The sequence below is a fragment of the Salmo salar genome, chromosome 11 (assembly GCF_965601325.2).
Source record: "Salmo salar chromosome 11, fSalSal1, whole genome shotgun sequence".
Taxonomy (NCBI): domain Eukaryota; kingdom Metazoa; phylum Chordata; class Actinopteri; order Salmoniformes; family Salmonidae; genus Salmo; species Salmo salar.
Window position 1 is genome coordinate 69,482,912 of NC_138301.1, and position 144,179 is coordinate 69,627,090.

The 144,179-nt window shown below is 40.3% G+C and overlaps 2 protein-coding genes and 1 long non-coding RNA gene across 3 annotated transcripts in view; 1 reads left to right on the plus strand and 2 right to left on the minus strand.

Moving 5' to 3' along the window:
• LOC106591218 (isocitrate dehydrogenase [NADP], mitochondrial) overlaps nt 1–7,655 on the minus strand; it is a 23,608-nt gene extending 15,953 nt beyond the window's left edge. The window contains exon 1 of the mRNA XM_045689788.2: nt 7,532–7,655. Within this exon, the coding sequence (XP_045545744.1) occupies nt 7,532–7,649 (118 nt within the window). The 5' untranslated portion in view covers nt 7,650–7,655. The remainder of the gene's footprint in view (nt 1–7,531) is intronic.
• Nucleotides 7,656–63,428: 55,773 nt separating this feature from the next.
• tmed3 (transmembrane emp24 protein transport domain containing 3) lies at nt 63,429–77,231 on the minus strand. The gene is given in 3 exon segments (NM_001146394.1): nt 63,429–64,394; nt 76,420–76,665; nt 77,001–77,231. Coding segments are annotated over 3 exon segments (624 nt in total). The 5' UTR covers nt 77,145–77,231; the 3' UTR covers nt 63,429–64,160.
• A 17,063-nt stretch (nt 77,232–94,294) lies between these two features.
• LOC123728101 (uncharacterized) lies at nt 94,295–95,210 on the plus strand. Its single transcript, XR_006759945.2, has 2 exons — nt 94,295–94,629; nt 94,898–95,210. It is a non-coding gene; the product is annotated as an uncharacterized LOC123728101 (long non-coding RNA).
• The last annotated feature ends 48,969 nt before the right edge of the window (nt 95,211–144,179 follow it).

The window sequence follows — 144,179 nt, forward strand, 5'->3', positions numbered from 1 at the left end:
TAACATGTTATTACAGTAACATCTGAAACCATTAATCATGTAATACGTCATTACAGTAACATGTTATTACAGTAACATCTGAAACCATTAAACTCATTTTTACAGTAACATCTACAACCATTAAACACATTATTACAGTAACATGTTATTACAGTAACACATCTAAAACCATTAAACACATTATTACTATAACATGTTATTACAGTAACACATCTAAAACCATTAAACACATTATTACTATAACATGTTATTACAGTAACATCTGAAACCATTAAACATGTAACACATCATTACAGTAACATGTTACTACAGTAACACACCGTCTGGTCCACCTTGATGTGTTTAGCTGCATCTGGAAACACCAGGTCATATTAAACATTAAAAACATAAATTATTACTACAGTATAGTAACACATGACACCATGTCAGATTAAGAACAAACAGACAATCAGAAACATGTTAACACAAATGTCTGTTTTAAGATCCTTCCCTATAGGCTACAGAAGCCTAACCCTAACCCTAACGTCTGTTTTAAGATCCTTCCCTATAGGCTACAGAAGCCTAACCCTAACCCTAATGTCTGTTTTAAGATCCTTCCCTATAGGCTACAGAAGCCTAACCCTAACGTCTGTTTTAAGATCCTTCCCTATAGGCTACAGAAGCCTAACCCTAACCCTAATGTCTGTTTTAAGATCCTTCCCTATAGGCTACAGAAGCCTAACCCTAACCCTAATGTCTGTTTTAAGATCCTTCCCTATAGGCTACAGAAGCCTAACCCTAACCCTAATGTGTGTTTTAAGATCCTTCCCTATGGGCTACAGAAGCCTAACCCTAGTGTCTGTTTTAAGATCCTTCCCTATAGGCTACAGAAGCCTAACCCTAACCCTAATGTCTGTTTTAAGATCCTTCCCTATAGGCTACAGGTGCATTTCTGACACTGACAGTTGAGTCCCCACCACTCAGCCTTTAAATGTGTCATGATGTTGGCCTCTTTTGGTAAAAGGGAGGACAGTTTACCCCCTCCCTTTTGCACCACCACCCAACCTACCTTCCCCCCAACCCAGGCCCTGTGTGAAAGGGTTGTAAAAACTCTAAAATTCCAGGAGAGTCTCTGGCCACATGGCCCATAGAGAGACACAGGAAATTCTTCCAACTCACAGAATTGGGGAGCCAAGCGACATTTGTGTTCTGGAGAAGGTATGGAAGATTGGTGAAGAATCCAGCTACGAACTGATCTGCTTGGTACAATTTTGTGATACTCAGAAGAGACAATATAGCCATATTACCATAAAACTGTTTATATAATAGCCTCAGCTTGAGACTTGCATCATAATGGTTGTATAGAATGTATTAATAAGGATAAAGCTTTTGTAATACATTGAGATGCTATGTACTGATGTAATGTGATAGAATTGTATTTGTGTAACCAAGTCTAACTCAGTCATAGGCACGCCCCCAGGGACACATACAGGACCAGGCGTCATTTGACAAGCTGTTCAAGGGTCACTATAAAACCCACCCTGATTTACATTTCTTTAGACCAGGCCTCCACTCCATGGCCAATAGGTTTTACCATCCAATTCCTCTACTGAAAGTGAACTACACCACGTGGTTAACTTTTAGACTATCGAGCCCGACAGAATAAGAACAAGTATTTGATATTAATTATTAGTCTGCAGCTAAGTAAATTATATAATTGAACGCGAAGACCAACGAAACATCCATTCTATGACGACATTAATGAATGTCGCTTTGAAAGATCCATTCTAAGCGAGAGAGAGAGAGAGAGAGAGAGAGACAAAACTCTCCACAGAACGACACTCCAACAAAGAACGACGACACATGAGCGTAAATATATATTGCTTGCAATTGTTCCCGAATGACCGAGCCTTCAATTGTCAATTGTTAATATTAATGAACTCTGTGTACCTTCTCAGCTGACCGTTTATGACCCATTGTCTAACAGACCAGCCATGCCTGTTAGCCATTAGCGCACATTACTATACCAATCCTTTGTGACGATAATTACTGTTTGTATGTTTTCTGTTAATTACTTAGTGTAGTAAATAAATGATTTTAAGACAATTGATGTATGGATGATTTTAGTAAAGACTGGGTTCGTGCAGATACAACAATTTACGACGTTTGGAATGAGACTGGACTCGAGGTAAAATACACCATTTAAACCAGAAGATAATCGGCCTATACTATAATAGAATATAATATTATAGTACAGGAAAGTTATATTAGGAAAATTATAGCTTTGTAATCTGAATATTCTCCTTGGTGCCCCGATCTCCTAGTTAACCTCTCTAGGCTAGGCGGGACGAATTCGTCCCACCTACGTAACAGCCAATGCTATCCTGTGGCGCGATTTTCAAAACCTTAAAAATCCTATTACTTCAATTTCTCAAACATATGACTATTTTACAGCCATTTAAAGACAAGACTCTCGTTAATCTAACCACACTGTCCGATTTCAAAAAGGCTTTACAACGAAAGCAAAACATTAGATTATGTCAGCAGAGTACCAAGCCAGAAATAATCAGACACCCATTTTTCAAGCCAGCATATAATGTCACCAAAACCCAGAAGACAGCTAAATGCAGCACTCACCTTTGATGATCTTCATCAGATGACAACCCTAGGACATTATGTTATACAATACATGCATGTTTTGTTCAATCAAGTTCATATTTATATCAAAAACCAGCTTTTTACATTAGCATGTGACGTTCAGAACTAGCACTTCCGGGGAATTCGCTAACATTTTACTAAATTACTCACGATAAACGTTCACAAAAAGCATAACAATTATTTTAAGAATTATAGATACAGACCTCCTCTATGCACTCGATATGTCCGATTTTAAAATAGCTTTTTGGTGAAAGCACATTTTGCAATATTCTAAGTACATAGCCCAGGCATCACGGGCTCGCTATTTAGACACCCGGCAAGTTTAGCACTCACCATAATCATATTTACTATTATAAAAGTTTCATTACCTTTTGTTGTCTTCGTCAGAATACACACCCAGGACTGCTACTTCAATAACAAATGTTGGTTTGGTCCAAAATAATCCATCGTTATATCCGAATAGCGGCGTTTTGTTCGTGCGTTCCAGACACTATCCGAAATAGTAAAGAAGTGTCACGCGCATGGCGCAATTCGTGACAATAAAATTCTAAGTATTCCATTACCGTACTTCGAAGCATGTCAACCGCTGTTTAAAATCAATTTTTACGACATTTTTCTCGTAGAAAAGCGATAATATTCCGACAGGGAATCTCCTTTTCGGCAAACAGAGGAAAAAATCCCAAAGGCGGGGGCGGTCGGGGTCACGCGCATAAGCTAGTGTCTCTTGATCGGCCACTTGAGAAAGGCGATAATGTGTTTCAGCCTGGGGCTGGAATGACGACATTCTGTTTTTTCCCGGGCTCTGAGCGCCTATGGACGACGTGGGAAGTGTCACGTTAGAGCAGAGATCCTTAGTAAATGATAGAGATGGAAAAGAAGTTCAACAAATGGTCAGACAGGCCACTTCCTGTAAAGGAATCTCTCAGGTTTTGACCTGCCATTTGAGTTCTGTTATACTCACAGACACCATTCAAACAGTTTTAGAAAATGTAGGGTGTTTTCTATCCATATGTAATAAGTATATGCATATTCTAGTTACTGGGTAGGAGTGGTAACCAGATTAAATCGGGTATGTTTTTTATCCAGCCGTGTCAATGCTGCCCCCTAGCCCTAACAGGTTAACCAACGTTTAGTTGGCTTCAAAGCCCTTTTGAGATCATCAAACAATGTTTGAGAGATGAGTGATATTGTCGCACCCGAATCAATTAGCGCATGACAAGTTAAGCAGTCCTCCAGGACTGTTTCCAGGTATGGCCGTTTAGATTCGTGGTTAGTGGACATATTCCCCACAAAGTGGAGTGGTCGTTCGCAACGACCTGATGTGCCATGTCTGTTCAAGATGGAAGCAGAAGCGTTTGACCTTTTTCTTCGCAACTTTTGTATCAGAGTCTATAGACAGAGCCCGGGGGCTTGTTTCTTGATCAAGCGGGCCCTGGATAGGGTCTTGAATGAGAGCGGGAGAAATTTGAACTTTAACGTCCTTGCTATGGGTGTTAATTCCTGCGGACCTGGTGTCCGGTAATTCCCCGTCGAGTCCTGGTGACTTATCTTTTACCCTTTTCTCAAATTGTTCTCGCTTAAGTTCTTCCCGTAGTGGGACTTCTGGAGAACATTGGTCTACGTTTTGATCGTCCTTCAACCCTTTGTTACCCTTGTACTCTGACACTTTTTGTGGGTTGGGTGCAGGAACGTAGCGAACGGGTCGATTGTAGCGGTAGTCATGTTGATGGCTACTTACTTTACAGTTATTTCGACCGCGGAGGTTATTGGAATCATGGTTTCGTGGTAGAAACTGTTGTTGTGTGTCATCTCTCGACGCTCCAATACCTGATAATGCACCCTCTAACTGGAGTGAGTGCTCCTGGTTAAACTTCAAAACTGAGTGGTCAGGGCTCTTAGCGTTGTGAACTTTTGATGCCTCAAAAGCTGTGCTTGCAAGCTCTCTGAGTTGTAAGATAGGCAAGCCAACGTGGGCTGCAGGGCCCAAGTAGGTAATGAAGGTGGGATACATGTTCGACAGAAACATTTGTTTGAATGGTAACAGCTCTTCCATTCCTGTTTCAGTGAGTAGGCCAAAGTAAGCTGAACGAAGCCTATGATAGTAAGCTTGTGGGTGTTCGTTCCGAGCTTGTTTGACGGTGTTAGCCAGTGAGCTATCGTGTTTGCGAGTCGCCGAACCACTGAATTCTAATTTCAAAGCTGTGGCAAGTTTAGCATAGTCATTTAGCACGTGTTGCTGTTGTAAACGAATGAACCTTGTCACGTGTCTATTCGACGTTCGCTTCAACAGGTAAACCCTGTCAGAACCCGTAGCGTTCGGTTAGCCACCCAACGCGTCCTCTATGTCAGCTAGGAACGTCTCAGTATCGTTTGGCTGACCTGGAACGGGGTCAAAGGTGGGGAAATTCTTGACGAGTTTGTCAAGGTATTCCGCGCCAAGCGGGCGGAGAGGGTTGGCTTCATCCTGTGGAGAAATTGGGGCCGAAAGGCCAAGAGAGGAAGCCAAGCCTTGGCATTGTTGTTGGCCAAGAGGCGCCATATTACTCAGTCCCGAAGGGCCAAGAGGAGAAGACTGAGGGACACATGAGGGAGGCAAGGTCTGAAACCTATTGTCTTCACTCCTTTGAGTACCGGAGTCTGGTTGCTTGGATGGGTAGTCGCGCTGTAGAGCGTGACCATTCTGGATTTCCTCCAGATGGTACCTAAGGGTGGAATTCGTCCACTTGAACGCTTAGAGTACTGATTTTGGACACGTGAGTGTCACACCTGCTCCTTTCGGTCTCAAACTTATCTGTCATGGTTTGCAGATAGAGGTCTTGAGTACGGAGCGAGAGATTGAGTGATGAGATTTCCTCTGCTTGCTTAGAAATCAATATTTCCAACCTCATCACCTGAGTTCTCTCATCATTCATTTGGTCAGCGACTTCAATAAGTTCTGCAGATTTCTCATCCAACTTTGTCATTGTGTTCATTAACTGATCGTCTTTGGTCTGCAGCGCTTTGAGGAGCACCGTGTTATTTTGAGTAACATTCAACAAAACAGCATGCATGTTGTCAAGTTGAGCGCTCCTGTTTGTAGATAACTCTTCAGATTTATCTAGTTTGGCGTGGACATCATCGTATTTAGTTTTGGCTAAATCGAGTTGTTCCTGTAGCATATGATTTTGTTCCTGTAGAAAACGATTTTGTTGAAGAGCTTGTGCTTGTTCATCGTCATACGTTTTTGCAATTACATTTAATTGTTCAGTTTTCGAACGCAGTTCCATAGCTAGCAGAATTTTACCCTTGTCTGCCTTGGTCATTGGTTTCCCGGTTCTCTCCACCTGTCCCTTTATGTCTACCGTTACCTGCTCGTGCTTCAGCTGTGCACTGCGGTATTGGACAGATGGCAATCTCGGATGGCAAGACATCAGAGCTAGACTGGAGAGAACCTTTACGAGGCCTGCGCCCGATGGTTGATTTTGGAAAACATTGTTGTCTGCTTTTCCACTAATGGCATAATTAGGGTTGTTATCGCTGCTGAGGTCAGAGATCAATCCATTTACGGGTGGAGGTTCACTAATTAGCGGGCGAGTGGGGACCACCCCCTCTGATAGCCTGCACATTATTAGAACATTTGAAAGGGAATTTATTTTCTCCTAATTTTCAAAAATGTTGGAATGTGGGATGTGGGGAGCTGCAAAGATGATTTTAATCTAGTTATAGACGTTAATGAACCATCAGTACTGTACAGTACTGTGGAAGTTGGACGTGAATGAATTTGCAAAAGCAAATTTAATTAATCAATGCCAATGATTAGTCCTACCTGGGTAGGCTATCTGGGTATTAAACTTGAATTACCTGAGAGGTTGCTTCATCCAGGTTAATATGCAAAGTTTAAGTTGTCTCATTTAATTGGAAGATCCTAGAAAGGTATGTTCGACAATTTAACTTATTAAATTGAATGAGACGATAATCCATACAATCTCCATTGATTGGATATCATAAGTGTAAACCGTAGGTCAAATGTTGGGACCCTTCACCACTAGGGTACGCTCCTCCCTGGGGCTGAGCGTCAGTAAAGGGGTTTTACTGACTGTGCCTTGCTAAAGCAGATTTTACTGATTAATCTATTTATGATATATCCAACCTGTATAGGCTATCTGGGAATTAACTTTCAATTAACCTGAGAGCCTTGCTTCATCCAGGTTAATATGCAAAGTTTAAGTTGTCTCATTTAATTGGAAGAACCTAGAAAGGTATGTTTGACAATTTAACTTATTAAATTGAATGAGACGATAATCCATACAATCTCCATTGATTGGATATCATAAGTGTAAACCGTAGGTCAAATGTTGGGACCCTTCACCACTAGGGTACGCTCCTCCCTGGGGCTGAGCGTCAGTAAAGGGGTTTTACTGACTGTGCCTTGCTAAAGCAGATTTTACTGATTAATCTATTTATGATATATCAAACTGTACGGACCTTGGCACCTGGCAGACAGGCATAAAGTATGCCAGTACATTATACCGTTGTTGAATTGTAATTTGATGTATTGAGGTAGCCTACAATGTGTGATGTGACAATGTTACTTCTGTTTTTTTAACATTCTACATTCAACACAGTTTGTCAACTGTTACAATATTCCAAATGCCCATAATTTCCCAGTTCCCACCATACTGCTATGTTCTGATGCCACGACATCGCATTGCTGTGACACAAACAATACAATGTAACAAATCAAAGGTCACTCCTGCACATCCACTACTTTGTAACAAAGCCACATCTTTGAACACAAAAGACATTGGTAATGTATAATATGAACAGATGGATGTATTCCATGCGAGGATGACTGTGCAGTGAAACCAGGCTACGTTAGCAGCTAGTGGAGTTTTAGATGACTTTAAAGACTCACAGTTTGTGTGTCGCAGACTCTGGCCCATGGCGGCTGCAGGCGCAAGCATAGCAGGCTTTTCGGTAAGCGTCGCTGCATACCTCGAGATGGAGGACAGAACCCTCAGGTATCCCGTCATGGTTCACCGGAGAGACGTTATGACCACGAGGACAGGCCTTATAGGAATGAATACCCGACAGCCGGTAAATAAATCAGGCTACGTGTATTTGATGGGCGTCCGTCCGGTTATATTCAGCACACTGAAGCGTCACCAATCACGTTTCCATCCAAACATTTCATGCAGATGAATGACCTGACCTATGAAGAAAGTCATGACAGGGCTGACGTAAACATGAAATGCCGGTATTTATTTTTTTAATTGCTGACAATTTGTCCATTCGACATGGTGGGATCTTTTTGTGTCGGTAAAATGTATTATGCGAGAAATGGAGGTGGAAACGCAAATATTGATATAATAAACTTGGAGTCACACGATGATATGTTGTGTGGTCCTACCACTAGGACTCTGGAAAGCATGCAATTTATTAGGCTACAGATAAAATACATGATCAACTTCACAGGGTGGTGAATGTGGAAGGTGATGAGCTTGATGCACCTTTCCAATAAATATCGAGGATCTTATTCTGGTGACATGATGAGCGATGCTTGGCTGCCGATTGACAAATACAAATAATATCACTCTTATCATAATAATCTCATCATGTAGGTAGCCTACCCGCACTATATCTGCGAGCTGTTGACTAGAGCTCATGTGCCAAGACCAGAGTGGGAACATTTGCTTTATAACGCAACAGTTGGTGTTACAAAACCATCAGCACAGTTAAAAATTAGATGGAAACCCATTTAACTTGTATTTTTCATTCGGTACCTAAACTTTTTAATTTTTATCTAACCTCTTACCATCTATGATACCGAGGTTACTACTGCAGCCTACTTACTCTATCTCCATTTACAGTTAAATTATATTAGCTAAGTTTAAATGAAATGCATAGGTCTACTTGGCAACTAGAATACAATATAGAGTGTATTCCTCCTAAACTGAACACAGCTCTCATTTGGGGCAAAGGACACCACCAGAATACCAGAAGGGGGTACTGTAGTGTAAACTATACTGTAGCACTGTAGATTCTTGGAGTCCACCATGCAGGTACTGTCATCTGCTGCCCAGATAATGAAACACAGTTGAAGTCGGAACTTTACATACACACAGGTTGCAGTCATTAAAACTAGTTTTTCAACCACTCCACAAATTTCTTATCAACAAACTACAGTGTTTGCAAGTCAGTTAGGACATCTACTTTGCGCATGACAAGTAATTTTTCCAACAATTGTTTACAGATTATTTCACTTATAATTCACTATCACAAATCCAGTGGGTCATAAGTTTACATACACTAAGTTGACTGTGCCTTTAAACAGCTTGGAAAATTCCCCCAAATTATGTCATGGCTTTAGAAGCTTCTGATAGGCTAATTGACATAATTTTAGTCAATTGGAGGTGTACCTGTGGAAGTATTTCAAGTCCTACCTTCAAACTCAGTGCCTCTTTGCTTGACATCATGGGAAAATCAAAAGAAATCAGCCAAGACCTCAGAAAAATAATTGTAGACCTCCACAAGTCTAGTTCATCCTTAGGAGCAATTTCCAAACACCTGAAGGTACCACGTCCATCTGTACAAACGATAGTACACAAGTATAAACATCATGGGACCACACAGCCGTCATACCGCTCTCCTAGAGATGAACGTACTTCAGTGCGAAAAGTGCAAATCAATCCCAGAACAGCAGCAAAGGATCTTGTGAAGATGCTGGAGGAAACAGGTACAAAAGTATCGATATCCACAGTAAAACGAGTCCTATATCGACATAACCTGAAAGGCAAAAAGGGGGAGGCTTGCAAGCCGAAGAACACCATCCCAACCGTGAAGCACAGGGGTGACAGCATCATGTTGTTGGGGTGCTTTTCTGCAGGAGGGACTGGTGCACTTCACAAAATAGATGGCTCATGAGGGAGGAAAATTATTTGGAGATATTGAAGCAACATCAAGACATCAGTCAGGAAGTTAAAGCTTGGTCGCAAATGGGTCTTCCAAATGGACAATGACCCCAAGCATACTTCCAAAGTTGTGGCAAAATGGCTTTAGGACAACAAAGTCAAGGTATTGGAGTGGCCATCACAAAGCCCTGACCTGAATTCTATAGAAAATGTGTTGGCAGAACTGAAAAAGTGTGTGCGAGCAAGGAGGCCTACAAACCTGACTCAGTTACACCAGCTCTGTCAGGAGGAATGGGCCAAAATTCACCCAATTTATTGTGGGAAGCTTGTGGAAGGCTACCCAAAAAGTTTGACCCAAGTTAAACAATTTAAAGGAAATACTACCAAATACTAATTTAGTGTATGTACACTTCTGACCCACTGGGAATGTGATGAAAGAAAGAAAAGCTGAAATAAATCATTCTCTCTACTATTATTCTGACATTTCACATTCTTAAAATAAAGTGGCGATCCTAACTGACCTAAGACAGGGAATTTTTGCAAGGATTAAATGTCAGGAATTGTGAAAAACTGTGTTTAAATGTGTTTGGCTGAGGTGTATGTAAACTTCTGACTTCAACTGTACATGAGCTGTGTCTAAAACAATGGATCCAATGGAACAGTCACAAAAGTGCAAACTCCAAGCTAAATCAATGTATCAAAACATTTTCCCCAGGCGATGTTCAATACACTGATTATTTACACTGACAAAGGGATTCTGAGTTGTACAATCCATCCCCTCACAACCTCGTCATCTTTACTGTTATTTACACTGACAACGTGATTCTGTAGCTACATGTTGAAATGGTTACTACTCTATAGACCAGAGAGCTGTAGCTACATGTTGAAATGGTTACTACTCTATAGACCAGAGAGCTGTAGCTACATGTTGAAATGGTTACTACTCTATAGACCAGAGAGCTGTAGCTACATGTTGAAATGGTTACTACTCTATAGACCAGAGAGCTGTACTGTAAGCTACATGTTGAAATGGTTACTACTCTATAGACCAGAGAGCTGTAGCAACATGTTGAAATGGTTACTACTCTATAGACCAGAGAGCTGTACTGTAGCTACATGTTGAAATGGTTACTACTCTGTAGACCAGAGAGCTGTAGCTACATGTTGAAATGGTTACTACTCTATAGACCAGAGAGCTGTACTGTAGCTACATGTTGAAATGGTTACTACTCTATAGACCAGAGAGCTGTAGCTACATGTTGAAATGGTTACTACTCTATAGACCAGAGAGCTGTACTGTAGCTACATGTTGAAATGGTTACTACTCTATAGACCAGAGAGCTGTAGCTACATGTTGAAATGGTTACTACTCTATAGACCAGAGAGCTTTACTGTAGCTTCATGTTGAAATGTTTACTACTCGATAGACCAGAGAGCTGAAGCTACATGTTGAAATGGTTACTACTCTATAGACCAGAGAGCTGTACTGTAGCTACATGTTGAAATGGTTACTACTCTATAGACCAGAGAGCTGTAGCTACATGTTGAAATGGTTACTACTCTATAGACCAGAGAGCTTTACTGTAGCTTCATGTTGAAATGTTTACTACTCGATAGACCAGAGAGCTGAAGCTACATGTTGAAATCGTTACTACTCTATAGACCAGAGAGCTGTACTGTAGCTACATGTTGAAATGGTTACTACTCTATAGACCAGAGAGCTGTACTGTAGCTACATGTTGAAATGGTTACTACTCTATAGACAAGAGAGCTGTACTGTAGCTACATGTTGAAATGGTTACTACTCTATAGACCAGAGAGCTGTACTGTAGCTACATGTTGAAATGGTTACTACTCTATAGACCAGAGAGCTGTACTGTAGCTACATGTTGAAATGGTTACTACTCTATAGACCAGAGAGCTGTACTTTAGCTACATGTTGAAATGGTTACTACTCTATAGACCAGAGAGCTGTACTGTAGCTACATGTTGAAATGGTTACTACGCTATAGACCAGAGAGCTGTACTGTAGCTACATATTGAAATGGTTACTACTCTATAGCCCAGAGAGCTGTACTGTGGCTACATATTGAAATGGTTACTACTCTATAGACCAGAGAGCTGTAGCTACATGTTGAAATGGTTACTACTCTATAGACCAAAGAGCTGTACTGTAGCTACATGTTGAAATAGTTACTACTCTATAGACCAGAGAGCTGTACTGTAGCTACATGTTGAAATGGTTACCACTCTCTAGACCAGAGAGCTGCACTGTAGCTACATGTTGAAATGGTTACTACTCTATAGACCAGAGAGCTGTAGCTACATGTTGAAATGGTTACTACTCTGTAGACCAGAGAGCTGTAGCTACATGTTGAAATGGTTACTACTCTATAGACCAGAGAGCTGTACGGTAGCTACATGTTGAAATGGTTACTACTCTATAGACCAGAGAGCTGTAGCTACATGTTGAAATGGTTACTACTCTATAGACCAGAGAGCTGTACTGTAGCTACATGTTGAAATGGTTACTACTCTATAGACCAGAGAGCTGTAGCTACATGTTGAAATGGTTACTACTCTATAGACCAGAGTTGTTGCTACATGTTGAAATGGTTACTACTCTATAGACCAGAGAGCTGTACTGTAGCTTCATGTTGAAATGGTTACTACTCGATAGACCAGAGAGCTGTAGCTACATGTTGAAATGGTTACTACTCTATAGACCAGAGAGCTGTACTGTAGCTACATGTTGAAATGGTTACTACTCTATAGACCAGAGAGCTGTACTGTAGCTACATGTTGAAATGGTTACTACTCTATAGACCAGATAAATGTTCTGTAGCTACATGTTGAAATGGTTACTACTCTATAGACCAGAGAGCTGTACTGTAGCTACATGTTGAAATGGTTACTACGCTATAGACCAGAGAGCTGTACTGTAGCTACATATTGAAATGGTTACTACTCTATAGACCAGAGAGCTGTAGCTAAATGTTGCAATGGATACTACTCTATAGACCAGAGAGCTGTACTGTAGCTACATGTTGAAATGGTTACTACTCTATAGACCAGAGAGCTGTACTGTAGCTACATGTTGAAATGGTTACTACTCTATAGACCAGAGAGCTGTACTGTAGCTACATGTTGAAATGGTTACTTCTCTGTAGACCAGAGAGCTGTACTGTAGCTACATGTTGAAATGGTTACTACGCTATAGACCAGAGAGCTGTACTGTAGCTACATATTGAAATGGTTACTACTCTATAGACCAGAGAGCTGTACTGTAGCTACATATTGAAATGGTTACTACTCTATAGACCAGAGAGCTGTAGCTACATGTTGAAATGGATACTACTCTATAGACCAGAGAGCTGTACTGTAGCTACATGTTGAAATGGTTACTACTCTATAGACCAGAGAGCTGTACTGTAGCTACATGTTGAAATGGTTACTAGTCTATAGACCAGAGAGCTGTAGCTACATGTTGAAATGGTTACTACTCTATAGACCAGAGAGCTGTAGGTACATGTTGAAATGGTTACTACTCTATAGACCAGAGAGCTGTAGCTACATGTTGAAATGGTTACTACTCTATAGACCAGAGAGCTGTACTGTAGCTACATGTTGAAATGGTTACTACTCTATAGACCAGAGAGCTGTAGCTACATGTTGAAATGGTTACTACTCTGTAGACCAGAGAGCTTTAGCTACATGTTGAAATGGTTACTACTCTATAGACCAGAGAGCTGTACTGTAGCTACATGTTGAAATGGTTACTACTCTATAGACCAGAGAGCTGTAGCTACATGTTGAAATGGTTACTACTCTATAGACCAGAGAGCTGTACTGTAGCTACATGTTGAAATGGTTACTACGCTATAGACCAGAGAGCTGTACTGTTGCTACATATTGAAATGGTTACTACTCTATAGACCAGAGAGCTGTAGCTACATGTTGAAATGGTATACTACTCTATAGACCAGAGAGCTGTACTGTAGCTACATGTTGAAATGGTTACTACTCTATAGACCAGAGAGCTGTACTGTAGCTACATGTTGAAATGGTTACTACTCTATAGACCAGAGAGCTGTAGCTACATGTTGAAATGAGTTACTACTCTCATAGACCAGAGAGCTGTACTGTAGCTACATGTTGAAATGGTTACTACTCTCTAGACCAGAGAGCTGTACTGTAGCTACATGTTGAAATGGTTACTACTCTATAGACCAGAGAGCTGTACTGTAGCTACACGTTGAAATGGTTACTACTCTATAGACCAGAGAGCTGTACTGTAGCTACATGTTGAAATGGTGACTACTCTATAGACCAGAGAGCTGTACTGTAGCTACATGTTGAAATGGTTACTACGCTATAGACCAGAGAGCTGTACTGTAGCTACATATTGAAATGGTTACTACTCTATAGACCAGAGAGCTGTAGCTACATGTTGAAATGGTGACTACTCTATAGACCAGAGAGCTGTACTGTAGCTACATGTTGAAATGGTTACTACGCTATAGACCAGAGAGCTGTACTGTAGCTACATGTTGAAATAGTTACTACTCTATAGACCAGAGAGCTGTTCTGTAGCTACATGTTGAAATGGTTACTAGTCTATAGACCAGAGAGCTGTAGCTACATGTTAAAATAGTTACTACTCTACAGACCAGAGAGCTGTAGCTACATGTTGAAATGGTTACTACTCTATAGACCAGAGAGCTGTAGCTACATGTTGAAATGGTTACTACTCTATAGACCAGAGAGCTGTAGCTACATGTTGAAATGGTTACTACTCTATAGACCAGACAGCTGTACTGTAGCTACATGTTGAAATGGTTACTACTCTATATACCAGAGAGCTGTACTGTAGCTACATGTTGAAATGGTTACTACTCTATAGACCAGAGAGCTGTACTGTAGCTACATGTTGAAATGGTTACTACTCTATAGACCAGAGAGCTGTAGCTACATGTTGAAATGGTTACTAATCTATAGACCAGAGAGCTGTACTGTAGCTACATGTTGAAATAGTTACTACTCTATAGACCAGAGAGCTGTACTGTAGCTACATGTTGAAATGGTTACTAGTCTATAGCCCAGAGAGCTGTAGCTACATGTTGAAATGGTTACTACTCTATAGACCAGAGAGCTGTACTGTAGCTTCATGTTGAAAAGGTTACTACTCAATAGACCAGAGAGCTGTAGCTACATGTTGAAATGGTTACTACTCTATAGACCAGAGAGCTGTACTGTAGCTACATGTTGAAATGGTTACTACTCTATAGACCAGAGAGCTGTACTGTAGCTACATGTTGAAATGGTTACTACTCTATAGACCAGAGAAATGTACTGTAGCTACATGTTGAAATGGTTACTACTCTATAGACCAGAGAGCTGTACTGTAGCTACATGTTGAAATGGTTACTACTCTATAGACCAGAGAGCTGTACTGTAGCTACATGTTGAAATGGTTACTACTCTATAGACCAGAGAGCTGTACTGTAGCTACATGTTGAAATGGTTACTACGCTATAGACCAGAGAGCTGTACTGTAGCTACATATTGAAATGGTTACTACTCTATAGACCAGAGAGCTGTACTGTAGCTACATATTGAAATGGTTACTACACTATAGACCAGAGAGCTGTAGCTACATGTTGAAATAGTTACTACTCTATAGACCAGAGAGCTGTACTGTAGCTACATGTTGAAATGGTTACTAGTCTACAGACCAGAGAGCTGTAGCTACATGTTGAAATGGTTACTACTCTCTAGACCAGAGAGCTGTACTGTAGCTACATGTTGAAATGGTTACTACTCTATAGACCATAGAGCTGTAGCTACATGTTGAAATGGTTACTACTCTATAGACCAGAGAGCTGTAGGTACATGTTGAAATGGTTACTACTCTATAGACCAGAGAGTTGTACTGTAGCTACATGTTGAAATGGTTACTACTCTATAGACCAGAGAGCTGTACTGTAGCTACATGTTGAAATGGTTACTAGTCTACAGACCAGAGAGCTGTAGCTACATGTTGAAATGGTTACTACTCTCTAGACCAGAGAGCTGTACTGTAGCTACATGTTGAAATGGTTACTACTCTATAGACCATAGAGCTGTAGCTACATGTTGAAATGGTTACTACTCTATAGACCAGAGAGCTGTAGGTACATGTTGAAATGGTTACTACTCTATAGACCAGAGAGCTGTACTGTAGCTACATGTTGAAATTGTTACTACTCTATAGACCAGAGAGCTGTACTGTAGCTACATGTTGAAATGGTTACTACTCTATAGACCAGAGAGCTGTACTGTAGCTACATGTTGAAATGGTTACTTCTCTATAGACCAGAAAGCTGTACTGTAGCTACATGTTGAAATGGTTACTACTCTATAGACCAAAGAGCTGTACTGTAGCTACATGTTGAAATGGTTACTACTCTATAGACCAGAGAGCTGTACTGTAGCTACATGTTGAAATGGTTACTAGTCTACAGACCAGAGAGCTGTAGCTACATGTTGAAATGGTTACTACTCTCTAGACCAGAGAGCTGTACTGTAGCTACATGTTGAAATGGTTACTACTCTATAGACCATAGAGCTGTAGCTACATGTTGAAATGGTTACTACTCTATAGACCAGAGAGCTGTAGGTACATGTTGAAATGGTTACTACTCTATAGACCAGAGAGCTGTACTGTAGCTACATGTTGAAATGGTTACTACTCTATAGACCAGAGAGCTGTACTGTAGCTACATGTTGAAATGGTTACTAGTCTACAGACCAGAGAGCTGTAGCTACATGTTGAAATGGTTACTACTCTCTAGACCAGAGAGCTGTACTGTAGCTACATGTTGAAATGGTTACTACTCTATAGACCATAGAGCTGTAGCTACATGTTGAAATGGTTACTACTCTATAGACCAGAGAGCTGTAGGTACATGTTGAAATGGTTACTACTCTATAGACCAGAGAGCTGTACTGTAGCTACATGTTGAAATTGTTACTACTCTATAGACCAGAGAGCTGTACTGTAGCTACATGTTGAAATGGTTACTACTCTATAGACCAGAGAGCTGTACTGTAGCTACATGTTGAAATGGTTACTACTCTATAGACCAGAGAGCTGTACTGTAGCTACATGTTGAAATGGTTACTACTCTATAGACCAGAGAGCTGTACTGTAGCTACATGTTGAAATGGTTACTACTCTATAGACCAGAGAGCTGTACTGTAGCTACATGTTGAAATGGTTACTACTCTATAGACCAGAGAGCTGTACTGTAGCTAAACATTGAATTGGTTACTACTCTATAGACCAGAGTGCTGTACTGTAGCTACATGTTGAAATGGTGACTACTCTATAGACCAGAGAGCTGTACTGTAGCTACATGTTGAAATGGTTACTACGCTATAGACCAGAGAGCTGTACTGTAGCTACATATTGAAATGGTTACTACTCTATAGACCAGAGAGCTGTACTGTAGCTACATGTTGAAATGGTTACTACTCTATAGACCAGAGAGCTGTACTGTAGCTACATGTTGAAATGGTTACTACTCTATAGACCAGAGAGCTGTACTGTAGCTACATGTTGAAATGGTTACTACTCTATAGATCAGAGAGCTGTACTGTAGCTACACGTTGAAATGGTTACTACTCTATAGACCAGAGAGCTGTACTGTAGCTACACGTTGAATTGGTTACTACTCTATAGACCAGAGAGCTGTACTGTAGCTACATGTTGAAATGGTGACTACTCTATAGACCAGAGAGCTGTACTGTAGCTACATGTTGAAATGGTTACTACTCTATAGACCAGAGACCTGTACTGTAGCTACATGTTGAAATGGTTACTACTCTATAGACCAGAGAGCTGTACTGTAGCTACATGTTGAAATGGTTACTACTCTATAGACCAGAGAGCTGTACTGTAGCTACATGTTGAAATGGTTACTACGCTATAGACCAGAGAGCTGTACTGTAGCTACATATTGAAATGGTTACTACTCTATAGACCAGAGAGCTGTACTGTAGCTACATGTTGAAATGGTTACTACTCTATAGACCAGAGAGCTGTACTGTAGCTACATGTTGAAATGGTTACTACTCTATAGACCAGAGAGCTGTACTGTAGCTACATGTTGAAATGGTTACTACTCTATAGACCAGAGAGCTGTACTGTAGCTACAAGTTGAAATGGTTACTACTCTATAGACCAGAGAGCTGTACTGTAGCTACACGTTGAATTGGTTACTACTCTATAGACCAGAGAGCTGTACTGTAGCTACATGTTGAAATGGTGACTACTCTATAGACCAGAGAGCTGTACTGTAGCTACACGTTGAAATGCTTACTACGCTATAGACCAGAGAGCTGTACTGTAGCTACATATTTAAATGGTTACTACTCTATAGACCAGAGAGCTGTACTGTAGCTACATGTTGAAATGGTTACTACTCTATAGACCAGAGAGCTGTACTGTAGCTACATGTTGAAATGGTTACTACTCTATAGACCAGAGAGCTGTACTGTAGCTACATGTTGAAATGGTTACTACTCTATAGACCAGAGAGCTGTACTGTAGCTACATGTTGAAATGGTTACTACTCTATAGACCAGAGAAATGTACTGTAGCTACATGTTGAAATGGTTACTACTCTATAGACCAGAGAGCTGTACTGTAGCTACATGTTGAAATGGTTACTACTCTATAGACCAGAGAGCTGTACTGTAGCTACATGTTGAAATGGTTACTACTCTATAGACCAGAGAGCTGTACTGTAGCTACATGTTGAAATGGTTACTACTCTATAGACCAGAGAGCTGTACTGTAGCTACATATTGAAATGGTTACTACTCTATAGACCAGAGAGCTGTAGCTACATGTTGAAATAGTTACTACTCTATAGACCAGAGAGCTGTACTGTAGCTACATGTTGAAATGGTTACTAGTCTACAGACCAGAGAGCTGTAGCTACATGTTGAAATGGTTACTACTCTCTAGACCAGAGAGCTGTACTGTAGCTACATGTTGAAATGGTTACTACTCTATAGACCATAGAGCTGTAGCTACATGTTGAAATGGTTACTACTCTATAGACCAGAGAGCTGTAGGTACATGTTGAAATGGTTACTACTCTATAGACCAGAGAGCTGTACTGTAGCTACATGTTGAAATGGTTACTACTCTATAGACCAGAGAGCTGTACTGTAGCTACATGTTGAAATGGTTACTACTCTATAGACCAGAGAGCTGTACTGTAGCTACATGTTGAAATGGTTACTACTCTATAGACCAGAGAGCTGTACTGTAGCTACATGTTGAAATGGTTACTACTCTATAGACCAGAGAGCTGTACTGTAGCTACATGTTGAAATGGTTACTACTCTATAGACCAGAGAGCTGTACTGTAGCTACATGTTGAAATGGTTACTACGCTATAGACCAGAGAGCTGTACTGTAGCTACATATTGAAATGGTTACTACTCTATAGACCAGAGAGCTGTACTGTAGCTAAATATTGAAATGGTTACTACTCTATAGACCAGAGAGCTGTAGCTACATGTTGAAATAGTTACTACTCTATAGACCAGAGAGCTGTACTGTAGCTACATGTTGAAATGGTTACTAGTCTACAGACCAGAGAGCTGTAGCTACATGTTGAAATGGTTACTACTCTCTAGACCAGAGAGCTGTACTGTAGCTACATGTTGAAATGGTTACTACTCTATAGACCATAGAGCTGTAGCTACATGTTGAAATGGTTACTACTCTATAGACCAGAGAGCTGTAGGTACATGTTGAAATGGTTACTACTCTATAGACCAGAGAGCTGTACTGTAGCTACATGTTGAAATGGTTACTACTCTATAGACCAGAGAGCTGTACTGTAGCTACATGTTGAAATGGTTACTAGTCTACAGACCAGAGAGCTGTAGCTACATGTTGAAATGGTTACTACTCTATAGACCAGAGAGCTGTACTGTAGCTACATGTTGAAATGGTTACTACTCTATAGACCAGAGAGCTGTACTGTAGCTACATGTTGAAATGGTTACTAGTCTACAGACCAGAGAGCTGTAGCTACATGTTGAAATGGTTACTACTCTCTAGACCAGAGAGCTGTACTGTAGCTACATGTTGAAATGGTTACTACTCTATAGACCATAGAGCTGTAGCTACATGTTGAAATGGTTACTTCTCTATAGACCAGAGAGCTGTAGGTACATGTTGAAATGGTTACTACTCTATAGACCAGAGAGCTGTACTGTAGCTACATGTTGAAATTGTTACTACTCTATAGACCAGAGAGCTGTACTGTAGCTACATGTTGAAATGGTTACTACTCTATAGACCAGAGAGCTGTACTGTGGCTACAAGTTGAAATGGTTACTACTCTATAGACCAGAGAGCTGTACTGTAGCTACATGTTGAAATGGTGACTACTCTATAGACCAGAGAGCTGTACTGTAGCTACATGTTGAAAAGGTTACTACTCTATAGACCAGAGAGCTGTACTGTAGCTACATGTTGAAATGGTTACTACTCTATAGACCAGAGAGCTGTACTGTAGCTACATGTTGAAATGGTTACTACTCTATAGACCAGAGAGCTGTACTGTAGCTACATGTTGAAATGGTTACTACGCTATAGACCAGAGAGCTGTACTGTAGCTACATATTGAAATGGTTACTACTCTATAGACCAGAGAGCTGTACTGTAGCTACATGTTGAAATGGTTACTACTCTATAGACCAGAGAGCTGTACTGTAGCTACATGTTGAAATGGTTACTACTCTATAGACCAGAGAGCTGTACTGTAGCTACATGTTGAAATGGTTACTACTCTATAGACCAGAGAGCTGTACTGTAGCTACAAGTTGAAATGGTTACTACTCTATAGACCAGAGAGCTGTACTGTAGCTACACGTTGAATTGGTTACTACTCTATAGACCAGAGAGCTGTACTGTAGCTACATGTTGAAATGGTGACTACTCTATAGACCAGAGAGCTGTACTGTAGCTACACGTTGAAATGCTTACTACGCTATAGACCAGAGAGCTGTACTGTAGCTACATATTTAACAGTTACTACTCTATAGACCAGAGAGCTGTACTGTAGCTACATGTTGAAATGGTTACTACTCTATAGACCAGAGAGCTGTACTGTAGCTACATGTTGAAATGTTACTACTCTATAGACCAGAGAGCTGTACTGTAGCTACATGTTGAAATGGTTACTACTCTATAGACCAGAGAGCTGTACTGTAGCTACATGTTGAAATGGTTACTACTCTATAGACCAGAGAAATGTACTGTAGCTACATGTTGAAATGGTTACTACTCTATAGACCAGAGAGCTGTACTGTAGCTACATGTTGAAATGGTTACTACTCTATAGACCAGAGAGCTGTACTGTAGCTACATGTTGAAATGGTTACTACTCTATAGACCAGAGAGCTGTACTGTAGCTACATGTTGAAATGGTTACTACGCTATAGACCAGAGAGCTGTACTGTAGCTACATATTGAAATGGTTACTACTCTATAGACCAGAGAGCTGTACTGTAGCTAAATATTGAAATGGTTACTACTCTATAGACCAGAGAGCTGTAGCTACATGTTGAAATAGTTACTACTCTATAGACCAGAGAGCTGTACTGTAGCTACATGTTGAAATGGTTACTAGTCTACAGACCAGAGAGCTGTAGCTACATGTTGAAATGGTTACTACTCTCTAGACCAGAGAGCTGTACTGTAGCTACATGTTGAAATGGTTACTACTCTATAGACCATAGAGCTGTAGCTACATGTTGAAATGGTTACTACTCTATAGACCAGAGAGCTGTAGGTACATGTTGAAATGGTTACTACTCTATAGACCAGAGAGCTGTACTGTAGCTACATGTTGAAATGGTTACTACTCTATAGACCAGAGAGCTGTACTGTAGCTACATGTTGAAATGGTTACTAGTCTACAGACCAGAGAGCTGTAGCTACATGTTGAAATGGTTACTACTCTATAGACCAGAGAGCTGTACTGTAGCTACATGTTGAAATGGTTACTACTCTATAGACCAGAGAGCTGTACTGTAGCTACATGTTGAAATGGTTACTAGTGTACAGACCAGAGAGCTGTAGCTACATGTTGAAATGGTTACTACTCTCTAGACCAGAGAGCTGTACTGTAGCTACATGTTGAAATGGTTACTACTCTATAGACCATAGAGCTGTAGCTACATGTTGAAATGGTTACTTCTCTATAGACCAGAGAGCTGTAGGTACATGTTGAAATGGTTACTACTCTATAGACCAGAGAGCTGTACTGTAGCTACATGTTGAAATTGTTACTACTCTATAGACCAGAGAGCTGTACTGTAGCTACATGTTGAAATGGTTACTACTCTATAGACCAGAGAGCTGTACTGTAGCTACATGTTGAAATGGTTACTACTCTATAGACCAGAGAGCTGTACTGTGGCTACAAGTTGAAATGGTTACTACTCTATAGACCAGAGAGCTGTACTGTAGCTACATGTTGAAATGGTGACTACTCTATAGACCAGAGAGCTGTACTGTAGCTACATGTTGAAATGGTTACTACTATATAGACCAGAGAGCTGTACTGTAGCTACATGTTGAAATGGTTACTACTCTATAGACCAGAGAGCTGTATTGTAGCTACATGTTGAAATGGTTACTACTCTATAGACCAGAGAGCTGTACTGTAGCTACATGTTGAAATGGTTACTACGCTATAGACCAGAGAGCTGTACTGTAGCTACATATTGAAATGGTTACTACTCTATAGACCAGAGAGCTGTACTGTAGCTACATGTTGAAATGGTTACTACTCTATAGACCAGAGAGCTGTACTGTAGCTACATGTTGAAATGGTTACTACTCTATAGACCAGAGAGCTGTACTGTAGCTACATGTTGAAATGGTTACTACTCTATAGACCAGAGAGCTGTACTGTAGCTACAAGTTGAAATGGTTACTACTCTATAGACCAGAGAGCTGTACTGTAGCTACACGTTGAATTGGTTACTACTCTATAGACCAGAGAGCTGTACTGTAGCTACATGTTGAAATGGTGACTACTCTATAGACCAGAGAGCTGTACTGTAGCTACACTTTGAAATGCTTACTACGCTATAGACCAGAGAGCTGTACTGCAGCTACATATTTAAATGGTTACTACTCTATAGACCAGAGAGCTGTACTGTAGCTACATGTTGAAATGGTTACTACTCTATAGACCAGAGAGCTGTACTGTAGCTACATGTTGAAATGGTTACTACTCTATAGACCAGAGAGCTGTACTGTAGCTACATGTTGAAATGGTTACTACTCTATAGACCAGAGAGCTGTACTGTAGCTACATGTTGAAATGGTTACTACTCTATAGACCAGAGAAATGTACTGTAGCTACATGTTGAAATGGTTACTACTCTATAGACCAGAGAGCTGTACTGTAGCTACATGTTGAAATGGTTACTACTCTATAGACCAGAGAGCTGTACTGTAGCTACATGTTGAAATGGTTACTACTCTATAGACCAGAGAGCTGTACTGTAGCTACATGTTGAAATGGTTACTACGCTATAGACCAGAGAGCTGTACTGTAGCTACATATTGAAATGGTTACTACTCTATAGACCAGAGAGCTGTACTGTAGCTACATATTGAAATGGTTACTACTCTATAGACCAGAGAGCTGTAGCTACATGTTGAAATGGTTACTACTCTCTAGACCAGAGAGCTGTACTGTAGCTACATGTTGAAATGGTTACTACTCTATAGACCATAGAGCTGTAGCTACATGTTGAAATGGTTACTTCTCTATAGACCAGAGAGCTGTAGGTACATGTTGAAATGGTTACTACTCTATAGACCAGAGAGCTGTACTGTAGCTACATGTTGAAATTGTTACTACTCTATAGACCAGAGAGCTGTACTGTAGCTACATGTTGAAATGGTTACTACTCTATAGACCAGAGAGCTGTACTGTAGCTACATGTTGAAATGGTTACTACTCTATAGACCAGAGAGCTGTACTGTAGCTACAAGTTGAAATGGTTACTACTCTATAGACCAGAGAGCTGTACTGTAGCTACATGTTGAAATGGTGACTACTCTATAGACCAGAGAGCTGTACTGTAGCTACATGTTGAAATGGTTACTACTCTATAGACCAGAGAGCTGTACTGTAGCTACATGTTGAAATGGTTACTACTCTATAGACCAGAGAGCTGTACTGTAGCTACATGTTGAAATGGTTACTACTCTATAGACCAGAGAGCTGTACTGTAGCTACATGTTGAAATGGTTACTACGCTATAGACCAGAGAGCTGTACTGTAGCTACATATTGAAATGGTTACTACTCTATAGACCAGAGAGCTGTACTGTAGCTACATGTTGAAATGGTTACTACTCTATAGACCAGAGAGCTGTACTGTAGCTACATGTTGAAATGGTTACTACTCTATAGACCAGAGAGCTGTACTGTAGCTACATGTTGAAATGGTTACTACTCTATAGACCAGAGAGCTGTACTGTAGCTACAAGTTGAAATGGTTACTACTCTATAGACCAGAGAGCTGTACTGTAGCTACACGTTGAATTGGTTACTACTCTATAGACCAGAGAGCTGTACTGTAGCTACATGTTGAAATGGTGACTACTCTATAGACCAGAGAGCTGTACTGTAGCTACACGTTGAAATGCTTACTACGCTATAGACCAGAGAGCTGTACTGTAGCTACATATTTAAATGGTTACTACTCTATAGACCAGAGAGCTGTACTGTAGCTACATGTTGAAATTGTTACTACTCTATAGACCAGAGAGCTGTACTGTAGCTACATGTTGAAATGGTTACTACTCTATAGACCAGAGAGCTGTACTGTAGCTACATGTTGAAATGGTTACTACTCTATAGACCAGAGAGCTGTACTGTAGCTACATGTTGAAATGGTTACTACTCTATAGACCAGAGAAATGTACTGTAGCTACATGTTGAAATGGTTACTACTCTATAGACCAGAGAGCTGTACTGTAGCTACATGTTGAAATGGTTACTACTCTATAGACCAGAGAGCTGTACTGTAGCTACATGTTGAAATGGTTACTACTCTATAGACCAGAGAGCTGTACTGTAGCTACATGTTGAAATGGTTACTACGCTATAGACCAGAGAGCTGTACTGTAGCTACATATTGAAATGGTTACTACTCTATAGACCAGAGAGCTGTACTGTAGCTACATATTGAAATGGTTACTACTCTATAGACCAGAGAGCTGTAGCTACATGTTGAAATGGTTACTACTCTCTAGACCTGAGAGCTGTACTGTAGCTACATGTTGAAATGGTTACTACTCTATAGACCATAGAGCTGTAGCTACATGTTGAAATGGTTACTACTCTATAGACCAGAGAGCTGTAGGTACATGTTGAAATGGTTACTACTCTATAGACCAGAGAGCTGTACTGTAGCTACATGTTGAAATGGTTACTACTCTATAGACCAGAGAGCTGTACTGTAGCTACATGTTGAAATGGTTACTACTCTATAGACCAGAGAGCTGTACTGTAGCTACATGTTGAAATGGTTACTACTCTATAGACCAGAGAGCTGTACTGTAGCTACATGTTGAAATGGTTACTACTCTATAGACCAGAGAGCTGTACTGTAGCTACATGTTGAAATGGTTACTACTCTATAGACCAGAGAGCTGTACTGTAGCTACATGTTGAAATGGTTACTACGCTATAGACCAGAGAGCTGTACTGTAGCTACATATTGAAATGGTTACTACTCTATAGACCAGAGAGCTGTACTGTAGCTACATATTGAAATGGTTACTACTCTATAGACCAGAGAGCTGTAGCTACATGTTGAAATAGTTACTACTCTATAGACCAGAGAGCTGTACTGTAGCTACATGTTGAAATGGTTACTAGTCTACAGACCAGAGAGCTGTAGCTACATGTTGAAATGGTTACTACTCTCTAGACCAGAGAGCTGTACTGTAGCTACATGTTGAAATGGTTACTACTCTATAGACCATAGAGCTGTAGCTACATGTTGAAATGGTTACTACTCTATAGACCAGAGAGCTGTAGGTACATGTTGAAATGGTTACTACTCTATAGACCAGAGAGCTGTACTGTAGCTACATGTTGAAATGGTTACTACTCTATAGACCAGAGAGCTGTACTGTAGCTACATGTTGAAATGGTTACTAGTCTACAGACCAGAGAGCTGTAGCTACATGTTGAAATTGTTACTACTCTATAGACCAGAGAGCTGTACTGTAGCTACATGTTGAAATGGTTACTACTCTATAGACCAGAGAGCTGTACTGTAGCTACATGTTGAAATGGTTACTAGTCTACAGACCAGAGAGCTGTAGCTACATGTTGAAATGGTTACTACTCTCTAGACCAGAGAGCTGTACTGTAGCTACATGTTGAAATGGTTACTACTCTATAGACCATAGAGCTGTAGCTACATGTTGAAATGGTTACTACTCTATAGACCAGAGAGCTGTAGGTACATGTTGAAATGGTTACTACTCTATAGACCAGAGAGCTGTACTGTAGCTACATGTTGAAATTGTTACTACTCTATAGACCAGAGAGCTGTACTGTAGCTACATGTTGAAATGGTTACTACTCTATAGACCAGAGAGCTGTACTGTAGCTACATGTTGAAATGGTTACTACTCTATAGACCAGAGAGCTGTACTGTAGCTACATGTTGAAATGGTTACTACTCTATAGACCAGAGAGCTGTACTGTAGCTACATGTTGAAATGGTTACTACTCTATAGACCAGAGAGCTGTACTGTAGCTACATGTTGAAATGGTTACTACTCTATAGACCAGAGAGCTGTACTGTAGCTACATGTTGAAATGGTTACTAGTCTACAGACCAGAGAGCTGTAGCTACATGTTGAAATGGTTACTACTCTCTAGACCAGAGAGCTGTACTGTAGCTACATGTTGAAATGGTTACTACCTTATAGACCATAGAGCTGTAGCTACATGTTGAAATGGTTACTACTCTATAGACCAGAGAGCTGTAGGTACATGTTGAAATGGTTACTACTCTATAGACCAGAGAGCTGTACTGTAGCTACATGTTGAAATGGTTACTACTCTATAGACCAGAGAGCTGTACTGTAGCTACATGTTGAAATGGTTACTACTCTATAGACCAGAGAGCTGTACTGTAGCTACATGTTGAAATGGTTACTACTCTATAGACCAGAGAGCTGTACTGTAGCTACATGTTGAAATGGTTACTACTCTATAGACCAGAGAGCTGTACTGTAGCTACATGTTGAAATGGTTACTACTCTATAGACCAGAGAGCTGTACTGTAGCTACATGTTGAAATGGTTACTACTCTATAGACCAGAGAGCTGTACTGTAGCTACATGTTGAAATGGTTACTACTCTATAGACCAGAGAGCTGTACTGTAGCTACACGTTGAATTGGTTACTACTCTATAGACCAGAGTCTGTACTGTAGCTACATGTTGAAATGGTGACTACTCTATAGACCAGAGAGCTGTACTGTAGCTACATGTTGAAATGGTTACTACGCTATAGACCAGAGAGCTGTACTGTAGCTACATATTGAAATGGTTACTACTCTATAGACCAGAGAGCTGTACTGTAGCTACATGTTGAAATGGTTACTACTCTATAGACCAGAGAGCTGTACTGTAGCTACATGTTGAAATGGTTACTACTCTATAGACCAGAGAGCTGTACTGTAGCTACATGTTGAAATGGTTACTACTCTATAGATCAGAGAGCTGTACTGTAGCTACACGTTGAAATGGTTACTACTCTATAGACCAGAGAGCTGTACTGTAGCTACACGTTGAATTGGTTACTACTCTATAGACCAGAGAGCTGTACTGTAGCTACATGTTGAAATGGTGACTACTCTATAGACCAGAGAGCTGTACTGTAGCTACATGTTGAAATGGTTACTACTCTATAGACCAGAGAGCTGTACTGTAGCTACATGTTGAAATGGTTACTACTCTATAGACCAGAGAGCTGTACTGTAGCTACATGTTGAAATGGTTATTACTCTATAGACCAGAGAGCTGTACTGTAGCTACATGTTGAAATGGTTACTACGCTATAGACCAGAGAGCTGTACTGTAGCTACATGTTGAAATGGTTACTACTCTATAGACCAGAGAGCTCTACTGTAGCTACATGTTGAAATGGTTACTACTCTATAGACCAGAGAGCTGTACTGTAGCTACATGTTGAAATGGTTACTACTCTATAGACCAGAGAGCTGTACTGTAGCTACATGTTGAAATGGTTACTACTCTATAGACCAGAGAGCTGTACTGTAGCTACAAGTTGAAATGGTTACTACTCTATAGACCAGAGAGCTGTACTGTAGCTACACGTTGAATTGGTTACTACTCTATAGACCAGAGAGCTGTACTGTAGCTACATGTTGAAATGGTGACTACTCTATAGACCAGAGAGCTGTACTGTAGCTACACGTTGAAATGCTTACTACGCTATAGACCAGAGAGCTGTACTGTAGCTACATATTTAAATGGTTACTACTCTATAGACCAGAGAGCTGTACTGTAGCTACATGTTGAAATGGTTACTACTCTATAGACCAGAGAGCTGTAGCGTAGCTACATGTTGAAATGGTTACTACTCTATAGACCAGAGAGCTGTAGCTACATGTTGAAATGGTTACTACTCTGTAGACCAGAGAGCTGTAGCTACATATTGAAATGGTTACTACTCTATAGACCAGAGAGCTGTACTGTAGCTACATGTTGAAATGGTTACTACTCTATAGACCAGAGAGCTGGAGCTACATGTTGAAATGATTACTACTCTATAGACCAGAGAGCTGTACTGTAGCTACATGTTGAAATGGTTACTACTCTATAGACCAGAGAGCTGTACTGTAGCTACAAGTTGAAATGGTTACTACTCTATAGACCAGAGAGCTGTACTGTAGCTACACGTTGAATTGGTTACTACTCTATAGACCAGAGAGCTGTACTGTAGCTACATGTTGAAATGGTGACTACTCTATAGACCAGAGAGCTGTACTGTAGCTACACGTTGAAATGCTTACTACGCTATAGACCAGAGAGCTGTACTGTAGCTACATATTTAAATGGTTACTACTCTATAGACCAGAGAGCTGTACTGTAGCTACATGTTGAAATGGTTACTACTCTATAGACCAGAGAGCTGTAGCGTAGCTACATGTTGAAATGGTTACTACTCTATAGACCAGAGAGCTGTAGCTACATGTTGAAATGGTTACTACTCTGTAGACCAGAGAGCTGTAGCTACATGTTGAAATGGTTACTACTCTATAGACCAGAGAGCTGTACTGTAGCTACATGTTGAAATGGTTATTACTCTATAGACCAGAGAGCTGTACTGTAGCTACATGTTGAAATGGTTACTACGCTATAGACCAGAGAGCTGTACTGTAGCTACATATTGAAATGGTTACTACTCTATAGACCAGAGAGCTGTACTGTAGCTACATGTTGAAATGGTTACTACTCTATAGACCAGAGAGCTGTACTGTAGCTACATGTTGAAATGGTTACTACTCTATAGACCAGAGAGCTGTACTGTAGCTACATGTTGAAATGGTTACTACTCTATAGACCAGAGAGCTTTACTGTAGCTACAAGTTGAAATGGTTACTACTCTATAGACCAGAGAGCTGTACTGTAGCTACACGTTGAATTGGTTACTACTCTATAGACCAGAGAGCTGTACTGTAGCTACATGTTGAAATGGTGACTACTCTATAGACAAGAGAGCTGTACTGTAGCTACACGTTGAAATGCTTACTACGCTATAGACCAGAGAGCTGTACTGTAGCTACATATTTAAATGGTTACTACTCTATAGACCAGAGAGCTGTACTGTAGCTACATGTTGAAATGGTTACTACTCTATAGACCAGAGAGCTGTAGCGTAGCTACATGTTGAAATGGTTACTACTCTATAGACCAGAGAGCTGTAGCTACATGTTGAAATGGTTACTACTCTGTAGACCAGAGAGCTGTAGCTACATATTGAAATGGTTACTACTCTATAGACCAGAGAGCTGTACTGTAGCTACATGTTGAAATGGTTACTACTCTATAGACCAGAGAGCTGGAGCTACATGTTGAAATGGTTACTACTCTATAGACCAGAGAGCTGTTCTGTAGCTACATGTTGAAATGGTTACTACTCTATAGACCAGAGAGCTGTACTGTAGCTACATGTTGAAATGGTTACTACTCTATAGACCAGAGAGCTGTACTGTAGCTACACGTTGAAATGGTTACTACTCTATAGACCAGAGAGCTGTACTGTAGCTACATGTTGAAATGGTGACTACTCTATAGACCAGAGAGCTGTACTGTAGCTACATATTGAAATGGTTACTACTCTATAGACCAGAGAGCTGTACTGTAGCTACATATTGAAATGGTTACTACTCTATAGACCAGAGAGCTGTAGCTACATGTTGAAATAGTTACTACTCTATAGACCAGAGAGCTGTACTGTAGCTACATGTTGAAATGGTTACTACTCTATAGACCATTGAGCTGTAGCTACACGTTGAAATGCTTACTACGCTATAGACCAGAGAGCTGTACTGTAGCTACATATTTAAATGGTTACTACTCTATAGACATGAGAGCTGTACTGTAGCTACATGTTGAAATGGTTACTACTCTATAGACCAGAGAGCTGTACTGTAGCTACATGTTGAAATGGTTACTACTCTATAGACCAGAGAGCTGTACTGTAGCTACATGTTGAAATGGTTACTACTCTATAGACCAGAGAGCTGTACTGTAGCTACATGTTGAAATGGTTACTACTCTATAGACCAGAGAAATGTACTGTAGCTACATGTTGAAATGGTTACTACTCTATAGACCAGAGAGCTGTACTGTAGCTACATGTTGAAATGGTTACTACTCTATAGACCAGAGAGCTGTACTGTAGCTACATGTTGAAATGGTTACTACTCTATAGACCAGAGAGCTGTACTGTAGCTACATGTTGAAATGGTTACTACGCTATAGACCAGAGAGCTGTACTGTAGCTACATATTGAAATGGTTACTACTCTATAGACCAGAGAGCTGTACTGTAGCTACATATTGAAATGGTTACTACTCTATAGACCAGAGAGCTGTAGCTACATGTTGAAATGGTTACTACTCTCTAGACCTGAAAGCTGTACTGTAGCTACATGTTGAAATGGTTACTACTCTATAGACCATAGAGCTGTAGCTACATGTTGAAATGGTTACTACTCTATAGACCAGAGAGCTGTAGGTACATGTTGAAATGGTTACTACTCTATAGACCAGAGAGCTGTACTGTAGCTACATGTTGAAATGGTTACTACTCTATAGACCAGAGAGCTGTACTGTAGCTACATGTTGAAATGGTTACTACGCTATAGACCAGAGAGCTGTACTGTAGCTACATATTGAAATGGTTACTACTCTATAGACCAGAGAGCTGTACTGTAGCTACATATTGAAATGGTTACTACTCTATAGACCAGAGAGCTGTAGCTACATGTTGAAATAGTTACTACTCTATAGACCAGAGAGCTGTACTGTAGCTACATGTTGAAATGGTTACTAGTCTACAGACCAGAGAGCTGTAGCTACATGTTGAAATGGTTACTACTCTCTAGACCAGAGAGCTGTACTGTAGCTACATGTTGAAATGGTTACTACTCTATAGACCAGAGAGCTGTAGCTACATGTTGAAATAGTTACTACTCTATAGACCAGAGAGCTGTACTGTAGCTACATGTTGAAATGGTTACTACTCTATAGACCAGAGAGCTGTACTGTAGCTACATGTTGAAATGGTTACTACTCTATAGACCAGAGAGCTGTACTGTAGCTACATGTTGAAATGGTTACTACGCTATAGACCAGAGAGCTGTACTGTAGCTACATATTGAAATGGTTACTACTCTATAGACCAGAGAGCTGTACTGTAGCTACATATTGAAATGGTTACTACTCTATAGACCAGAGAGCTGTAGCTACATGTTGAAATAGTTACTACTCTATAGACCAGAGAGCTGTACTGTAGCTACATGTTGAAATGGTTACTAGTCTACAGACCAGAGAGCTGTAGCTACATGTTGAAATGGTTACTACTCTCTAGACCAGAGAGCTGTACTGTAGCTACATGTTGAAATGGTTACTACTCTATAGACCATAGAGCTGTAGCTACATGTTGAAATGGTTACTACTCTATAGACCAGAGAGCTGTAGGTACATGTTGAAATGGTTACTACTCTATAGACCAGAGAGCTGTACTGTAGCTACATGTTGAAATGGTTACTACTCTATAGACCAGAGAGCTGTACTGTAGCTACATGTTGAAATGGTTACTAGTCTACAGACCAGAGAGCTGTAGCTACATGTTGAAATTGTTACTACTCTATAGACCAGAGAGCTGTACTGTAGCTACATGTTGAAATGGTTACTACTCTATAGACCAGAGAGCTGTACTGTAGCTACATGTTGAAATGGTTACTAGTCTACAGACCAGAGAGCTGTAGCTACATGTTGAAATGGTTACTACTCTCTAGACCAGAGAGCTGTACTGTAGCTACATGTTGAAATGGTTACTACTCTATAGACCATAGAGCTGTAGCTACATGTTGAAATGGTTACTACTCTATAGACCAGAGAGCTGTAGGTACATGTTGAAATGGTTACTACTCTATAGACCAGAGAGCTGTACTGTAGCTACATGTTGAAATTGTTACTACTCTATAGACCAGAGAGCTGTACTGTAGCTACATGTTGAAATGGTTACTACTCTATAGACCAGAGAGCTGTACTGTAGCTACATGTTGAAATGGTTACTACTCTATAGACCAGAGAGCTGTACTGTAGCTACATGTTGAAATGGTTACTACTCTATAGACCAGAGAGCTGTACTGTAGCTACATGTTGAAATGGTTACTACTCTATAGACCAGAGAGCTGTACTGTAGCTACATGTTGAAATGGTTACTACTCTATAGACCAGAGAGCTGTACTGTAGCTACATGTTGAAATGGTTACTAGTCTACAGACCAGAGAGCTGTAGCTACATGTTGAAATGGTTACTACTCTCTAGACCAGAGAGCTGTACTGTAGCTACATGTTGAAATGGTTACTACCTTATAGACCATAGAGCTGTAGCTACATGTTGAAATGGTTACTACTCTATAGACCAGAGAGCTGTAGGTACATGTTGAAATGGTTACTACTCTATAGACCAGAGAGCTGTACTGTAGCTACATGTTGAAATGGTTACTACTCTATAGACCAGAGAGCTGTACTGTAGCTACATGTTGAAATGGTTACTACTCTATAGACCAGAGAGCTGTACTGTAGCTACATGTTGAAATGGTTACTACTCTATAGACCAGAGAGCTGTACTGTAGCTACATGTTGAAATGGTTACTACTCTATAGACCAGAGAGCTGTACTGTAGCTACATGTTGAAATGGTTACTACTCTATAGACCAGAGAGCTGTACTGTAGCTACATGTTGAAATGGTTACTACTCTATAGACCAGAGAGCTGTACTGTAGCTACATGTTGAAATGGTTACTACTCTATAGACCAGAGAGCTGTACTGTAGCTACACGTTGAATTGGTTACTACTCTATAGACCAGAGTCTGTACTGTAGCTACATGTTGAAATGGTGACTACTCTATAGACCAGAGAGCTGTACTGTAGCTACATGTTGAAATGGTTACTACGCTATAGACCAGAGAGCTGTACTGTAGCTACATATTGAAATGGTTACTACTCTATAGACCAGAGAGCTGTACTGTAGCTACATGTTGAAATGGTTACTACTCTATAGACCAGAGAGCTGTACTGTAGCTACATGTTGAAATGGTTACTACTCTATAGACCAGAGAGCTGTACTGTAGCTACATGTTGAAATGGTTACTACTCTATAGATCAGAGAGCTGTACTGTAGCTACACGTTGAAATGGTTACTACTCTATAGACCAGAGAGCTGTACTGTAGCTACACGTTGAATTGGTTACTACTCTATAGACCAGAGAGCTGTACTGTAGCTACATGTTGAAATGGTGACTACTCTATAGACCAGAGAGCTGTACTGTAGCTACATGTTGAAATGGTTACTACTCTATAGACCAGAGAGCTGTACTGTAGCTACATGTTGAAATGGTTACTACTCTATAGACCAGAGAGCTGTACTGTAGCTACATGTTGAAATGGTTATTACTCTATAGACCAGAGAGCTGTACTGTAGCTACATGTTGAAATGGTTACTACGCTATAGACCAGAGAGCTGTACTGTAGCTACATGTTGAAATGGTTACTACTCTATAGACCAGAGAGCTCTACTGTAGCTACATGTTGAAATGGTTACTACTCTATAGACCAGAGAGCTGTACTGTAGCTACATGTTGAAATGGTTACTACTCTATAGACCAGAGAGCTGTACTGTAGCTACATGTTGAAATGGTTACTACTCTATAGACCAGAGAGCTGTACTGTAGCTACAAGTTGAAATGGTTACTACTCTATAGACCAGAGAGCTGTACTGTAGCTACACGTTGAATTGGTTACTACTCTATAGACCAGAGAGCTGTACTGTAGCTACATGTTGAAATGGTGACTACTCTATAGACCAGAGAGCTGTACTGTAGCTACACGTTGAAATGCTTACTACGCTATAGACCAGAGAGCTGTACTGTAGCTACATATTTAAATGGTTACTACTCTATAGACCAGAGAGCTGTACTGTAGCTACATGTTGAAATGGTTACTACTCTATAGACCAGAGAGCTGTAGCGTAGCTACATGTTGAAATGGTTACTACTCTATAGACCAGAGAGCTGTAGCTACATGTTGAAATGGTTACTACTCTGTAGACCAGAGAGCTGTAGCTACATATTGAAATGGTTACTACTCTATAGACCAGAGAGCTGTACTGTAGCTACATGTTGAAATGGTTACTACTCTATAGACCAGAGAGCTGGAGCTACATGTTGAAATGATTACTACTCTATAGACCAGAGAGCTGTTCTGTAGCTACATGTTGAAATGGTTACTACTCTATAGACCAGAGAGCTGTACTGTAGCTACATGTTGAAATGGTTACTACTCTATAGATCAGAGAGCTGTACTGTAGCTACACGTTGAAATGGTTACTACTCTATAGACCAGAGAGCTGTACTGTAGCTACACGTTGAATTGGTTACTACTCTATAGACCAGAGAGCTGTACTGTAGCTACATGTTGAAATGGTGACTACTCTATAGACCAGAGAGCTGTACTGTAGCTACATGTTGAAATGGTTACTACTCTATAGACCAGAGAGCTGTACTGTAGCTACATGTTGAAATGGTTACTACTCTATAGACCAGAGAGCTGTACTGTAGCTACATGTTGAAATGGTTATTACTCTATAGACCAGAGAGCTGTACTGTAGCTACATGTTGAAATGGTTACTACGCTATAGACCAGAGAGCTGTACTGTAGCTACATATTGAAATGGTTACTACTCTATAGACCAGAGAGCTGTACTGTAGCTACATGTTGAAATGGTTACTACTCTATAGACCAGAGAGCTGTACTGTAGCTACATGTTGAAATGGTTACTACTCTATAGACCAGAGAGCTGTACTGTAGCTACATGTTGAAATGGTTACTACTCTATAGACCAGAGAGCTTTACTGTAGCTACAAGTTGAAATGGTTACTACTCTATAGACCAGAGAGCTGTACTGTAGCTACACGTTGAATTGGTTACTACTCTATAGACCAGAGAGCTGTACTGTAGCTACATGTTGAAATGGTGACTACTCTATAGACAAGAGAGCTGTACTGTAGCTACACGTTGAAATGCTTACTACGCTATAGACCAGAGAGCTGTACTGTAGCTACATATTTAAATGGTTACTACTCTATAGACCAGAGAGCTGTACTGTAGCTACATGTTGAAATGGTTACTACTCTATAGACCAGAGAGCTGTAGCGTAGCTACATGTTGAAATGGTTACTACTCTATAGACCAGAGAGCTGTAGCTACATGTTGAAATGGTTACTACTCTGTAGACCAGAGAGCTGTAGCTACATATTGAAATGGTTACTACTCTATAGACCAGAGAGCTGTACTGTAGCTACATGTTGAAATGGTTACTACTCTATAGACCAGAGAGCTGGAGCTACATGTTGAAATGGTTACTACTCTATAGACCAGAGAGCTGTTCTGTAGCTACATGTTGAAATGGTTACTACTCTATAGACCAGAGAGCTGTACTGTAGCTACATGTTGAAATGGTTACTACTCTATAGACCAGAGAGCTGTACTGTAGCTACACGTTGAAATGGTTACTACTCTATAGACCAGAGAGCTGTACTGTAGCTACATGTTGAAATGGTGACTACTCTATAGACCAGAGAGCTGTACTGTAGCTACATATTGAAATGGTTACTACTCTATAGACCAGAGAGCTGTACTGTAGCTACATATTGAAATGGTTACTACTCTATAGACCAGAGAGCTGTAGCTACATGTTGAAATAGTTACTACTCTATAGACCAGAGAGCTGTACTGTAGCTACATGTTGAAATGGTTACTACTCTATAGACCATTGAGCTGTAGCTACACGTTGAAATGCTTACTACGCTATAGACCAGAGAGCTGTACTGTAGCTACATATTTAAATGGTTACTACTCTATAGACATGAGAGCTGTACTGTAGCTACATGTTGAAATGGTTACTACTCTATAGACCAGAGAGCTGTACTGTAGCTACATGTTGAAATGGTTACTACTCTATAGACCAGAGAGCTGTACTGTAGCTACATGTTGAAATGGTTACTACTCTATAGACCAGAGAGCTGTACTGTAGCTACATGTTGAAATGGTTACTACTCTATAGACCAGAGAAATGTACTGTAGCTACATGTTGAAATGGTTACTACTCTATAGACCAGAGAGCTGTACTGTAGCTACATGTTGAAATGGTTACTACTCTATAGACCAGAGAGCTGTACTGTAGCTACATGTTGAAATGGTTACTACTCTATAGACCAGAGAGCTGTACTGTAGCTACATGTTGAAATGGTTACTACGCTATAGACCAGAGAGCTGTACTGTAGCTACATATTGAAATGGTTACTACTCTATAGACCAGAGAGCTGTACTGTAGCTACATATTGAAATGGTTACTACTCTATAGACCAGAGAGCTGTAGCTACATGTTGAAATGGTTACTACTCTCTAGACCTGAAAGCTGTACTGTAGCTACATGTTGAAATGGTTACTACTCTATAGACCATAGAGCTGTAGCTACATGTTGAAATGGTTACTACTCTATAGACCAGAGAGCTGTAGGTACATGTTGAAATGGTTACTACTCTATAGACCAGAGAGCTGTACTGTAGCTACATGTTGAAATGGTTACTACTCTATAGACCAGAGAGCTGTACTGTAGCTACATGTTGAAATGGTTACTACGCTATAGACCAGAGAGCTGTACTGTAGCTACATATTGAAATGGTTACTACTCTATAGACCAGAGAGCTGTACTGTAGCTACATATTGAAATGGTTACTACTCTATAGACCAGAGAGCTGTAGCTACATGTTGAAATAGTTACTACTCTATAGACCAGAGAGCTGTACTGTAGCTACATGTTGAAATGGTTACTAGTCTACAGACCAGAGAGCTGTAGCTACATGTTGAAATGGTTACTACTCTCTAGACCAGAGAGCTGTACTGTAGCTACATGTTGAAATGGTTACTACTCTATAGACCATAGAGCTGTAGCTACATGTTGAAATGGTTACTACTCTATAGACCAGAGAGCTGTAGGTACATGTTGAAATGGTTACTACTCTATAGACCAGAGAGCTGTACTGTAGCTACATGTTGAAATGGTTACTACTCTATAGACCAGAGAGCTGTACTGTAGCTACATGTTGAAATGGTTACTAGTCTACAGACCAGAGAGCTGTAGCTACATGTTGAAATTGTTACTACTCTATAGACCAGAGAGCTGTACTGTAGCTACATGTTGAAATGGTTACTACTCTATAGACCAGAGAGCTGTACTGTAGCTACATGTTGAAATGGTTACTAGTCTACAGACCAGAGAGCTGTAGCTACATGTTGAAATGGTTACTACTCTCTAGACCAGAGAGCTGTACTGTAGCTACATGTTGAAATGGTTACTACTCTATAGACCATAGAGCTGTAGCTACATGTTGAAATGGTTACTACTCTATAGACCAGAGAGCTGTAGGTACATGTTGAAATGGTTACTACTCTATAGACCAGAGAGCTGTACTGTAGCTACATGTTGAAATTGTTACTACTCTATAGACCAGAGAGCTGTACTGTAGCTACATGTTGAAATGGTTACTACTCTATAGACCAGAGAGCTGTACTGTAGCTACATGTTGAAATGGTTACTACTCTATAGACCAGAGAGCTGTACTGTAGCTACATGTTGAAATGGTTACTACTCTATAGACCAGAGAGCTGTACTGTAGCTACATGTTGAAATGGTTACTACTCTATAGACCAGAGAGCTGTACTGTAGCTACATGTTGAAATGGTTACTACTCTATAGACCAGAGAGCTGTACTGTAGCTACATGTTGAAATGGTTACTACTCTATAGACCAGAGAGCTGTACTGTAGCTACATGTTGAAATGGTTACTACGCTATAGACCAGAGAGCTGTACTGTAGCTACATATTGAAATGGTTACTACTCTATAGACCAGAGAGCTGTACTGTAGCTACATATTGAAATGGTTACTACTCTATAGACCAGAGAGCTGTAGCTACATGTTGAAATGGTTACTACTCTCTAGACCTGAGAGCTGTACTGTAGCTACATGTTGAAATGGTTACTACTCTATAGACCATAGAGCTGTAGCTACATGTTGAAATGGTTACTACTCTATAGACCAGAGAGCTGTAGGTACATGTTGAAATGGTTACTACTCTATAGACCAGAGAGCTGTACTGTAGCTACATGTTGAAATGGTTACTACTCTATAGACCAGAGAGCTGTACTGTAGCTACATGTTGAAATGGTTACTACTCTATAGACCAGAGAGCTGTACTGTAGCTACATGTTGAAATGGTTACTACTCTATAGACCAGAGAGCTGTACTGTAGCTACATGTTGAAATGGTTACTACTCTATAGACCAGAGAGCTGTACTGTAGCTACATGTTGAAATGGTTACTACTCTATAGACCAGAGAGCTGTACTGTAGCTACATGTTGAAATGGTTACTACGCTATAGACCAGAGAGCTGTACTGTAGCTACATATTGAAATGGTTACTACTCTATAGACCAGAGAGCTGTACTGTAGCTACATATTGAAATGGTTACTACTCTATAGACCAGAGAGCTGTAGCTACATGTTGAAATAGTTACTACTCTATAGACCAGAGAGCTGTACTGTAGCTACATGTTGAAATGGTGACTACTCTATAGACCAGAGAGCTGTACTGTAGCTACACGTTGAAATGCTTACTACGCTATAGACCAGAGAGCTGTACTGTAGCTACATATTTAAATGGTTACTACTCTATAGACCAGAGAGCTGTACTGTAGCTACATGTTGAAATGGTTACTACTCTATAGACCAGAGAGCTGTAGCGTAGCTACATGTTGAAATGGTTACTACTCTATAGACCAGAGAGCTGTAGCTACATGTTGAAATGGTTACTACTCTGTAGACCAGAGAGCTGTAGCTACATATTGAAATGGTTACTACTCTATAGACCAGAGAGCTGTACTGTAGCTACATGTTGAAATGGTTACTACTCTATAGACCAGAGAGCTGGAGCTACATGTTGAAATGGTTACTACTCTATAGACCAGAGAGCTGTTCTGTAGCTACATGTTGAAATGGTTACTACTCTATAGACCAGAGAGCTGTACTGTAGCTACATGTTGAAATGGTTACTACTCTATAGACCAGAGAGCTGTACTGTAGCTACACGTTGAAATGGTTACTACTCTATAGACCAGAGAGCTGTACTGTAGCTACATGTTGAAATGGTGACTACTCTATAGACCAGAGAGCTGTACTGTAGCTACATATTGAAATGGTTACTACTCTATAGACCAGAGAGCTGTACTGTAGCTACATATTGAAATGGTTACTACTCTATAGACCAGAGAGCTGTAGCTACATGTTGAAATAGTTACTACTCTATAGACCAGAGAGCTGTACTGTAGCTACATGTTGAAATGGTTACTACTCTATAGACCATTGAGCTGTAGCTACACGTTGAAATGCTTACTACGCTATAGACCAGAGAGCTGTACTGTAGCTACATATTTAAATGGTTACTACTCTATAGACCAGAGAGCTGTACTGTAGCTACATGTTGAAATGGTTACTACTCTATAGACCAGAGAATTGTACTGTAGCTACATGTTGAAATGGTTACTACTCTATAGACCAGAGAGCTGTACTGTAGCTACATGTTGAAATGGTTACTACTCTATAGACCAGAGAGCTGTACTGTAGCTACATGTTGAAATGGTTACTACTCTATAGACCAGAGAAATGTACTGTAGCTACATGTTGAAATGGTTACTACTCTATAGACCAGAGAGCTGTACTGTAGCTACATGTTGAAATGGTTACTACTCTATAGACCAGAGAGCTGTACTGTAGCTACATGTTGAAATGGTTACTACTCTATAGACCAGAGAGCTGTACTGTAGCTACATGTTGAAATGGTTACTACGCTATAGACCAGAGAGCTGTACTGTAGCTACATATTGAAATGGTTACTACTCTATAGACCAGAGAGCTGTACTGTAGCTACATATTGAAATGGTTACTACTCTATAGACCAGAGAGCTGTAGCTACATGTTGAAATGGTTACTACTCTCTAGACCTGAGAGCTGTACTGTAGCTACATGTTGAAATGGTTACTACTCTATAGACCATAGAGCTGTAGCTACATGTTGAAATGGTTACTACTCTATAGACCAGAGAGCTGTAGGTACATGTTGAAATGGTTACTACTCTATAGACCAGAGAGCTGTACTGTAGCTACATGTTGAAATGGTTACTACTCTATAGACCAGAGAGCTGTACTGTAGCTACATGTTGAAATGGTTACTACTCTATAGACCAGAGAGCTGTACTGTAGCTACATGTTGAAATGGTTACTACTCTATAGACCAGAGAGCTGTACTGTAGCTACATGTTGAAATGGTTACTACTCTATAGACCAGAGAGCTGTACTGTAGCTACATGTTGAAATGGTTACTACGCTATAGACCAGAGAGCTGTACTGTAGCTACATATTGAAATGGTTACTACTCTATAGACCAGAGAGCTGTACTGTAGCTACATATTGAAATGGTTACTACTCTATAGACCAGAGAGCTGTAGCTACATGTTGAAATAGTTACTACTCTATAGACCAGAGAGCTGTACTGTAGCTACATGTTGAAATGGTTACTACTCTATAGACCAGAGAGCTGTACTGTAGCTACATGTTGAAATGGTTACTACTCTATAGACCAGAGAGCTGTACTGTAGCTACACGTTGAATTGGTTACTACTCTATAGACCAGAGTGCTGTACTGTAGCTACATGTTGAAATGGTGACTACTCTATAGACCAGAGAGCTGTACTGTAGCTACATGTTGAAATGGTTACTACGCTATAGACCAGAGAGCTGTACTGTAGCTACATATTGAAATGGTTACTACTCTATAGACCAGAGAGCTGTACTGTAGCTACATGTTGAAATGGTTACTACTCTATAGACCAGAGAGCTGTACTGTAGCTACATGTTGAAATGGTTACTACTCTATAGACCAGAGAGCTGTACTGTAGCTACATGTTGAAATGGTTACTACTCTATAGATCAGAGAGCTGTACTGTAGCTACACGTTGAAATGGTTACTACTCTATAGACCAGAGAGCTGTACTGTAGCTACACGTTGAATTGGTTACTACTCTATAGACCAGAGAGCTGTACTGTAGCTACATGTTGAAATGGTGACTACTCTATAGACCAGAGAGCTGTACTGTAGCTACATGTTGAAATGGTTACTACTCTATAGACCAGAGAGCTGTACTGTAGCTACATGTTGAAATGGTTACTACTCTATAGACCAGAGAGCTGTACTGTAGCTACATGTTGAAATGGTTATTACTCTATAGACCAGAGAGCTGTACTGTAGCTACATGTTGAAATGGTTACTACGCTATAGACCAGAGAGCTGTACTGTAGCTACATGTTGAAATGGTTACTACTCTATAGACCAGAGAGCTCTACTGTAGCTACATGTTGAAATGGTTACTACTCTATAGACCAGAGAGCTGTACTGTAGCTACATGTTGAAATGGTTACTACTCTATAGACCAGAGAGCTGTACTGTAGCTACATGTTGAAATGGTTACTACTCTATAGACCAGAGAGCTGTACTGTAGCTACAAGTTGAAATGGTTACTACTCTATAGACCAGAGAGCTGTACTGTAGCTACACGTTGAATTGGTTACTACTCTATAGACCAGAGAGCTGTACTGTAGCTACATGTTGAAATGGTGACTACTCTATAGACCAGAGAGCTGTACTGTAGCTACACGTTGAAATGCTTACTACGCTATAGACCAGAGAGCTGTACTGTAGCTACATATTTAAATGGTTACTACTCTATAGACCAGAGAGCTGTACTGTAGCTACATGTTGAAATGGTTACTACTCTATAGACCAGAGAGCTGTAGCGTAGCTACATGTTGAAATGGTTACTACTCTATAGACCAGAGAGCTGTAGCTACATGTTGAAATGGTTACTACTCTGTAGACCAGAGAGCTGTAGCTACATATTGAAATGGTTACTACTCTATAGACCAGAGAGCTGTACTGTATCTACATGTTGAAATGGTTACTACTCTATAGACCAGAGAGCTGGAGCTACATGTTGAAATGTTTACTACTCTATAGACCAGAGAGCTGTTCTGTAGCTACATGTTGAAATGGTTACTACTCTATAGACCAGAGAGCTGTACTGTAGCTACATGTTGAAATGGTTACTACTCTATAGATCAGAGAGCTGTACTGTAGCTACACGTTGAAATGGTTACTACTCTATAGACCAGAGAGCTGTACTGTAGCTACACGTTGAATTGGTTACTACTCTATAGACCAGAGAGCTGTACTGTAGCTACATGTTGAAATGGTGACTACTCTATAGACCAGAGAGCTGTACTGTAGCTACATGTTGAAATGGTTACTACTCTATAGACCAGAGAGCTGTACTGTAGCTACATGTTGAAATGGTTACTACTCTATAGACCAGAGAGCTGTACTGTAGCTACATGTTGAAATGGTTATTACTCTATAGACCAGAGAGCTGTACTGTAGCTACATGTTGAAATGGTTACTACTCTATAGACCATTGAGCTGTAGCTACATTTTGAAATAGTTACTACTCTATAGACCAGAGAGCTGTACTGTAGCTACATGTTGAAATGGTTACTAGTCTACAGACCAGAGAGCTGTAGCTACATGTTGAAATGGTTACTACTCTCTAGACCAGAGAGCTGTACTGTAGCTACATGTTGAAATGGTTACTACTCTATAGACCAGAGAGCTGTACTGTAGCTACATGTTGAAATGGTTACTACTCTATAGACCAGAGAGCTGTACTGTAGCTACATGTTGAAATGGTTACTACTCTATAGACCAGAGAAATGTACTGTAGCTACATGTTGAAATGGTTACTACTCTATAGACCAGAGAGCTGTACTGTAGCTACATGTTGAAATGGTTACTACTCTATAGACCAGAGAGCTGTACTGTAGCTACATGTTGAAATGGTTACTACTCTATAGACCAGAGAGCTGTACTGTAGCTACATGTTGAAATGGTTACTACGCTATAGACCAGAGAGCTGTACTGTAGCTACATATTGAAATGGTTACTACTCTATAGACCAGAGAGCTGTACTGTAGCTACATATTGAAATGGTTACTACTCTATAGACCAGAGAGCTGTAGCTACATGTTGAAATGGTTACTACTCTCTAGACCTGAGAGCTGTACTGTAGCTACATGTTGAAATGGTTACTACTCTATAGACCATAGAGCTGTAGCTACATGTTGAAATGGTTACTACTCTATAGACCAGAGAGCTGTAGGTACATGTTGAAATGGTTACTACTCTATAGACCAGAGAGCTGTACTGTAGCTACATGTTGAAATGGTTACTACTCTATAGACCAGAGAGCTGTACTGTAGCTACATGTTGAAATGGTTACTACTCTATAGACCAGAGAGCTGTACTGTAGCTACATGTTGAAATGGTTACTACTCTATAGACCAGAGAGCTGTACTGTAGCTACATGTTGAAATGGTTACTACTCTATAGACCAGAGAGCTGTACTGTAGCTACATGTTGAAATGGTTACTACTCTATAGACCAGAGAGCTGTACTGTAGCTACATGTTGAAATGGTTACTACGCTATAGACCAGAGAGCTGTACTGTAGCTACATATTGAAATGGTTACTACTCTATAGACCAGAGAGCTGTACTGTAGCTACATATTGAAATGGTTACTACTCTATAGACCAGAGAGCTGTAGCTACATGTTGAAATAGTTACTACTCTATAGACCAGAGAGCTGTACTGTAGCTACATGTTGAAATGGTTACTAGTCTACAGACCAGAGAGCTGTAGCTACATGTTGAAATGGTTACTACTCTCTAGACCAGAGAGCTGTACTGTAGCTACATGTTGAAATGGTTACTACTCTATAGACCATAGAGCTGTAGCTACATGTTGAAATGGTTACTACTCTATAGACCAGAGAGCTGTAGGTACATGTTGAAATGGTTACTACTCTATAGACCAGAGAGCTGTACTGTAGCTACATGTTGAAATGGTTACTACTCTATAGACCAGAGAGCTGTACTGTAGCTACATGTTGAAATGGTTACTAGTCTACAGACCAGAGAGCTGTAGCTACATGTTGAAATTGTTACTACTCTATAGACCAGAGAGCTGTACTGTAGCTACATGTTGAAATGGTTACTACTCTATAGACCAGAGAGCTGTACTGTAGCTACATGTTGAAATGGTTACTAGTCTACAGACCAGAGAGCTGTAGCTACATGTTGAAATGGTTACTACTCTCTAGACCAGAGAGCTGTACTGTAGCTACATGTTGAAATGGTTACTACTCTATAGACCATAGAGCTGTAGCTACATGTTGAAATGGTTACTACTCTATAGACCAGAGAGCTGTAGGTACATGTTGAAATGGTTACTACTCTATAGACCAGAGAGCTGTACTGTAGCTACATGTTGAAATTGTTACTACTCTATAGACCAGAGAGCTGTACTGTAGCTACATGTTGAAATGGTTACTACTCTATAGACCAGAGAGCTGTACTGTAGCTACATGTTGAAATGGTTACTACTCTATAGACCAGAGAGCTGTACTGTAGCTACATGTTGAAATGGTTACTACTCTATAGACCAGAGAGCTGTACTGTAGCTACATGTTGAAATGGTTACTACTCTATAGACCAGAGAGCTGTACTGTAGCTACATGTTGAAATGGTTACTACTCTATAGACCAGAGAGCTGTACTGTAGCTACATGTTGAAATGGTTACTAGTCTACAGACCAGAGAGCTGTAGCTACATGTTGAAATGGTTACTACTCTCTAGACCAGAGAGCTGTACTGTAGCTACATGTTGAAATGGTTACTACTCTATAGACCATAGAGCTGTAGCTACATGTTGAAATGGTTACTACTCTATAGACCAGAGAGCTGTAGGTACATGTTGAAATGGTTACTACTCTATAGACCAGAGAGCTGTACTGTAGCTACATGTTGAAATGGTTACTACTCTATAGACCAGAGAGCTGTACTGTAGCTACATGTTGAAATGGTTACTACTCTATAGACCAGAGAGCTGTACTGTAGCTACATGTTGAAATGGTTACTACTCTATAGACCAGAGAGCTGTACTGTAGCTACATGTTGAAATGGTTACTACTCTATAGACCAGAGAGCTGTACTGTAGCTACATGTTGAAATGGTTACTACTCTATAGACCAGAGAGCTGTACTGTAGCTACATGTTGAAATGGTTACTACTCTATAGACCAGAGAGCTGTACTGTAGCTACATGTTGAAATGGTTACTACTCTATAGACCAGAGAGCTGTACTGTAGCTACACGTTGAATTGGTTACTACTCTATAGACCAGAGTGCTGTACTGTAGCTACATGTTGAAATGGTGACTACTCTATAGACCAGAGAGCTGTACTGTAGCTACATGTTGAAATGGTTACTACGCTATAGACCAGAGAGCTGTACTGTAGCTACATATTGAAATGGTTACTACTCTATAGACCAGAGAGCTGTACTGTAGCTACATGTTGAAATGGTTACTACTCTATAGACCAGAGAGCTGTACTGTAGCTACATGTTGAAATGGTTACTACTCTATAGACCAGAGAGCTGTACTGTAGCTACATGTTGAAATGGTTACTACTCTATAGATCAGAGAGCTGTACTGTAGCTACACGTTGAAATGGTTACTACTCTATAGACCAGAGAGCTGTACTGTAGCTACACGTTGAATTGGTTACTACTCTATAGACCAGAGAGCTGTACTGTAGCTACATGTTGAAATGGTGACTACTCTATAGACCAGAGAGCTGTACTGTAGCTACATGTTGAAATGGTTACTACTCTATAGACCAGAGAGCTGTACTGTAGCTACATGTTGAAATGGTTACTACTCTATAGACCAGAGAGCTGTACTGTAGCTACATGTTGAAATGGTTATTACTCTATAGACCAGAGAGCTGTACTGTAGCTACATGTTGAAATGGTTACTACGCTATAGACCAGAGAGCTGTACTGTAGCTACATGTTGAAATGGTTACTACTCTATAGACCAGAGAGCTCTACTGTAGCTACATGTTGAAATGGTTACTACTCTATAGACCAGAGAGCTGTACTGTAGCTACATGTTGAAATGGTTACTACTCTATAGACCAGAGAGCTGTACTGTAGCTACATGTTGAAATGGTTACTACTCTATAGACCAGAGAGCTGTACTGTAGCTACAAGTTGAAATGGTTACTACTCTATAGACCAGAGAGCTGTACTGTAGCTACACGTTGAATTGGTTACTACTCTATAGACCAGAGAGCTGTACTGTAGCTACATGTTGAAATGGTGACTACTCTATAGACCAGAGAGCTGTACTGTAGCTACACGTTGAAATGCTTACTACGCTATAGACCAGAGAGCTGTACTGTAGCTACATATTTAAATGGTTACTACTCTATAGACCAGAGAGCTGTACTGTAGCTACATGTTGAAATGGTTACTACTCTATAGACCAGAGAGCTGTAGCGTAGCTACATGTTGAAATGGTTACTACTCTATAGACCAGAGAGCTGTAGCTACATGTTGAAATGGTTACTACTCTGTAGACCAGAGAGCTGTAGCTACATATTGAAATGGTTACTACTCTATAGACCAGAGAGCTGTACTGTAGCTACATGTTGAAATGGTTACTACTCTATAGACCAGAGAGCTGGAGCTACATGTTGAAATGTTTACTACTCTATAGACCAGAGAGCTGTTCTGTAGCTACATGTTGAAATGGTTACTACTCTATAGACCAGAGAGCTGTACTGTAGCTACATGTTGAAATGGTTACTACTCTATAGATCAGAGAGCTGTACTGTAGCTACACGTTGAAATGGTTACTACTCTATAGACCAGAGAGCTGTACTGTAGCTACACGTTGAATTGGTTACTACTCTATAGACCAGAGAGCTGTACTGTAGCTACATGTTGAAATGGTGACTACTCTATAGACCAGAGAGCTGTACTGTAGCTACATGTTGAAATGGTTACTACTCTATAGACCAGAGAGCTGTACTGTAGCTACATGTTGAAATGGTTACTACTCTATAGACCAGAGAGCTGTACTGTAGCTACATGTTGAAATGGTTATTACTCTATAGACCAGAGAGCTGTACTGTAGCTACATGTTGAAATGGTTACTACGCTATAGACCAGAGAGCTGTACTGTAGCTACATATTGAAATGGTTACTACTCTATAGACCAGAGAGCTGTACTGTAGCTACATGTTGAAATGGTTACTACTCTATAGACCAGAGAGCTGTACTGTAGCTACATGTTGAAATGGTTACTACTCTATAGACCAGAGAGCTGTACTGTAGCTACATGTTGAAATGGTGACTACTCTATAGACCAGAGAGCTGTACTGTAGCTACACGTTGAAATGCTTACTACGCTATAGACCAGAGAGCTGTACTGTAGCTACATATTTAAATGGTTACTACTCTATAGACCAGAGAGCTGTACTGTAGCTACATGTTGAAATGGTTACTACTCTATAGACCAGAGAGCTGTAGCGTAGCTACATGTTGAAATGGTTACTACTCTATAGACCAGAGAGCTGTAGCTACATGTTGAAATGGTTACTACTCTGTAGACCAGAGAGCTGTAGCTACATATTGAAATGGTTACTACTCTATAGACCAGAGAGCTGTACTGTAGCTACATGTTGAAATGGTTACTACTCTATAGACCAGAGAGCTGGAGCTACATGTTGAAATGGTTACTACTCTATAGACCAGAGAGCTGTTCTGTAGCTACATGTTGAAATGGTTACTACTCTATAGACCAGAGAGCTGTACTGTAGCTACATGTTGAAATGGTTACTACTCTATAGACCAGAGAGCTGTACTGTAGCTACACGTTGAAATGGTTACTACTCTATAGACCAGAGAGCTGTACTGTAGCTACATGTTGAAATGGTGACTACTCTATAGACCAGAGAGCTGTACTGTAGCTACATATTGAAATGGTTACTACTCTATAGACCAGAGAGCTGTACTGTAGCTACATATTGAAATGGTTACTACTCTATAGACCAGAGAGCTGTAGCTACATGTTGAAATAGTTACTACTCTATAGACCAGAGAGCTGTACTGTAGCTACATGTTGAAATGGTTACTACTCTATAGACCATTGAGCTGTAGCTACATGTTGAAATAGTTACTACTCTATAGACCAGAGAGCTGTACTGTAGCTACATGTTGAAATGGTTACTAGTCTACAGACCAGAGAGCTGTAGCTACATGTTGAAATGGTTACTACTCTCTAGACCAGAGAGCTGTACTGTAGCTACATGTTGAAATGGTTACTACTCTATAGACCATAGAGCTGTAGCTACATGTTGAAATGGTTACTACTCTATAGACCAGAGAGCTGTAGGTACATGTTGAAATGGTTACTACTCTATAGACCAGAGAGCTGTACTGTAGCTACATGTTGAAATGGTTACTACTCTATAGACCAGAGAGCTGTACTGTAGCTACATGTTGAAATGGTTACTAGTCTACAGACCAGAGAGCTGTAGCTACATGTTGAAATTGTTACTACTCTATAGACCAGAGAGCTGTAGCTACATGTTGAAATGGTTACTACTCTATAGACCAGACAGCTGTACTGTAGCTACATGTTGAAATGGTTACTACTCTATAGACCAGAGAGCTGTACTGTAGCTACATGTTGAAATGGTTACTACTCTATAGACCAGAGAGCTGTACTGTAGCTACATGTTGAAATGGTTACTACTCTATAGACCAGAGAGCTGTAGCTACATGTTGAAATGGTTACTAATCTATAGACCAGAGAGCTGTACTGTAGCTACATGTTGAAATAGTTACTACTCTATAGACCAGAGAGCTGTACTGTAGCTACATGTTGAAATGGTTACTAGTCTATAGACCAGAGAGCTGTAGCTACATGTTGAAATGGTTACTACTCTATAGACCAGAGAGCTGTACTGTAGCTTCATGTTGAAAAGGTTACTACTCGATAGACCAGAGAGCTGTAGCTACATGTTGAAATGGTTACTACTCTATAGACCAGAGAGCTGTACTGTAGCTACATGTTGAAATGGTTACTACTCTATAGACCAGAGAGCTGTACTGTAGCTACATGTTGAAATGGTTACTACTCTATAGACCAGAGAAATGTACTGTAGCTACATGTTGAAATGGTTACTACTCTATAGACCAGAGAGCTGTACTGTAGCTACATGTTGAAATGGTTACTACTCTATAGACCAGAGAGCTGTACTGTAGCTACATGTTGAAATGGTTACTACTCTATAGACCAGAGAGCTGTACTGTAGCTACATGTTGAAATGGTTACTACGCTATAGACCAGAGAGCTGTACTGTAGCTACATATTGAAATGGTTACTACTCTATAGACCAGAGAGCTGTACTGTAGCTACATGTTGAAATGGTTCCTACTCTATAGACCAGAGAGCTGTACTGTAGCTACATGTTGAAATGGTTACTACTCTATAGACCAGAGAGCTGTACTGTAGCTACATGTTGAAATGGTTACTACTCTATAGATCAGAGAGCTGTACTATAGCTACACGTTGAAATGGTTACTACTCTATAGACCAGAGAGCTGTACTGTAGCTACACTTTGAATTGGTTACTACTCTATAGACCAGAGAGCTGTACTGTAGCTACATGTTGAAATGGTGACTACTCTATAGACCAGAGAGCTGTACTGTAGCTACATGTTGAAATGGTTACTACTCTATAGACCAGAGAGCTGTAGCTACATGTTGAAATAGTTACTACTCTGTAGACCAGAGAGCTGTAGCTACATGTTGAAATGGTTACTACTCTATAGACCAGAGAGCTGTACTGTAGCTACATGTTGAAATGGTTACTACGCTATAGACCAGAGAGCTGTACTGTAGCTACATGTTGAAATGGTTACTACTCTATAGACCAGAGAGCTGTACTGTAGCTACATGTTGAAATGGTTACTACTCTATAGACCAGAGAGCTGTACTGTAGCTACATGTTGAAATGGTTACTACTCTATAGACCAGAGAGCTGTACTGTAGCTACATGTTGAAATGGTTACTACTCTATAGACCAGAGAGCTGTACTGTAGCTACAAGTTGAAATGGTTACTACTCTATAGACCAGAGAGCTGTACTGTAGCTACACGTTGAATTGGTTACTACTCTATAGACCAGAGAGCTGTACTGTAGCTACATGTTGAAATGGTGACTACTCTATAGACCAGAGAGCTGTACTGTAGCTACACGTTGAAATGCTTACTACGCTATAGACCAGAGAGCTGTACTGTAGCTACATATTTAAATGGTTACTACTCTATAGACCAGAGAGCTGTACTGTAGCTACATGTTGAAATGGTTACTACTCTATAGACCAGAGAGCTGTAGCGTAGCTACATGTTGAAATGGTTACTACTCTATAGACCAGAGAGCTGTAGCTACATGTTGAAATGGTTACTACTCTGTAGACCAGAGAGCTGTAGCTACATATTGAAATGGTTACTACTCTATAGACCAGAGAGCTGTACTGTAGCTACATGTTGAAATGGTTACTACTCTATAGACCAGAGAGCTGGAGCTACATGTTGAAATGTTTACTACTCTATAGACCAGAGAGCTGTTCTGTAGCTACATGTTGAAATGGTTACTACTCTATAGACCAGAGAGCTGTACTGTAGCTACATGTTGAAATGGTTACTACTCTATAGATCAGAGAGCTGTACTGTAGCTACACGTTGAAATGGTTACTACTCTATAGACCAGAGAGCTGTACTGTAGCTACACGTTGAATTGGTTACTACTCTATAGACCAGAGAGCTGTACTGTAGCTACATGTTGAAATGGTGACTACTCTATAGACCAGAGAGCTGTACTGTAGCTACATGTTGAAATGGTTACTACTCTATAGACCAGAGAGCTGTACTGTAGCTACATGTTGAAATGGTTACTACTCTATAGACCAGAGAGCTGTACTGTAGCTACATGTTGAAATGGTTATTACTCTATAGACCAGAGAGCTGTACTGTAGCTACATGTTGAAATGGTTACTACGCTATAGACCAGAGAGCTGTACTGTAGCTACATATTGAAATGGTTACTACTCTATAGACCAGAGAGCTGTACTGTAGCTACATGTTGAAATGGTTACTACTCTATAGACCAGAGAGCTGTACTGTAGCTACATGTTGAAATGGTTACTACTCTATAGACCAGAGAGCTGTACTGTAGCTACATGTTGAAATGGTTACTACTCTATAGACCAGAGAGCTGTACTGTAGCTACAAGTTGAAATGGTTACTACTCTATAGACCAGAGAGCTGTACTGTAGCTACACGTTGAATTGGTTACTACTCTATAGACCAGAGAGCTGTACTGTAGCTACATGTTGAAATGGTGACTACTCTATAGACCAGAGAGCTGTACTGTAGCTACACGTTGAAATGCTTACTACGCTATAGACCAGAGAGCTGTACTGTAGCTACATATTTAAATGGTTACTACTCTATAGACCAGAGAGCTGTACTGTAGCTACATGTTGAAATGGTTACTACTCTATAGACCAGAGAGCTGTAGCGTAGCTACATGTTGAAATGGTTACTACTCTATAGACCAGAGAGCTGTAGCTACATGTTGAAATGGTTACTACTCTGTAGACCAGAGAGCTGTAGCTACATATTGAAATGGTTACTACTCTATAGACCAGAGAGCTGTACTGTAGCTACATGTTGAAATGGTTACTACTCTATAGACCAGAGAGCTGGAGCTACATGTTGAAATGGTTACTACTCTATAGACCAGAGAGCTGTTCTGTAGCTACATGTTGAAATGGTTACTACTCTATAGACCAGAGAGCTGTACTGTAGCTACATGTTGAAATGGTTACTACTCTATAGACCAGAGAGCTGTACTGTAGCTACACGTTGAAATGGTTACTACTCTATAGACCAGAGAGCTGTACTGTAGCTACATGTTGAAATGGTGACTACTCTATAGACCAGAGAGCTGTACTGTAGCTACATATTGAAATGGTTACTACTCTATAGACCAGAGAGCTGTACTGTAGCTACATATTGAAATGGTTACTACTCTATAGACCAGAGAGTTGTAGCTACATGTTGAAATAGTTACTACTCTATAGACCAGAGAGCTGTACTGTAGCTACATGTTGAAATGGTTACTACTCTATAGACCATTGAGCTGTAGCTACATGTTGAAATAGTTACTACTCTATAGACCAGAGAGCTGTACTGTAGCTACATGTTGAAATGGTTACTAGTCTACAGACCAGAGAGCTGTAGCTACATGTTGAAATGGTTACTACTCTCTAGACCAGAGAGCTGTACTGTAGCTACATGTTGAAATGGTTACTACTCTATAGACCATAGAGCTGTAGCTACATGTTGAAATGGTTACTACTCTATAGACCAGAGAGCTGTAGGTACATGTTGAAATGGTTACTACTCTATAGACCAGACAGCTGTACTGTAGCTACATGTTGAAATGGTTACTACTCTATAGACCAGAGAGCTGTACTGTAGCTACATGTTGAAATGGTTACTACTCTATAGACCAGAGAGCTGTACTGTAGCTACATGTTGAAATGGTTACTACTCTATAGACCAGAGAGCTGTAGCTACATGTTGAAATGGTTACTAATCTATAGACCAGAGAGCTGTACTGTAGCTACATGTTGAAATAGTTACTACTCTATAGACCAGAGAGCTGTACTGTAGCTACATGTTGAAATGGTTACTAGTCTATAGACCAGAGAGCTGTAGCTACATGTTGAAATGGTTACTACTCTATAGACCAGAGAGCTGTACTGTAGCTTCATGTTGAAAAGGTTACTACTCGATAGACCAGAGAGCTGTAGCTACATGTTGAAATGGTTACTACTCTATAGACCAGAGAGCTGTACTGTAGCTACATGTTGAAATGGTTACTACTCTATAGACCAGAGAGCTGTACTGTAGCTACATGTTGAAATGGTTACTACTCTATAGACCAGAGAAATGTACTGTAGCTACATGTTGAAATGGTTACTACTCTATAGACCAGAGAGCTGTACTGTAGCTACATGTTGAAATGGTTACTACTCTATAGACCAGAGAGCTGTACTGTAGCTACATGTTGAAATGGTTACTACTCTATAGACCAGAGAGCTGTACTGTAGCTACATGTTGAAATGGTTACTACGCTATAGACCAGAGAGCTGTACTGTAGCTACATATTGAAATGGTTACTACTCTATAGACCAGAGAGCTGTACTGTAGCTACATGTTGAAATGGTTCCTACTCTATAGACCAGAGAGCTGTACTGTAGCTACATGTTGAAATGGTTACTACTCTATAGACCAGAGAGCTGTACTGTAGCTACATGTTGAAATGGTTACTACTCTATAGATCAGAGAGCTGTACTATAGCTACACGTTGAAATGGTTACTACTCTATAGACCAGAGAGCTGTACTGTAGCTACACGTTGAATTGGTTACTACTCTATAGACCAGAGAGCTGTACTGTAGCTACATGTTGAAATGGTGACTACTCTATAGACCAGAGAGCTGTACTGTAGCTACATGTTGAAATGGTTACTACTCTATAGACCAGAGAGCTGTACTGTAGCTACATGTTGAAATGGTTACTACTCTATAGACCAGAGAGCTGTACTGTAGCTACATGTTGAAATGGTTACTACTCTATAGACCAGAGAGCTGTACTGTAGCTACATGTTGAAATGGTTACTACGCTATAGACCAGAGAGCTGTACTGTAGCTACATATTGAAATGGTTACTACTCTATAGACCAGAGAGCTGTACTGTAGCTACATGTTGAAATGGTTACTACTCTATAGACCAGAGAGCTGTACTGTAGCTACATGTTGAAATGGTTACTACGCTATAGACCAGAGAGCTGTACTGTAGCTACATATTGAAATGGTTACTACTCTATAGACCAGAGAGCTGTACTGTAGCTACATGTTGAAATGGTTACTACTCTATAGACCAGAGAGCTGTACTGTAGCTACATGTTGAAATGGTTACTACTCTATAGACCAGAGAGCTGTACTGTAGCTACATGTTGAAATGGTGACTACTCTATAGACCAGAGAGCTGTACTGTAGCTACACGTTGAAATGCTTACTACGCTATAGACCAGAGAGCTGTACTGTAGCTACATATTTAAATGGTTACTACTCTATAGACCAGAGAGCTGTACTGTAGCTACATGTTGAAATGGTTACTACTCTATAGACCAGAGAGCTGTAGCGTAGCTACATGTTGAAATGGTTACTACTCTATAGACCAGAGAGCTGTAGCTACATGTTGAAATGGTTACTACTCTGTAGACCAGAGAGCTGTAGCTACATATTGAAATGGTTACTACTCTATAGACCAGAGAGCTGTACTGTAGCTACATGTTGAAATGGTTACTACTCTATAGACCAGAGAGCTGGAGCTACATGTTGAAATGGTTACTACTCTATAGACCAGAGAGCTGTTCTGTAGCTACATGTTGAAATGGTTACTACTCTATAGACCAGAGAGCTGTACTGTAGCTACATGTTGAAATGGTTACTACTCTATAGACCAGAGAGCTGTACTGTAGCTACACGTCGAAATGGTTACTACTCTATAGACCAGAGAGCTGTACTGTAGCTACATGTTGAAATGGTGACTACTCTATAGACCAGAGAGCTGTACTGTAGCTACATATTGAAATGGTTACTACTCTATAGACCAGAGAGCTGTACTGTAGCTACATATTGAAATGGTTACTACTCTATAGACCAGAGAGCTGTAGCTACATGTTGAAATAGTTACTACTCTATAGACCAGAGAGCTGTACTGTAGCTACATGTTGAAATGGTTACTACTCTATAGACCATTGAGCTGTAGCTACATGTTGAAATAGTTACTACTCTATAGACCAGAGAGCTGTACTGTAGCTACATGTTGAAATGGTTACTAGTCTACAGACCAGAGAGCTGTAGCTACATGTTGAAATGGTTACTACTCTCTAGACCAGAGAGCTGTACTGTAGCTACATGTTGAAATGGTTACTACTCTATAGACCATAGAGCTGTAGCTACATGTTGAAATGGTTACTACTCTATAGACCAGAGAGCTGTAGGTACATGTTGAAATGGTTACTACTCTATAGACCAGAGAGCTGTACTGTAGCTACATGTTGAAATGGTTACTACTCTATAGACCAGAGAGCTGTACTGTAGCTACATGTTGAAATGGTTACTAGTCTACAGACCAGAGAGCTGTAGCTACATGTTGAAATTGTTACTACTCTATAGACCAGAGAGCTGTAGCTACATGTTGAAATGGTTACTACTCTATAGACCAGACAGCTGTACTGTAGCTACATGTTGAAATGGTTACTACTCTATAGACCAGAGAGCTGTACTGTAGCTACATGTTGAAATGGTTACTACTCTATAGACCAGAGAGCTGTACTGTAGCTACATGTTGAAATGGTTACTACTCTATAGACCAGAGAGCTGTAGCTACATGTTGAAATGGTTACTAATCTATAGACCAGAGAGCTGTACTGTAGCTACATGTTGAAATAGTTACTACTCTATAGACCAGAGAGCTGTACTGTAGCTACATGTTGAAATGGTTACTAGTCTATAGACCAGAGAGCTGTAGCTACATGTTGAAATGGTTACTACTCTATAGACCAGAGAGCTGTACTGTAGCTTCATGTTGAAAAGGTTACTACTCGATAGACCAGAGAGCTGTAGCTACATGTTGAAATGGTTACTACTCTATAGACCAGAGAGCTGTACTGTAGCTACATGTTGAAATGGTTACTACTCTATAGACCAGAGAGCTGTACTGTAGCTACATGTTGAAATGGTTACTACTCTATAGACCAGAGAAATGTACTGTAGCTACATGTTGAAATGGTTACTACTCTATAGACCAGAGAGCTGTACTGTAGCTACATGTTGAAATGGTTACTACTCTATAGACCAGAGAGCTGTACTGTAGCTACATGTTGAAATGGTTACTACTCTATAGACCAGAGAGCTGTACTGTAGCTACATGTTGAAATGGTTACTACGCTATAGACCAGAGAGCTGTACTGTAGCTACATATTGAAATGGTTACTACTCTATAGACCAGAGAGCTGTACTGTAGCTACATGTTGAAATGGTTCCTACTCTATAGACCAGAGAGCTGTACTGTAGCTACATGTTGAAATGGTTACTACTCTATAGACCAGAGAGCTGTACTGTAGCTACATGTTGAAATGGTTACTACTCTATAGATCAGAGAGCTGTACTATAGCTACACGTTGAAATGGTTACTACTCTATAGACCAGAGAGCTGTACTGTAGCTACACTTTGAATTGGTTACTACTCTATAGACCAGAGAGCTGTACTGTAGCTACATGTTGAAATGGTGACTACTCTATAGACCAGAGAGCTGTACTGTAGCTACATGTTGAAATGGTTACTACTCTATAGACCAGAGAGCTGTAGCTACATGTTGAAATAGTTACTACTCTGTAGACCAGAGAGCTGTAGCTACATGTTGAAATGGTTACTACTCTATAGACCAGAGAGCTGTACTGTAGCTACATGTTGAAATGGTTACTACGCTATAGACCAGAGAGCTGTACTGTAGCTACATGTTGAAATGGTTACTACTCTATAGACCAGAGAGCTGTACTGTAGCTACATGTTGAAATGGTTACTACTCTATAGACCAGAGAGCTGTACTGTAGCTACATGTTGAAATGGTTACTACTCTATAGACCAGAGAGCTGTACTGTAGCTACATGTTGAAATGGTTACTACTCTATAGACCAGAGAGCTGTACTGTAGCTACAAGTTGAAATGGTTACTACTCTATAGACCAGAGAGCTGTACTGTAGCTACACGTTGAATTGGTTACTACTCTATAGACCAGAGAGCTGTACTGTAGCTACATGTTGAAATGGTGACTACTCTATAGACCAGAGAGCTGTACTGTAGCTACACGTTGAAATGCTTACTACGCTATAGACCAGAGAGCTGTACTGTAGCTACATATTTAAATGGTTACTACTCTATAGACCAGAGAGCTGTACTGTAGCTACATGTTGAAATGGTTACTACTCTATAGACCAGAGAGCTGTAGCGTAGCTACATGTTGAAATGGTTACTACTCTATAGACCAGAGAGCTGTAGCTACATGTTGAAATGGTTACTACTCTGTAGACCAGAGAGCTGTAGCTACATATTGAAATGGTTACTACTCTATAGACCAGAGAGCTGTACTGTAGCTACATGTTGAAATGGTTACTACTCTATAGACCAGAGAGCTGGAGCTACATGTTGAAATGTTTACTACTCTATAGACCAGAGAGCTGTTCTGTAGCTACATGTTGAAATGGTTACTACTCTATAGACCAGAGAGCTGTACTGTAGCTACATGTTGAAATGGTTACTACTCTATAGATCAGAGAGCTGTACTGTAGCTACACGTTGAAATGGTTACTACTCTATAGACCAGAGAGCTGTACTGTAGCTACACGTTGAATTGGTTACTACTCTATAGACCAGAGAGCTGTACTGTAGCTACATGTTGAAATGGTGACTACTCTATAGACCAGAGAGCTGTACTGTATATACATGTTGAAATGGTTACTACTCTATAGACCAGAGAGCTGTACTGTAGCTACATGTTGAAATGGTTACTACTCTATAGACCAGAGAGCTGTACTGTAGCTACATGTTGAAATGGTTATTACTCTATAGACCAGAGAGCTGTACTGTAGCTACATGTTGAAATGGTTACTACGCTATAGACCAGAGAGCTGTACTGTAGCTACATATTGAAATGGTTACTACTCTATAGACCAGAGAGCTGTACTGTAGCTACATGTTGAAATGGTTACTACTCTATAGACCAGAGAGCTGTACTGTAGCTACATGTTGAAATGGTTACTACTCTATAGACCAGAGAGCTGTACTGTAGCTACATGTTGAAATGGTTACTACTCTATAGACCAGAGAGCTGTACTGTAGCTACAAGTTGAAATGGTTACTACTCTATAGACCAGAGAGCTGTACTGTAGCTAAACGTTGAATTGGTTACTACTCTATAGACCAGAGAGCTGTACTGTAGCTACATGTTGAAATGGTGACTACTCTATAGACCAGAGAGCTGTACTGTAGCTACACGTTGAAATGCTTACTACGCTATAGACCAGAGAGCTGTACTGTAGCTACATATTTAAATGGTTACTACTCTATAGACCAGAGAGCTGTACTGTAGCTACATGTTGAAATGGTTACTACTCTATAGACCAGAGAGCTGTAGCGTAGCTACATGTTGAAATGGTTACTACTCTATAGACCAGAGAGCTGTAGCTACATGTTGAAATGGTTACTACTCTGTAGACCAGAGAGCTGTAGCTACATATTGAAATGGTTACTACTCTATAGACCAGAGAGCTGTACTGTAGCTACATGTTGAAATGGTTACTACTCTATAGACCAGAGAGCTGGAGCTACATGTTGAAATGGTTACTACTCTATAGACCAGAGAGCTGTTCTGTAGCTACATGTTGAAATGGTTACTACTCTATAGACCAGAGAGCTGTACTGTAGCTACATGTTGAAATGGTTACTACTCTATAGACCAGAGAGCTGTACTGTAGCTACACGTTGAAATGGTTACTACTCTATAGACCAGAGAGCTGTACTGTAGCTACATGTTGAAATGGTGACTACTCTATAGACCAGAGAGCTGTACTGTAGCTACATATTGAAATGGTTACTACTCTATAGACCAGAGAGCTGTACTGTAGCTACATATTGAAATGGTTACTACTCTATAGACCAGAGAGTTGTAGCTACATGTTGAAATAGTTACTACTCTATAGACCAGAGAGCTGTACTGTAGCTACATGTTGAAATGGTTACTACTCTATAGACCATTGAGCTGTAGCTACATGTTGAAATAGTTACTACTCTATAGACCAGAGAGCTGTACTGTAGCTACATGTTGAAATGGTTACTAGTCTACAGACCAGAGAGCTGTAGCTACATGTTGAAATGGTTACTACTCTCTAGACCAGAGAGCTGTACTGTAGCTACATGTTGAAATGGTTACTACTCTATAGACCATAGAGCTGTAGCTACATGTTGAAATGGTTACTACTCTATAGACCAGAGAGCTGTAGGTACATGTTGAAATGGTTACTACTCTATAGACCAGACAGCTGTACTGTAGCTACATGTTGAAATGGTTACTACTCTATAGACCAGAGAGCTGTACTGTAGCTACATGTTGAAATGGTTACTACTCTATAGACCAGAGAGCTGTACTGTAGCTACATGTTGAAATGGTTACTACTCTATAGACCAGAGAGCTGTAGCTACATGTTGAAATGGTTACTAATCTATAGACCAGAGAGCTGTACTGTAGCTACATGTTGAAATAGTTACTACTCTATAGACCAGAGAGCTGTACTGTAGCTACATGTTGAAATGGTTACTAGTCTATAGACCAGAGAGCTGTAGCTACATGTTGAAATGGTTACTACTCTATAGACCAGAGAGCTGTACTGTAGCTTCATGTTGAAAAGGTTACTACTCGATAGACCAGAGAGCTGTAGCTACATGTTGAAATGGTTACTACTCTATAGACCAGAGAGCTGTACTGTAGCTACATGTTGAAATGGTTACTACTCTATAGACCAGAGAGCTGTACTGTAGCTACATGTTGAAATGGTTACTACTCTATAGACCAGAGAAATGTACTGTAGCTACATGTTGAAATGGTTACTACTCTATAGACCAGAGAGCTGTACTGTAGCTACATGTTGAAATGGTTACTACTCTATAGACCAGAGAGCTGTACTGTAGCTACATGTTGAAATGGTTACTACTCTATAGACCAGAGAGCTGTACTGTAGCTACATGTTGAAATGGTTACTACGCTATAGACCAGAGAGCTGTACTGTAGCTACATATTGAAATGGTTACTACTCTATAGACCAGAGAGCTGTACTGTAGCTACATGTTGAAATGGTTCCTACTCTATAGACCAGAGAGCTGTACTGTAGCTACATGTTGAAATGGTTACTACACTATAGACCAGAGAGCTGTACTGTAGCTACATGTTGAAATGGTTACTACTCTATAGATCAGAGAGCTGTACTATAGCTACACGTTGAAATGGTTACTACTCTATAGACCAGAGAGCTGTACTGTAGCTACACGTTGAATTGGTTACTACTCTATAGACCAGAGAGCTGTACTGTAGCTACATGTTGAAATGGTGACTACTCTATAGACCAGAGAGCTGTACTGTAGCTACATGTTGAAATGGTTACTACTCTATAGACCAGAGAGCTGTACTGTAGCTACATGTTGAAATGGTTACTACTCTATAGACCAGAGAGCTGTACTGTAGCTACATGTTGAAATGGTTACTACTCTATAGACCAGAGAGCTGTACTGTAGCTACATGTTGAAATGGTTACTACGCTATAGACCAGAGAGCTGTACTGTAGCTACATATTGAAATGGTTACTACTCTATAGACCAGAGAGCTGTACTGTAGCTACATGTTGAAATGGTTACTACTCTATAGACCAGAGAGCTGTACTGTAGCTACATGTTGAAATGGTTACTACTCTATAGACCAGAGAGCTGTACTGTAGCTACATGTTGAAATGGTTACTACTCTATAGACCAGAGAGCTGTACTGTAGCTACAAGTTGAAATGGTTACTACTCTATAGACCAGAGAGCTGTACTGTAGCTACACGTTGAATTGGTTACTACTCTATAGACCAGAGAGCTGTACTGTAGCTACATGTTCAAATGGTGACTACTCTATAGACCAGAGAGCTGTACTGTAGCTACACGTTGAAATGCTTACTACGCTATAGACCAGAGAGCTGTACTGTAGCTACATATTTAAATGGTTACTACTCTATAGACCAGAGAGCTGTACTGTAGCTACATGTTGAAATGGTTACTACTCTATAGACCAGAGAGCTGTAGCGTAGCTACATGTTGAAATGGTTACTACTCTATAGACCAGAGAGCTGTAGCTACATGTTGAAATAGTTACTACTCTGTAGACCAGAGAGCTGTAGCTACATGTTGAAATGGTTACTACTCTATAGACCAGAGAGCTGTACTGTAGCTACATGTTGAAATGGTTACTACTCTATAGACCAGAGAGCTGTACTGTAGCTACACGTTGAAATGGTTACTACTCTATAGACCAGAGAGCTGTACTGTAGCTACATGTTGAAATGGTGACTACTCTATAGACCAGAGAGCTGTACTGTAGCTACATGTTGAAATGGTTACTACGCTATAGACCAGAGAGCTGTACTGTAGCTACATATTGAAATGGTTACTACTCTATAGACCAGAGAGCTGTAGCTACATGTTGAAATGGTTACTACTCTATAGACCAGAGAGCTGTACTGTAGCTACATGTTGAAATGGTTACTACTCTATAGACCAGAGAGCTGTACTGTAGCTACATGTTGAAATGGTTACTACTCTATAGACCAGAGAGCTGTACTGTAGCTACATGTTGAAATGGTTACTACTCTATAGACCAGAGAGCTGTACTGTAGCTACACGTTGAAATGGTTACTACTCTATAGACCAGAGAGCTGTACTGTAGCTACATGTTGAAATGGTGACTACTCTATAGACCAGAGAGCTGTACTGTAGCTACATGTTGAAATGGTTACTACGCTATAGACCAGAGAGCTGTACTGTAGCTACATATTGAAATGGTTACTACTCTATAGACCAGAGAGCTGTAGCTACATGTTGAAATGGTTACTACTCTATAGACCAGAGAGCTGTACTGTAGCTACATGTTGAAATGGTTACTACTCTATAGACCAGAGAGCTGTACTGTAGCTACATGTTGAAATGGTTACTACTCTATAGACCAGAGAGCTGTACTGTAGCTACATGTTGAAATGGTTACTACTCTATAGACCAGAGAGCTGTACTGTAGCTACATGTTGAAATGGTTACTACTCTATAGACCATAGAGCTGTACTGTAGCTACATGTTGAAATGGTTAAGAAATCTACAAAACCGAATACTACACAGGAACATTCAATCTGCAGCTGTTTAAATACTTTATTCTGGTAAACGCGACCGAGAACCACTCTGAAAGATCCATTCTGGAGAACATTTCCCTATCGAATGACCATTGGTATACCTGACATACCCATTATAACAGACCTACAACTACGAAAGACTGATCTCTGGTGGACAAACCAGAGACTTTCTGTCGACTGACTTCAGCAGACGGATCGGCGATTTCAACAGACACATACAGGCGTAAATATATAAATTGCAATTCCTTCCGAATGAGCGTCTGTTCATGTGCAAAGTATTAGCATTTACATGAGCATAGTTATCAACTGTGTGTAGTGGGTCCATTCTCCATTCTGTCTTTCCCGCTCGTTATCTGTCCCCACCCCTTTCCATTGTCTACTAAGCCGCCATATCGGGCTTAGTCCACTAGGGACTTTTCATTGCATTGTGTTAGTAACCAATAACTATTGTTTGTGTTTATGTAATTCTGTGTGATTATTTAGTTACTAAATAATTATACAAATTGGCTTATAGCGGATTCATAATTTATGCTATGGTTCATGCAGCTATCCAAGGATTTTCAAACATTCAGAATGACTGATGAGGTAATAATACATTAATGTGACTGTAAATCGATAAGATATGAAAATATCTGAAGAGTTAAATCCGGGAAATAGTAACTCTTTAAACAACATTTTCCCGGGGTGCCCCAACTTCCTAGTTAAAGTTTACATGATTAGTTTAATCACGTAATAATTACACAGAGAATTGATCATATAACATTCTTCACTTTAATGATAGTCAAGACACACCCCTATCCTCAAGTGGTCCAGGAATTGCCAAAAGTCCTCACAAGGATAGTAAAACAAGGAAAATTCTCCCTCGTGGGGACAAAGGCTATTTTAAGCTTAGGGGTTAAGGAAAGGAAAAAAAGGATTTCAAATGGAAATCAAATTGTGGGGTTATGGTGTGTGTGACTGTGTACACGAGAGAGGGCGAGACAGACATACAAAACATTTTACACACACAATAAATTAATGTCATAGCACAAATTAATGTACACTTTGAGACAAAAACAGATAAAGGCTTGGTGTACCACAGGTGCGTTAGGTTGCTAACCTATTTAGACTGAAATCACTAAACGGCTGTTGCAACCACAGTATTTCATTTTCAGAGGCTAGAATCCACAAGCTAAAGTCTTAATACCAGACAGATGTAATAGTTCCTCAAGTCCTTTAATATAACTGTATAGGACTACAGTTTGTTGTGGGGTATTAAGGTAGGTTACAGTCTAGTGGCAGATGACCTGTAATACAATATCTTGTGTTGGCTGAAACAGTAACCCAGTATTATGGAATGTATCATTCATATACATACATACATACATACATACATACATACATACATACATACATACATACATACATACATACATACATACATACATACATACATACATACATACATACATACATACATACATACATATATATATATAGTAGGACCTATGTGTTGGCTGCAACACTGCCCTTCTTGTCACTGAAGAAGCTCCTGAGAATGAGAACCTGTCCAATGCTGACAGTGAAAAGGATTATAGTTTCTCCTATGGACCAATAGGACACGCGCTCATGGAGGTCCTCTGCTCTGATGCGGTCATGAGCCTCCCGTAACCGATACCAGGTCTGAGAGTCAGACACTACCTTCAGGATCTCATGGATGGACAGACAGGCCGACTCCATCTGGAGAAGAGACAAGATTAATATTAGATTATTATTAATACATCCTTAGAGGGGCAATCTGCAGTTGAAACAACATAGAGTTGGGGCCCTATCTAGAAACAACCTCTAAAGGCCCTGGTGGAGATTTCAAAGGATTGGGTATGTATCAGCCTACAGAGATCTACTACCATGTTGCTTATACCCATGGCATTTTCTCCCATCCTCGGGGGTGGGGTTAGTTAGTCATATATAGCTCTAGGAGTAAGGGATGGTTTCTGGATGGGCCTAGCTGCAAAGGTACCTAGAGGTTAGCTGCGCTTAGCAACACAGATCTAGTGACATACACTAGCGCTGCTTTCAATAGAATTGGGTTGCACAAAAACAATTAGCTGGGAAGCCAGAAGTTAAAAACAATTCTATTTCAACTTACTGTACCTGTGGGCAGGAAGGTTGGTCATAATGACGGCGGTATTTGAGACCAAATATCTAAAAGGATCATATTTAAAACAGACGTTCCAAACGTGGATCTTTTTTAGACCCACTTCCTCTCGGCTTACCTCATGTCAAAATAAAAGTCCTGCACAATATGTGGAAGAAAATAGAATAATTTGTGGGTGGCTTTTATCATACAGTCCCGTGGACCGTTGGTGCAACCCATTCCAATTGAATGCAGCGCTAGTGTATGTGGGTGGCTTTTATCATACAGTCCCGTGGACCGTTGGTGCAACCCATTCCAATAGAATGCAGCACTAGTGTATGTCAATAGACCCGCGTTGCTAAGAGCAGCTAACCTCTAAGTACCTTTCCAGCTAGGTCTTCTGTGATCTACTGTACCTGTGTCAGTGATCTTACCTTTATTAGTTATATAAAATGGCATAGATATCTAGATTATTAGATTCACATGCTGAACAAAAATATAAATCCAATCATTTCAAAAGTTGTACTGAGTTACAGTTCATAGACGTTAAATGAGTCAATTGAAATTCATTAGGCCTTAATCTATGGATTTCACATGATTGGGCATAGGCCCACCCACTTGGCAGCCATGCCCACCAACTGGGGAGCAAGGCCCAGTCAATCCAAATGAGTTCTTCCCCACAAAGGGGTTTTATTAGACAGAAATACTCCTCAGGACCCTCCACCCCCCTCAGATGATCCTGCAGGTGAAGAAGCCGGATGTGGAGGGTCTGGGTTGGCATGGTTACACGTGGTCTGTGGTTGAGGCCTCTTGGACGTGCTGACAAATTCTCTAAAACGATGTTGGAGGCAGCTTATGGTAGCGAAATGAACACTCAATTCTCTGGCAACAGCTCTGGTGGACATTCCTGCAGTCAGCATGCCAATTGCACCTCCCTCAAAACTTGAGACACCTGTGGCATGGTGTTGTGTGACTAAACTGCACATTTTAAAGTGGCCTTTCATTGTCCCTAGCAGAAGGTGCACCTGTGTAATAATCATGCTGTTTAGTCAGCTTCTTGATATGCCACACCTGTCAGGTGGTTGGATTATCTTGGCAAAGGAGAAATGCTCACTAACAGGGATGTAAACAAATGTACGCACAAAATAAGAGCAAAATAAGCTTTTTGTGCGTACGGAACATTTCTGGGATTTATATTTCAGCTCATGAAACACGGGACCAACACTTTACTTGTTGCGTTTATATTGTGTTTTTATATACAGTGCATTCGGAAAGTATTCAGACCCCTACCCCTTTTCCACATTTTGCGATGTTACAACCTTATTCTAAAATTGCTAAAATTACATTTTTTCCTCATTAATCTACACACAATACCCCAAAATGACAAAGCAAAAACAGGTTAGAATTTCTCAAATGTATTAAAAATAAAACAGAAATGCCTTATTTAAAAAAGTATTTGGACCCTTTCCTATGAGACTCAGAACTGAGCTCAGGTGCATCCTGTTTCCATTGATCATCCTTGAGATGTTTCTACAACTTGATATGTCCACCTGTGGTAAATACAATTGATTGGACATAATTTGGAAAGACAAACATCTGTCTGTATAAGGTCCCACAGTTGATGGTGCATGGAAGGGTACAAAAAAAATCTCTGCAGCATTGAAGGTCCCCAAGCAAACAGTGGCCTCCGTCATTCTTTAATGGAAGAAGTTTGGAACTCTTCCTAGAGCTGGCCACCCGGCCAAACTGAGCAAATCGGGGGAGAAGGGCCTTGGTCAGGGTGGTGACCAAGAACCCAATGGTCACAGACAGAGCGCCAGAGTTCCTCTGTGGAGATGGGAGAACCTTCCAGAAGGACAGCCATCTCTGCAGCACTCCACCAATCAGGCCTTTATGGTAAAGTAGCCAGACGGAAGCCACTCCTCAGTAAAAAGCACATGACAGCCCGCTTGGAGTTTGCCGAAAGGCACCTAAAGGACTAACCATGAGAAACAAAATTCTCTAGTATGATGAAATCAAGATTGAACTCTTTGGCCTGAATGCCAAGCGTCATGTCCTGGAACCATTCCTACGGTGACACATGGTGGTGGCAGCATCATGTCTGGAGGAAACCTGGCTCCATCCCTATGGCGAAGCATGGTGGTGGTAGCATCATGTCTGTAGGAAACCTGGCACCATCCCTATGGCGAAGCATGGTGGTGGTAGCGTCATGTCCTGGAACCATTCCTACGGTGACACATGGGGGTGGTAGCATCATGTCTGGAGGAAACCTGGCTCCATCCCTATGGCGAAGCATGGTGGTGGTAGCGTCATGTCCTGGAACCATTCCTACAGTGACACATGGTGGTGGTAGCATCATGTCTGGAGGAAACCTGGCTCCATCCCTACGGCGAAGCATGGTGGTGGTAGCGTCATGTCCTGGAACCATTCCTACGGTGACACATGGTGGTGGTAGCATCATGCTGTGGGGATGTTTTTCAGTGGCAGGGACTGGGAAGACTAGTCAGGATCGAGGGAAAGATGAATGGAGCAAAGTACAGAGAGATCCTTGATGAAAACCTGCGCCAGAGCACTCAGGAACTCAGGCTGGGGCGAAGGTTCACCTTCCAGCAGGACAACAACCCTAAGCAAACAGCCAAGACAACACATGAGTTGCTTTGGGACAAGTCCCTGAATGTCTTTGAGTGGCCCAGCCAGAACCCGGACTTAACCTGTTAGGGCTAGGGGGCAGTATTGACACGGCTGGATAAAAAAACATACCCGATTTAATCTGGTTACCACTCCTACCCAGTAACTAGAATATGCATATACTTATTACATATGGATAGAAAACACCCTAAATTTTCTAAAACTGTTTGAATGGTGTCTGTGAGTTCTAATTTTAATTATTTAATTTGTGACGCTGACTTGACTGCCGGTTATTGGAGGGAAACGATTTCCTCAACATCAATGCCATAGTAAAACGCTGTTTTTTGATATAAATATGAACTTGATAGAACTAAAAATGCATGCATTGTCTAACATAATGTCCTAGGAGTGTCATCTGATGGAGATTGTAAAAGGTTAGTGCATCATTTTAGCTGGTTTTATGGTTTTGGTGACCCTGTCTTTGAATTGACAAAACATTACACACAACTCTTGTAAATGTACTGTCCTAACATACTCTAAATTTATGCTTTCGCCGTAAAACCTTTTTGAAATCGTAAAACGTGGTTAGATTAAGGAGATGTTTATCTTTCAAAGGGTGTAAAATAGTTGTATGTTTGAAAAATTTGAATTTTGACATTTATTTGGATTCAAATTTGCCGCTCTTGAAATGGACCTGCTGTTGATGGAGTGCACCACGGGTGGCACGCTAGCGTCCCACCTAGCCCATAGAGGTTAAACCCAATCGGACATCTCTGGCGAGACCTGAAAATAGCTGTGCAGCGACGCTCCCCATCCAACCTGACAAGAGCTTGAGAGGATCTTCAGAGAAGAATGGGAGTGACTTCCCAAAATACAGGTGTGCCAAGCTTGTAGCATCATACCCAAGAAGACTCGAGGCTGTAATCGCTGCCAAAGGTGCTTCGACAAAGTACTGAGTAAAGGGTCTGTATACTTATGTAAATGTGACTCACCACCTGGATTCCATCTTGTAGCAACATTTGAATTTCTGGTTTTTACATTGGATAAAAGTAGAGACTCAGAGCTACAAAATGGTATATCATACACTGCATTTGAGGAAACAATGGGAAAGTAATTCTGCTTAGAAAGTCGATCAAGTTGTAAAATCCCTTTTGAGAAAACCATCTTTCAATGTTTTGGTATCTGGTGAAGAGCTCTTACTATTAGCGATCGACCAATTATGATTTTTCAACGCCGATGCCGATTATTGGAGGCCCAAAAAAGCTGCTACCGATTAAATCGGCCGATTTTTTTTTGTTTATTTGTAATAATGACAATTACAACAATACTGAATGAACACTTAATTTAACTTAATATAATACATCAATTTAACTTAATATAATACATCAATAAAATCAACTTAGCCTCAAATAAATAATGAAACATGTTCAATTTGGTTTAAATAATGCAAAAAAGTGTTAGAGAAGAAAGTAAAAGTGCAATTTGTGCCATGTAAAAAAGCTAACGTTTAAGTTCCTTGCTCAGAACATGGGAACATATGAAAGCTGGTGGTTCCTTTTAACATGAGTATTCAATATTCCCAGGTAAGAAGTTTTAGGTTGTAGTTATTAAAGGAATTATAGGACTATTTCTCTATACGATTTGTATTTCATAAACTTTGACTATTGGATGTTCTTATAGGCACTTTAGTATTGCCAGTGTAACAGTATAGCTTCCGTCCCTCTCCTCGCTCCTACCTGGGCTCGAACCAGGAACACATCGACAACAGCCACCCTCGAAGTAGCGATACCCATGCAGAGCAAGGGGAACAACTACTCCAAGTCTCAGAGCGAGTGATGTTTGAAACGCTATTAGCGCACCCGCTAACTAGCTAGCCATTTCACATCGGTTACACTAGCCTAATCTTGGGAGTTGACAGGCTTGAAGTCATAAACAGCGCAATGCATTGCGAAGAGCTGCTGGCAAAACGCACGAAAGTGCTGTTTGAATGAATGCTTACGAGCCTGCTGGTGCCTACCACCGCTCAGTCAGACTGATCTATCAAATCATAGACTTAATTATAATATAATAAACACACAGAAATACGAGCCATAGGTCTTTAATATGGTCGAATCCGGAAACTATAATCTCGAAAACAAAACATTTTTTTCTTTCAGTGAAATACGGAACCGGTCCGTATTTTATCTAACGGGTGGCATCCCTAAGTCTAAATATTCCTGTTACATTGCACAACCTTCAATGGTATGTCATAATTACGTACAATTCTGGCAAATTAGTTCACAACGAGCCAGGCAATGAACGCAAGAGCAGTGACACAATTTCATGTTAGCAGGCAATATTAACTAAATATGCAGGTTTAAAAATATGTACTTGTGTATTGATTTTAAAGAAAGGCATTGATGTTTATGGTTAGGTACATTGGTGCAACGACAGTACTTTTTTCGCAAATGTGCTTGTTAAATCATCACCCGTTTGTCGAAGTAGGCTGTGATTCGATGAGAAATTAACAGGCACCACATTGATTATATGCAACGCAGGACACGTTAGATAAACTAGTAATATCATGTCGTGTCTTTGGGGTACCATTAAACTGAAGACATGTTTATCAATTAACTCCCTGTAATTATTATCACGCGATCAAACTGATTCATCGTTTCATTGTAATTAACTAGGAGATCGGGGCACCAAGGAAAATATTCAGATTACAAAGTTATAATTTTCCTAATATAACTTTCCTATATTATAACATTATATTCTATTATAGTATAGGCCGATTATCTTCTGGTTTAAATGGTGTATTTTACCTCGCGTCCAGTCTCATTCCAAACGTCGTAAATTGTTGTATCTGCACGAACCCAGTCTTTACTAAAATCATCCATACATCAATTGTCTTAAAATCATTTATTTACTAAACTAAGTAATTCACAGAAAGTATACAAACAGTAATTATCATCACAAAGAATTGGTAGAGTAATGTGCCCTAGTGGTCTAAACAGGCGTGGCTGGTGTCTTGTAGAACAATGGGTCATAAAATGTTCAGCTGAGGATGCACACAGTTCATTAATATTAACAATCTGCTCATCCGTCTCTCTCTCTCTCTCTCTCTCTCTCTCTCTCTCTCTCTCTCTCTCTCTCTCTCTCTCTCTCTCTCTCTCTCTCTCTCTCTCTCTCTCTCTCTCTCTCTCTCTCTCTCTCTCTCTCTCTCTCTCTCTCTCTCTCTCTCTCTCTCTCTCTCTCTCTCTCTCTCTCTCTCTCTCTCTCTCTCTCTCTCTCTCTCTCTCTCTCTCTCTCTCTCTCTCTCTCTCTCTCTCTCTCTCTCTCTCTCTCTCTCTCTCTCTCTCTCTCTCTCTCTCTCTCTCTCTCTCTCTCTCTCTCTCTCTCTCTCTCTCTCTCTCTGGGCAGTATTGACACGGCTGGATAAAAAAAACATACCCGATTTAATCTGGTTACCACTCCTACCCAGTAACAAGAATATGCATATACTTATTACATATGGATAGAAAACACCCTAAATTTTTCTAAAACTGTTTGAATGGTGTCTGTGAGTATAACAGAACTCAAATGGCAGGTCAAAACCTGAGAGATTCCTTTACAGGAAGTGGCCTGTCTGACCATTTCTTGAACTTCTTTTCCATCTCTATCATTTACTAAGGATCTCTGCTCTAACGTGACACTTCCTACGGTCGTCCATTAGGCGCTCAGAGCCCGGGAAAAAACAGAATGTCGTCATTCCAGCCCCAGGCGTGAAACACATTATCGCCTTTCTCAAGTGGCCGATCAAGGGACACTGGGCTTAGGCGCGTGACCCCGACCGCCCCCGCCTTTGGGATTTTTTTCCTCTGTTTGCCAAAAAGGAGATTCCCTGTCGGAATATTATCGCTTTTCTACGAGAAAAATGGCGTAAAAATTGATTTTAAACAGCGGTTGACATGCTTCGAAGTACGGTAATGGAATATTTAGAATTTTATTGTCACGAATTGCGCCATGCGCGCGACACTTCTTTACTATTTCGGATAGTGTCTGGAACGCACGAACAAAACGCCGCTATTCGGATATAACGATGGATTATTTTGGACCAAACCAACATTTGTTATTGAAGTAGCAGTCCTGGGTGTGCATTCTGACAAAGACAACAAAAGGTAATCAAACTTTTATAATAGTAAATATGATTATGGTGAGTGCTAAACTTGCCGGGTGTCTAAATAGCGAGCCCGTGATGCCTGGGCTATGTACTTAGAATATTGCAAAATGTGCTTTCACCAAAAAGCTATTTTAAAATCGGACATATCGAGTGCATAGAGGAGGTCTGTATCTATAATTCTTAAAATAATTGTTATGCTTTTTGTGAACGTTTATCGTGAGTAATTTAGTAAAATGTTAGCGAATTCCCCGGAAGTTTGCGGGGGGTATGCTAGTTCTGAACGTCACATGCTAATGTAAAAAGCTGGTTTTTTATATAAATATGAACTTGATTGAACAAAACATGCATGTATTGTATAACATAATGTCCTAGGGTTGTCATCTGATGAAGATCATCAAAGGTGAGTGCTGCATTTAGCTGTCTTCTGGGTTTTGGTGACATTATATGCTGGCTTGAAAAATGGGTGTCTGATTATTTCTGGCTTGGTACTCTGCTGACATAATCTAATGTTTTGCTTTCGTTGTAAAGCCTTTTTGAAATCGGACAGTGTGGTTAGATTAACGAGAGTCTTGTCTTTAAATAGCTGTAAAATAGTCATATGTTTGAGAAATTGAAGTAATAGGATTTTTAAGATTTTGAAAATCGCGCCACAGGCTGCCAGTGGCTGTTACGTAGGTGGGACGAATTCGTCCCGCCTAGCCCAGAGAGGTTAATGTCGTCATAGAATGGATGTTTCGTTGGTCTTCGCGTTCAATGATATTAATTATTAGTCTGCAGCTAAGTAAATTATATCAAAGACTTGTTCTTATTCTGTCGGTATCGATAGTCTAAAAGTTAACCACGTGGTATAGTTCACTTTCAGTAGAGTACTTGGATGGTCCAAACCTATTGGCCAACTCGCAATGGAGTGGAGGCTGGGTCTCCTAGACAAGTAAATCAGGGTGGGTTTTATAGTGACCATAGAACAGGCTTGTCAAATGACGCCTGGTCCTGTCTGTTGTCCCTGTGGCGATGACTGAGTTAAGCTTGGTACAGAAATACAATTCTATCACATTAACATCAGTACATAGCATCTCAATGTATTACAAATAGCTTTATCCTTATTAATACATTTTATACAACCATGTGGATGCAAGTCTCATCCGCTGAGGCTATTATATAAACCGTTTTTATGGTAATATGGCTATATTGTCTCTTCTGAGTATCACAAAATTGTACCAAGCGGACCAGTTCGTAGCTGGATTCTTCACCTATCTTTCATACCTTCTCCAGAACACAAATGTCACTCGGTTCCCCAATTCTGTGAGTTGGAAGAATTTCCTGTGTCTCTCTATGGGCCATGTGGCCAGAGACTCTTCTCTGGAATTTTACCACTCCTTCACACAGGGACTGGGTGGGGGGAAGGTAGGTTGGGGGATGGTGCAAGGGGGTCAACTGTCCTCCCTGTACTCAAAGAGGCCAACGTCATGACAATCATCAACCATGTGTAGTTAACTAGTGATTATGTTAAGATTGATAGTTTTTTATAAGATACGTTTAATGCTAGCTAGCAACTTACCTTAGCTTCTTGCTGCCCTCGCGTAACAGGTAGTCAGCCTGCCATGCAGGCTCCTCGTGGAGTGCAATGTAAGGCAGGTGGTTAGAGCGTTGGACTAGTAACCAGAAGGTTGCAAAAACGAATCCCCCCTGAACAAGGCAGTTAACCCCCGTTCCTAGGCCGTCATTGAAAATAAGAATGTGTTCTTAATCCGACTTGCCGAGTTAAAAAGGTGTAAAATATATATATATATATATATATATATATATATATATTTTTTTTTTTTTTTTTTTTTTTTATATATAAATAAATAAAAATTGGCGGCCAAAAATACCGATTGTTATGAAAACTTCAAATCGGACCTAATTAAATCGGCCATTCCGATTAATCGGTCGACCTCTACTTACTATTGGAGAGCCCTTCATTGTCTACACCCATTCAACATTGTTCACACCCTCTTAAGCCTTAGCCCAACCCATCTCTTTAAGGGTTGAGCCGAGCGTTCTGTCCTAACTTGCCAACTTCCAGACATCTAAGAGAGAGAGAGAACATCTCACTGAACATTACTCGCCCTAGCAGAGCTGGTTAGGCTGTTACAGTATGTTATCTAGAGCGTTGGTGACTGCAACTGTGCTGTCAGATTGTCCGTTTGTAAATTCAGTGCGTTTTGCGTTCAGAGTGCACAATGGAGGCTCTGGCCAATTGGCTAGCTCCTTCGATACATAATGAGAGAACACCCCACTCTGACCATTTTACTCCCCCTAGCAGAGCTGGTTAGGCAGTTTATGTTATCCAGAGCGTTGGTGACTAACTGCGCAGCTGGCAACAATTGAATTACGCTTTGTTGCCGATGTTTACTGACAACGGACATATTCAACGGGTGCGCTCAATAATGCATCAGTTATTCTGCGCTGTGGCACACTAAGACGAGAGTCTGTTGTTAAGAAATGTAGCTAGATAGCTAGCTAGGTAAACAATGAATCCCAACGCATGACGTAATGTTAGTTAGCATGCCAGCCAGCTAATGTTAGCTAGCTAACAGTACAATAGCTTGAAATTTAAATATTTTGTCAATTCGTGTGGAGTCTTTTGTTAACTTCTTTGGGATAGGGGGCAGTATTTTCACGGCCGGATAAAAAAACGTACCCGATTTAATCTGGTTACTACTCCTGCCCAGAAACTAGAATATGCATATAATTAGTAGATTTGGATAGAAAACACTCTGAAGTTTCTAAAACTGTTTGAATGGTGTCTGAGTATAACAGAACTCAGATGGCAGGCTGTATGGAACCTGAGAAGATTCCATACAGGAAGTGCCCTGTCTGACAATTTGTTGTCCTTCTGTTGCATCTCTATCGACATTACAGCATCTGTGCTGTAACGTGACACTTTCTAAGGTTTCCATTGGCTCTCTAAAGCCGCCAGAAAGTGGAATGGGGTGTCTGCTGTCTCTGGGCAAAGAACAGCAGCAGAGTTTGTAAATGGTCAGCCTGGGGACAGTGAGACTGAGATGCGCATTCACAAGACTTCTCAATTTTTTTCTTTCAGCCTTTGGATGAATACAACGTTGCCCGGTTGGAATATTATCGCTATTTTACGAGAAAAATCGCATAAAAATTGATTTTAAACAGCGTTTGACATGCTTCTAAGTACGGTAATGGAATATATTTATTTTTTTTGTCACGAAATGCGCTCGCGCGTTACCCCTTCGGATAGTGACCTGAACGCACGAACAAAACGGAGGTATTTGGATATAATTATGGATTATTTGGAACCAAAACAACATTTGTTGTTGAAGTAGAAGTCCTGGGAGTGCATTCTGACGAAGAACAGCAAAGGTAATCCAATTTTTCTAATAGTAATTCTGAGTTTAGTGAGCCCCAAACTTGGTGGGTGTCAAATTAGCTAGCCTGTGATGGCCGAGCTATGTACTCAGAATATTGCAAAATGTGCTTTCGCCGAAAAGCTATTTTAAAATCTGACATAGCGTTTGCATAAAAGAGTTCTGTATCTATAATTCTTAAAATAATTGTTATGTATTTTGTCAACGTTTATCATGAGTAATTTAGTAAATTCACCAGAAGTTTTCAGTGGGTATGCTAGTTCTGAACATCACATGCTAATGTAAAAAGCTGGTTTTTGATATAAATATGAACTTGATTGAACAAAACATGCATGTATTGTATAACATAATGTCCTAGGAGTGTCATCTGATGAAGATCAAAGGTTAGTGCTGCATTTAGCTGTGGTTTGGGTTTATGTGACATATATGCTTGCTTGGAAAATGGCTGTGTGATTATTTGTGTCTATGTACTCTCCTAACATAATCTAATCTAATGTTTTGCTTTCGCTGTAAAGCCTTTTTGAAATCGGACAATGTGGTTAGATTAACGAGAGTCTTATCTTTAAAATGGTGTAAAATAGTTGATTGTTTGAGAAAATGTAATTGTGGTATTTTAGTTGGTTTTGTATTTCGCGCCGTGCGATGCCATTGGCTGTTGGCTAGGGGTTCCGCTAGCGGAACGTCTGTCCTCAACAGGTTAAGACATGTAGCTAGCTAGACAATGGACCATAAACAACTCATGACGTTACTACCCTGCATGAATCTGCAGGTAGTTAACAAAAGAGCTGCATTTGACACGATTACCTAGACTTACTGACCAGCTCCAATAGACAGACGCGTGCTATATGGCAGACCAATCCAAACTCATCTCTCAGCATGTCCAGCCCACTCATTATCTCAGCCTATCAAGGCTAGCGGGAAGGTTGATTACTTTTTCTGTGGCTAAACCAACTAGGCTTGTAATTTAACAATTTTATCTGTATTTACAGATGGCATACAAGTTTGATATTAAGGCACATGAAAGTTCACATGTTCGAGAAGGCAATTCTGCCAAAACAAACACATTTTGATAAATTATTTTTTACGTTCCAACAGCCTCCTGTGAAGTCGGGACTTGCGACATACACCTAGTTTCCTGAATCGGGTCAGAAGTGATAGTTTTTTTTTATTTAGAATAAATTAGCAAAAAATTCTAAAAACAGCTTTTGCTTTGTCATGATGGGGTATTGTGTGTAGATTGAGGGGGGGAAAACTAGTCAGTTTTAGAATAAGGCTGTAACAAAATGTGGAACAAGTCAAGGGGTCTGAATACTTTCAGAATACACTGTATATAGTATTATATTTTGATCTTACATGTGTTAGGGTTGATCTTACCTGTGTCAGTCAAATGTATATGTAATATAATTAAAGTTTAATATATTGTTTTACCTGTGTCAGTCAAATGTAATATAATTAAAATGTAATATAACATTGTTTTACCTGTGTCAGGGCAGTGTCTCTGTTCATGTCAGGCAGTAGGGGTCTCTCCTCTCCGGACCTGAAGTCCAGGTAGACGGTCTTGTGGGAGAAGGTAGAGAACTCGTTGCTGAAGCAGACCTTGTAGGTTCCTTTCATAGTGGTGGTGTGAGAGAAGCTATCATACTGCTTCTTCCTCTCCTGATACAGGACGTTGTTCACTGGATCTGTTACAAAGCAGTCCACATCATAGTTCCCTCCTGCAATCACCTGGTATACACAACATGGAGGGATTAGGATGATGGTATGGAAACACACTTAGAGTAATTCAGCCCTTACGAAAAACGATTGCAGTCAGAGTGCAGTACGCTGCAAATACTGCGTCCAAAATACGTTTTTTTTTACTGCAGTAATTTTGCAGTGTAACTGCAGTTAGAGTGCTGTATAACCGCAGTTACTACACTTTTACTGAGGTTTCAAAACTGCAATATTTTTTTGCATTCTTCCAGTGAGGGTGATGGGACAATTAGATCACTTAAAGTAGTTCAATGCACTAACTCAACCATATGGGGAAATGGCATAACTCCACATATTGAATCACTTACTTGAAAGTCTAGGTCAAACTTCACTCCATTCTGGAGCTCTTCATAGAAACATTGCTTGTCGTTATCAGGTAACTCAAACGTCAACTCCGTGGAACAAACAACGATCACATGCAACATCAAACTACATAGTCCAAGGGAACGCATTCTGTAGGCTAATTGCTGTGAAAATGTGGTTATAAATGAAAGCTACACCAACTAACAGTTGAAGTCGCAGCCAGTCACTTCATCAATGTTTCTGTGATGACAGGGTGATATAAAAAAAAAAAGTTTGGGAAGCTCCCACCCATAGAGAATGATAGAGAAAGCATCCTTATATTGTTCTTAGTTTGGAATCTGAGAGGCACAGAAAGCACCATTGAGGCGATCTCAATTTGAAATAGTATTTTTTTTCACGATTGGCCAATCCCTCCTAATGAGGCTATTGGACATGATAAGGTCATCAGGAGGGATCAGACAATAAAGTTGGAAGCCCCACCCAGTTGACTACGTTAAAATGGTGGAAGCCATCAATGGCGCTGTCTATGTCTTAATGACATTTTGGCTACTAGAGGCCTCTATCATTCTCTATGCTCCCACCATAACCGACGTGGCATCAGAAGGAAACACTTCCGGGTTACGATTATTTCTTACAAACTATTTTATTTTATACAATTTGGACCATGTTCAGCGATTTGGAAACTGTTGAGCTTGAAATCACTTGTTTTCCGTTACATGGATTTTAGTTATAGTAATGCAACATTTTGTAAACGTGATGATTACGTTGTATCACTGGGGGAAGTCGATTATGCTCAGCCGCGGAGCACCGGTTTATGGCCCGTGACGTGAACGGGCAAAAACGGTGAGGGAGGAGCACCCATTTCAAATCGAAATGTAACAGGCAGCATGGTGAATCGTCCAGAAAGACACAACATCTATTTTCCATATGTTTGAATTTTATAACTAGTTTTCATTGGGAAGGCAGATACGCATTCACTTGTACATGTGAAAACAGAATCCTACTCACCCCTCGTGCTTAATTACTTCTCTTTTGTTTTGAGGCGACTTCTCTGTTTGCTTTGCCTGGCACCTCGCTCACGCCCGGAAGATAACCCGCTTTCCCAAAACGAACGCAATCAATTTTCACCCAGGGCAAAACACGCCTATTTGGGCGCAAGGGCCAGGTTAATGGAATCCCATCATTGTAGTGGCAGTTGTTACAGGTAAACAACACCGATACGGGGAACCTGAATCTGCCCGAATGTTACGTCACTGTCAACACTGTCTACGCGACTTTAGGACATTTCAGTGGCTACAGGCTTTTTATGTTAAATTACTCGAAGGAAAAACACATTCTACTGTCATTTGCTCCCGAGTGGTGCAGCGATCTAAGGCACTGCATCTCAGTGCAAGAGGTGTCTCTACAGTCCCTGGTTTGAATCCAGGCTGTATCACATCCGGCCGTGATTGGGAGTCCCATGGGGCGGCGCACAATTGCCGGGGTAGGCCGTCATTGTAAATAATAATTTGTTCTTAACTGACTTGCCTATTCAAATAAAGGTTAAATAAAATAAATAGTTTTTATTTTATTTATTTGAATCAGTAATGTGACCCTGTTGCTGCCACAGATGCCTCCACAATTTTTATATATATATTTTAACTTTGTTTTTATTGAGGAACACAAAGAAGTACAAATAAAGTAAAATAACAACAAAAAAGATCTGTCAGTATGAAACCCATTTTTCCCAGTATTCCTGACCTCTCTCCTCTTGAGTTCTTAAAACAAAGGTCATATGCTCCATATGGTGTATTTCTTTAATAATATCTATCCATTGTGTCACTGTGGGAGGGTCTTTTTGTAGCCATTTCCTAGTGATAGTCTTTTTACTGGCTGCCAGTAGGACCTTCAAGAGGTACTTTTCTCTATTGTGTAAGTTATCAGGTATTTCACCCAAGTACAAAAAAAATGAATGTTTGTTCTATGTGATCTCCCCAGTAAGTTTTGATTGTGGGCAGGACCAAAAGATATGAGAGTGATCCACCCTTGATTGGCCGCATTCTCTCCAACAAGGATGTTGGGAGCCAGTCTGTTTTGATTTAAGTTTAGGTGTTATGAAGAAACGTATAAAATTCATCCAACAGAATTCTCTCCATGACCTTGAGTTGGTGGAGCTTTGTTGAGTCTCTAATATGTTCAACCATGTTTCATCAGTAATGTACATGTTCATTTCCTCCTCCCATTTCTGTTTAGTATAGTTTGTAAATTGTTTCTTTGAGGATTGAATACCCAAGTAAAGATTTGAAATACTTTTTATGTTACTCCCCAAGTTTTATGTGTTAGTGAATACTTGGATTAATTTTTGAGGTGCTCGAGGGTCAATCACTTTTATCTCCCTTAAGAAATAGTGTCGAACTTGTAGGTATCTGTAAAAATCTTGTTTATCCAAGCCATGTTTTTTTACTTAGGTCCTGGAAGTTCTCTAGGTCCCCATTCCTTATAATTGTGCTGAATGATGTGATGCCTTTCTGCGTCCATTGTTTAAATCTGCTGTCCTGAGTTGCAGGGATGAAGCTGTGGTCGTATGCGGGCCAACTCAGCAGTTTGACCTCTCTGTCTAAATGATTCTGCTTAACTACCCTAAACCATGTCTTCAGAGAGAAATTAATCCACTCATTTTGTCTTTTGTATATTTCTATTACCATGTCCTTATTTCCCAAAACTGACTGTATGGGTATCTCTGTCTCAAGTAGTCTCAATGTCTTTCCATTTGGATTCGTATTCTGAATTGCACCAACACACCAGAGGTCTCAATTGGGCTGACACATAATAATCTTTTAGGTTTGGTAAGGCCATACCCCCACAGTTTTTTGGTAATTGTAATGTTGTATATCTAATTCTTGGTCTCTTACTGTTCCAGAAAAACCTTGATATCCGTTTATCCCATCTCCCAAACTGTTTAGACGGGATTTCTATGGGCAGTGATTGGAACAAATACAGTAACCTCGGCAGGATGTTCATTTTGATTGTTTCAATTCTACTACTAAGATCCAAGGGAAGTGAATTCCACCTGTCCAGGTCATCATATATTTTCTTGTTGATGTGATCGTAATTCATGTCATAAAGTTTGGGTGTGTCTTTTGGTAGATATACTCCAAGATATTTAATGGATGAAGAGGTCCAGTGGAAGTTATACCTACTCTTCAGCTCTTCCTGTGGGGTATAATTATATACTAGGGCTTGGGTCTTGTGTATGTTTTTTTATATATATTTTTTAATTTTAATTCCTTTATTTAACTAGGCAAGTCAGTTAAGAACAAATTCTTATTTACAATGACGGCCTACACTGGCCAAACCCAGAAGACGCTGGGCCAATTTGTGCGCCGCCCTATGGGATGCCCAATCACGGCCGGTTGTGATACAGCCTGGATTCAAACCAGGGTGTCTGTAGTGATGCCTCTTGCACTGAGATGCAGTGCCTTAGACCGCTGCGCCCCTCAGGAGCCCAAACGTGTGTTGCCTGACCGGGAATTGAACCCGGGCCATGGCGGAGAGAGCACTGAATCCTAACCACTACGTTAAGCACACACAAACATTTGGAACATATTCAGGGTAAAACATCCATCAATCTTGGTACACTTGAGCCTGGGTCTTTAAGGAATAACAGAACATCATCAGCGTACATGTATATCTTATGTTCACTGCCTCTTATTGTTATTCCCTTTAAAGATGGGTCCTGTCTTATTGCCTGTGCTAATGGCTCGATGTACAAAAATCTGTTTCCAAGATGGCGTAGCAGTCAGGCGTCTTTTGTCTTCGTCTTGTCGTGTCCCGTGTATATATCTTTTTACATATTTTTTTTCGCATATATTTTTTGATATTTTTCTTAACCCCAACTTCAACATACTCTCCTGCAACCCGCCTCACCCAATGTGGTATGGATCTGCTATTTTCTATACTTTAGAACCGGAAACCCCGACAGAAGCTAGCCAGCTAACAAGCTACTAGCTAGAAGTCAGCTAGCCACTGCTAGCGGTCATCCGCTAACCTTTAGCCCGGACAACTCCTGCACAGTCTGCACAACGCGATTCAACCCAGAGCGTACCGGACTTCTTATTCTCCATATCCCCAGATTCCTACCGCAACCTCTGAATCGCTTCACCTGGATCATCGCAGCTTGCTAGCTGCTATCCGATTGACTTCTCCTGGCTAATGTCTCTGTCCCGAAGCAAGCACCAATTAGCCTGGAGCTAGCCTATGCTAGGCCCACCTCCCGGCTAGCCGAAGAGGTCCATCAGCCACTCCTTGGGCTACAATATCTATTTTGCCAATTGGCCTGGACCCCTTTTATTGCCGATACTGAGCTGCGCCGATCCTTCACAACTGGACTACCGACGTAATCCACCCGAGGGGGATTTTCAACTGGCTCCCCCGTCGCGACGTCCCCTGAATGCCCATCTGCTAGCCTGCTAGCCATGTCCCGTTAGCTGTCTAGAGCACACCGGACTGTTAGCTGAAGAAGTCCAGCCAATTTTTTTGGGCTACTATACATATTTTGCCAATTGGCCCGGACCCTTTTACTACACGGACTCCTGCTGATCCATCACGACTGGTCTGCTGACGTAACCGCACGAGGGGGCTACAATAGACTTCTTCCGTTGCAACGTCCCTCTAAGGCCCTTCTGCTAGCCTGCTAGCCCCGGCCCGCTAGCTGTCTGAATCGCTGTGTCTCCAGCTTGCCCAGCTACTCACTGGACCCAATGATCACTCGGCTATGCATGCCTCTCCCTAATGTCAATATGCCTTGTCTATTGCTGTTTTGGTTAGTAATTATTGCCTTATTTCATTGTAGAGCCTCTAGCCCTGCTCAATACGCCTTAGCTAACCCTTTAGTTCCACCTCCTACACATGCAGTGACCTCACCTGGTTTAAATTATGTTTCTCGAGACAATATCTCTCTCATCGTCACTCAATGCGTAGGTTTACCTCCACTGTATTCACATCCTACCATACCTTTGTCTGTACATTATGCCTTAAATCTATTCCACCGTGCCCAGAAACCTGCTCCTTTTACTCTCTGTTCCGAACGTACTAGACGACCAGTTCTTATAGCCTTTAGCCGTACCCTTATCCTACTCCTCCTCTGGTCCTCTGGTGATGTAGAGGTTAATCCAGGCCCTGCAGTGCCTAGCTCCACTCCCATTCCCTAGGCGCTCTCATTTGTTGACTTCTGTAACCGTAAAAGCCTTGGTTTCATGCATGTTAACATTAGAAGCCTCCTCCCTAAGTTTGTTTTATTCACTGCTTTAGCACACTCTGCCATCCCGGATGTCCTAGCCGTGTCTGAATCCTGGCTTAGGAAGACCACCAAAACCCCTGAAATTTCCATCCCTAACTATAACATTTTCCAACAAGATAGATCTGCCAAAGGGGGCGGAGTTGCAATCTACTGCAGAGATAGCCTGCAGAGTTCTGTCTTACTATCCAGGTCTGTGCCCAAACAATTTGAGCTTCTACTTTTAAAAATCCACCTTTCCAGAAACAAGTCTCTCACCGTTGCTGCTTGCTATAGACCACCTTCTGCCCCCAGCTGTGCCCTGGACACCATATGTGAATTGATTGCCCCCATCTATCTTCAGAGCTCGTGCTGTTACGTGACCTAAACTGGGACATGCTTAAGGCCATCCTACAATCTAAGTTTGATAACCTCAATCTCACACAAATTATCAATGAACCTACCAGGTACAACCCCAAATCCGTAAACACCCTTATAGATATCATCCTAACTAACCTGCCCCCCAAATACACCTCTGCTGTCTTCAACCAGGATCTCAGAAAACATGGCCTCATTGCCTGCGTCCGTAATGGGTTTGCGGTCAAGCGACCACCCCTCATCACTGTCAAACGCTCCCTAAAACACTTCAGCGCCTGGTTCACCAACTACTTCTCTGATAGAGTTCAGTGTGTCAAATCGGAGGGCCTGTTGTCCGGACCTCTGGCAGTCTCTATGGGGGTGCCACAGGGTTCAATTCTCGGGCTGACTCTTTTCTCTGTACACATCAATGATGTCGCTCTTGCTGCTGGTGATTCTCTGATCCACCTCTACGCAGACGACACCATTTTGTATACTTCTGGCCCTTCTTTGGACACTGTGTTAACAACCCTCCAGACAAGCTTCAATGCCATACAACTCTCCTTCTACGGCCTCCAACTGCTCTTAAATGCAAGTAAAACTAAATGCATGCTTTTCAACCGTTCGCTGCTATTTATATTTGCTCCTTTGGACCCCAGTATCTCTACTTGCACACTCATCTTCTGCACATCTATCACTCCAGTGTTTAATTGATATATTGTAATTATTTCGCCACTGTTGCCTATTTATTGCCTTACCTCCCTTATCCTACCTCATTTGCACACATTGTATATAGACCTTTTCTATTGTATTATTGACTGCATGTTTGTTTATTCCATGTGTAACTCTGTTGTTGTTTGTGTTGTACTGCTTTGCTTTATCTTGGCCAGGTCACAGTTGTAAATGTGAACTTGTTCTCAACTAGCCCACCTGGTTAAATAAAGTTAAAATAAAAATAAAGTAAATAAAAAGAGCGTGGGTGAAAGATTACAGCCTTGTCTTGCCCTTCACTCTAATTGTATCGTTTGTGACAAATGTCAATTTATCTTTATTCTAGCAGTCGGACATGAATACAGTGTTTTGATGCACTTTATCACTTCTTTGTTGAAACCAAATCTTTCCATAATTTGGAATAGATAATCCCATCCCACTGAATGAAATGCTTTTTCTGCATCTAGACTGATTAATATTGCACTTGTCTTATTCTGAGTAATGTGGTCCATGACATGTAGTGTTCTCCTTATGTTGTCCTGTGTCTGCCTACTTCGTATGAAACCAGTTTGATCCCCGTCAATCAATTCTGGGATTATGTCTTCCATTCTTTTGGCTATTATTGATGCATATAGTTCAAAATCCGTGTTAAGAACTGCAATAGATCTATAGGAACTGCATTCCTTCCTATCTTTACCCTCTTTTGGGATTATAGATATGATCGTCTCCCTCCATGATGGTGGGAGAGCCCCCTCCCGCAGAGTCCAGTTAAAACAGCCCTTAAGTAGAGGTGTTAGTTGTTCTCTGAAGGCTTTGACCTATTCTGAAGGGAAGCCATCAGGCCCTTAAGTAGAGGTGTTAGTTGTTCTCCGAAGGCTTTGACCTATTCTGAAGGGAAGCCATCAGGGCCTTAAGTAGAGGTGTTAGTTGTTCTCTGAAGGCTTTGACCTATTCTGAAGGGAAGCCATCAGGCCCTTAAGTAGAGGTGTTAGTTGTTCTCTGAAGGCTTTGACCGATTCTGAAGGGAAGCCATCAGTGTCTGGAGATTTGTTTACTTTTAGATTAGATATTGAATTTTTTATTTCTTCAGTGGTAATTTCTGAAGTAAGTCTATCATGTTGCTCTGTCCCAACTGAAGGGAGATCAAGTGAATGCTCTATTGTCTGTGCATCTGCCTTCTCTGGTTGCTTGTACAGATTTGTGTAATATGATTAAAATGCATTCTGTATTTCATCCAATTTGCATGTAATCTTCTTTGTTTTGGGGTCTTTTATTTAGAAAATTGTATTCTGTGCTTGTTGTTTCCTAAGTCTCCATGCTAGTAATTTGGTTGCCTTTGAGCCTGCTTCATAATATCGTTGTTTCAGGAACCTGAGCTTTTTCTTTACTTCATCACTATAAATCTGGTCAATTTCCTGTTTTACCTTTTGAATCTCTTGTAATATAAGAGGATCTTTGTAATGACTATGAGATCGTTCAAAGTTTCTTAGTGTTTCCTGTAATTTCAGCACTTTCTGTGCTTTAATCTTTTTCTTGAGAGATGATGTGGCTATGATCTTTCCTCTAATAACCGCCTTAGCTGCATCCCACAATGTAGCAGGGGATACTTCCCCGTTATCGTTATTCTCCAGATAGAGACGTTCAATTCTGTCTTTATTGATTCCTTGAATGCTGGATCATTCAGCATGCTTGCATTAAGCCTCCATAGAGTATTTCTTGGTTTGCTATCAAGGTGTAGAGTAAGGTAAACTCCATTATGATCTGATAAGTCGCTCTGCCTGATCCTACAATCCTTAAGCCTGTGTCTGTCTGTCTATTGTACATGAACATGTCATCTAACCTGGAGTAGTCAGTGTGGCGGGCTGAGTAAAAAGTATATTTCTTATCTGTCATGTGGATGTCACGCCATACATCAAGCAGTCCTAGATCCTGCAATATCATGTTGATCTTTTTTGCAACTAGACTAATTTTCCTATTTTGATTTGTGCTGTCCAACTTTGAGTTTAAAATCGTGTTAAAATCCCCTCCACAGATAAGAGTGCCAGAGGTTTCTGTGGCAATTAAATCAAACACCTTCCTGTAGAAGACCATGTCACTCCCCGGGGGCGCGTATACATTAGATAATGTAACTTCCTTGTTATCCAGTTTACATCTAACAAGTATAAATCTACCCTCCTTGTCTTTAATTTCTGATATAAACTCAAAATGAACTGAATTTGGGATCAAGATTGTAACTCCCCTTCTAACTATTTTATAAGAAGAAAAAAAGGTATTCCTATATCCCATTTTCTTGAGTTTCTCGTGTTCAGGTGTGGATAAGTGAGTTTCCTGCCAGAATAGTATGTCAACTCTCTCCAGTTTTGTCTTTGCTATTACCTTACTTCTCTTGATGGCACTCCCCAGTCCGTTTACATTGAGACTTATGACCTTAAATTCCCGATGATGCATCGATATAAATTTTAAAAAACTGTGCACCATAACTGCCTGCTTAACATGAGCCTAAAAATGAACTAAAAAACAAGAACGTTAAAAAAGTAAACCAAAGTGGGAAAATACTTTGCTATTTGAACTCCCATGTCAGAGGACTGTGTCTTGCCTCTGGAGTTTGAGGGAATGAGCCTGTCTGCTGGAGGGGCCCCTTGCTCATATATGAAAATGCGTAACACAGTCGCAAACAAGAACTGTTGGAATCGAAAATAAAAAGGGCACCTATTTTGTTGCTTATACACATTGGTTAATTACAAGTGAAAACTATATAGGCAATGCTTGCATGTCATGAATCCTCCCCTTGATATGCCCTTCTGTCACCCCATTGTCAATGTGTCATTAATCATTAGCTAATGTATATGTTATTAACCTCTATGGGCGAGGTGGGACGCAGGCGTCCCCCCCGTGGTGCACTCCATCAACAGCAGGTGCATTTCAAGAGCGGCAAATTTGAATCCAAATAAATGTCAAAATTCAAATTTTTCAAACATACAACTATTTTACACCCTTTGAAAGATAAACATCTCCTTAATCTAACCACGTTTTACGATTTCAAAAAGGTTTTACGGCGAAAGCATAAATTTAGAGTATGTTAGGACAGTACATTTACAAGAGTTGTGTGTAATGTTTTGTCAATTCAAAGACAGGGTCACCAAAACCATAAAACCAGCTAAAATGATGCACTAACCTTTTACAATCTCCATCAGATGACACTCCTAGGACATTATGTTAGACAATGCATGCATTTTTTGTTCTATCAAGTTCATATTTATATCCAAAAACAGCGTTTTACTATGGCATTGATGTTGAGGAAATCGTTTCCCTCCAATAACCGGCAGTCAAGTCAGCATCACAAATTAAATAATTAAAATTAGAAAACATTGGTAAAATATTATATTGTCATTTAAAGAATTATAGATTTACATCTCTTGAACGCAATCAACTTGCCAGATTTAAAAATAACCTTACTGGGAAATCACACTTTGCAATAATCTGAGCACTGCGCCCAGAAAAATACGCGTTGCGATACAGACTAGTCGTCATGTTGGGGAGATCTAAAATCGAAAATACTATGTAAATAATCCATTACCTTTGATTCTCTTCATCAGATGTCACTTCCAGGTATCACAGGTCCATAACGAATGTAGTTTTGTTCAAAAAAGCTCATCATTTATGTCCAAAAATCTCCATCTTGTTAGCACATGATCTAAGCCCGCCGGACTTCACTTCATGAACGAGGGGAAAAAATATATTTACGTTCGTTCAAACATGTCAAACGTTGTATAGCATAAATCATTAGGGCCTTTTTTAACCAGAACATGAATAATATTCAAGGTGGACGAATGCATACTCTTTTATAACGTATTGGAACGAGGGTACCCAACATGAACTCGCGCGCCAGGTGTCTAATGGGCCATCATCGTTCCATGGCTCTTGTTCGGTCAGATCTCCCTCCAGAAGACTCAAAACACTTTGTAAAGGCTGGTGACATCTAGTGGAAGCAATAGGAAGTGCCAAAATATTCCTCAGCCCCTGTGTTTTTCAATGGCATGGGTTTAAAGGTAATACAACACATCAGGTATCCACTTCCTGTCAGAAAATGTCTCAGGGTTTTGCCTGCCAAATGAGTTCTGTTATACTCACAGACACCATTCAAACAGTTTTAGAAACTTTAGAGTGTTTTCTATCCATATATAATAAGTATATGCATATTCTAGTTACTGGGTAGGATTAGTAACCAGATTAAATCGGGTACATTTTTTTAATCCAGCCGTGCAAATACTGCCCCCTAGCACTAACAGGTTAACGTGACCATACATGTGTCCATAAAGAACACATACTTTTGGCTACTCACCCTTGTTCAGCATTGGGGGAAAATAGGGGAGACATTTTACCTATTGCAGTATCAACCGTAACAACCCAATATGTCTAAACGGTTAAGAGAGGTTAAGGTTAGGAGTGGGGTTTGGGGAGACGTTAAGGTTAGGAGTAGGGTTTGGAGAGAGGTTAAGGTTAGGAGTAGGGTTTGGAGAGAGGTTAAGGTTAGGAGTGGGGTTTGGGGAGAGGTTCAGGTTAGGAGTGGGGTTTGGGGAAAGGTTCAGGTTAGGAGTGGGGTTTGGGGAGAGGTTAAGGTTAGGAGTGGGGTTTGGGGAGACCTTAAGGTTAGGAGTGGGGTTTGGGGAGAGGTTCAGGTTAAGAGTGGGGTTTGGGGAGAGGTTCAGGTTAGGAGTGGGGTTTGGGGAGAGGTTCAGGTTAGGGTTAGGGTTAGAGGGTTAGGGTTATGGTTAGGTTTTGAATATAATTGTGTTTCGTGTCAGCTAGTTTGTTTTACGGTTAGGGTTAGGGTTAGGGGGGTTAGGGTTAGGGTTAGGGTTGGGTTTAGGGGTTAGGTTAGGGGTTAGGGTTATGGTTAGGTTTTGAATATAATTGTGTTTCGTGTCAGCTAGTTTGTTTTACGGTTAGGGTTAGGGTTAGGGTTAGGGGGGTTAGGGTTAGGGTTGGGGTTAGTGTTAGGTTTCTAGTTTTGAGTCGGTTGATCCACTTCCATCTCTGACACGTGGAAGCCGAAGGGGGGGAAAGGGAATGGGTGCACTCCACAGCATTGACGCGCGGGCCAGGGGGGTCCGGGCGCACCCGGACAAAGTTGTAGACCCCATTGTTGCCCACTGGTGAAAGAGCCCTAAGGTGCGATGGCTGGGCGTTAGAGTCAGTCCGTCAGTAGGGTTGGGGTTAAGGTTGAGGTGGGGGAACACATGCATACACACATAAGAAGGGATACGCCTATACACATATTTTTTATACAAAACATACACATACATCCTCACAAGTAGTGTGAGGGATGACACACAACATGACACACCTTCCTCCTCGTGTGTGTATATTTATATAAGGGCTGTGATATCTGTGTGGGACCTGCCTTCCTTATTGCAACACTACAGATCAAGAGGAGCCCCAGCCTCAACGCGTTTCTGCCTTACTCGGCTTCATCAGGTAGCAGGGAGAAAAATATGAATAAAATTAAGAATAAAAATAAAAATGCTGTAAGTTGTAATAATATGTGTATATATCTATATGCGTAGTGCGGTGTTCTGTGTGGTTTACTTACCGTTGATGTAGTCCTGGTTAAGTGTGTGGAGCGATGTGCTATCCAGTTGTCTCCCTGTAAGGTTATGAGGTGTGCTGCCACCTGGTAAGGATTATTTTGATTGGTCCGTACTGTTACTAAGCCTAGCAGCAGAGAACAGGTTTTGGGGTGAGGAGTTCAGATTAAGGTGAGATTTGAATAGGGATACAGTTGAAGTGGATATGGAGTTAGAGTAGAGATCAAGCACACCTGACAACAATACAATGGAGACCCAATATGACAAAAGTACAACCCCGTGGTAACACAAGGTTTGTAAAAATGCCATATGGTATGGATGAAACATGTAATGTGATAAAATAGGGATCACAATACATTATAATAGACAGACAGGTGTCATGACGTTGGCCTGTGGGTAAGGTTTATGACCCCCCCCCCCATAAATACCTTTCTCTCTTCCCCTCTCTGAATCTACTGAAGGACGTGAATAGCCTGTGTTAAATATAGAGAGTCTGGGAACATCAAACAAATGGGGAAAAGGAACCATATTTTGTTAATAAAACCAGTTGGAAATATGCTTGATAACGTAATGAGTATGGATTTCATTTCGGTTGTCATCTGAGACATTATGACTGATGACAGGACGACATAAACTGTATCTGAGAAAGTATACACCCTCTAGTTATCAGAGTCACATGGAATTGTTATGCAATTGAAATGTTTGATATTGAAAATGTTTGTTAGGAGATGAAATGTAATTTTAGCTTCCGAATGAGAGATTTGGGTTTTCATAAGGAAAGTGCCCTGCTTGATCAGTGGCCCAACCCTGTGAAGAGACCAAGGGGTTATAAACGATGAAACACCTCCCTCCCCCTCTCCACTATATAATCCTTTGACGAAAAGATAACCAGGGTGGTTCCAGTACGGGAGGTCTGCAGCCTCTACGTTAGAAGGACACACATGTCAAGTACAGAACTAAGCCAACCTCGGCGTGAGCTCTGGTATGAACTGGTATGAACTTTGAGCTTATTCACTACAGAAATACTACTTGAGTTAGCAGCGGCCGCATCTACGACCAATCTACCGAAGCGCAGCTCAGAGTAAATATTTATTGCATTTTCCTTTTCCAAATGGGCGGTAATTTAGAATGCATAAGACAATGTATTTACGATAGCATAGCTGCTGTTTCTCTGTTCCTAAATCTTCCCGCTCTTTCATTCAAGCCCAACCCCCTTTCCTTTGTGTAACCAGCCGTCATATCTGTTCCGTCTACCGGGACGTTTTCTGTATGACATCATTGTATTCTGTGTATTTGTAATTCTGTGTGATTAGTTAGGTATTTAGTAAATAAATAATTAAACCCAATTTTGTATTGCTGATTCAACTTGTTAGCCAGGGTTCGTGAAGATAGCCAAGAACTTACAACTTTCATTATGAGACTGAAAATAAAACAAGGGTTAATATTGACTGCTATCGATGTAAAATATTACAAAGTATTTTAAGAGTTTATTCGGAAGATAACGGCTCTATAAACGTTCTTCCGTGGTGCCCCGACTTTCTAGTTAATTACATTTACATGATTAGCTTAATCAGGTAATATTAATTACAGAGAAATCATTTTATAAGTTAGCATGTCATATCACTTAATCCGGCATAGCCAAAGACACGACACAGGGTTAACCTGTTAGGGCTAGGGGGCAGCATTTGCACGTCTGGATAAAAATTTTTTACCCGATTTAATCTGGTTACTAATCCTACCCAGTAACTAGAATATGCATATACTTATTATATATGGATAGAAAACACTCTAAAGTTTCTAAAACTGTTTGAATGGTGTCTGTGAGTATAACAGAACTCATTTGGCAGGCAAAACCCTGAGACATTTTCTGACAGGAAGTGGATACCTGATGTGTTGTATTGACTTTAAACCTATCCCATTGAAAAACACAGGGGCTGAGGAATATTTTGGCACTTCCTATTGCTTCCACTAGATGTCACCAGCCTTTACAAAGTGTTTTGAGTCTTCTGGAGGGAGATCTGACCGAACAAGAGCCATGGAACGATGATGTCGCATTAGACACCTGGCGCGCAAGTTCATGTTGGGTACCCTCGTTCCAATACGTTATAAAAGAGTATGCATTCGTCCACCTTGAATATTATTCATGTTCTGGTTAAAAAAGGCCCTAATGATTTATGCTATACAACGTTTGACATGTTTGAACGAACGTAAATATATTTTTTCCCCTCGTTCATGACGAGAAGTCCGGCTGGCTTAGATCATGTGCTAACAAGACGGAGATTTTTGGACATAAATGATGAGCGTTTTTGAACAAAACTACATTCGTTATGGACCTGTGATACCTGGAAGTGACATCTGATGAAGAGAATCAAAGGTAATGGATTATTTACATAGTATTTTCGATTTTAGATCTCCCCAACATGACGTCTAGTCTGTATCGCAACGCGTATTTTTCTGGGCGCAGTGCTCAGATTATTGCAAAGTGTGATTTCCCAGTAAGGTTATTTTTAAATCTGGCAAGTTGATTGCGTTCAAGAGATGTAAATCTATAATTCTTTAAATGACAATATAATATTTTACCAATGTTTTCTAATTTTAATTATTTAATTTGTGACGCTGACTTGACTGCCGGTTATTGGAGGGAAACGATTTCCTCAACATCAATGCCATAGTAAAACGCTGTTTTTGGATATAAATATGAACTTGATAGAACTAAAAATGCATGCATTGTCTAACATAATGTCCTAGGAGTGTCATCTGATGGAGATTGTAAAAGGTTAGTGCATCATTTTAGCTGGTTTTATGGTTTTGGTGACCCTGTCTTTGACTTGACAAAACATTACACACAACTCTTGTAAATGTACTGTCCTAACATACTTTAAATTTATGCTTTCGCCGTAAAACCTTTTTGAAATCGTAAAACGTGGTTAGATTAAGGAGATGTTTATCTTTCAAAGGGTGTAAAATAGTTGTATGTTTGAAAAATTTGAATTTTGACATTTATTTGGATTCAAATTTGCCGCTCTTGAAATGCACCTGCTGTTGATGGAGTGCACCACGGGTGGCACGCTAGCGTCCCACCTAGCCCATAGAGGTTAACAACATAAGGTCAGACACACATCCATACACACACATACCCAGAGAGGGGCTAGGACTGCAGTTAGGGTTAGGGGTTAGGGTTAAGGTTAGAGTTAGTGTTAGGAATGGTTAAGGTTAGGGTTAGAATGGTTAAGGTTAGGGTTAGAATGGTTAAGGCTAGGGTTAAGGTTAGGGTTAGAATGGTTAAGGTTAGGGTTAAGGTCAGAGTTAGAATGGTTGAGGTTGGGGTTAAAGTTAGGGTTAGAATGGTTAAGGTTAGAGTTGGGGTCAGAGTTAGAATGGTTAGGTTTTAGGGTTAGAACGGTTAAGGTTAGAGTTAAGGTTAGGGTTGGGGTTAGAATAGTTAAGGTTAGGGTTAAGGTCAAAGTTAGAATGGTTAAGGTTAGGTTTGTGGTTAGAATGGTTAAGGTTAGGTTAGGGTTAGGTGAGGGGTTGGGTAGGTCTTGCAAGGTCCAATTGTCAACGGAAGTGGAAAGCATAGTTCAACCTAGGAGTTACTCCCCATCGGATCCTTCTTTTCATCTCCACGTTGTCTATGTATTTACTCCGTGTCCGTCTGTCTGTAGTCCTGGATGTTTTCAATCATAAGTAGAATTGAGAGTTATTCCCTTCCAGGATCCTATCTCCCAATTATCCCATGTCTAGTCAAATCCAGCTAGTCTGTATGGGTAAACTCGATGTAGGATCAGGCAAAATCCCTTGAGTTGCGTACCTTGTGCAGGTCTGTCCCTCAGTTGGTTGCCATGTGTCCCTGTCGAGTGGTAGTCATTGGTGTCTAGGGTTAGGGTTAGGGTTGGGGTTGGGGTTGGGGTTAGGGGTGAGGGTTAGGGGTTAGGGTTAGGTTTCTAGTTTTGAGTCGGTTGATCCACTTCCATCTCTGACACGTGGAAGCCGAAGGGGGGTTAGGGTTAGGGTTAGGTTTGGAAAAAAAAACAGACGAATCTGATATGCACTGGCACAGGCAAAACTTTAAATAAATGGTAAAACCATAGTATGAAATACCTTAATTACTAAAAACAGGGGAGGGGGAAAAAAAGGGGGGAAAAAGGAAAAAAATATTGATAAAAAGATTACCCGGAAAATAAAACCTGGGTTCACAACCCGAAATGCAATCCCAAAGGGATAGAGGCCAAAAACCAAGGTCAAGACAATAAACCTGAAATTAGGATGGGCATAAAAGTCCAGAGGTTGGAGTTCGGCACGCCAGCTCCAAGGGTTAGGGCCAGACAGGGGATATAAGGGTTAGATAAGGGGGTATAAGGGTTAGGGTTAGATAAGGGGGTATGAGGATTGGGGTTAGATAAGGGAGTATAAACGTTAGGGTTAGATAAAGGGGTATAAGAGTTGGGGTTAAATAAGGGGGTATAAAGATTAGGGTTAAATAAAAGGGGTATAAGGATTAGATGAGGGGATATAAGGGTTAGATGAGGGGATGTAGGGGTTAGGGTTAGATGAGGGGGTATAAGGGTTAGATAAGGAGGTATAAGAGTTAGAGTTAGATAAGGGCTTATAAAGGTTAGGGTTGGATAAGGAAGTATAAGGGTTAGGGTTAGATAAGGGGGTGTAAAGGTTAAATAAAGGGATATAAAGGGTTGAGGTTAGGGTTAGATAAAGGGGTATAAGGGTTAGGGTTAGATAAGGGGGTGTAAGGGTTAGGGTTAGATAAGGGGGTGTAAGGATTAGGGTTAGATAAAAGGATATAAGGGTTAGTGTTAGGGTAGGGGTTAGGGTTAGGGTTAGGTAAAAAGGTGCAGAGGTTGAGGTGAAAGTGGAAAATTAGGGTTGGGAACTGGGGGTTGGAGTTAGAGTTAAAATCAACCCAAGGATCAGGGTTAGATATAGGGTCTAGAAATTAGGGTTAGGCATGAGGATCTAGGAATTAGGGTAGATAATTAGGATTTTAAAATTAGGGTAAAATATAAGGGTCTAGGATAGGGAATCAGGATTTCGAGAACTAGGAATTCCAAAGTCGGGGAACCACCCAACAAACACACAAGTAAAAAATACATATACAAAACAATAATAAGTGCTACTACACAAAGGCAAGACCACAATAGACGGATTAACGTCCCACACTGAGTGTAAAAATAAGTTCTATCCAGTTCAAATAAGTGCTCCAAAAGTATGCGAAAAAGTAAAATAAAACCACGCCACACAAAAAATGTAGATAAATAAAATAAGTGTCATCATAAGTGCTGAAGAAGCATATAAAAATATATATAAATTCATAAATAAACAATTAAAAAGAGACATAATTGAATCCTACAGACGAAGAACCGTATATGTGACATTTTTCAAAAAAACGAGATATACATGAAAAATCATTATTGGACACCCTTTTTCTATAGTGAACCGGTTTCACAAGCTTTCCACGCGCTAATTAACAATATGTTTAAATTTAAAGATAGACTCTCGTGGAATAACCGTTTATGTGCACCACTCAGAATGGACGGACAAGCGCACAACTTTTCTGTTGCTGATGAAAATCACCGAAATGTGGGAAAGAAACGTAAAACAAAACTAAAAGAATGGAAAGACAGGCAAAGGAAGATCTTACGGGATGCGGGAAAACCCTATACAAATCGTAAGGGTCAAGAAAAAACTGGGAAAAGCTGTCCAAAAGAGGTATGTGGAAGAACCGTATATCAAACAATCAAGCTAGCTAGCTATAGAGTACAGTAACTAACATGTATGTTCTGGGTTGTCTAATTTGTAACTATAGAGAAAATATTAGCTAAAGTTCGTTGGCTACTAACTTATACATTATCGTTACAAATGTTATTGCTAGATTATAGAAGAAACATAGCTAGCTACTTTTTGTCCATCCACCGGATGATTCGACATGGCTACAGTAGCTAGCTAGTTATATGTAACGTTACACTGTATCCTGCAGGGAAGAGCGTGTTCCACGACGTGCAGAAAGGATTGTGGAAAGTTGACTGATGAGCGCAAGCTGCATCTGTTCAACAGTTTCTACACTGTCCCATACGAGAAACAACAAGCACAACCAGCAAAACCATTCAAGGTGATGAGGATGCAATGTGAAGACTTCAGTCACCTCCCAGATTCTGTTCTCAAGTGACCAGCTGGACTACAGATCACTTCAGTGAGGTGGTTAAAAGTCACATGTATTGCACAGAGAATAGTTTACTAACATCCCATCAACATGCAACATGTTGTTCTAACAATAAAATATCCTAATGATTCCCTTTTTTTATTCATTACAATATACATCTCTGTCACCACATTTAGCATCAACTCTAAGCAGTTAATACTTATTTACTGCTGTCACCTCAGTACAGGACATTTCTTGCCTTTAGCATGGGTTTAACGCAATTCAAAACTTAATTGCAGATCATAGTGTTAAACGCAAAGAGAATGGTTTTCTGAACGTTTTGTAATATTGACCTTAGGGACCTGCATAATGGACATGCATATTGGCACATCACATTGATCCATATTTGATATGTACAAGTTGTACTTCTTTTGATTGAATTAATTTAATTGTATTCTATTTTTGTAGTTATTCTATGGTATGTTCACATTGAGGGCTTCATTTTAAATGAGACTAAGATTTCATGACTCAACTTTTAAGAAAAGTCATCGGTGCTAAAGTTGATAGACCACCTTTAAATGAACCTCCATTAAATGAATTAACTACATATTGCATTTAAGTTATTTACATGAAGGGCATCTGTACTTGAAAGTACTTAAAACATCATATCAGGTATTAAAAAAGGACATCTTACAAGTGTCATGCAACATGTCACATATACTGTTCTTCCACAAACTGAAATCATCACTGGAGATATACTGTTCTTCCACATTCTAAAAATTAAAACGGCAATAAAAAAAGTATTTTTTGAAATAACAAAAAAATATCAATTGTTGTTGGAAGATATGAGTATGGTGAATTATTTGTCAACCATAAAACACCCAATGTGGTACACACAATGAATAATATAAAAATAACTGATTATTTTGAAATGGAAAAATTGTCACATATATGGTTCTTCGTCTGTAGGATTCAATTAAGTATAAAATTAAGTGCTTTCATAAATAAATAGACAAACATACCCCACTAAATATGCAAAGTGCTTTCAACTCAAAATAAGTGCTATGGGGGTATACAAAGAAATAGGATAAAACCACCCCACACGAAGATATATATAAAAATAAATAAATAATTAAATGATTTCGTAAACAAACATTTATCTTGAGCGGTTCTCCCACAGCCCCCCACCATCCTGTCCCCCCCCCCCCAAAAAACCACTCATCCAACCCCACCAGAGATGGCACCTCCCATCAGGTAAATAAACCAGAATAAATTTAATATTTTTCATTCAGGCCCTTGGGATCTATTGTTTGGAGGCGCCCAATCCAAATTCTTTCCATCCCCTGTCGTTGTTTCCTAGACCAGGCCCCATTTGTCTCCAGACCAAAGATACTCAAATTATCAATTGCATGTAGGCCAAAATGTAAATACAACACAGTGCTCTTATTACCTTTAGCCATATTGTATAGGTGTTGTTTTAGTCTAGCCTGTAGAGCATTCTTGGTTTCTCCTATATAAATCTTTTGGCACAATTTGCACTTAATTACATAAATCAAGTTTACCGTTGACCATTTGATTCTCTGTCTTATAGGGAACCCAGAACCCGAGAAGGCATTGGTGATATATTTTGGTCTCTCCAGATATTTTTCCAATTTATTAGGTTCCTCTTTCGGCCGGAAGGCCGAGTGGACTACCTTATCCCCAAGGTTTTTATTTTTCCTATATTCTGAGATTATTCTACAATCTAACAGCCCATCCACCGCTTGTTGCGCTTCCCGGAAGTTAGACCTCAACGTCCTACTAAATCCACCCAAGCTCCTAGAGTATGTAGCAACAAATGGTATCAGATTATGTGTTTCTGCTGTTTTATTGTAACCCTCTTCCCTTCCAAATAATTTTCCTACCTCTGCTTTTATCTCCCTAAGGAAACGTTTTGAATATCCCCGTGGCCCCAAAGCTCCAAAAAGAATGGTTGTTGCCTCCTCCACATGCTCACCCAATGTACAAATTCTATTGAACCGGATCAACTGGGATTTAATTATCCCTCTAAAAGGTATGTTTTGGATGATAACTTGCCTTATGTAACAAAGCATGCCTATCTGTCTCCTTAAAGAAGACTTTAGTAGCCAATGTTTAGTCTGCCCCTCAGAAGGTACAAAGAACCTGAGTGTCTAAAAACTCTAGTTTTTCCCTTTGTATATTGTGGGATATTGTAATTGCAGGATGATGTGTATTTAGGGATTCTAAGAAACACTCAAACTCCCTCATAGAATTCACCCAGATCCCAAAGATGTCATCCAAATACCTGAGATACAAAGAGGGGAGGGTCTTACACTTAAAAAACACTGTCTCTTCCCAAAAACACATATATAAGTTGGCAAAGGCTGGGGCAAACTTCTTACCCATGGCAGTGCCATGGATCTGAAGATAAAACTTATCATTAAAATTAAAATCATTCCTCAATAAACTCAACTCCAACAAATCTAAGATTTCTTTATCCGGGCGCTGGGGGTCAGGAAACCTATCAAAGGCCTGTTTAACTGCCCGCAGTCCCAAAGAGGTATCAATATTTGTATATAGTGAGTTGATATCTATTGAAAATAGGAACGCCCCCAATGGTAATTCAAGACCTTTAAGTTTACCAACAAAATCATATGTGTCTTTTACATAGGAAGCATGCTTCTGTGATAGCGGATTGATGAAATAATCAATATATTCGGCAATTCGATATGATTCCGATCCACAGTCACTAACAATTGGGCGGCCACTGGGGATCTGAAAGGGCACTGACCACTCTTCCAAAGGTTTATGGATTTTTGGGAGGAGATAGAATTGTCGCGTTCTTGGTACATCTGGGCCCAGAAGGTAGGTATATTGCTTTGGAATGATAAACTTTTTTTCGAGCAATTCCAACAATATCATCTTAATCATGTTTTGAGTCTCAGATTGAATAGAGTGATCTAATGCGACATCATTTTTCAGGTTATTCAGTTGTCTGTTGGCCTCCAATAAGTACTGTACTCTGTCCATGATTACAATCTGTGATCCTTTATCTGCAGGTTTAATAACTATATTCCGTTTTGACCCCAACAATTTAATAGTGTCTGACTCCAATACCGTCATATTTCCCCCAGTTACCGGCCCCGGTCGGAAGCGCCTAAATGCCTCGAGATCCTTCCTAATCAATGTTTGAATGGATGGAGATATCGATTTTATTCTGGGTTCCCAAACCGAGGGATCTGTAAACGGTACAAAAGGGATGTCAGTATCATAATTAAAATGATCCAACAATTTCAGCCTCCTATGATATATGTGTAAGTCCCTACGAAGCTCCATCCGGTCTAAAATTCCGGGAGTGGGGATAAAAGACAATCCCCGTTCCAATACATTTCTTTCTATCTCAGAAAGCATATATGAGTGCGAGAGATTAGTAATATTTGAATGTGGAGCTGTATTAAAGCACTGTTCTCCCCTTACATGTTTAAATTATCCAACCAAAAGTTTAAGATGGTATTTCCTGTTTCAGATGTCCAATGTACTGGGTCCCGTGGCAGTATGTGAAACCTAAGTTTACTAATCTCAGGTAAATAATTACATTGCTCTAGGATCCTTCGATTAAGTTGATCCAAGAGTAACTGTTGCTGTTTTTCCAGTCTATCTGAGTAGTTAATAATGGGCACGTAGAGTATGGCATTAGGAAATGTATTTTCTGCCACTTTCAACAGTTGTTGTAGTTGCATCCAGGAGGTTAACGCCAGCTGTTTCAAAAGGCAGTTGTTTAAACCTCCCGATAACACCACCTTCTCCACTGTTGGATGTTGTTCTAGTTTTTCTACTACTCCTTTTAAGTGGTGGAATGTAGCCCCAGGGAAGCTATCTGCTTGCACTCTGGAATCGGTAAACCCAGGTATCCGTGAAATATTAGTCTCCAATTATAACAATTGGTTTTCTAATTGTAAGTTCCCAATCCAAAATTTTCCTGGTAGAATTTGGGTGTCTAACTGGTTCAAGGCTAATTGATCCCGTCCTCCTAACAGGTAAATTAATCACCGGGGTAGAGGAAGACACCCCTGGATAAGCTTTGGCTGGTATAAGTCCCACTGTTTTACTCTTACCTCGGCCAAGAGGAGAAGTCCCCGAAGGGAGTAGCAGCGGGGAAACCGGAGCAGCGGCAAATTGGGACCGCCCTGGGGGCTCAGACAAGGACGTATTTAGGAAAAGTTCTGTTTTGTCATCACTTATCATCATCTGTTCCTCCCCCTCTCGGTTCCCAATCGCAACCTCACACGGGTCCCGCTCCCCTCCAACTCCAGGTTCCTCCTGGCCAGAGTCAGACAAAGAGGCAATAGTATTACTGCATTGTAGGACAACATTGCTATATAAGAACCTCTCAGGGCCATTAACAAAAGCCTGCCTCACCTGTGTTTGTTTCCCAATCTCCACCCCCCCTGGGGCCAACACTATTGTTAATGGATCTCCAGCCAATGCTTGGGGTCTAGGGGAATATGTTTCAGCCATAACCAAGATAGTTTCCCCCCCCCCGGGAGATTAAATCCAGCTCTAAAGCTGGTAGACTTGGGGGCGTCCTAGCGGTGCTCCTCTTTGGTCTGTTTTTAGCCCCACCCTTAACTAAACCACTTGCTGGACTACCATTTCCCACTCCCACCACATTACTGGGGGCTGGAGACAGGACACCCGACAAGGGCGGAAAGGCCTCCATAGTCAATTGGCCTGGACCTACCACCTCGCTAGCACTTGCCTTTGGGAGCATAGCCTGTAACGTTGCCACTGAGGACTCGGTAAACTTACGTCTATATCTTACCCTTGCCCAAGCAACAGCTCGATCAAAGGAGTTAGTATCAAATCTTCCCACCTCCTGTAGCCCTGCTGCCAGAACTGAATCATAGTGGTCCACTAAGATGCACATATTAGTGTCCATCCAGTGGTCCGTATTCTCCTTTACCAGTTCCAAAACGGTGGGATTGGGTGAGGAAGGCTTGATAAAAGCCATGTCTCACCACCTGCTTCATCATGCCAGGCAGGAAAGACCTTTTCATTTGCAATTCTGCTAGAATTTCTGCATGGTGAATGGCCTGCAACAATTTAAAGTACTGGTTCGTTAGTTTAAGATCAAGGGAGGTTTTGGGGCTATCTAGACCTAAAGTAGGTATAGTCCCCCCCAGGGCTATCGGCTTGGCCAAAGGCTCAAACCGATTTATCCTGGGAAGCATAATTTTCTCCTACCAAAAAAAGGGGGGGAGCTTTAATCCACTATATTCCCCCAACTAAGTCTCCACCACACCACAGTCGTTTTTAAAGGTTAAAAACAAAAAAAGGGGGGGGAGGGGAAAAAGGGGGTGTAGGGTTAGGGTTAGGGTTAGGGTTGGGGTTAGGGGTTAGGGTTAGGGTTAGGTTTCTAGTTTTGAGTCGGTTGATCCGCTTCCATCTCTGACACGTGGAAGCCGAAGGGGGGGAAAGGGAATGGGTGCACTCCACAGCATTGACGCGCTGGCCAGAGGGGTCCGGGCGCACCCGGCCAAAGTTGTAGACCCCATGGTTGCCCACTTGTAGAAGTGCCCTGGGTTGCGTTGGTTGGGCTTAGAACCGTCCGTCCGTTGGGTTAACCTGTTGGGTCTAGGGGGCAGCATTTGCACGTCTGGATAAAAAAAATGTACCCGATTTAATCTGGTTACTAATCCTACCCAGTAACTAGAATATGCATATACTTATTATATATGGATAGAAAACACTCTAAAGTTTCCAAAACTGTTTGAATGGTGTCTGTGAGTATAACAGAACTCATTTGGCAGGCAAAACCCTGAGACATTTTCTGACAGGAAGTGGATACCTGATGTGTTGTATTGAGTTTAAACCTATCCCATTGAAAAACACAGGGGTTTAGGAATATTTTGGCACTTCCTATTGCTTCCACTAGATGTCACCAGCCTTTACAAAGTGTTTTGAGTCTTCTGGAGGGAGATCTGACCGAACAAGAGCCATGGAACGGTGATGTCCCATTAGACACCTGGCGCGCTACTTCATGTTGGGTACCCTCGTTCCAATACGTTATAAAAGGCTATGCATTCGTCCACCTTGAATATTATTCATGTTCTGGTTAAAAAAGGCCCTAATGATTTATGCTATACAACGTTTGACATGTTTGAACGAACGGAAATATATTTTTTCCCCTCGTTCATGACGAGAAGTCCGGCTGGCTTACATCATGTGCTAACGAGACGGAGATTTTTGGACATAAATGATGAGCTTTTTTGAACAAAACTACATTCGTTATGGACCTGTGATACCTGGAAGTGACATCTGATGAAGAGAATCAAAGGTAATGGATTATTTACATAGTATTTTCGATTTTAGATCTCCCCAACATGACGTCTAGTCTGTATCGCAACGCGTATTTTTCTGGGCACAGTGCTCAGATTATTGCAAAGTGTGATTTCCCAGTAAGGTTATTTTTAAATCTGGCAAGTTGATTGCGTTCAAAAGATGTAAATCTATAATTCTTTAAATGACAATATAATATTTTACCAATGTTTTCTAATTTTAATTATTTAATTTGTGACGCTGACTTGACTGCCGGTTATTGGAGGGAAACGATTTCCTCAACATCAATGCCATAGTAAAACGCTGTTTTTGTATATAAATATGAACTTGATAGAACTAAAAATGCATGCATTGTCTAACATAATGTCCTAGGAGTGTCATCTGATGGAGATTGTAAAAGGTTAGTGTATCATTTTAGCTGGTTTTATGGTTTTGGTGACCCTGTCTTTGACTTGACAAAACATTACACACAACTCTTGTAAATGTACTGTCCTAACATACTCTAAATTTATGCTTTCGCCGTAAAACCTTTTTGAAATCGTAAAACGTGGTTAGATTAAGGAGATGTTTATCTTTCAAATGGTGTAACATAGTTGTATTTTTGAAAAATTTGAATTTTGACATTTATTTGGATTCAAATTTGCCGCTCTTGAAATGCACCTGCTGTTGATGGAGTGCACCACGGGTGGCACGCTAGCGTCCCACCTAGCCCCAAGAGGCTAAGGGATGGTTAAGGTTAGGGTAGGGGTTAGAGTGGTTGAGGTTAGGGTTAAGGTTAGGTTTAGGGTTAGAGTGGTTAGAGTGGTTAGGGTTAGGATTGGGGTTAGGGTTAAGGTTAGGGTTAGGTTAAAGGTTAGGTTTAGGGTTAGGGTTAGGGTAAGGGTTAAGGTTAGGGTTAGTTTAGGTGAGTCTTTTCAAGGTCTGTTTGTCAACGGAAGTGGAAAGCATAGTTCAACCTAGGAGTTACTCCCCATCTGATCCTTCTTTTTTTCTCCACGTTGTCTATGTATTTACTTCCGTGTCCGTCTCTCTTTTTGTCCTGGATGTTTTCAATCATTGGTATAATTAAGAGTTATTCCCTTCCAGGATCCTAACTCCCAATCAACCCATGTCTAGTCAAATCCAGCTGGTCTGTTTGGGTATACTCGACGTAGGATCAGGCAAAGGCCCTTGAGTTGCGTACCTTATGTAGGTCCGGCCCTCAGTTGGTTGCCATGTGTCCCTGTCGAGTGGTAAGTCATTGAACTTCCAATGGTTTGAGCAGACAAAAACCCAAAGGGCAAGCCCTCTTTACGGTTGTCATGCATCCACCCTTGGAGTTCCGTCCAGCGTCCTTGTAGATACATGGTAGGTTAACCTCTATGGGCTAGGTGGGACGCTAGCGTGCCACCCGTGGTGCACTCCATCAACAGCAGGTGCATTTCAAGAGCGGCAAATTTGAATCCAAATAAATGTCAAAATTCAAATTTTTCAAACATACAACTATTTTACACCCTTTGAAAGATAAACATCTCCTTAATCTAACCACGTTTTACGATTTCAAAAAGGTTTTACGGCGAAAGCATAAATTTAAAGTATGTTAGGACAGTACATTTACAAGAGTTGTGTGTAATGTTTTGTCAAGTCAAAGACAGGGTCACCAAAACCATAAAACCAGCTAAAATGATGCACTAACCTTTTACAATCTCCATCAGATGACACTCCTAGGACATTATGTTAGACAATGCATGCATTTTTAGTTCTATCAAGTTCATATTTATATCCAAAAACAGCGTTTTACTATGGCATTGATGTTGAGGAAATCGTTTCCCTCCAATAACCGGCAGTCAAGTCAGCGTCACAAATTAAATAATTAAAATTAGAAAACATTGGTAAAATATTATATTGTCATTTAAAGAATTATAGATTTACATCTCTTGAACGCAATCAACTTGCCAGATTTAAAAATAACCTTACTGGGAAATCACACTTTGCAATAATCTGAGCACTGCGCCCAGAAAAATACGCGTTGCGATACAGACTAGACGTCATGTTGGGGAGATCTAAAATCGAAAATACTATGTAAATAATCCATTACCTTTGATTCTCTTCATCAGATGTCACTTCCAGGTATCACAGGTCCATAACGAATGTAGTTTTGTTCAAAAAAGCTCATCATTTATGTCCAAAAATCTCCGTCTTGTTAGCACATGATCTAAGCCAGCCGGACTTCTCGTCATGAACGAGGGGAAAAAATATATTTACGTTCGTTCAAACATGTCAAACGTTGTATAGCATAAATCATTAGGGCCTTTTTTAACCAGAACATGAATAATATTCAAGGTGGACGAATGCATACTCTTTTATAACGTATTGGAACGAGGGTACCCAACATGAACACGCGCGCCAGGTGTCTAATGGGACATCACCGTTCCATGGCTCTTGTTCGGTCAGATCTCCCTCCAGAAGACTCAAAACACTTTGTAAAGGCTGGTGACATCTAGTGGAAGCAATAGGAAGTGCCAAAATATTCCTCAGCCCCTGTGTTTTTCAATGGGATAGGTTTAAAGTCAATACAACACATCAGGTATCCACTTCCTGTCAGAAAATGTCTCAGGGTTTTGCCTGCCAAATGAGTTCTGTTATACTCACAGACACCATTCAAACAGTTTTAGAAACTTTAGAGTGTTTTCTATCCATATATAATAAGTATATGCATATTCTAGTTACTGGGTAGGATTAGTAACCAGATTAAATCGGGTACATTTTTTTTATCCAGACGTGCAAATGCTGCCCCCTAGCCCTAACAGGTTAAGGATCAGGCAAAACCCCATAGTCGCGTACTGTATGAGGGTCCGGTTTCTCGGATTGGTTGCCATGTTTCCATACCAGCCATGTCAGTCTGTCATACTTGTGAGTTTCAGCAGACAAAGAAACCCTCAAGGAGGAAACCTCCCAGTTGTCGTGCATCCGCCCCAAGTGTAGTCCTGGGTCATCCGGTGGTTCGGGTGGCAGTGACCAATTGGGCTATTCCCTTCCAGGATCGTAGTGTACCAGTGGTATGTCATCCCTAGACAGTGAATTTTATCGTAGTCAGAAAGGTCAAAAAGTGGTTCGGTTGTCCAGGCTGAGTACGGCGGGGCGAGGTCTCCCCCAGTGAAAAATTGTTCTGTGGGATGAAACGCTCCGCCAGACATCATCTGGGCACCCCAGGGATCTCCCGGCCCGGGGATAATTCCAGCGGCACCGCCCACCTCCCAAAGCACCATTTTACCTTAACCTCTATGGGCTAGGTGGGACGCAAGCGTCCCACCCGTGGTGCACTCCATCAACAGCAGGTGCATTTCAAGAGCGGCAAATTTGAATCCAAATAAATGTCAAAATTCAAATTTTTCAAACATACAACTATTTTACACCCTTTGAAAGATAAACATCTCCTTAATCTAACCACGTTTTACGATTTCAAAAAGGTTTTACGGCGAAAGCATAAATTTAGAGTATGTTAGGACAGTACATTTACAAGAGTTGTGTGTAATGTTTTGTCAATTCAAAGACAGGGTCACCAAAACCATAAAACCAGCTAAAATGATGCACTAACCTTTTACAATCTCCATCAGATGACACTCCTAGGACATTATGTTAGACAATGCATGCATTTTTAGTTCTATCAAGTTCATATTTATATCCAAAAACAGCGTTTTACTATGGCATTGATGTTGAGGAAATCGTTTCCCTCCAATAACCGGCAGTCAAGTCAGCACCACTAATTAAATAATTAAAATTAGAAAACATTGGTAAAATATTATATTGTCATTTAAAGAATTATAGATTTACATCTCTTGAACGCAATCAACTTGCCAGATTTAAAAATAACCTTACTGGGAAATCACACTTTGCAATAATCTGAGCACTGCGTCCAGAAAAATACGCGTTGCGATACAGACTAGACGTCATGTTGGGGAGATCTAAAATCGAAAATACTATGTAAATAATCCATTACCTTTGATTCTCTTCATCAGATGTCACTTCCAGGTATCACAGGTCCATAACGAATGTAGTTTTGTTCAAAAAAGCTCATCATTTATGTCCAAAAATCTCCGTCTTGTTAGCACATGATCTAAGCCAGCCGGACTTCTCGTCATGAACGAGGGGAAAAAATATATTTACGTTCGTTCAAACATGTCAAACGTTGTATAGCATAAATCATTAGGGCCTTTTTTAACCAGAACATGAATAATATTCAAGGTGGACGAATGCATTCTCTTTTATAACGTATTGGAACGAGGGTACCCAACATGAACTCGCGCGCCAGGTGTCTAATGGGCCATCATCGTTCCATGGCTCTTGTTCGGTCAGATCTCCCTCCAGAAGACTCAAAACACTTTGTAAAGGCTGGTGACATCTAGTGGAAGCAATAGGAAGTGCCAAAATATTCCTCAGCCCCTGTGTTTTTCAATGGCATAGGTTTAAAGGTAATACAACACATCAGGAATCCACTTCCTGTCAGAAAATGTCTCAGGGTTTTGCCTGCCAAATGAGTTCTGTTATACTCACAGACACCATTCAAACAGTTTTAGAAACTTTAGAGTGTTTTCTATCCATATATATTAGTATATGCATATTCTAGTTACTGGGTAGGATTAGTAACCAGATTAAATCGGGTACATTGAGCAGAGCATTGAAGCTCGTCTAGAGGGTAGTTCACCTGTTGGGGATAGGGGGCAGTATTTGCACGGCCGGATAAAAAACGTACCCGATTTAACCTGTTTAGGATAGGGGGCAGTATTGACACGGCTGGATAAAAAACATACCCGATTTAATCTGGTTACCACTCCTACCCAGTAACTAGAATATGCATATACTTATTACATATGGATAGAAAACACCCTAAAGTTTCTAAAACTGTTTGAATGGTGTCTGTGAGTATAACAGAACTCAAATGGCAGGTCAAAACCTGAGAGATTCCTTTACAGGAAGTGGCCTGTCTGACCATTTCTTGAACTTCTTTTCCATCTCTATCTTTTACTAAGGATCTCTGCTCTAACGTGACACTTCCCATGTCTTCCATAGGCTCTCAGAGCCCGGGAAAAAACAGAATGTCGTCATTCCAGCCCCAGGCTGAAACACATTATCGCCTTTCTCAAGTGGCCGATCAAGGGACTCTGGGCTTATGCGCGTGACCCGACCGCCCCCGCCTTTGTGATTTTTTCCTCTGTTTGCCGAAAAGGAGATTCCCTGTCGGAATATTATCGCTTTTCTACGAGAAAAATGGCGTAAAAATGGATTTTAAACAGCGGTTGACATGCTTCGAAGTACGGTAATGGAATATTTAGAATTTTATTGTCACGAATTGCGCCATGCGCGCGACACTTCTTTACCATTTCGGATAGTGTCTGGAACGCACGAACAAAACGCCGCTATTCGGATATAACGATGGATTATTTTGGACCAAACCAACATTTGTTATTGAAGTAGCAGTCCTGGGTGTGCATTCTGACGAAGACAACAAAAGGTAATGAAACTTTTATAATAGTAAATATGATTATGGTGAGTGCTAAACTTGCCGGGTGTCTAAATAGCGAGCCCGTGATGCCTGGGCTATGTACTTAGAATATTGCAAAATGTGCTTTCACCAAAAAGGTATTTTAAAATCGGACATATCGAGTGCATAGAGGAGGTCTGTATCTATAATTCTTAAAATAATTGTTATGCTTTTTGTGAACGTTTATCGTGAGTAATTTAGTAAAATGAACTTGATTGAACAAAACATGCATGTATTGTATAACATAATGTCCTAGGGTTGTCATCTGATGAAGATCATCAAAGGTGAGTGCTGCATTTAGCTGTCTTCTGGGTTTTGGTGACATTATATGCTGGCTTGAAAAATGGGTGTCTGATTATTTCTGGCTTGGTACTCTGCTGACATAATCTAATGTTTTGCTTTCGTTGTAAAGCCTTTTTGAAATCGGACAGTGTGGTTAGATTAACGAGAGTCTTGTCTTTAAATAGCTGTAAAATAGTCATATGTTTGAGAAATTGAAGTAATAGGATTTTTAAGGTTTTGAAAATCGCGCCACAGGCTTCAAGTGGCTGTTACGTAGGTGGGACGAATTCGTCCCGCCTAGCCCAGAGAGGTTAACCATGAGATTCTCATCACAAAATTGTCCAAGTTCAACTTTTCCCCCGATGCCTTGAGATGGATGAAATCATACCTTGAAGGCAGAACTCAGTGTGTCAGAGTGAGCAATGAGCTGTAGCCCACTCTTAGCTATGATGTGGGCGTGCCCCAAGGGTCAATACTGGGGCCCCTCCTGTTCAGCCTGTACATTAATGATCTGCCTTCCGTCTGCACTGGGTCTGAAGTTCAAATGTATGCAGATGATACAGTGATATATGTGCATGCAAAGAGCAAACAACAAGCTGCACAAGAACTCACTACTGTAATGGTCCAGGTTACAAAGTGGCTCAGTGACTCGTGTTTGCATCTCAATGTGAAAAAAACAGTTTGCATGTTCTTCACAAAGAGGGCAACAGATGCTACTGAGCCAGATGTCTATGTGTCAGGGGAGAAGCTCCAGGTGGTATCTGATTTTAAGTACCTTGGAATCATACTTGATTTCAACCTCTCTTTTAAAAAGCATGTGAAAAAGGTAATTCAAATAACCAAATTCAACCTAGCTAATTTCCGATTTATACGAAATTGTTTGACCACAGAGGTAGCAAAACTGTATTTCAAATCGATGATACTCCCCCACTTAACATACTGCTTGACTAGTTGGACCCAAGCTTGCTATACAACATTAAAACCTATTCAGTCTGTCTACAAACAGGCTCTCAAAGTGCTCGATAGAAAGCCCAATAGCCATCATCACTGTTACATCCTCAGAAAGCATGAGCTCCTGAGTTGGGAAAATCTTGTGCAATACACCGACGCATGTCTTGTATTCAAGATCCTAAATGGCCTAGCTCCCCCTCCACTCAGTATTTTTGTAAAACAGAAAACCCAAACATATGGCAGCAGATCCACAAGGTCTGCCATGAGAGGTGACTGTATAGTTCCCTTAAGGAAAAGCACCTTTAGTAAATCTGCTTTCTCTGTGAGAGCTTCCCATGTCTGGAATACACTGCCATCAGACACACATAACTGCACCACATATCACACTTTCACAAAATGCATGAAGACATGGCTAAAGGTCAATCAGACTTGTGAACATAATCCCTAGCTGTGTATTGCCGCTTTCCTTGTTGTCTGTTGTCTGTAGCTTGTGAGGTGTGGAAACACTTTTTATGGATTTTGTCTTGTTGCTTTTTGTTCTATGTTTCTCTGTCTGTATGCTACATCTTGCTTGTCCTATGTTGCTCTGTCTGTATGCTCTGTCTTGCTTGTCCTATGTTACTCTGCGTGTGCTCACTGTTCAATGATTGTCTATATTGTAATTGTTTTTAATAACCTGCCCAGGGACTGCGGTTGAAAATTAGCCGGCTGGCTAAAACCGGCACTTTTACTGAAACGTTGATTAATGTGCACTGTCCCTGTAAAAATAAAATAAACTCAACTCAAATTCATTGTCTCTGATTGGAAGCCATACTTAGGCAGCCTGTTTTTCATGCGGTTTTGTGGGTGGCTGTTTTCTGTTTAGTGTATTCACCTGACGGAACTGTTGTCGGTCATTTTCTTCTTAAGCAGCCTGTTTTTCATGCGGTTTTGTGGGTGGCTGTTTTCTGTTTAGTGTATTCACCTGACGGAACTGTTGTCGGTCGTTTTCTTGTTTTGTTGTTAAAGTGTATTCATTAAACTTGAATTAACCTGAGAGGTTGCTTCATCCAGGGTAATATGAGAAGTTTACTAGTGTCTTATTTGATTGGAAGAACATTAAGGTATGTTCAACAATTTAACTTATGAACTTGAATGAGACGATAATCCATACAATCTCCATTGATTGGATATCATAAGTGTAAACAGTAGATCAAATGTTGGGAACACTCCCCACTATGGTACACTTCTCCCTTGGGCCGAAGCCACATGGGATTCCCGCTTGGGCGGGACTTCTGTCAGTACTGGATTACTGAATGGTTTTGCAAAAACCAAATTTTATTTTACTTGGTATGTTATGTAATCTGCTTTTCAATTTTATATAGGCTGAATCAAAATGAAAGTGTCATCCTATTTTAGATTCCTCGCACGGGGGGCTCCAAATGTCTAAACTAATCACACAGAATTACATATACACAGAATACAAATTATGTCATACAGAAAACGTCCCTGGTGGACGGAACCTGTATGGTGGCTGGTTACACAAAGAGAGGAGGTTGGGCTTGAATGAAAGAGCGGGAAGACTGAGGAACAAAGGGAGAAGCTATGCTATCATGAATACAGAATCTTATGCATTCTAAATTACCGCCCATTTGGAAAAAGAAAATGCGATAAATATTTACTCTGAGCTGCGCTTCAGTAGGTTGGTCATAGATGCTGGTTGGCCAACAGAGATCTTCCTGTCCTCGGAAGAATGTCACTGGTGTTAAAATGGATACGTTGTATCTTTTTCGTGTGTTAGACTAGATCCGTCGTCCGTCCTTTCCTAGCCCACGTCTACAGCGGCCGCTGCTAACTCAACGGCTAGGAAGTATCACTTCTGTAGTGAATAAGTTCAAAATTCATACCATTCCCAACCAATGCTCACGCCGAGGTTGGCTTAGTTCTGTGCTTGACATGTGTGTCCTTTTAACGCAGATACTGCAGACCTCACGTACCGGAACTGCTGGTTACATTGTGTCATTGTCTTATATAGTGGCGAGAGGAGAAGGGTGTGTTTCATCGTTTATAACCCCTGTTTCTTCACAGGGGCAGGCCACTGATTAAGCAGGGCACTTTCCTTATGAAAACCCAATTCTCTCATTTGGAAGCTAAAATTACATTTAATCTTCTAACAAACCGTTTCAATATCAAACACTTAAATTGCACAACAATTCCATGTGAATCTGATGCGTGTAGACTTTCCCAGGTACAGTTTATGTCGTCCTGTCATCAGTCATAATGTCTCAGATGACAACCGAACTGACATCCATACTCATTAAGTTCCAAGGCATATTTCCAACTGGTTCTATTACCGAAATATGGTTCCTTTTCCTCCACTTGTTTGATGTTCCCAGACTCTCTATATTTAACAAAGGCTATTCAAAGTCCTTCAGTAGGGTCAGAGAGAGAGGGGAAGGGAGAAAGGTATTTATGGGGGGGTCATAAACCTTACCTACAGGCCAACGTCATGACACTGTAGATCCTGCCACATACCTCTCGTGTCTGAGCCGTTGAATTGCGACTCTACTTTGTCTCTATACTGACGCTTAGCTTGTTTGATTGCCTTGTGGAGGGAATAGCTACACTGTTTGTATTCGGTCATGTTTCCGGTCACCTTGCCCTGATTAAAAGCAGTGGTTCGCGCTTTCACTTTCGCGCGAAAACAGCCAACACTTGTTGGCTGTTTTTCCTTCACTCTGCGGTCCAACTCATCCCAAACCATCCCAAATGGCTTGATGTCGGGTGATTGTGGAGGCCAGGTCATCTGATGCAGCACTCCATCACTCTCCTTCTTGGTCAAATAGCCCTTTCACAGCCTGGGGGTGTGTTGGGTCATTGTCCTGTTGAAAACCAAATGATAGTCCCACTAATCCCAAACCGGAGGCTGGTAACTCTAATGAACTTATCCTCGGCAGCAGAGGTAACGCTGGGTCTTCCTTTCCTGTGGCAGTCCTCATGAGAGCCAGTTTCATCATAGCACTTGAAGAAACTTTCAAAGTTCCTTAAATGTTCCGGATTGACTGACCTTCATGTCTTAAAGTAATGATGGACTGTCATTACTCTTTGCTTATTTGAGCTGTTCTTGCTATAATATGGACTTGGTCTTTTACCAAATAGGACTATATTCTGTATGCCACCCCCCACCTTGTCACATCACTACTGATTGGCTCAAACGCATTAAGAAAGAAAGAAATTCCACAAATGAACTTTTAACAAAGCACACCTGTTAATTGAAATGCATTCCAGGTGAATACCTCATGAAGCTGGTTGAGAGAATGGCAAGTGTGTGAATAGCTGTCATCAAGTCAAGGGGTGTCTACTTTGTTAGATTCTCAAATCTAAAATATATTACACTAAAATATAACACTTTTTTGGTTACTACATGATTCCATATATCCATTTTTATGTTTTCACTATTATTCTACAATGTAGAAAATAGTAAAAAATAAAGAGAAATCCTGGAATGAGTAGGTGTTTCCAAAATTTTGACTGGTACTGTATATATATATATATATATATATATATGTTTTACACAAAACTAGGCCCAAAACTAACACCATACTTCCATTCATTTTTTAAATCGGTAATGGTTAGCTTTGGACGACTCCGGGGACATTTTCCACAGAGTGGTCTTATTAGTTTGTAGGTCATATTAAATTTGAAGGTCATATTAGTTTGTTGGTCATATTAGTTTGTAGGTCATATTAGTTTATAGGTCATATTAGTTTATAGGTCATATTAGTTTATAGGTCATATTAGTTTGTAGGTCATATTAGTTTGTAGGTCATATTAGTTTGAAGATCATATTAGTTTGTTGGTCATATTAGTTTGTTGGTCATATTAGTTTGTTGGTCATATTAGTTTGTTGGTCGTTGGTCATATTAGTTTGTTGGTCATATTAGTTTGTTGGTCGTTGGTCATATTAGTGTGTTGGTCATATTAGTTTGTTGGTCGTTGGTCATATTAATTTGTTGGTCGTATTAGTTTGTAGGTCATATTAGTTTGATGGTCATATTAGTTTGTTGGTCAAACTGAATGTGGCCATCTGAATGTGACTAAACTGAATGTGGCCATCACTCCCACTGAGAAGGGAATGAAGGCATACATTGTTAGAGACAATATGGTCGTCTGTGGGGACTCGGAACCATGTTATTGGTACAGTCAGGATTTGCTGAGGGGGGTAACGGATATTCCTAAAACCTTGATGGAACTCTCAGACAAAGTCGAACCAGGACTCATTAAAATGTCTCCCATTGACTTACACTGTACGCTCTGGTATAACAAACACCCAGGTCCAGATCCAGTCTATGAGGAAGCATTACTTAAGACCCCAGAGAGAACTTTAGGGTTAAAGTGGTTTCACTATGACAGCACTCATGTTGTTTTGGAAGTGGAGCTACTTCCACAGAACCAGACACTGTTCAGAGAAAGGTGGAGTCCCCATGTATCTCTCGCCAGGGAGCCCTCAGAAAGGTGGGAGGACATGGGCCGGTGGGTGTCACAAGGGAGGAGAATCACAGACTGGGTAGACATGATTAGTGGAGATCAACACAGTCCATCAACCGATAGGTATCGCAGGAAGCTAAATTGGAGAGCAAATAGTGTTCCTGCTGTACATCTGGATGAGTGTGTAAGATACTGAGGGGAGGAGTACCTGTTAACAGAAGAACAGGAATTAGAATTGGAAAAAGTCCCTGAACACTTATGGTCAAAAGGTCCAGCAGATGTAGGATTAATTAAAGGGGTAGTTCCAATACAAGTAGCACCTAAATCCAATCATAGGCCATATCAGAAGAAATATCCCATGAAACCAGAGGCAATAAAAGTTATTTCTCCAGTCTTTGAGCAACTAAGGAAAGGAGGGGTAATCATCCCAGGCGATGAAGCATTTTGTAACTCTCCCCTGTTCCCAGTTAACCCCTGTGCGGCCTCCGTCCAGTATGCGGGACGGACATCCAGCGAAAAATCATATCGCCATTATAGATACACCTCTCCTGAATCGAACCACGTTGTCAGATTTCAAAAAGGCTTTACAACAAAAGCAAAACATTAGATTATGTTAGAGGAGTATATCGTAAAAGTAGCCACATAGCCATTTTCCGACCAACCACATGCATCACAAATAACCAAAAAACAGCTAAATGCAGCACTAACCTTTGACAATCTTCATCAGATGACACACCTAGGACATCATGTTACACAATACATGCATTCTTTTGTTCGATAAAGTTCATATTTATATATAAAAACAGCATTTTACATCGGTGCGTAACGTAGACTAACTATTTTCCCTCAAATGCATCCGATGAAACAGAGCTACAATTTACTAAATTACTATTCGAAAACATTTTTGAAATGTAATATTGTCATTCTAAGATTTATAGATGAATATCTCTTGAAAGCACCTGTAATACCAGATTTAAAATTAACTTTACTGGGTAATCATACATTGCGATGAAAGGGGATGCGATACTCTGAAAAATAGGCGAACGTTACATGTCAGCGCCATCTTGGAACAATCGCATATCACATCTAGTCTTGTATACTATTGTCAATAATCCCTTACCTTTGGTTGTCTTCATCAGAAAGCACTTCCGGGAATCCCAGGTCCACAACAAATGTATTTTCGTTCGAAAAAGTTCATCCATTATGTTCCATTAGCTTGTTCTTGTTAGTGCGTCTGAAGGCTGCTCCAAAACTTCCGTCGGCCACGGGACAGCCATTTCGACAAAAAGCATTTTTTTCCCATTTAGGTTCGTTCAAACATGTCAAACGTTGTATAACATAAATCTTCAGGGCCTGTTTCAACAAGAGAGCCAATAAATTTGAGGGGGACGATTGCATTGTGTTTCAAAACGTTTCGAAAGGGGAGGGTAACCAGGGGCGCCGGCGTCATAATGGTGATGGCCCTCTCCGTGTGACTACGTTCCACAGCGTCTCATTCATTCAATTTTAACAGTAGAAGGCTCAAACCAATTTGTGAAGACTGGGGACATCTAGTGGAAGCAATAGGAAGTGCTCAATGAATCATAGCTCACGGTGTGATTAATAGGCAACGTGATGAAGTTGAGTTCGCAATTCAGAATTCCACTTCCTGTTTCCATCTGTCTCAGGGTTTTGACTGCCATATGAGTTCTGTTATACTCACAGACACCATTCAAACAGTTTTAGAAACTTTAGGGTGTTTTCTATCCACAAGTATTAATTATATGCATATCCTAGCTTCTGAGTTTGAGTAGGAGGCCGTTTAAAATGGGCACGAATTTTTTTCAAAAATCGCTTTAGCGCCCCCTATCCTAGGGGAACGCCAAGAGGTTAAAAGGCAGCTCCAAGTACAGATTGGAGGATGGTCATGGATCTACAAGGGGTTAATAAAAGTATCATTCCACGGGCTCCATGTGTACCAGATCCACATACATTGTTGAACCAATTGAAACCCGAAAATGCCTACTTCACAGTGATAGATTTGGCAAATGCCTTCTTTAGCATTCCAGTACACCCCGATAGTCAAGGGTGGTTTGGGTTCACCTTTTTGGGGAGCAAATGGACGTACTCGAGGACTCCCCAGGGATTTTTTTCAGAAAAAAGTCAGACGATTTACAACCAGGCTATTATCCGAAATCTAGGCCAGTTTGACCCTCCACAACGGAGCCAAATTTTGATATATGTAGATTACATTTTGGTAGCGAACCCCTCTCAGGAGGGCTGTTAAGCTGACACTCTAGCTCTGTTAACCTGTTGGGTCTAGGGGGCAGCATTTGCACGTCTGGATAAAAAAAATGTACCCGATTTAATCTGGTTACTAATCCTACCCAGTAACTAGAATATGCATATACTTATTATATATGGATAGAAAACACTCTAAAGTTTCCAAAACTGTTTGAATGGTGTCTGTGAGTATAACAGAACTCATTTGGCAGGCAAAACCCTGAGACATTTTCTGACAGGAAGTGGATACCTGATGTGTTGTATTGAGTTTAAACCTATCCCATTGAAAAACACAGGGGTTTAGGAATATTTTGGCACTTCCTATTGCTTCCACTAGATGTCACCAGCCTTTACAAAGTGTTTTGAGTCTTCTGGAGGGAGATCTGACCGAACAAGAGCCATGGAACGGTGATGTCCCATTAGACACCTGGCGCGCTACTTCATGTTGGGTACCCTCGTTCCAATACGTTATAAAAGGCTATGCATTCGTCCACCTTGAATATTATTCATGTTCTGGTTAAAAAAGGCCCTAATGATTTATGCTATACAACGTTTGACATGTTTGAACGAACGGAAATATATTTTTTCCCCTCGTTCATGACGAGAAGTCCGGCTGGCTTACATCATGTGCTAACGAGACGGAGATTTTTGGACATAAATGATGAGCTTTTTTGAACAAAACTACATTCGTTATGGACCTGTGATACCTGGAAGTGACATCTGATGAAGAGAATCAAAGGTAATGGATTATTTACATAGTATTTTCGATTTTAGATCTCCCCAACATGACGTCTAGTCTGTATCGCAACGCGTATTTTTCTGGGCACAGTGCTCAGATTATTGCAAAGTGTGATTTCCCAGTAAGGTTATTTTTAAATCTGGCAAGTTGATTGCGTTCAAAAGATGTAAATCTATAATTCTTTAAATGACAATATAATATTTTACCAATGTTTTCTAATTTTAATTATTTAATTTGTGACGCTGACTTGACTGCCGGTTATTGGAGGGAAACGATTTCCTCAACATCAATGCCATAGTAAAACGCTGTTTTTGGATATAAATATCAACTTGATAGAACTAAAAATGCATGCATTGTCTAACATAATGTCCTAGGAGTGTCATCTGATGGAGATTGTAAAAGGTTAGTGTATCATTTTACCTGGTTTTATGGTTTTGGTGACCCTGTCTTTGACTTGACAAAACATTACACACAACTCTTGTAAATGTACTGTCCTAACATACTCTAAATTTATGCTTTCGCCGTAAAACCTTTTTGAAATCGTAAAACGTGGTTAGATTAAGGAGATGTTTATCTTTCAAATGGTGTAACATAGTTGTATTTTTGAAAAATTTGAATTTTGACATTTATTTGGATTCAAATTTGCCGCTCTTGAAATGCACCTGCTGTTGATGGAGTGCACCACGGGTGGCACGCTAGCGTCCCACCTAGCCCCAAGAGGTTAACCTGTTGGGGGTAGGGGGCAGTATTTGCACGGCCGGATAAAAAACGTACCCGATTTAATCTGGTTATTACTACTGCCCAGAAACTAGAATATGCATACAATTATTGGCTTTGGATAGAAAACACCCTAAAGTTTCTAAAACTGTTTGAATGGTGTCTGTGAGTATAACAGAACTCATATGGCAGGCAAAAACCTGAGAAGATTCCTTACAGGAAGTGACCTGTCTGACAAGTTCTTGTTCTTCTTGGCTCTCTTTAATGAAAACTGAGGATCTTTGCTGTAACGTGACACTTCCTACAGCTCCCATAGGCTCTCAGAAGGCGGGAAAAAGCTGAATGATGTAATCCCAGCCACTGGCTGAAAAACATTAGCGCTTTTGGTAAGTGCTCTATCAGAGGACAATGGGACGGAGGCGCGTGCACGAGTCGACCCCATGTTTTTATTTTCTCTCTCTTTGAACCTAAACACGCTTTCCCGGTCGGAATATTATCGCTTTTTTACGAGAAAAATGGCATAAAAATTGATTTTAAACAGCAGTTGACATGCTTCGAAGTACGGTAATGGAATATTTAGAATTTTTTTGTCACGAAATGCGTCGGGCGCGTCACCCTTCTTTACCATTCGGATAGTGTCTTGAACGCACGAACAAAACAGAGGATATTTGGATATAAATATGGATTATTTTGAACCAAACCAACATTTGTTATTGAAGTAGAAGTCCTGGGAGTGCATTCTGACGAAGAACAGCAAAGGTAATAACATTTTTCTTATAGTAAATCTGACTTCGGTCAGGGCTAAACTTGGTGGGTGTCTAAATAGCTAGCCCTGTGATGCCGGGCTATCTACTTAGAATATTGCAAAATGTGCTTTCACCGAAAAGCTATTTTAAAATCGGACATAGCGAGTGCATAAAGGAGTTCTGTATCTATAATTCTTAAAATAATTTATGTTTTTTGTGAACGTTTATCGTGAGTAATTTAGTAAATTTAGTAAATGCTAGTTCTGAACGTCACATGCTAATGTAAAAAGCTGGTTTTTGATATAAATATGAACTTGATTGAACAAAACATGCATGTATTGTATAACATAATGTCCTAGGGTTGTCATCTGATGAAGATCATCAAAGGTTAGTGCTGCATTTAGCTGTGGTTTGGGTTTATGTGACATTATATGCTAGCTTGAAAAATGGGTGTCTGATTATTTCTGGCTGGGTACTCTGCTGACATAATCTAATGTTTTGCTTTCGTTGTAAAGCCTTTTTGAAATCGGACAGTGTGGTTAGATTAACGAGAGTCTTGTCTTTAAAATGGTGTAAAATAGTCATATGTTTGAGAAATTGAAGTAATAGCATTTCTAAGGTATTTGAATAACGCGCCACGGGATTCAACTGGCTGTTGAGTAGGTGGGACGATTTCGTCCTGCCGACCCTAGAGAGGTTAATGTTTTTGGCTGAACAGGGCCATAAGGTCAGCAGGAAAAAGTTGCAGCTGTGGAGGGGGGAGGTTATCTATCTCGGACACACCATAACACAGGAAGGGAGAACACTTAACTTCACTAGAAAAACAGCCATCTTAGAAGCACCTAAACTACTCAATAAGAAACAGATGATGAGTTTTCTTGGAATGATTAAATATTGCCGTGCGTGGATACCCCACTTTGCATTACATACTGGAAAGCTCAGTGAGCTAATATATGGTAAAGCTATGGCAGCCAGAGAGAAGATAGCATGGACTAGAGAAGCAGAAGAACAGTTTATGAGCATCAAGAAGCTGTTAACTTCCAGCACAGTCTTAGCATTCCCCAGATATGATAGACTCTTTACACAAACAGTGGATTGTAGGGAGGGGTTCATGACGTCGGTATTAACCTGTTAGGGCTAGGGGGCAGCATTGACACGGCTGGATAAAAAACATACCCGATTTAATCTGGTTACCACTCCTACTCAGTAACTAGAATATGCATATACTTATTACATATGGATAGAAAACACCCTAAATTTTCTAAAACTGTTTGAATGGTGTCTGTGAGTATAACAGAACTCAAATGGCAGGTCAAAACCTGAGAGATTCCTTTACAGGAAGTGGCCTGTCTGACCATTTCTGGAACTTCTTTGCCATCTCTATCATTTACTAAGGATCTCTGCTCTAACGTGACACTTCCCACGTCTTCCATAGGCTCTCATAGCCCGGGAAAAAAGAGAATGTCGTCATTCCAGCCCCAGGCTGAAACACATTATCGCCTTTCTCAAGTGGCCCATCAAGAGACACTAGCTTATGCGCGTGACCCCGACCGCCCCCGCCTTTGGGATTTTTTCCTCTGTTTGCCGAAAAGGAGATTCCCTGTCGGAATATTATCGCTTTTCTACGAGAAAAATGACGTAAAAATTGATTTTAAACAGCGGTTGACATGCTTCGACGTACGGCAATGGAATACTTTGAATTTTATTGTCAGGAATTGCGCCAAGCGCGCGACACTTCTTTACTATTTCGGATAGTGTCTGGAACGCACGAACAAAACGCCGCTATTCGGATATAACGATGGATTATTTTGGACCAAACCAACATTTGTTATTGAAGTAGACGTCCTGGGTGTGCATTCTGACGAAGACAACAAAAGGTAATGACATTTTTATAATAGTAAATATGATTATGGTGAGTGCTAAACTTGCCGGGTGTCTAAATAGCGAGCCCGTGATGCCTGGGCTATGTACTTAGAATATTGCAAAATGTGCTTTCACCAAAAAGCTATTTTAAAATCGGACATATCGAGTGCATAGAGGAGGTCTGTATCTATAATTCTTAAAATAATTGTTATGCTTTTTGTGAACGTTTATCGTGAGTAATTTAGTAAAATGTTAGCGAATTCCCCGTAAGTTTGCGGGGGGTATGCTAGTTCTGAACGTCACATGCTAATGTAAAAAGCTGGTTTTTGATATAAATATGAACTTGATTGAACAAAACATGCATGTATTGTATAACATAATGTCCTAGGGTTGTCATCTGATGAAGATCATCAAAGGTGAGTGCTGCATTTAGCTGTCTTCTGGGTTTTGGTGACATTATATGCTGGCTTGAAAAATGGGTGACTGATTATTTCTGGCTTGGTACTCTGCTGACATAATCTAATGTTTTGCTTTCGTTGTAAAGCCTTTTTGAAATCGGACAGTGTGGTTAGATTAACGAGAGTCTTATCTTTAAATGGCTGTAAAATAGTCATATGTTTGAGAAATTGAAGTAATATGATTTTGAAGATTTTGAAAATCGCGCCACAGGCTGGCAGTGGCTGTTACGTAGGTGGGACGAATTCGTCCCGCCGGTCCCATAGAGGTTAACACAGAAACATGGGGGAAAAATAAGCCAATCGCTTACTACTCCTCCCGACTAGATGAAGTAGCCCAGGCTATGCCACAGTGCTTGTAATCTGTGGTGGCAGCCGCACAGGCAGTAGAAGACTCTGCCTCAGTGGTACTTTACCATGATCTGACCCTAAAGGTTCCGCACGCTGTATCCATTTTGCTATTGGAACACAAACTGGCCTACATGTCACCAGCTAGACATCTGTCATGTCCTCGGCCTTGTCTCAGGATGGTAAGTTGGTGGTTGGAGGTATCCCTCCAGTGGTGTGGTGTCTGTGCTTTGGCAAAGTGGGTGGGGCTATATCCTGCCTGTTTGGCCCTGTCCGGGGGTTTCATCGGATAGGGCCACAGTGTCTCCTGACCGCTCCTGTCTCAGCCTCCAGTATTTATGCTGCAGTAGTTTATGTGTCGGGGGGCTAGGGTCAGTCTGTTACATCTGGAGTATTTCTCTTGTCTTATCCGGTGTCCTGTGTGAATTTAAATATGCTCTCTCTTATTCTCTCTTTCTTTCTCTCTTTCTTTCTTTCTCTCTCTCGGAGGACCTGAGCCCTAGGACCATGCCTCAGGACTACCTGGCATGATGACTCTTTGCTGTCCCCAGTTCACCTGGCCGTGCTGCTGCTCCAGTTTCAACTGTTCTGCCTGCGGCTATGGAACCCTGACCTGTTCACCGGATGTGCTACCTGTCCCAGACCTGCTGTCCCAGACCTGCTGGAACCCTGACCTGTTCACCGGACGTGCTACCTGTCCCAGGCCTGCTGTTTTCAACTCTCTAGAGACAGCAGGAGCGGTTGAGATACTCTCAAAGATCGGCTATGAAAAAGCCAACTGACACTTACTCTTGAGTTTCTGACTTGTTGCACCCTCGACAACTACTATGATTATTATTATTTGACCATGCTGGTCATTTATGAACATTTGAATATCTTCGCCATGTGCTGTTCTAATCTCCACCCGGCACAGCCAGAAGAGGACTGGCCACGCCTCATAGCCTGGTTCCTCTCTAGGTTTCTTCCTAGGTTTTGGACTTTCTAGGGAGTTTTTCCAAGCCACTGTGCTTCTACACCTGCATTGCTTGCTGTTTGGGGTTTTAGGCTGGGTTTCTGTACAACACTTTGAGATATCAGCTGATGTAAGAAGGGCTATATAAATAAATTTGATTTGATAATTCTGTAAAATATGCCTAATTTAAGGCCATTTTTCTGGGATTGAAAGTCAAAAATTAAAATAGAGCGCTAATTTGACCACTTCACGTGAAAGTACATGAGCCTACGGTGTCAGGAAAAAAAGAACCAGACATTTATCTATCGTCATTTAAGAGAAATCGTACAATGTCAAATTGGTGATATTCCAAACAATGTGGGTTTTTTCCAAAAAAGTTACAGATCCAGTTGCAGCGTGTTCAGATGAATCCGTTAAGGCGGATTTCGGAGCTCTGTGAGATTTCTATGATTTTCTGTGATTTTCTGAAACAACACACATTAGTTCAACCCTCTGTAAATCAGTCAGTTCTTAACATAAAGACTTAAAACTCAATATTCTATAAGAGCCTTACCTCAATGAGGATATGTGTTCACTTTCAGCTTCCTGTGTCAACCAAAAGTGCCTTAAAATGGCGTCATAGGGGCTGTTTCGAAGCGGTTAAAAAGGTCAGATATTTCCACAACTTCATATGTGTGATTAGGCAACCCTCATGAACGGTAAATCAGTAATTTCTCCAAACAGATGTCAAAGAAAAGCTCTCTCTCTCTCACACACACTCACACACACACACACACACACACACACACACACACACACACACACACACACACACACACACACACACACACACACACACACACACACACACACACACACACACACACACACACACACACACACACACACACACACACACACACACACACACAGCAAGGATGGAGTGACAGAGTGCAGATTGTGAAAATCACTCAATTCAAGCTTCCTGGAGCAACCGGAAGTTGTTAAAAACACCCTAAAGGTGTTTTGATATAACCAACCTACAGATTGTGCAAATCACTGAATTCAACCCTGTGTAGATCAGTCAATTCTTTACGTAAAGACTTAAAACTCAGGATTCTGTGAAAGCCTACCCTAATGACAAAGTGTGTTGATTCTAAGCTTCCTGTTCATCTTTCCAAAACTTCATGTGTGACTAGGCAACCCTCATGAACTGTAAATCAGTAATTTATCCCATCAGATGTCAAAGAAAAGCTCACACACACACACACACACACACACACACACACACACACACACACACACACACACACACACAGCAAGGATGGAGTGACACAGTGCGGTGCTTAAAGACACACAGAGCCTGCCATGGCATTACCATTATCTCTAGGCTGTGCCGAGTTCAACGAGATGCCCCGCTTGACCGTAGCTCGCTCGGTCTGAGCGCAGCGACCTTGAAATAAAAGTAGGCCCAAAATGAAGGCTGGCCCTAAATTTCAAGTGCTTTTGGGTGACAGCGAGAGAACCGTTAGGGTTAGAAGCACATTTCGACCTCAGGAATGTTCCTGAGGTCCTCCCGATCTGTGCAAGCCTAACCTTGACCATGTGGCATTAACCCTTAACAGTGAAAAGAAGGTGTTTACATCAAACAGTTTGCAATGACTTCTCTCCCCATAGGAATACATTGCCTATTCCCCTTAATTCAACCTGAAGCCTGTGTGGGTTATGAATGCCTTATGAACCTGTCTTCGATAACAATCCATCAGGCTACTGTGAGGTCTACCTGTGTTGATTCTAAGCTTCCTGTGCCAACCGGAAGTGCCATAAATATGGGTCACAGTAGCTGTTTTGAAGCGTTAAAAAAGTCAAATCTTTCCAAAACTTCATATGTGTGACTAGGTAACCCTCATGAACTGTAAATCAGTAATATATCCCATCAGATTTGCAAGAAAATAACACACACACACACACAGCTAGGCGATAGCGACAGTGTGGGGCTTAGAGACATACAGTGCCTGCTATAGTTACCTTCATTCGAACGATTCAAGAACCGTCAGACCTAGAGCTCTGAAACATTAGAAACCTTTTCCAGAGCTTAAGTCAATAGTGCACGGTGAGTTATGTGGCTCTAGAAGGTTCTCAGACCGAGAAACAGCCTCGTACATTTGCAATATGTCCAATTCATTTTGACCATCATGAAAATGGCGACATTTAGAAATGTCCCAGAGTCGCAAGACTAGGTGCATTGAAACCGGCTCGGCCCATAGAGACGGACCCCAACGTTTCTGTCCGATAGCTCATTCAAGGTCCCCGTAGCAACGCCCTGAAAAAGTGGATTTTCAGCACCAATTAAGGTCGTTGCTCGGGCACCGAATAACCTATCGAGCCGAAACTTGGGATTCGGGGGGTCGCCTCACATAGGCCTACACATAATGTCAGAGCTGGACCCGCAGCTAGAACGTAACTACGTGTTTTATTGTTTTTTATGGTTTAAACTGAAGGCGCTGTGAATTATGGGCCTGCTCTGATATATGTGATAGTTGGCTTCTAAACGAGTTGGAAAAAGTGGATTTGGTGTCAGATGGTATCAGTTTGGTGTCAGAATGACATCTAATTGACTGATGGACGCTGATTTGCTGGGTGACGAGCGATGTAGAGGAACCAGAGTCACTGCCCGGCCATCCCGAGTTCATCGGGCCAGTCAATTATGCATTTCTGCAGTATTTTTGAGCATGACAAATTTGTGATGGTAAATGCCCATTGAAAAATATTGCAACAAATTGCAACGTATTGTACATTTGCAATATGATTCAATAGTGAAAAACATCACCAAATGTACATGAAGAAAACACCGCAACGAGCGATGGAGAGGAACCACGGTCACTGCCCGGCCATCCTGAGTTCATCGGGCCAGTCAATTTTGCATTTCTGCAGTATTTTTGAGCATGTCAAATTCGTGATGGTAATGGTTGTTTTGGACGTTTTTCAAGTCCCACTTCTCCCTCATCATACATGACAAATAGACCATCTAGGTTTATTCATGGCTTAACATAGAGCTATATATCATTTGGGCAGTATAAATGCCATTTGGACATGGTTCACTGACTTTTGGGTTTGGAAACCGACTTCCTATGATCATACATGTCAAATGGACAAACATCCTGATTTGGCACATTCAATACTTTCATACATGTATAATTGACAAAAAAATGATTGGACATTTCATTTGGACATTTCTAATGGCATTTTGGCAAAAAAAAGAAAAAATTATGTCACTTTTGACTTCCTATGAAATCATATTCCAAATGCACAAAACATATGTCTTATGCACAAGCAAAAAAAAATGATGTCAATAATATATGTCAAAGTATGTTCATACAGCTCTTATACCTGTGTAATTGAAAAAAAAAATCTAAAAGATTTCGAAAAACGGTCCAGAAAGCACTTTTTTCAGGGGGTGATAAGTTTTCAATTTCTTCATTTTTTCCAAATTTGACTCTTGGGGGTTGACTTGTGTTACATTTGCAATAAGAAAATCCACGGTTGAGCGCGCTCGCCATCTATAGGATTTTTGGGGTGTGACACTTGGCCTTTGCCATATGAAATTTGCAATATGATTTGGATGAATGTGGACCAAATTGGGTGGTATTGGCTTTAGGGTGTATGATTTGTGTGGTGCCAATATGTTCCCATTCATTTTTGTCCATTTCATGGGGGTCTTCCCTTACTCTTTTAAGAACTGCTGTGTCTGTGGCTGTGGCATGAGGCCTGCCTTCTTTGCTTCCTGGTCTGCCCTTCTGTTACCATTGCTAATACTATCTTTCCCCGTAGTATGTTCATCACACTTACAAATAGCTAACTTCTCTGGTAGAAGTACAGCATCTAAGAGATTCAAAATCAACTGGGCATGCGTAATAGGTTTACCAGAAATGATTACCATTCCTCTGTTTCTCCATTGGGCTGCAAAGACATGTACTGTATTAAAAGCATAAGCACTGTCAGTATAAATTGTCACTCGCTTACCTATCCCCAACTGACATGCCCGAGTGAGGGCAACAATCTCTGCCTGTTGTGCTGAATAATTTCTAGGTAGGGGCTCTGCTTCCAAAACCTCAACTTCTGTTTCTACAGCATATCCTGTTGCATTCGTGCCGTCAGGGTTCTTCCTTGATGAGCCATCTACAAACATAGTCAGTTCCCCGTCAGGTAAGGCTAGGTCCGTCAAGTCGGGTCTTGGTAAAACAACTTTCTTAGTTTCCGTTACACAATCATATGGGCTGCCATCTGTTTCAATTGGAACTAATGTGGAGGGGTTCAGCGTAGTACAACGTTCTATTTTATAAACCTCTTAGGGATAGGGGGCAGTATTTTCACTGCCGGATGAAAAATTTACCCAAATTAAACTGGTTACTACTCTTGCCCAGAAACTAGGATATGCATATTATTAGTAGATTTGGATAGAAACACTCTGAGGTTTCTAAAACTGTTTGAATGGTGTCTGTGAGTATAACAGAACTCATATGGCAGGCAAAAACCTGAGAAAAATACAACCAGGATGTGTAAGGTCTGAGAATTGTAGTTCTTCTTTTGAATGCCTTTCGAAACTACAGTGTCGGTGGGGTCACGTTGCACTTCCTAAGGCTTCCATTGGCTGTCAAAAGCCTTCAGAAAGTTGTTTCATCCGTATCCAGTAACCGGGCAGAATATAGGAGCTCAGTCACTGAGTGGACTGCCTGGGGACAAAGGGATTGGATATGCACGGTCCCGCGAGCGCACCTTTCCTTATTTTTCTTCTGGAATGGATACGCTATGGTCCGGTTGGAATATTATTGCATTTCTATGTTAAAAATACCATAAAGATTGATCGTAAACAACGTTTGACATGCTTCTAAGAACGGTAATGGAACATTTTGACTTTTTGTGTCTCAAATTACGCTCGCGCTTTATGCATTTGGATAGTGACCTGAACGCACGAACAAAACGGAGGTATTTGGACATAAATATGGATTATTTCGAACAAAAACAACATTTCTTGTGGAAGTAGCAGCCCTGGGAGTGCATTCTGATGAAGATCAGCAAAGGTAAGAGAATATTTATAATACTAATTCTGAGTTTAGGTGACCCCAGAACTTGGGGGCTGTCTGTATAGCTTGCTTTGATGGCGAGCTATGTACACAGAATATTGAAAAATGTGCTTTCACCAAAAAGCTATTTTAAAATCTGACACAGCGGTTGCATAAAGGAGTACTGTATCTATAATTCTTAAAATAATTGTTATATATTTTGTCAACGTTTATGATGATTATTTCTGTATTAGGCTAAGCATTTTCTGAACATCACGCGCCAATGTAAAATGCCAAGTTTTTGGAAATAAATATTAACTTTATCTACCAAAACATACATGTATTGTGTAACATGATGTCCTAGGAGTGTCATCTGATGAAGATCGTCAAAGGTTAGTGCTTCATTTAGCTGTGGTTTTGGGTTTTTGTGACATATCTCCTTGCTTGGAAAATGGCTGTGTGGTTATTTTTGTCTATGTACTCTCCTAACATAATCTAATGTTTTGCTTTCGCTGTAAAGCCTTTTTGAAATCGGACAATGTGGTTACATTAAGGAGAAGTGTATTTTTAAAATAGTGTAAAATAGTCGTATGTTTGAGAAATTGAAATTATGACATTTTTGCTGTTTTGAATTTCGCTCCATGCTATTTTGTCAAACGATCCCGTTAATGGGATCCTATCTCGAAGGTGTCACTAAGAGGTTTACTCAAAAAGCGTTGAGGCCTCGACTCCATCTTGTTCGGGGCCAACTGCCCATTATGCCAAACCAATGCTCACCAAGTTTCGTCTTCAAAATATTTTCCGTTTAGGAGAAAAGGCCACGTCGTGATTGGTTATGTTTGTTACATTTGCAATATGATTCCATTCGCCCTCCTGTGGTATAATCCGGGACAGGTGAGAAATGACCAAAATTTGAAAATTGTATAAAACGGAAATCGAATGTCCGAGAGACTCCGTTCGATGACTTCCCGGAAGATCCGGCCCCGGTGCACGACCTGACGCCATCCGCGAATTTAACAAATGTTCGCAGATGTCTAGTAATGGACTGTACATTTGCAATATGGACTTTCTCACTGATCATACAGCAAATGCCGAAATGTTCCCTTCATGAATGAAAGGTTTAATCACCAGAGCTCTTGAGAGATCGATGAAGCAGCAGATGGTGAGATATGGATCGATTCCGAGCTCCCACCAGTGGGATGATGAATACAGGCCTCCAGGCCTGGGAGATGACTCCGTTTCTTTTAACCATGAGGAGCCAATGTTTGATGAGACGATCTTCAATGTTTAGACAGACGGTTTCTTAAATGAAAATTATGATGAAAATCCTGAAACGAAGTGTCATAATTGGATATAGGCCTAGGACAGTCATTGATGAGTACCGGATGTATATACATGTATTGGTTTTGTTAACCTGTTAGGGCTAGGGGGCAGTATTGACACGGCTGGATAAAAAACGTACCCGATTTAATCTGGTTACCACTCCTACCCAGTAACTAGAATATGCATATACTTATTACATATGGATAGAAAACACCCTAAAGTTTCTAAAACTGTTTGAATGGTGTCTGTGAGTATAACAGAACTCAAATGGCAGGTCAAAACCTGAGAGATTCCTTTACAGGAAGTGGCCTGTCTGACCATTTCTTGAACTTCTTTTCCATCTCTATCTTTTACTAAGGATCTCTGCTCTAACGTGACACTTCCCACGTCGTCCATAGACGCTCAGAGCCCGGGAAAAAACAGAATGTCGTCATTCCAGCCCCAGGCTGAAACACATTATCGCCTTTCTCAAGTGGCCGATCAAGGGACTCTGGGCTTAGGCGCGTGATCTGACCGCCCCCGTCTTTGTGATTTTTTCCTCTGTTTGCCGAAAAGGAGATTCCCGGTCGGAATATTATCGCTTTTCTACGAGAAAAATGGCAAAAAAATTGATTTTAAACAGCGGTTGACATGCTTCGAAGTACGGTAATGGAATATTTAGAATTTTTTTGTCACGAATTGCGCCATGCGCGCGACCCTTCTTTACCATTTCGGATAGTGTCTGGAACGCACGAACAAAACACCGCTATTCGGATATAACGATGGATTATTTTGGACCAAACCAACATTTGTTATTGAAGTAGCAGTCCTGGGAGTGCATTCTGACGAAGACAACAAAAGGTAATCAAACTTTTATAATAGTAAATATGATTATGGTGAGTGCTAAACTTGCCGGGTGTCTAAATAGCGAGCCCGTGATGCCTGGGCTATGTACTTAGAATATTGCAAAATGTGCTTTCACCAAAAAGCTATTTTAAAATCGGACATATCGAGTGCATAGAGGAGGTCTGTATCTATAATTCTTAAAATAATTGTTATGCTTTTTGTGAAGGTTTATGGTGAGTAATTTAGTAAAATGTTAGCGAATTCCCCGGAAGTTTGCGGGGGGTATGCTAGTTCTGAACATCACATGCTAATGTAAAAAGCTGGTTTTTGATATAAATATGAACTTGATTGAACAAAACATGCATGTATTGTATAACATAATGTCCTAGGGTTGTCATCTGATGAAGATCATCAAAGGTTAGTGTTGCATTTAGCTGTCTTCTGGGTTTTTGTGACATTATATGCTAGCTTGAAAAATGGGTGTCTGATTATTTCTGGCTTTGTACTCTGCTGACATAATCTAATGTTTTGCTTTCGTTGTTATGCCTTTTTGAAATCGGACAGTGTGGTTAGATTAACGAGAGTCTTGTCTTTAAATAGCTGTAAAATAGTCATATGTTTGAGAAATTGAAGTAATAGGATTTTTAAGGTTTTGAAAATCGCGCCACAGGCTTCAAGTGGCTGTTACGTAGGTGGGACGAATTCGTCCCGCCTAGCCCATAGAGGTTAATTCTTGTATCACAATTATGTTTCCATATAGCGTTTGAAGTATCAGTGTGTATTATTTAGTCATTTAAGGGTGGATTGAGAAGAGAAATACATGTTTAAAGGTAAATGATTAAAGAATCCCACTCTGAAACTTAACTTGTTATGGATAGGGGGCAGTATTTGCACGGCCGCATAAAAAACGTACCCGATTTAATCTGGTTATTACTCCTGCCCAGAAACTAGAATATGCATATAATTAGTAGCTTTGGATAGAAAACACCCTAAAGTTTCTAAAACTGTTTGAATGGTGTCTGTGAGTATAACACAACTCAAATGGCAGGCCAAAACCCGAGAAGATTCTGTACAGGAAGTACCCTTTCTGACCATTTCTTGGCCTTCTTTGTCTTCTCTGTCCAAAACAGGGGATCTCTGCTGTAACGTGACACCTTATAAGGCTCCCATAGGCTCTCAGAAGGCGCCAGAATGTTGAATGATGACTTTGCAGTTTCTGGCTGAAAAACAGTAGCGCATTTGGATAGTGGTCGATCTGAGAACAATGAGACGGGCGTGCGCGTGCACGAGACGACTCCATGTTTACATTTTCAGTCTTTGAACGAAAACAGGGTTTCCCGGTCGGAATATTATCGCTTTTTTACGAGAAAAATCGCATAAAAATTGATTTTAAACAGCGTTTGACATGCTTCAAAGTACGGTAATGGAATATTTTGACATTTTTTGTCACGATACGCGCCGGGCGCGTTACCCTTCGGATAGTGTCTTGATCGCACTACAAAACGCCGCTATTTGGATATATCTATGGATTATTTGGAACCAAAACAACATTGGGTGATGAAGTAAAAGTCCTGGGAGTGCATTCTGACAAAGAACAGCAAAGGTAATCCAATTTTTCTTATAGTAAATCTGAGTTTGCTGAGTACCAAACTTGGTGGGTGTCAAAATAGCTAGCCATGATGGCCGGGCTATCTACTCAGAATATTGCAAAATGTGCTTTCACCGAAAAGCTATTTTAAAATCGGACACCGGAATTGCATAAAGGAGTTCTGTATCTATAATTCTTAAAATAATTGTTATGTTTTTTGTGAACGTTTATCGTGAGTAATTTAGTAAATTCACGCTAGTTCTGAACATCACATGCTACTGTAAAAAGCTGTTTTTTGATATAAATATGAACTTGATTGAACAAAACATGCATGTATTGTATAACATAATATCCTAGGAGTGTCATCTGATAAAGATCATCAAAGGTTAGTGCTGCATTTAGCTGTGGTTTTGTTTTTTGTGACATTATATGCTAGCTTGAAAAATGGGTGTCTGATTATTTCTGGCTGGGTACTCTGCTGACATAATCTAATGTTTTGCTTTCGCTGTAAAGCCTTTTTGAAATCGGACAGTGTGGTTAGATAAAGGAGAGTCTTGTCAATCGCGGTGTCCGATTTTAAAATAGCTTCTCAGTGAAAGCACATTTTGCAATATTCTGAGTAGATACCCTGGCCATCATGGCTAGCTATTTTTACACACACCAAGTTTGTTACTCACCAAACTCAGATTTACCGTAAGAAAAATTGGATTACCTCTGCTGTTCTTCGTCAAAATGCACTCCCAGGACTTCTAGTTCAACACCCAATGTTGTTTTGGTTCCAAATAATCCATAGTTATATCCAAATAGCTGCGTTTTGTTCTTGCGTTCAAGACACTATCCGAAGGGTGATGCGCCGGCGCTTATCGTGACAAAAAAATTCAAAATATTCCATTATGCAATTTTTCTCATAAAATAGCGATAATATTCCAACCGGGAGACCTTGTTTTCGTTCAAACACTGAAAATAGAAAATGGAGTCTTCACATGCATGCGCACGCCCGTCTCATTGTTCTCAGAACGACCACTTTCCAAAACCCCTACTGTTTTTTGCCCAGGGACTGCAGAGTTATCATTCCCCGTTCTGGCGCCTTCTGAAAGCCTATGGGAGCCTTAGAAAATGTCACGTTACAGCAGAGATCCTCTATTTTTGATAAAGAGGCTACAGAAGGCCAAGAAATGGTCAGACAGGGCACTTCCCATATAGAATCTTCTCAGGTTTTGGCCTGCCATATGAGTTCTGTTATACTCACAGACACCATTCAAACAGTTTTAGAAACTTTAGGGTGTTTTCTCTCCTAATCAAATAATTATATGCATATTCTAGTTTCTGGGCAGGAGTAATAACCAGATTAAAACAGGTTAACAAACAGTCTTCTCATGAGCTCTGCTAGTATATCTTTGACTTCTATGTCTACTTGTTCTGGTCTCTCTAACTCTGGTATTCTATTTGTTCTACTTGATTAGCTAAAATGTCATCCATCACTTAAAGCGATCGATCCTAGTAAACCAACTCCAGGGGTAATATCTTGACCTAATATTTTAGCTACCATAATCATGTCCACCAAGTAAGTTGGGAACGCTTCTACCCATTTGCTATACTTATCTATTATTGTTAAACACCCCTTCTTCCCCTCTCTTCGGAGTAATTCAATAAGGTCCATTTCCAAATGTTGGAGTGGATATTCTACCATTTTTAAAAAGTAATTACCCTCTATGCCATTAAGTAGTTATCCTCTAGGCCACCACTCTTTCCTAACCAGCAGTGTTTCTTAACCCTTTCACACGTACAATCACACGGGGTGTGATCGTTCTACAGTGGTCCCTGAAGCCTACGATCACACCCCGTGTGATTAGAACACTCATTTAGAACACTCATTTAGAACGGCCAGTTTCAAATGACGCAACAATCAACATTTGAGCTGGCCACACTTTTTTCAGAAACTATTTACACAAACACAGTCCTTTCAAAGTTATGTCCAGAATGTGAGCAGTTTATTTTTGGATGCAATGTTCAGATATTCACAGAAGTATCTATAGCATAACACAATCATCCTAACTGGAAAAATGTAGGCTACATTTGTCCTAGCGCTGAGGAAAGATTGACGCAACACAAGCGGTCATATTTTCTAACTATCGGCTGACATAAACTACACTATGAATTAGCTAATAGCAATTACTATGTACAATTAATCACATCACAGGTGAGCTCACCGTTGATCAAAATAATTGAGTAAAACACTTTCTAGAAATCGAAAGTAATCCGACGATTAGTTTCAGCGCGCAGCCATGCTTTTTTACCTCACAGAAACCGAAGATAATAAGAGAAGACAAGATGAGTTGTTGAAGGGGTGTGGTCTACCATCATTCACATCCCACATTCACTTCCTGAAGTTCTCAAAAAATGAGTGAACCCTTACTCACCTCATTTTGTTATAGCATCTTTGGTCCGACAGACGATCAAGTGAAACCCAGAATGCATTGTATGTCAACAAACATGGCTCTATACACAAAGCTGGAATTAGCTTAACTCATCATAATCAGTAAACCTTCAAAACATTATTTTACACACATACTATGCGCCCTTTACAATTTATGCAAAAATCGGAACGCATGATTTATCACGGGTAATTGAAAAACGTAAATAAAATAGTAAATATATCAATAATACCACACAAAACATTTTCTGATAGTGATTTATTGATACAAATTGCGCGTTTAGGCAGTCAATCACGGTAACCTCTCACTCCCACTCTGAGCCATTCAGTGTTGTTGTTTATGTAACAATCACATCCTGGAATGGAGAGAACGTTCATACATCACGTGCATAAAAAACTCACGCTGGGGCGACCGTTACAGATATTTGGAACTCACGCGTGAAAGGGTTAACATGTTCTATCACCTGCTCTACCATCCTTCCCCCCTATTGATACATGGCTCAGCCCATGTATCAATATTGCTGCATATCTAAACAATGTCTTTGGTAAGATTAATAAATGAACCTTATGTCAGACCTTATCTTGTAGGATTGCCCCTTTCATTTTCCACATGTCCAATTCTTCCTGGGGCATTCTTTCTTGGCTATCCTGTAACAATTTTCTGTCAATTGTCTTGTCTTCTTTAACCTGTTAGGGCTAGGGGGCAGCATTGACACGGCTGGATAAAAAACATACCCGATTTAATCTGGTTACCACTCCTACTCAGTAACTAGAATATGCATATACTTATTACATATGGATAGAAAACACCCTAAATTTTCTAAAACTGTTTGAATGGTGTCTGTGAGTATAACAGAACTCAAATGGCAGGTCAAAACCTGAGAGATTCCTTTACAGGAAGTGGCCTGTCTGACCATTTCTGGAACTTCTTTGCCATCTCTATCATTTACTAAGGATCTCTGCTCTAACGTGACACTTCCCACGTCTCCCATAGGCTCTCATAGCCCGGGAAAAAAGAGAATGTCGTCATTCCAGCCCCAGGCTGAAACACATTATCGCCTTTCTCAAGTGGCCCATCAAGAGACACTAGCTTATGCGCGTGACCCCGACCGCCCCCGCCTTTGGGATTTTTTCCTCTGTTTGCCGAAAAGGAGATTCCCTGTCGGAATTTTATCGCTTTTCTACGAGAAAAATTACGTAAAAATTGATTTTAAACAGCGGTTGACATGCTTCGACGTACGGCAATGGAATACTTTGAATTTTATTGTCAGGAATTGCGCCAAGCGCGCGACACTTCTTTACTATTTCGGATAGTGTCTGGAACGCACGAACAAAACGCCGCTATTCGGATATAACGATGGATTATTTTGGACCAAACCAACATTTGTTATTGAAGTAGACGTCCTGGGTGTGCATTCTGACGAAGACAACAAAAGGTAATGACATTTTTATAATAGTAAATATGATTATGGTGAGTGCTAAACTTGCCGGGTGTCTAAATAGCGAGCCCGTGATGCCTGGGCTATGTACTTAGAATATTGCAAAATGTGCTTTCACCAAAAAGTTATTTTAAAATCGGACATATCGAGTGCATAGAGGAGGTCTGTATCTATAATTCTTAAAATAATTGTTATGCTTTTTGTGAACGTTTATCGTGAGTAATTTAGTAAAATGTTAGCGAATTCCCCGTAAGTTTGCGGGGGGTATGCTAGTTCTGAACGTCACATGCTAATGTAAAAAGCTGGGACTAGACGTCATGTTGGGGAGATCTAAAATCGAAAATACTATGTAAATAATCCATTACCTTTGATTCTCTTCATCAGATGTCACTTCCAGGTATCACAGGTCCATAACGAATGTAGTTTTGTTCAAAAAAGCTCATCATTTATGTCCAAAAATCTCCGTCTCGTTAGCACATGATGTAAGCCAGCCGGACTTCTCGTCATGAACGAGGGGAAAAAATATATTTCCGTTCGTTCAAACATGTCAAACGTTGTATAGCATAAATCATTAGGGCCTTTTTTAACCAGAACATGAATAATATTCAAGGTGGACGAATGCATACTCTTTTATAACGTATTGGAACGAGGGTACCCAACATGAACACGCGCGCCAGGTGTCTAATGGGACATCATCGTTCCATGGCTCTTGTTCGGTCAGATCTCCCTCCAGAAGACTCAAAACACTTTGTAAAGGCTGGTGACATCTAGTGGAAGCAATAGGAAGTGCCAAAATATTCCTAAGCCCCTGTGTTTTTCAATGGGATAGGTTTAAAGTCAATACAACACATCAGGTATCCACTTCCTGTCAGAAAATGTCTCAGGGTTTTGCCTGCCAAATGAGTTCTGTTATACTCACAGACACCATTCAAACAGTTTTAGAAACTTTAGAGTGTTTTATATCCATATATAATAAGTATATGCATATTCTAGTTACTGGGTAGGATTAGTAACCAGATTAAATCGGGTACATTTTTTTTATCCAGACGTGCAAATGCTGCCCCCTAGACCCAACAGGTTAAAGTGTCTATTTCGTGTTGCTAAGTTTAACCTGTTAGGGCTAGGGGGCAGCATTGACACGGCTGGATAAAAAACATACCCGATTTAATCTGGTTACCACTCCTACTCAGTAACTAGAATATGCATATACTTATTACATATGGATAGAAAACACCCTAAATTTTCTAAAACTGTTTGAATGGTGTCTGTGAGTATAACAGAACTCAAATGGCAGGTCAAAACCTGAGAGATTCGGACATATCGAGTGCATAGAGGAGGTCTGTATCTATAATTCTTAAAATAATTGTTATGCTTTTTGTGAACGTTTATCGTGAGTAATTTAGTAAAATGTTAGCGAATTCCCCGTAAGTTTGCGGGGGGTATGCTAGTTCTGAACGTCACATGCTAATGTAAAAAGCTGGGTTTTGATATAAATATGAACTTGATTGAACAAAACATGCATGTATTGTATAACATAATGTCCTAGGGTTGTCATCTGATGAAGATCATCAAAGGTGAGTGCTGCATTTAGCTGTCTTCTGGGTTTTGGTGACATTATATGCTGGCTTGAAAAATGGGTGTCTGATTATTTCTGGCTTGGTACTCTGCTGACATAATCTAATGTTTTGCTTTCGTTGTAAAGCCTTTTTGAAATCGGACAGTGTGGTTAGATTAACGAGAGTCTTATCTTTAAATGGCTGTAAAATAGTCATATGTTTGAGAAATTTAAGTAATATGATTTTGAAGATTTTGAAAATCGCGCCACAGGATGGCAGTGGCTGTTACGTAGGTGGGACGAATTCGTCCCGCCGGTCCCATAGAGGTTAACTGCCAGTGACAATAATACATATTTGAAAACATTGACATTATTTCTACCTTTGTTGATTTCGAGCACAGGCATATAGCCTAGACAGGCGGCTGGGAAACTCAAGGATCTGCAATCAAGAGAGAATACTATTACGGGGCTCCCGAGTGGTGCAGTGGTCAAAGGCACTGCATCGCAGTGATAGCTGTGCCACTAGAGATTATGGGCGGCAGGGATGTCCTTGTCCCATCGCTCACTAGTGTCTCCTGTGGCAGGCCGGGTACAGTGCACGCTGACGCAGTCACCAGGTGCACGGTGTTTCCTCCGTCACATTGGTGCAGCTGGCTTCCGGGTTAAGTGGACATTGTGTCAAGAAGCAGTGCGGCCTCTCCTGAGTCCGTATGGGAGTTGCAGCAACGAGACAAGACTGTAACTACCAATTGGATACCAGGAAATTGAGGAGAAAAAGGGGAAAAAGAAAGGAAAAAGAGAGAATACTGTTATGTTGAAAGAACGAGACCAACTAAATTCTTTATAAACTGCTGGGGTGTTTATTAGGTACAGCTCTCCTCACATTCATAACAGGAAGCAGATACGGTGGCTCCCATAGGACAGATAATGTGAGTCAAAAGGAACACACAACAATAATACACAAGGGCTACATAGTGAACATAACAAATGCAACCGTTTATTATTGATTCTCATGACAATACAAATGTTGCTTTACTTTTGTTTGTAAACGATGTCATTGTAAACAAACACTGTACGACCTCAAAACGTGGTTAAAACTAATGTTGATATCATGGATGGTCAGTCCTTACATCCAGAGGTCTATCTATGCATTTGAGTTGTTACATTTCTCCAGCCCCAACCCTCAGCTGTTTACCAAATCAGTGGCAGGGTGGCTGCTTGTTTTTTTTAACTACGGATTTAACGCACATCGTTAAAAAACATTTCAAATTAAATCACGCTGACAGATTTGAATTAGATTGTATTTTAATTTTTCTTATAATCTGTGCTGTTTTGCACCACGGAAATATTGCATTGAGAGCCAAAACTAATCATATAGATAGCTGGAAGACTGGATGATCAAGTCCAAGAAAAGATATCCTAAAATCTGCAAGGCAACCAAACTTTGTCAAATGTGAGTTCTCAGTTAAACAAAGCTTTAGGTATGTTATTTATCAGATTCTTGCATTATCAACCTTAGTGTGCATTTGTGAGCTTTGTACTCTCCCATTCCCGGTCATTATAACATAAACCGTAATGTACAATATTTGCTATCAGGCCTTTGTGCTAAAGTTAAGCATTTGATGAATTAAAAGGTACAATGTTCTCATTTGCTATGCTTTCTTTATTGACTAACAGAATGCTCAGTGTTACACAGGAATCATTTTAATGGTATTATTTTACTCAGGTTTTTCAAAACAATATCTGACTAACGCAACGCAATATAATACCTGCTGCTAAAATATTATTTATATAATTCAATTGTTAATTGATTGAAAACAACATTAAAGAAAACCTTCTAAATTATCTCTGACATTGACTTTATGACATAAAAGCTAACATTGAGTGTCAGAAACATATTTAAAAATTAAACACATAAATTGCTATGCAAAAGCTAATATCTGGCACAATGTTGGGCTGATTCTGCCTCTCCAACTCAGGTTTTTATTTGCCATACCAGAAGTAGAGGGGCATACCAGGGTTGCCAGCATTCAGATTTTTATCAATGAGGATCAAGCCGGCCTCGTCATAAGGGCCAGTTACATCAGGGTTGGATGTAACGGTCAAGGCCTTGATTGGGAGAGATCCATCTTTCTTGATCCAGACATACACTGGCGGACCGCCTGGTCCCTCATCGAGGTTAACATTCACCACGGTGAAACCACACTTCACTAGGCTGGAATCGTCAGCATGGTTGATGGATGCATTCATCTCAGTGAGCCCGCCGCATCAACCAGAGGGTGATGAAATCTCCTGAGTTACCACGGTTCAGATTTCATGGTAGCCTTTCCCATCCGTTTTTGAACTGATTGGCCTCTTCCTTCTCATTAGTGATCTACAAAGGGAATGTCATACTTAGGGCTTGCACCACTAGAGTACCACAGATGGATGACGTCTCCGTTTGTTCCAGAGTTGAGGTTTTCTGGGAGCTCAGTGAACCCTGCTTTATTCAGGCCATCTTCCATTGCATCAGTGAATGAAAACTGGACTCTGGTAATGGGTTTATCAGTACCCTTTTTGTACCAGATGTAAACACTGGTGGTGGATGAATTGCCTTTGTTGAGGTTAACATTCATCTTGTGATAGTCTTGGTTATGAAGCTGTTGCTCCCTTCCAGGGCTAGTGGAGATTGCAATTTCTGTGATGGGTTTAGAGGGCATTTTGTGTAGTTGGAGACAAGTGTCTGTAAAGGAATAATACAGAGTGACATTGGTCAACACCTCATGTGTAGCAAGAAACAACACATTAAATACACCAAAGACCAGAACATTTGATAAGTATAAAATTAGCGGCCAGCTTTACTAACTATTTTCTCCAGGTGTTCTAAAGGGGATACATGGCTTGTGAAAATGATGACTTCAAGGATGCACAAAAACACCCTAAACAGTTTCTAAAACAGACATTTGGGCTCGGCTGAATCAAATGATTTATTATTATAATATTTAAATGAATTGTTTTACTGAAAAAACAACACTAAAACACATAATCACACATCAGGAGTGGTAACACCGTCCCCTAGAGGACAGCATTAGTCATGTATTTGTTTTCCTCTTACATCAATTATGATCCAAATTGAAGACGGATTCTTTGATCATCTGAATCAGGTGTTATGGTGCTAGTGGAACAAGTGAAACCCATGTATCCCACCACCACCCTGCCCTTTACAGTAACACAGACATACTCATATATACATCAGAACCCTTCATTGGAAGTAATTTCTTTACCAGCGATGTTGTGTTCTTCCTCTGTTCTGGAGTGTCTTCTCTGGGAGAAAGTGTCTTCTCTGGGAGAAAGTGTCTTCTCTGGGAGAATGTGTCTTCTCTGGGAGAACGTGTCTTCTCTGGGAGAAAGTGTCTTCTCTGGGAGAAAGTGTACACATCGAAGAGCTGAGTGTCTCTTCTATACATTTTCTCCAGTTAGGTGAATCATTTGCCAACTTATCAGAGCTCTACACAATACATATTCCTAGTAACTTTATCTTTCCTCCTCCTCAGACTACACCCCACTTCAGTTTGCGATATTACAACAGAGATTAAATTAAAGATAAACATTTTGCTAAGAGTATGAAAATAATATTGATCGATTGACTCTGACTTTTTAAATCACCCAGCAGTGCTATTTGCAAATAGCAATTCTTCAGCATTTCCTGAGCCTGTGACCAAAAACAAGCTACATATGGGCAGTACCAAAATAAGTGACCTAATGATTCTGACTCTTCTCAGCAACACCTGCAGAGCTGGGATGGTTGTATACCCCATATATATAACATTCAATTGGTTGCCAGAATGTTGTATAATAATTAAAAGTTAAATACTCTAAGTTTTGAATCCGGGGTCATTTTATGTATCAGTTCATAAATCATGTGCTAAGGAATTGATACATTGGAAATCTCTTCCCAACAATTTTGCAACGTGGTATATTTTCTTTATCACAATTTTCTTGAACCAATTTTGTTTCTTAACCCTTAGCCTAAAATGTTTGGGGCCCCGCGGAAATCTAATTAACATAATAAAATAATCCCCATAAAATCTGTCTGTTTAGGCTAGAGATATCGGGTGCATTGGATGTGTCTCAATCCACCTGTCACGTCCTGACCATAGAAAGCTGTTATTTTCTATGGTAGAGTAGGTCAGGGTGTGACAGTTTTTTTTTCAAGTTTAGATTTTCTATGTTGTTATATTCTAGTTTTGTATTTCTATGTTGTTTTTTGGGATGATCTCCAATTAGAGGCAGCTGGTCATCGTTGTCTCTAATTGTAGATCATACTTAAGTAGTTGTTTTTCATACCTGGGTTTGTGGGAGATTGTTTTGAGTTAGTGTATGTTGCACCTCTTCGTCACGTTTTGTTTATTAGTCTATTTATATGTCTTGCATAGTTTCACAGTAAAAATAAAGAATATGTGGAACGATACACACGCTGCGGGTTTGGTCCGATTCTTCAGACAGCCGTGACACCACCACATCAGCCGATGTCGCAATTCCGTATCTTTAGTGAAATGTGGCAGAGCGAGAGTGGTGTTTGTCAGACCATGAGGCATCCTGAAAATCTGTCTTCTCATGAAAACGTCTGTAGCGTCCGAACAGTTTGGAGTACAAACTAATACGACCTTCAACCTAATACGATCTACAAACTAATACGACCTACAAACTAATATGACCTTCAAACTAATATGACCAACAAACTAATATGACCAACAAACTAATACGACCTACAAACTAATATGACCTTCAAACTAATATGACCAACAAACTAATACGACCAACAAACTAATATGACCTACAAACTAATATGACCAACAAACTAATATGACCTACAAACTAATATGACCTACAAACTAATACTTCCTATAAACTAATACGACCAACAAACTAATATGACCTACAAACTAATATGACCAACAAACTAATATGACCAACAAACTAATACGACCTACAAACTAATACGACCAACAAACTAATATGACCTTCAAACTAATATGACCTACAAACTAATATGACCAACGACCAACAAACTAATATGACCTATAAACTAATACTTCCTATAAACTAATATGACCTACAAACTAATATGACCACTCTATGGAAAATGTGGGCCTAGTTTTGTGTAAAAAAAAAAAATATCTATATATACAGTACCAGTCAAAAATTTGGAAACACGTACTCATTCCAGCATTTTTCTCTATTTTTACAATTTTCTACATTGTAGAATAATAGGTTTTAATGACAGAGTGTGTGTGGGTGGCTGCATTTATCTTTCATGTATGTGACAGAGATAGGAGGAAAGGTCAGTCACCCAGGTCTGGTTCGCTGGAACTTCACAGTTCATTAGAATCCAAGCCCATAATTCTACAGTTAAGTTAATGAGTGATTCAAAGGAATGTTCTTTATTTGTATTGTGAAAGTCCTGTGTAATTCCAAAGAATGTCTGTGTTTTAAAACAGTAATACCGTGACATGATAACTATGGGCTACTGGGTTGTTGACGCTGATCATCAGTCATTTGAACGTGTTAATATGTATTTTGTCATGTGTTTTCATACCAATAAAGTATTTCATATTTTATAAATGAACACAATTATTTCAATAACTAGATCTGGAGCCTATGCTGTCATTAACCTGTGTAGTTACAATGTTAACTAGCGTGTAGCTAACCTCTTCACAACAGGGTCATGCTAGTTAGACAGAAAACAGATGACAGCACTTCCAAATGGGAGATACTATCTGAACTTGTCCAGTGGTTGTTTTGTATATATTTGTTGTATTTGGTGTATTTCTATGCTACTATGCTGCCGTTTAGTTTAATTGTTGTGTAATAGTGAGATGCAGCGCTGCCTTGGAAAAGAGACCTTGATCTCCTTTGACGCTACATGCTGCCGTTGACAGATCAACTTAGTGACAACAACACCTGATATTGAAACGCCACATACAATATAATCATACTGTCACATCCTGACCAGTAAAAGGGGTTATTTGTCATTATAGTATGGTCAGGGCGTGGCAGGGGGTGATGGTTTTGTGTCTTTTGGGGTTTTGTTCTATGTTTTATATTTCTATGTTTATTCTAGGTTGTCTATTTCTATGTTGGAATTGTTTGGGGTTGGTCTCTAATTGGAGGCAGCTGAAGCTCATTGCCTCTGATTAGAGTCCATATTTAAGTAGGGGTTTTTCTCATTGTGTTTTGTGGGTGGTTGTATCTAGTATAGTCTGTGCACCTTACTGGACTGTTTTTCGTCGTTTGTTTTGTTTAAGTGTTATTTCTTTAATAAATCGAGAAGATGAGCACTTTACACGCTGCGTTTTGGTCGCTCTTCATCGAAGCTTGTGACACATACAAACTTGGTTCTTTCTCTCTTTCATGTGCATATGAAACAATCTTGGTCATGCATTTTTACACTGCAAATGGTCTACATTAAATATTGAGGAAAACACTGCAATGACAAAGCACAGCTTTCAAGTACATTAGATCTCTTGTTTTGGTATTACCCATACATAGCTTTTTCTTGGTTCCATGTTCAGGAATGGCAGAAGAATTGCAACATTTACCTGGAGCTAACTCTGCATGTAGCACTGCTGGGGGATTTGAAAGTCATTGTGAATTTATCAATAATATAATAATACCCCTAGTAAAGGTGATCATCTTTACAATCTGTAGAAACTTCAGAGATAGATGGGAGGGGTTGAGGGTAGATTTAAATAAAATACTATCTCATGTAAAATATGCTGTGTCCATAAAATGTCTATAGTATGTATAAGACGGAAGTAGAAGCATTAGTATTGTTATCCATTACTTTATCCAAATAGGGGAGGGGCTTGGGGAAGATAATAAAGAAGGAAAATATGTGTAAAAAAATGAAATATATAGTACCAGTCAAAAGGTTGGACACCTACTCATTCAAGGGCTTTTCTTTATTTTTACTATTTTCTACCTTGTAGAATAATAGTGAAGACATCAAAACTATGAAATAACACATATGGAATCATGTAGTAACCAAAGAAGTGTTAAACAAATATATTTATATTATATCAAAATATATTTATATTTGAGATTCTTCGAAGTGGCAACCCGTTGCCTTGATGACAACTTTGCAAACTGTTGGCATTCTCTCAACCAGCTTCAAGAGGTAGTCACCTGGAATGCATTTCAATTAACTGCTGTGCCTTGTTAAAAGTTAATTTGTGAAATTTCTTTCCATTGTGTTGTGACTAGGTATGGTTGGTATACAGAAGATAGCCCTATGTTAAAGAAAAACCCTGGAATGAGTAGGTGTGTCCAAACTTTTGACTGGTGCTGTATGTGTATGGGGAATTGGAAATTATGATACAGACAATTATGATGCAGACAATTACATTGATAGAAGCAACAATCTGCAACATTAAAGATGATCTGCCCTCTAGAAAATCATTGCTGTTCTATTGTGCGTGCAATCACGTGGAATGATGTCCGATTTTTATTTATTTAAATAACGGTGTTTGAAGTAACGTCTTTGCTGTAATATCGCAAACCGACGTGGCAGTTTCACCTAAATGGATTCCAACTTTAAGTTCAGGGTCAAAAGGAGACATGAACTGGGAACTGGATGGACAAGTTGAAACATGACTAGAGGAGGGGTGTAGTCTGAAGAAGAAAAATTACACATTTCCTAATATGTATTGTGTTGAACTCATATAGGTTAATAATTTGTTTGTAGGAAGAATTAGTTTGTAGGTTTAATTAGTTTGTTGGTCGTTGGTCGTATTAGTTTGTTGGTCATATTAGTTTGTAGGTCATATTAGTTTGTTGGTCATATTAGTTTGTTGGTCATATTAGTTTGTTGGTAATATTAGTTTGTTGGTCATATTAGTTTGTTGGTCGTATTAGTTTGTTGGTCATATTAGTTTGTTGGTCATATTAGTTTGTAGGTCGTTGGTCATATTAGTTTGTTGGTCATATTAGTTTGTTGGTCGTTGGTCATATTAGTTTGTTGGTCATATTAGTTTGTAGGTCATATTAGTTTGTTGGTCATATTAGTTTGTTGGTCATATTAGCTTGTTGGTCATATTAGTTTGTTGGTCATATTAGTTTGTTGGTCATATTAGTGTGTAGATCATATTAGTTTGTTGGTCATATTAGTTTGTTGGTCATATAAGTTTGTTGGTCATATTAGTTTGTTGGTCATATTAGTTTGTTGGTCATGTTAGTTTTTTGGTCATATTAGTTTGTTGGTCATATTAGCTTGTTGGTCATATTAGTTTGTTGGTCATATTAGCTTGTTGGTCATATTAGCTTGTTGGTTATATTAGCTTGTTGGTCATATTAGTTTGTTGGTCATATTAGTTTGTTGGTCATATTAGTGTGTAGATCATATTAGTTTGTTGGTCATATTAGTTTGTTGGTCATGTTAGTTTGTTGTTCGTATTAGTATGTAGACTGAACCGTTCAGACGCTACAGACATTTTCATGAGAAGATAGATTTTATGGGGATTATTTGATTATGTTAATTAGATTTCCCAAACATTTTAGGGTTAGAAAACAAAATTGGTTAAAAAAATTGTGATTAAAAAATATAGCAAAATAGTTGGGAAGAGATTTCCAATATATCAATTCCTTGGTTTATGAACTGATTCATAAAATGACCCCGGATTCAAAACTGAGAGTTTTTTAATTTTTAATTTTATTATACAACATTCTCTCAACCAATAGAATGTTATATATATGGGGAATACAACCATCCCAGCTCTGCAGGTGTTGCTGAGAAGAGTCAGAATCATTAGATCACTTATTTTGGTACTGCCCATATGTAGCTTGTTTTTGGTCACAGGTTCAGGAAATGCTGAACAATTGCTATTTGCAAATAGCACTGCTGGGTGATTTAAAAAGTCATAGTCAATCGATCAATATTATTTTCATACTCTTAGCAAAATGTTTATCTTTAATTTACAATCTGTAGAAACAATGAGAATCGAAAGGTTCAGAACTTCTGTGAAACATCACAGCAGAGTTGAAACATATATCACCACTAGAAATAAATCCTAACTGGATGTTCTTCAGAGATAGATGGAGGAGTTGAGGGTAACAGGATAGTGGGACAAAAAAAAGATAACTAATATAAAATATACTGTGTCTGTAAAATGTATATAGTATGTATTAGCTGGAAGTTGATGTCCATTAGTTTACTCTAATTAGGGGAGGTGTGTAAGGGTCAGGGGCAAAATAATACATAAAGAAAATATAAAAATATATATATATGGGGGATT